Source organism: Haemaphysalis longicornis, unplaced genomic scaffold, assembly GCF_048455015.1.
Source record: "Haemaphysalis longicornis isolate Haplotype H1 unplaced genomic scaffold, Haemaphysalis longicornis Haplotype H1 scaffold_13, whole genome shotgun sequence".
Taxonomy (NCBI): domain Eukaryota; kingdom Metazoa; phylum Arthropoda; class Arachnida; order Ixodida; family Ixodidae; genus Haemaphysalis; species Haemaphysalis longicornis.
In genome coordinates, this window is record NW_027526233.1 from 20,856,853 (window position 1) to 21,001,031 (window position 144,179).

The window sequence follows — 144,179 nt, forward strand, 5'->3', positions numbered from 1 at the left end:
ATCAATGAAGTAATTGAAAACTATGCAGAATGTATTAAACCACTCCATACGGCATTTATTTATCAAGAGTACGCGTTTGATGCAGCCGACACCGCCGCTGTCCTGCAAGCACTAGGATGCCGGGGTACCGAAGAGTCTCATAAGACTCTTAGGTGCTATTTATAAATAATGCAGAAGCAGGATAATCCTCCATTAAACCATTTGACTCCAATTCGTGCTGTGAAGGTGCTTGGGCTGCGAAGCTGTAAGCGGCCCCCGCAACGACTGCCCATGCGAGGCCACTTGAATTGAAATACGTGGCTCTAAAATAAAAAAAGAAGAAACTCTGGCAGTTGTTACCTGGCTTTCGCTGGGGAGGCGTCGGAACGCAGAAGCGTCGGCCGAAAGGAAATGTAGAGAAGCATCCCGTGAAAGGTGAGGAGGTTGGTGGGACGCGCAGCTATGGCATCATCTCTGTCACTGCCTGCCCCTCACTCTTATTTCATGCTTCGGCGCAAGGAAGTGTGTGAGGGGGAAACGGCCTCTTTCCGTCTTCCTCCTCACACTCTGTTTCGTTCGCCGCTAATCCAAATTACCTGAACACCGTTATCATAGATTATGGAGTTTGGACTTCTCTCGCGGGCTTTAAATGAGCGTATCTGGTAGGCCCGCCGCTGTGCTCGTAGAGTACACCGTCTGTGTGAGCATAGCCTAGTAGGTAATACGACGGTCGGCGTCTCGCTCCGGTTTTCTATTCGCGTCCGAGTGCGATTCCTGGCGGTGCCAGTAATTCATTTCATTTAGTCTACCGTTTTCTGCTAACGCAGACACGAAATTTCCTTGCCTGGTAACTGTATACTGCTTCGCAGTGAACAGCGATATATTTCCGCTCAGAAAGCGAGTGGGGCCGAGAGATGCCATCTCGCCGAAATTGCATACAAAGCATAGACAGCATCAGGGAAGCGTTATAGGGAAAATTCAGGAATAGCAATAAAGGGGGAACACTTGAGCTATTTGAGGTTTGCGTTTGACCAATATTTGTTCAGTGAGTTTCGACAGCACTTCTAAAATACGCTTGACGAACTACAAAAACAAAGCCGAGACGCAAGGCTAAAAAATATTACTACATAAAAACTAGTCACAAATAAACATGCTGAAAACGACCTCCTCAGCATAGATAACTAAACACTAAAAAATTGCTTTAGTTTTACTAGAACAAGTGGAGAAATAAGACTACCTTCTACAGGTTGTCAGCGCTGACCCCGAGCACGCGAAAAAGATTCGGCGCAGAATAGGCATGGACGGCGGTGCTTCAGGCAAGCCACCCAAAGGAATGAAGGTACGCTTCCTCCATCACTAAAAGAATGGCGCAAAACCAAAGTTTACTACCACTGATGACCTGAGGCGGAAACGTCCGGCGTTTGTAACAATCTGGAAGCAAAACATGCTTCGGCCTAATTAAACCTATACGGTTAGCGCCTATGAACTGGAAACAAGCATCCTAAATGAAGGAACACGCTCGAGAAATTCATATCATAGTTCAAATTTAAAATAAAATACGAATGAACTTAGGTTCCCCATTCAGTCAGACGATATAATGACCTCTGGACCACCAGGGTGACCGAGCAGCTACGGAGGGACGAGAATAGAAGACGAAGGACAATAATTGGGCAGAGTAAAGAATTAATAAAATTTCAAGCAAAAGAATGGACTCGCGACGCGCAATATGGAAGCGCTTGAACGTCAGTTGGAGCGGCTTCGGTAGCGCAGTCGACCTACACAGGCTCATGATGATGGATGTCCTTGTGGTTCCAAATAATTAACAGCGAAGTTGTTTAGGAAATTGTTCATTTTCCTATCCGCATTATTAAGAACATTTCGAGCACACGTGAGCGCGCGCACGTCAGTGGGTGCTTCGTGGCGACCGTCCAGCAAACCCGCCGGACCTTTGTCAAGCCAACCACACCCAGTTAGGGTGATTGGCCAACACTCGCCAAGAACTCCAGCGTTTGCCGCAATCGGCGCAACACATTCGCTATCACAATCACACTGCTCACGCGACTATTAATCAGGGCTGCACCCATGATATACGGGTGTGCGTTCGTCCTTCGCGTACGCTAGGAAATCGTATGGTAGTCCGTCTTACAGAAGTGCGCCAGCTCAGTCGAAGAGAGGGCTCGGCAACGGGTTTTCCCCATGCCTCGAGGCTTGAGAACGAAAACTAGTATGGAGCGCCAACACAGACCCGTATACGCCGAGAATGCTGCCCAGAGATGTCTGTCGCCCCAGGACAGCGAACGCATTGAACGCAAATGGTCCCTAAAGCGCTGACCGTACCGGTAACGTCCAGCTGATACCGGTTGTCAGCAGGGGGAGGGTCCTTCGAAAACGGAAGCCGCCGCTCGGTTCAACCATGAGTTTCTCTCAGGCGAATTTGGACACTCGTGTGAGGGTCCAAATTGCTTGTGGTTTGACTGTAATCTTCCTCTATAACTTACGCGTTTCTGTGAGCGGCACCATAGCAACAAATAAAAAGTAAATGCCGTAGCGGCAGCAAAAACGAAGCAAATTGATCCCAATCGTGGACTACACAGTCGTCATGTTCGTGAAGATTGCATGCAGCTTCGCTACTTTCAAGTCTTACGCATTAATCTGAGCTTCTTTGTATTTCTTTCCTAGCATCTCGTAAGTCTGTGAGGTACTGTCGCTGAGATTTTGTAGTAGACAGTCATATTTTTTGGTGAGACATTATATGTGTTGTACACAAGTTCTACTTCCTCATTCAATCGCCCAGTCGATATTCAGTCACACAATTCTTCCTAGAACTTAGAACTTAAAACGTATCGCATCTCTTGCTTTCTATATATAAAGTAAAATAACAAACAACGAATCTTTTTATGTAAAACAATGCCGAAGAAAGAGGCATGTCTTGCATTACGTTCGGAAACCACAGAAAGAAGTTTATCGGCAAAACTATGTGTTTCCAGCAAAATCCTCTCTCATTTCGTCAGCGATGATTCCAAAGCTGAGTTTTCTATTTTCTGTGTAATATCGACGCTGGACGTCACGACGAGAGAATGGTGAAAGTGACTTGTATATTTCCTGGAAAGCGAGATTTTGTGAAAATAAAATTTGTTTCAGAATGAACAAACGCACAAGAAATTCAAACCTAACCAATCCATTAGCTCGAAACTCTGTGGTCCTGCTGACCTCATGTTCAAAGAATTCCGGTCTTGGTTTATTTTATTCGTGCGCGATTTCTGAGGGCCGCTTACTAAAACCAATTTTTACTGATATGGACTCAGGCTCTCCCCGTCTAATGCCTAACCGTATGGGGACGACCGTACTGCCTTCATGACTGTCCATATAGAATATGCTTTGTAGAAATCTTGCTATTGTTTTTATACTATCCGTTTTGAAGCGTACAGCCATCAATAAAGTAGACAGAAACCTCGGAAAGTACGTAGACAGAAAATGGAATGCTAACAACGAAAGCAGGTCCTCTATTTGGTGTTGTTTTTTCTGTTTCTTAACAACTTCTTTGATTGTTAGTCAGCCCCCCAAAAAAAATTCTCTGCCTCACCGGGAGATACGACCGACCACTGGAGAGGTTGTGAAATACACAAAACATGGGTATGCCCTGCCATTGCCTAAAAATGCAATATAATAAATTCTTAAAAAATACAGGAAAGACATTAAAATATGCCTATTGATCGCTGGAACAAACAGAAGTACTCGATAAAATCGATAACCTAACCACGACGTGGCGTGTTGCCTGATAGAAGCAACTAGATCAGTGTCTTGTGAGTGCTGACGAAGTATCACCCCTAGAATGGTGCGGGATATGCGAAATTCCGGTGCCTGGTAGGTACAAGCCAGGCACTTCTCGTGCGCACCAAGTGCGATTAACGGCTTCGCTTGGAACGCTTATTTTTGCTTTCATGGAACGGCTAAGAACATTCCGTTGTTCTAGTTTAGTAGCCTAGGAAATAGAATCATGGGTTCTGGAACGAAAGCGCAGAGTTCCAGTCCCCGCAATGCTTACATTTTCTTACAAGACGCGTAAAATTTTCATTGTAAAATGGTCTCTTGGCTCAATCTGCACAGTCGTTTGTCTCTTGAACGTGGTTTATCCTCTTTTAGGGTAGATTATTGGTGGTGCGCGGCATATGAACAGATTAATTTACCGTTTTTAACGCACAGAAAGTGCCGGGCTTGTACCAACGTTGAAGCGAATCAAAAGAAGCATCGTCCTAACGACTTTGTTGTATGTGCGCTCAAAATATGTCTAACGCATTTTCCAGAATTTTATTGCTTTTCCGCCTAGTATAAAACATAAAAATATATGAACCAGCGCTCTTAATGGGAACTAGGCGATAAGGCGGACTGAAGTGTTTTTGTATCCTGTGAAAAAAATAAGATGAAGACTACGCTTCATTTGCATACCCTCAAACCCGTTCTTCGCTATGGTGGCCTTTTATTTCCTTTGAGGTTTTACTTTACACATAATGTATATAAACCAGCGTATCAAAAACCTATGTTCCGCAGTTAACTGGTGGAGGAACTAGGGTACAGAGCACTGCACCTCCGCCGCCATATTCGGCTACTTCGGCAAGCCTTGTTTCGCTGCGGAGTAAATAGAGAGAAAGGGAGCAATACGAATCCGGCAATCATGCTGTTGCAACCGCGTGGCTGTCGAACGATCGATAACATGACTGCACAAGGTTACACATACATATATGTGCGGGTCAGCAGCCAGAACCGGTCCGACACAGCACTCATGCTGGCCAATGCTCTATCCTACTTCAAAAGTTGCTCCAAGGGTTTGGTAGAAGTCCTGTGAACATGTACTTGGAAGTCTAGCGGGTAAACTGATTTCGATGCTTGCGGCGGTTGATCATCCACTTGTCCTCAACTCACCGCTAAAAACAGCATCCCTCATTTTCAGGCGAAAAAAAAGAAATAATTCTGGTACCTCGAAATGATACTTCCAAATCTCATTTAGCGATTTAGTCAAGACAAGCGGATTTCATTATCATTCTGACAAGACGCCTGTCACTTGGAAGTTCTCAGTTCCCTCAACAGCGAAAGAGGTTCAAGCCCTAATCTGTTGAGTTTACACTTTTGCAGGTTTGTGCGCAATTTTTCGGGCATTGCACGCCCGTTCATACCCTTATCCATCGTCACCTTTTCCAAATGGCCGTAGAAGCCGACGCAACCAAACTCTGCTGGCTTACTAGCGTGGCAGAGACAGCACAAAGCCTTCTACATGTGGACGGAGATAAGTTTTTTTCCTGTTCCTCCCCGCAAAGCATTTTTTAAGAATTATATCGTTTTAACTACATATCGCCACATGAAGCGGGCAGCGCCCTGTATCCACCTCACTTTGACGTTGGTGCACCTACCGAAATTGGCGCTAAGAGGAGCCGCTAGGTGCTTCTTTTGTACTCACGTAAGTAAAATGCCACAGTGCATGTACAAGCTGTCTCCCCGAATCTCTTGAACAACGGTTTCTGAAACGGGTAATGAATGCAGTCCTTTCGGTAAGTCATGAAGTTCAATCAATCCAGAAATTAATGGTTTCTTAATCAGTCAAGCCTAACCGAATAAGAGCTGAAGAATTAATAAGGCTTGCCACAGAAAATATATGCACGCGTAAATGGAACCCAGTGGACAGACTCTGAAGCCTAGCAAAATGTAGTAGTAGTAGTAAAGTCCTTTATTGGGAATGGACGGCCGGTTGGCCAGAGGGGGGAAATGGGAATAGCAGGGAGGGAGGATTAGCACTTCTTGAATCTTCGAGAGCCGTAGAGGATCTAATTGTCCATTGAGGCTCTAATTGTCCAGTTTGGGGGACCAAATGGGTTGTAGGCCCCGGCTCACACTACTCGAGCGATACCGCTCTCAAGGGAAAAAGGGCCTAGCGCGGCAAGGAATTGGGGGTCATTGTATGAGGGATTAGCTGGTGGAGAACCATTTGGGAGGGCATTCCGATAATATATCGATGGTCTGAGAATGCAGTGCAGCGCCAGATTAAATGGTTCAGGTCCGCGATAGAAGTCGCTGAACAGTGCGTACAACGTGGGGGTAGTGACGTCCCAGGGTGAATCCATTTTTATATTATGTGAGGAGTGACAGCAGCATTCGCAAGAGTCTTATTAATGTAAAATTCGGATGGGCGTGGTAGGGAAGGGACGCCGTGTAGGTAGCCAAGCGGAGTGCTTGATGCTAGGCGGCATCGGCGCGCGTGGCGAGCGTGGTCCAGCTGCAGGCGAAAGGAGGTGGGCGAGACAGCAGCAGAGGAGTGGTCATCCAACGGAGGGGTTACGAGAAGGCTCTCCCTAGCCGCAGAGTACGCGGTGTGGTTGCCATGTCCCTGCATTATGTGTCCCGGTATCCATGCCAGGCGAGTCTTAGTGCCATTCTGAGCGAGTATGTTGACCATAGCTTAAATTTGGTGGACAGTAGGATGGCCAGAGAAAGCCTTGTTGAACTCGTCAATAGCATTTTTGGAGTCAGTGAGAATACGAATGCGGGCAGGTAGTGGAGCAGAGCCGTTGTAGGCAAGATGGTCCAGTGAATGGAGAATGCCACGCAGTTCGGCTTCAGTGGGAGACGGATAAAGTATATGTTTCGTAATAGAACCATCAAATTCGGGTCGTGCTGGACAATGCCACGCGAGGCATATTTGGTGGTGGTCCAGGATGGCATCAGTAAAGATGTCAGTTTCATCTGGGAGCTTCTCCCCAAGGATGCGACAAAGGGCTTTTTTGCGAGGACACCTCCTTGCTTTGGGAATGCCAGGTCGCTGATGTGGCGATGTCAGAAGTGGCCTTTCCAAGGAGGCAGGCGGTGCCGGACTCAGTGGTGGTGGCAACATGGTTCGAGCATCCCACGCTGCGAGCGCCGCTACCTGACCCGTAAGACATTGACGTTGTTCGTGTCGAAGGGCAGCTTCAGAAAGCAGGGCTTCCACAGGAGGCACAGGAGCCGCCTTTTCGAGGGCATCTATACCGGTATGTCGCGGCAAACCAGTTATTGTTCGGAGCGTGGCCCTGTGTAGTACTGCAAGTTGCTTCTTGTGACTGTTTGAGAGGGTATATATAGGGGCGCCGTAGAGAAGGCGGCCTTGAGCCACTGCTCGTGCTAGGGTAATGCAAGCCGCTTGTTGGGCCCCTCTGTACTTATTTGATATTCTGGAGATTATATGAAGCATTGGCTTCCAGGTAGCTCGACGTTGCTTTATCCAGCACTGTGCGCTGTTGTGACTGACCAATGGGATACCCAACAGTCTAATTTTGCCGCACATAGACCTAATTGGTGTGTCGGACAGATAGATGGTGTGGTGCACATCAGGAGGTATCTTATGCCGTCCGTGCACCACCAAGAACTTTGTTTTTTGAGGAGCCAAGTCTAGCCCTAACGTTGGAAGGTTCGACGTGAGGCTGTGAGCGGCGGCCTGCAACTCAGTGATCATGTCTTCAGTTGATGTGTAGTCTGCAGCCTCGGTCCATACAGTAAGATCATCGGCATAGATCGCGAAGCGTGAAGCAGAATCCTTTTCTAGTTGCCGTGCTACACGGGCCATTGCCAAATTGAAAAGCGCAGGTCCAAGGATAGAGCCTTGAGGCACGCCCCTGTCCAGGTGATAGGTCTTGGGGCTCCATGCCGGGTGCGCGCGCTCAGACGTACGGGGCGGTTGTCTAGAAAGGACCGGATCGAGTTTTGGGCTCGCTGGCTTAGGAATGCTTGTGCCAGTTCTGTAAGGATTGCAGTTTGGCTAACGCGTTCAAACACTTTACGCATGTCAATGGCAAGGAGATAGTCGGGGTTGCCTGCTGTGGAAGTGCGATTGATCCCTCGTCGCAGCAACCATAAACAGTCGTGGGTACCCAGGTGTTGCCGCAAGCCAGTTTGTGATGGGTGGAGCCAAGGCCGGACGTATTCTATGTAGTGTTTCATGCGATTATTTATGAGACGCTCTATGAGTTTGCAGATTGTTGGTGTCAAGAAAATGGGCCGAAGGTTAGTCATGTTGGAGGGGTCTTTGTTAGGTTTTGGAATGGGATGGACGAGCGTGAGCTTGAGGTTGTCCGGAACGGTCCCTGTAGCCCAAAGGTCATTGATAACGTCCAGAAGCACTAGGTGGGTAGCTTCATCCAGGTTGCAAAGGTGCTGCCAAGTGAGCCCATTATGGCCCGGCGCCGCACGTGGTTTGCCTTGGTGGAGGGCAGCCTGGAGCTCCGGAAAGGTGAAGGGGAGATCTAGCTCCTCAACAGGCTCCGATACTGGTATGTTGGGTAGAGGGGGATGAGCAGTGAGGGAAGCATGGGGAAAAACGTAGTTATGAGCTGCTGTTCCACAGCTTCAGGGGTGTCCTTTAGAGTGAGTGTGGAGAACAGCCCAGACTTACGCTTGCGCTTGCCGGACATCCCACGGTACACCTGCCATAACTTGGAGAGGCCGCGTTCCTTGCCGAGTCTTGCGCAGAGGCTGTGCGATTGTTCGTTGGCGAGCGAGTGTTGGTATTCCCTAATTAGCTTGTATTGTTTTCTCATCTTGAGGAGATCACGGTGACGTTTCCCGCTAGCAAGGTAACGTGCCCACCAAAAGCTCATACTGTATATGGTTTATGGAGAAAGGGTGTGTAAGCGGGAATGCATGCCGCTTATGCCCGATATTCCGTGGGAGTCGTAGCTGTGATGTCTGCAACTTTTACAAAGATATCTCGGCCTAAGAAAACAAATAATGCCGGAATGAAGTTTTACAGAAATATTTCATATTAAAGAAATACTACTTAAATACAGGAATTTTATCCCGTGCTCTTTCCCGTGCGAAGTAATTACGCCGTGTCGTAAAGATGAAACTTGGTTGTATAAGACGAATGTATTCGCTTGACTTTTTGTGCAAAATAAGGTTTTAGATAGAATCCTTGAGCAAATGGATTGTATTGGATGGAAATTCGCAGTACCATGTGATTTGACTCTCGAGCCAGAACAATTAACCAACAATTCTCAATCACCGTGAACACTACCTGAGCAGTACTAAGTATTCTGAGTGTTCCAGAACAGAATACACCATGCAGAAAAAAAGAGCTGATGAAGCTCCGAATGAGCTGTCCTTATCGCTTACTTTCTCTCGACTGCTCCCAGGTCTCAATGGCGGTGACATGACCGAGTGCGTGAATGACAGATGCTGTTACCGGAATAATCGCATACAAAAAAGAAATGCTCGTATAAGCCTCTCTGATATCCTCGTGAAGAAGAGCATAGATAGCTTCGAGGCTGACGTGCGGCTGATCGCATTTTCTTTTTTAGATATTTTGTTGTGTGGATTTTATCTTCACTGACGTCAGTTATTTCGTTGGTTTCTTTCAGTACCGCCGTCATTATTTGCTGCTGCAAGCGTGGACTGCGGGTCGCTTCAAGCTTTTGGTGTACGCTGCCGTGGCGTACCTTCGCAGCACTTAGAACTCCTCTTTTATTGACACTGCGCTCTGCATCTGCCGCTTTTATTACTATTTAGAGAAACGCGCATTTTGACACTTTTCACCAACAATTTTTAGGTGAAAAAAGGCCAACTGCTTTACTCTCTAGACACGCGTTCTGAGACTAGGGTTAAGGGGATAGCAAACATCGTAGTACCGCATAACAAGACTAGATACAATGATTATTACTGAAAATTTTGATGAAATTGATTGTGTATGGAAACGTTTCGCCCACAACAGCACACTTTGGCTCCCGCAAGTTAGGAAGAAAATTTTGTAAAAACGATGCGAAGAATTGTAAAAGTCGATGCTAGCTTTACAAAGCATGTTTGTGGAAATACGAATGACTTGTGCACTGTTTGTGTTCAGAGGACATTTTCATACAGCCATTCCAATTACATTCGCCTTTCTTGCACTAGTAAACGAATTTATATTCGTGGTAAGATAGGGAGTGCGGAAGTTCGCCGAAGATACCGATAATGTTTTCGATGGCTCGAAATTGTTACCGATGGCATCCTCGTTCACTGAGCGGATTGCCCCAAATTCTGCGCGGGAAACCTAGTCTGAGCAAGGCGTGCTCATAACTGTCCGCCGGACAGTCACGTGCGCAGGATTTCATTTTCTAGTACGACACACTCTCTCACTTGTCCCCCCCCCCATCTTAAACGAAAAACATTTGAGCGAAAATACACTGTAAAAATATACACTTCCGAGATGGCTTAAACTGCTTGTTCTGCAGTTACGTCCGTTCTAGGAGTTGTTTTACTCCATGGTGAAGGGATCTTTGTTTTACTTCCTCAGAATGGGTGTTTTCTAGAATAGAGAAAGTAAGTTTTTTAAGAAGTAGGAGAAATATTATGTGAAGTTTTAGGATACTAAAATTAAGTATTATTTTTTTCCTTAAAGGGACCCTGCAACACTCTTTGAGCAGTACAAGTAAACCTGCGCGACGTTTAGATTACACGGCCAGGAATACCTGAGCCAAATATTACACGTGCACGTGAAGCGGTGAGCGCGCAAATCGATGTGAAAGACGCGGAAAAACAAACCGCTCTCTCTTCAGTCGTCCTCATTATGCATGGCCTAAGGGACGTCACATAGGCCATGGCTGCCCGATCGGCTGCCACTGGTCAACTTCGCGGCTAGATTCTCCTATTTCCGTCGTCGTCATCGCTGTGTACGAACTTCTTCTATGCCTGAACCTGGAGGCACAGTTTTGCCGTTTATTTTGTGTTTTGAGCGCGCGCGGAGTTTGAGTGATGAGCTCAATACTTCCCTTTCAACGGGACCACTCGACTACAAACGTTTATTGCTTCAAAAACGCCCTACCAGCCCGAGCGCGCACTTGCGAGCAGGCGCCCATGCCTGCTTTTTTGTGGCACCAGACCGGAAATAGGCCCCTCTGCGTTCCGGAGAAAAGGAGAAAACTACCCGGCATGGGATATATCGAAGGCCGCCGAAGAGAACGCCGCGAGGCGCCCCCCTCTCCGGGAGAGAGCGCGCAGCTTTCGTCGCCTTGTCCGCGCTCGAGTTGAGAGGGAACGATTATGCGCGATTTCTCATCGCGCGTAGTTTCGGTAATTGTGAACGGATTTTCATAATTCTTGCGGGAGGAGATTTCTGTGACAATAGACTTTATCCCAAAATACAGTACTAGTAGTCGATGGCAAGTGTTGCAGGGTCCCTTTAAAGGAGTAGTAAATACGTTCATGCAGTTTCAGGTCACGGTTAGGAGTATATCCTGGCATCGAGGGTATTCTTGACGTAAATTTGGTGGAGCTCTTAGGAGGCTTCAGAGGAGAACTATGTGTTTTTAACGAAGTTTTGCATGGTAGTACTGCCCTTCGGGACATGGCAATCATCATATTGAACGAGATTGAAGAGGGCATCTAAAGTGGGGCCTTTTAGCAAGCGATGGAACCAGCCATATTTTTGGAGACGTAATAGGCCATGTATCGACCGATTCAGAATCTGGACGAATACGTTTTTATGAAATTGATGGAAGAAATAGTCATGGAAGATGCTTTCATAGCGGCTTTGTCTTGCGACAACGTGGTGAAGATTACTGCAGAACGTCACTATAGATCTCGAGACCAAGAGGTTGGTGAGGCTCTATTTTCACCTCCTGTCTAGAGACCACCGGATAACGAGCCAAAAATCAATACAACGAAAATTCCCTGCACTTTCAATCACAAAATTTGATAAAACCTTCACAACTTTATGATTTGTGGGGCCTGTTTGAGTACGCAGTACTCAGCAATTTTCAACTGCCCTCGACTGTGGCTGTTTTTTACGGGACTAGAGTCCTCGCCAGCTCAGTGGCTCCAGCGATGACTGGACGCCCCATGACGGAGCAGTGCTATTGGCGATAAGATGTTTGAGTGGCGCCTCCCGGCTCTGACGGCGGCTTAGGGACTCGCGCCTTTGTAGTCTGCTACACCCGCTTTTGAGGGGAAACAGCGCCTGTGCTAGAAATCGCCCGCGTTGATGCTGTACTGCGTTGAAAAGCTGATTCCACTAATTAAGCTATTTTTCCACATTCTGACGCCTCCGAATAATTTAACGCTGTATCCCACAGAACTTTGCAACACACGAGAAGAGAGAAGAACTTACTTCAGAGCATCGGTCGGCTGATTGTGTGCACTAGCCTTTTCTAGCTTATTTGCGGGGTTCGATTGATTTGATTGATTGATTGATTGAAGGGTTTAACGCGCCGACGCAACGCAGGCGATGAGGCGCGCCGTAGTGGAGGGCTCCGGATTAATTTTGGCCGCCTGGGGATCTTTAACGTGCGCCGAAATCACCTACACACGGGCGTTTTTGCTTTTCGCCTCCATCAGAAAAGCGGCCGCCGCGGCCGGGAATCGAACCCGCGACCTCGTGCTCAGCAGCGCAACGCCTTAGCCACTGAGCCACCGCGGCGGGTTATTTTTTATTTGCGGGGTTCGGTGCTCAGAGCTCCCAATAAGTATTAAAATGCATAGGCTTCCCTAAAGTATTTTTGTGATACTGTTATGAAGATTCAACAGTCTACTGCTACGCACCAAGAAGCAGGCCCTTACACGTCAATCTCACAGCAGGAAATAAAACGGTTGCCTTCTATTTCTTTTGTAGTGTTTGACTTGTATCAGACGAATGTGTTTTTTCGGTTCCCAACGCATTAGCTTTTCTGCGCCGTCACAAACGCCTTATTGGGAACTTTGGGAGGTGGAGGTGGAAGGGGGGGGGGGGGGTTTGGGTGGCTCATAACGTTCGTGTGGATATTTTCTTCAGGCTGTAAGGTATACAGTACCTTCTTAACAGATTGGCTTTTGTTAGTGCTGCGTGCAAGCAGGTGCACATGCTCCACGTGCGTTTTTATTCACGTCTAAATTCAATAAAAAGGTTTTTTGAACGCCTCTGCGAAACGGCGCAGACAACATTAACTCGTCCAGAGTACTCGAAGGCGGCTTTTGTGGCCCTAATTTCTATCGTAATCGTCGTAATAATGACCAACTAGGTCTCAACCCACACAGTCATGACATGATTACGGTGTTGAAGGATTGATATACTCGCTAACGAACGCATTAAATGGTATGCGTACCGGTTTCCACTACAACACGAAAAAAAAGTGATGAACATGTACTATTGGCCAATCGGCGTCAAATGAAAGACGAACTCGAAAATATGAACTTGAACGCACAAATAGCGCGATTACTTTCCATGCCAAGTCAAAATGATGCCTGGCTTAGTTACAAAACCAAAGTTGGGAAAAGTGGATTTCCAAATATGCCAATACCGCGCCATTATATACCGCACCACTGAAAAGTATTATATTATGTTTATTTTTCAATAACAGTATTTTTAAATTTTGCCCGTTCTGGAACGCATTTTCATGTTCGCGTTTCATTTGACGCCGATAGTACACGGAGCTCTTAATTGTTTTCCAAGCCTCTTGTGCGTTAAGAACAAATCCTTCTCGACTCGGGATGGCTTTCTATAAAATGACGAAAATTGCTCTTATTGTCCTGTCATGGACTGAGGCGCCCGGCCAAAAACTAGCTCGATTTGACTGCTAAAAAAACTTTTCTCCTCGTCCGGCTCCTGCTACCCCGCTTGCGTGCAGTTTCACTGAAAAGCATATCTGAACATTGTGAAGATATGGCTGTGTGAAATGTACCGAAGTAGGCCTCCATGGGTCTGAACAAACATGGTATTATTACCGTACACGTGACACGTTTTGCCCAATAAGGCTCCGTACTGGTTATAAGCCTGGTAAAACACCCACACGCGCTTATACACACAGTAGGTTATTCAGTACTATCCGGCCCACAGTGCATGTCGGCGTACTTTCATGGTATAAAACAAATTGTGTGATACAATACTTTCGAGCGTTGGTCAAGGTTGCAAAAACTGTTTTACCTAACATACGATTGCCAGGTGTCGTAATGCCTTCTGCCAGGGCGTATAGACCCGAAGGCCTGGGAATTTGTTCGCTGTTGTCGGGTATTATCAGCTGGCTGCGTCATTTGTTCGAAAGATTGCTTGACACCGGAGCTGACGCCTAGCTCCCACTCTGCGTGCTCTGCAAAGAACCGGCTTCGCAAGAAATGGGGCGACTCCTGCAATTTTTCTTCCGAAGGGGTGTCAAAAACTATAGTTTATAATCAGGTCCACAGCTAGTGTATGCGATTTTAGCTCTTTTATTATGTTAGAAAGTTACGCACAAACAATGTCTGCTGCGCAAGCATCAAAAGTCAACCAAGCGCAAAGAAACTGCAGGGATAGCGAGCACGAATAATGCGCACGACAAATGCGAGAATGCGTAGGCCACGTCACGGAGACGTGCTCCGCAGTGCCGCCCATTGTCGCGCTCACCGCCGGTAACTAAGCATTCGAAATACTTCAGAAGCGATTCAGCGACCAGATTCATATTGCGCAAGATCACCTGCAGGCACTGACTGATAAGACACCTCTTTCCTAGTCAACTGACATACTGCAACTTCTAAATCTACAAGACAACGTCAAGGCAAATTGCAGAAACAGGAATATTTTTCGCTACGATCCAAGAAACCTACTGTGTCATGCCACGTGAGATCTTTCTGCAGACCCTCCCTCGATGCATGGTCTTCATGTACACCGGCATTCAAAACCTTGTCCACTGCTTCAAGATCAAAGTGAACGCAGCGTCAGCAGCAATCAAGGGGCCATAGGGAAAATTTGACGCACCGTTGCAATTGGTTGGACATTAATTCCAGTGCCTGGCTGCAGTCATTCTGTATACGTGTCCGCGACCAAAATTTAGGACGAAGGATAGTCGTGAAGAACAATACCGAACAGGAAGATTTGACCATCAAACTTCTCCCCAAGCACTCTATGGGTTATCTAACACATGTAGAAAGTGCCCTTTTGCTTTGTCCCGCAGTATGCAACATCATCTTGTTGGGATAAAAACATCACAATGGAATAAAAAAAGTCTCGTATTTCCAAATACGGACAGTGTTGCCGTTGTTTGACACCAGGACACATAACTTAAACGGCAGAAAGAAAAATTGCAGTTCCGCGTTGGAAACGATGACACGTTCCCTTCATTTGCAAGACAGAGAGGGAGAGTCATGAGAAGAGACGTGTTACTTCAGCATCCATACCACTCTCCGTACAAGCAGCCAGCGCAGTCTTACTTCAAAGGCTCATCGTTCCGGTTTCCGGCTTCCGTAGTGCCGAAACATGCAGAGATGTTAGACGCGGGAAGCCAGCAGAGCTTCATGACGACCGAAGCCTGTAAGATTGGTGTATTTATTTATTTATATTCATTTATTTATTTATCAAATTGGTGTATTTATTTATTTATTTTTAAAGGGGAATGGCATTCACGGCGGTAGCTGGTCATGGGGGTTGATTTGAAGGCGAAGGCGGAAGGCAACGGGGCTGAGTGCCGGTACCACCGGAACGCACTCGTGGGCATGAACGTCCGAGTTGTTCCTCCGTTGTCTTCACGATAATCCATGGAGCATACCCGGTTGGGCGGATGGCGCTTCGGCATCAACTATTCATTGTTGTGCCGTGTTAACTCTTCTTGTTAGAATTTATTTAGTCTTCACAGTACCCGAAGTTCCGGTTTGACATTATATTAAAGGCTATCATTGACAAATGAAACCAGTTAACACAGAACTCATGGAGAGAACTATTGAAGTTCAGGGCTAATCGCTGACGCAAACCAAAAGTGTGCAACGTGATTGTACACAAACAACCACAGCCAGAACCGAAAAAAGGTAAGCAAAGCATAATCGTGTATACGCGAACCGAAACGATATGGTTCTGATGGCGCAAGTAGCAATGCAAATAAAAAAATAAAGCGCAATTGCAATTACACAGCTGGAGCAAAGGCATGCTGTCAAGATAGCGATACGACATAACGAGGCTATCTGTTGCAGTATCTAATTGTTTTAAGAAAAGATACATCTTAAGAAGTTCATTTCCACATCTGTGGTTATTATCTTAAATGGGTGGTCGCGCCTTTCAGAAGTGTACTCAGGTGCCTGTGTGTAGCTATCGTGATTGAGACCGTTTTTAAAATAATAAATATTGGGCAAAAACTTTAACCTGAATGTTTCCTTAGTTTTTCTTCGTTTGGGATGTGCTAAAATACCCAGTACAAATAGGAACTACTAAAGGGGGTGCAAAGCTTTTTCCACTTTCTAGTTTTATTATATCTTTTGCAGTATAGGTGCCCCACATGGTACAAGCCAATTTCTGTATTGGCCTTACGTATTCTTGTAAAGCAAATTTCTTTCTTCTAAAGGAAAACACATGGCATTGCGACGCGATACACCAAGGCCTCTACACGCAGTAGCATTTATGTAGTCAACATGACGGTGCCAGCGTAGCTAAGGGGTAATGCGACGCGTATATACGTGGGGTGACTTTTGTCTATTGAGGGACCATGGACATCGAAGAAGAGTACATCACTATAGGAGTCGTTGGGAAGAAACAAACGAAACGATCAGAAGGGTTCCAGATCATCTGCATGACCTTACCGAAAAAAACGACTCTCAGCCCGGAAGCATTGCAGGAGAATTCAATCTTTAGCCAGTGGATTCTTCTCCCCCAGAAGACGATACTTAGAATCACACTCGATCGACGAGGTAGGCATATCATGTCTCTAAGAATGGAACAAGACCATCTCAATTGCGATAGCATCCGAATTCTACTCGGACATCGTTAGGAGCAGCGTTAAGTTATTCGGACCTATAATGAAAGCCGCCGAAATACTTTTAACCTAGACGGTTCAAGTACATGTCCCAAGTCGAAAAAAAAACAGCCCCAGAAGGCCGTCGTGCTTCTACGCGCCAGTTCCTCTGAAGTAACTTCCGCCTTTGAATGATTCTGGTAATTGGAGGCCATTATATCTCAATTGCCGGCACATGCTTCAAGGGAAGGTCACTCCTTAGGAGCGCCAGAAAAGAACGCTCATTTTGTAGGCGCAACTTACTAACCCCCTGCTCCCCGGAAGCAGGCAAGTGACATAGGTGGCAAGTTAGACGTAGCAGAGTGAAGACCCATTCGCTTGACCAAGAAGCCCGATCAGGACTTTTTCCTAGGAATCGACAACTCGGATGAACTCCTAATGACGAGAACAAGAAACTAGTCACTTATGCGTTACGCGTAGTGGTGGAAAGGACGCTCATGGATCACGTCTTTGCACATCTCGCCCCACGAGCCGGATGAATTTCCCGTGTGGTTACACTAAATAAAGAAGAAAATGAGTTACCAGACTTCTGCGCTTAAGCGATCAACCTCGAATCCAGCGGACATTACGCCATTGCCATGTGTGCTTCGAATTCACCGCGTAGTTACCATACGGTATCCATCGGTATGCAGCCTTTGGCATGAGAGAATATTCATTGGGCTTCTGACGACGGATAAAATTGAAAGACGGAGGATTACGGAATCCAGGACTTGGAAGGATAACGTTTCCTCAAGCTGCTGTTTCGAGAACAGCAACCACATCGCGTTTTCTGTTGCGCCACTCCAAGGCATGTTCTCGAAATGGGGGCTCGAGATCGGTGGTAACAGCTCTGTGCTAGCATTACGCTGCTCCGTATCGTGCCATCGGTTATGCCTGACAAAAGAAACTGACTAAGCGTGGATTTGCCACAGAGCGGCCTCTTCAGTGCCGACTCTTTTTAGAAACACACTCACATCGCAGCGCCGGTGGCCGGGAAGATGTAGAATCTCTTCGAGAAGATCACGGCGCTATCTGAATTGACCGCCATCCGGATGCTGCGTCCAGCGAGAACATTTATTGGTCTTCAGGCAATCTCCCTTGGCTGGCATCAACATCGCTGTATAGTGTGCCCTTGAGCGCACCAATGTCCAGCTCCGGTCTCGATTCCCAACTTCGGCTGGTGGAAAGGGCCGTGGAGGCAGGGGTCTCCAATGGAGTCCTGGACTAAGGGCTCCACACAACAATACGATGCTGTCAATAAAATGTATCCATCCCACCGTTCCCTAAAAATATGCACCCGGTTCACAATCAGGAACGCAGGCAGGCAAGGGCGAAAGCCCTGCACAAACGAGTCGGAAATTCGGAGGACGTGCTGTACGTGGACGCGGCCGACTATCAGTGTCGCAATGCTATGGCAATTGCAATAGTCAATCACCAGGGCAATTCCATCAGCTCCGGGTCGGTCCGCACGAGCGAGCCGGAGGTGGGCGAAGAGGCGGCCATTGCCCTGGCAATGACGGCATCCGCAAAAATCAAATACGTGGTGAGCGACTCAAAGTCTGCTATTATAAATTACGCAAGGGGGCGCATCTACCCAGAGGCATCTGCAATTCTAAGGATTGGGCTCAACAACATTCAGCGTTCGGGCAAGATATGTCTAATATGGGCACCTGCACACTCTGGCCTGGCTGTGAATGAATGCGCACACGACGCCGCTCGAGGATTTTCTGACCGAGCTGGTGACGACAACAACGCTCATTCCCTTCGCTGTTCGGGTAGGGATCGCCTTGTGTCCTACAGGGACATAACTAATCATTACAGGCTAGAGCGGACCCGCTTCCCCCGGCTCATCCTACCCTCAGTAAATGGCAATCCGTGGCTTCGAGACTTCTACAGACCAACTCGTATGCCAACCCGGTTGCGTACAGTCACTGTTACCCTGGGCAATATTCTGACAAGTGCCACCGGCGTAAGGACAGGGCAGACTTAGCACACATGCTGTGGGCTTGTCCACAGGCGACAACGTTAGGTCGCAACATCGCTACTGTAGAGCAATGGGAGACCGTATTGCTCAGCTCCGACCCAGCTGATCAAGTCTGGGCCATTCAGCTGGCCGAAGACGCTGCTAGAGCCCAAGGGCTCTTGGCCGACGTCTAGGACTACTGGCTGTTATGCAATAAAGTTTTCACTCACTCACTCACTCCTCCTCCTTCGTTTCCCCTTAACTTGCTTCAATCGATGTTTTATTAAAACGCTGACCGGTATGGTCTCTACATTCTCCCCTTCAGTCTCAAGTCTTTACTCGGGTGGTGTATAAACACCACAGGAGTATTGAATATTGTAAGGCGTGTTTTTTACGCATTCGCCAACAGTAGGCTACCATAAATAAAACCATAAATACGCTCACCATTTCTATTTATGCACTCATTTTACCTCCCGATGTTGAAGGCAGAAATTTTAATGCACAAATGAAATGAACATCATCGGCACACATTAAGATATCTGTAATGGCCAAAAAAAAGAAAAGTTGAAATTTCCACAAAAAACATCTAAGGTTAAAAATACAACCTAAAGCATAACATGCGTTATTATTCAAATTTTTAACTCATCTATAGTACCTTAACTTCCGTACAAAGCAAAAGGATGACTGATTTAATAAATTGCATATGGTTGAGGTCCCTACACACGGTTAGCTACTTGCTATCCTTAGGTCATGCCTAAAAATCTGAATGCTCTCGGACCCTGTTGAGGCATTGCACATTAAACATCCACGAATACGGATAAAGCAAGTGCACCCCTGCAACTATAACGGGTGTTAGAAAAAAAGCTGGCCATATCAGTGCACACCAACACCATCCATTGCCAACTCTATGCATGCAGTGAGGGAAACCACTCTGAAAAAGCAAGGATAATAAAATATATCACTTCAAGCCCAGAAATGGTTAACACAAAGACCAACTTAAATTTGAAAAGTTCTACAAATAAAACGGAAAGTTAAGTAGCCTATAATAATAGCAAGAATGCGTTGCAGTAATCAGAAATTTCAATGAAGGTTTGGTGTCAAGTTGTCACTGAAGCAGGAATGTTAGTGTTCTTTATATAATATTGTGCATATATAGTAAACGCTCGGCAATTAAAATTCGAAGGCGACCAGAAAAAACTTCAAAATAGGGGCACTTCGAACTAGGAGCGGCCGCATGAAATAGTGGCGGGCTCTTTCTGCTTTATGTTGCGATTGTAGTTTGTTAATTTAATGTTTATTCTGTTCCTTGCGCTTCTATAGTGCTATTTTGATATATGAGCATGAATTAGAGGGCAGGAAGAGCTTGTTGGGGATTTATAGTGCCTGTAAATGTGTATTCTGGCGTTTGTTCTTAACTGGTCAGGAAAGCCTTAAATGCATATTTTCAATGCCCATTTCAATATCGGCGCGTATAAGAGCGTAATTTAGCCTCAACATTCGCTTTCGGGTATTCGCGTTACCGGGCAGCATTGGCTGTTCAGAACTCGACAGTGTTCAACCTAGACGCTTAATACACTCCTTTGTTAGTAGGTCACTCCGATATTGCAGAAGAAAAAGCAAAGGGCAAAACATCACGGGGCAGCTGCATGTCCTTATGACTTAAAATTACCACGGCCGTTGGGCTGTGAAACGCGCTTTTCCGTTAAAACTCTGCCCGTCTGCTAAAAACGTTTTGAAAAACGCTCTTCAAGTGTGTGGAAGTGTATTCGGCTGTGTTGGGACGCCTTCATTGCCCAATCGGGATAACATTGTGTATGGAAAAGTTGCTAAAGTTGTACCTCACAGTACTCATTGGAGCGCATTATTTTCCTAATACATCGTAGCCTTTCTTGAGTTTATTATATGTGTTCTTCTCTGTTGCATCGTAATTAAATTCCGCCAAGCAAATATAAACTTATGTCGGGGGCAACTTACGCACGACAAGAGAAGTTTCGGGTGCTCGTCATCACCGTAGCCGGCTGTACCATTAAGCGGCGCGAAGCGCGCCCTATTGCAAGTATATTGAACATGACGCGAGTAGTTCCAATGATATGTAAGCCTTCATCTAGCAATAGATTACTGCAGGCGATGTCAGGCATTAAGTGCACTCTCAGTTCGAAGCGAGCTCCCGCACCGACATCCGGGGTAGTCTCTTCGGCGGACTGATACACTGCGTGCGCTACTGCCGTTCTTAACTTGCCCCAGAGTATAGCGCTTTTTAAATAGGCATTCGCAACTTTCAAATATTCTTTGTCATGACTGTTCCACTATATGCGACGCCTGAACGAGCAACAGCAACACCATGATTTTAGGCGTTTTTAGGAACAATTGAACGGCTACGTTTAACTGTTTGTGCTTTTGTGCCATCACAAACAAGGACAATTCTGTAATTCCGGAGCAGATGCAGGGCGCACACGACTTCGTTAAAAATTGTTTCCATAAATCTAAAAATCCGTGGCGCCTAAATGTCCCACATTTAAAGCCTAAAAAGTTGTGCGGCTTGCCTGTTTTTGCCACCTAAAAGGGGTTTTTTAATGAGTAACTATCCAGCTTTTACTGATTAAAGATTCAGCGCTCAGCCACTACGAAAAGCTGCAACAGCCTGAGCAAAACGTTGGTGTCGCAAGCTGCTCAAGTGAAAAGCTTCTATTGCATGGACCAGAGCGCTGGCGTGTGCTAGCATCGCCAGTCAAGCGCGCGTGCTCCCTGTGCACATGTGCTTGTGCTTCTCTCTAGTTTTGTTGCGTCTATATTGACTTTGATTTCGTTTTCGAACGGATTGTTCTCAGAATGAGCCGACTTTTGTTTCTTAGAGGCCGCGTAAGCCAGGAGTTACTATTTAAAGTTGACCCCTTTGAGTACCGAAGCCTTCGAATGATCATTTTTCTCTTAACAGTATTGTGCCGGGACCTAGGAGTCAGTTCAGATGTCTGCAAATTCAACTTAGCGAAGTTTGAATGTACAAGCTTATACTATGTAACATTAGCTTTTTTGGAGCAATCAGAATTTTCGCTAGGCAGTGTTATATTTTGGACGAGTCTCTGAAGCAACTTTTTCACAGAATGGGACGTATGACTGCCTCCAAACACGGAAACATAACATGTTCACCCCAACGCATCGTCCTCATCAATGTGACCGGCTGTTCGCAACTTCAGGGATGACTGGTGCTTACTTCCGTGTGCAACGGAAGAAAATTGTGCAGCATTTGAGAGAATTGTCTGGCGACGCGTGGCATGCTTATGCTGCTTGTGTAAAGGGTGGGTGTTCTACCGCCTATATGAATATGAGGAGCAAAATAGTTTGGAATATTTTATACTTTTTAAGGTTTTCTCTTGTTTAATGGCACTATATACCATTATAGCGACGATGTGCATTTACTTTGGTAATTATTGGGGTTTTTATCGAAGAAGCAAGGGGTAGTGCAGAGTTGGCCCACTTATGCTATTTTCTACTTATTTTCGACGAAATTTAGGGCAATTTTGTATTAATTCTTGTGTTTTATGGGGAGAGGTATATATAACATGCATATGTTTGATTCTGTCAGTTGATTGTTGTGAAAAAATGTTTCTTTTTTTCCGTATTTTTGATTTTTTAAAATTCTGTCTGATTACATATATTAATAAACGTGTTGCTACTAATATCTCCCTTAACGCGCTTACAACCTTTAATGGTATTTTTTTTGCCAAAGCTTCGGTTTTGTGGATATGCACGATTTTTCGCCATTTTTCTTCGATTGTGTGGCTGTTGTTTTTCGTACGTTTTTGTTTTTTCTTGGTGTTTGGGGCGACATGTAGAATACGGATATTGTTGGTTTTTCCAGATCTTTTTGGTAACCATTATTTTTGTCATATTTTTGTATTTGTTTTTAATTCTGTTCGGAATTTATCTCCATTTACGCTGTTATAACAATGACGTGTTGTATCTGCGAATCTACAGTTTTGTGTGAATGCAGGGCTTTGCGCAGTTTGTCGCCATTTTTTGTTCGTATATGGAACGTTTGCGAATTTTATGTTTAGTTTTTGGTTGGGGGAGATGTAGAGTGCATATTTCTAATCTTGTCCGATCAGTTTTGTTAGAATGTATTTTTATTTTTTTTTTATTTTTGGGTTTTTAAAAATCCTGTACGGCAGATTATAATTTATTTACCCCAGTATAAGGATTACGAGTGTTGTGTACGCCAAATAACCATTTTTGTGGAATTACAGTGTGTTACTCTGTCCTGGTGGTGGGGGTGGGGGGGACTCGGCAAAGAATGCTGCACATTATTAGTTTCATCAGAACTCTCTAACAGAGAAAGAGATTTCGCTGTCTCGACTTCGCCAGGTATCTCGATCAGCCGAAATGGTGACGATTCCACCTTGGCCTTTCAGCCCCTGGAATACAATTTCTTTCAGCATTCATGGACGACTGGTGAAGATGCCATTGCGAAGACGTTGAGAGTACCATTGTGTGCTAACGTCCAGTTAACACGGAATCAGTCGCGAGAAACTGCTATAGGCATCAGCAATGCCATTTTTTTAAGCAGGCTCGTTCTGGTACTTCATATATGCTGTCTGTCCCCTACAACGAAGCAACCTGTTCCAGTCACGCACAAGCCACCGCTGTCGCACTGCTCAATTGCTATGATTGAGGACTTTAAAAATAAACGTTTCCCTATGCCCTACACACACTCAAACAAATGCACTGTATAGGAACTGTTTTAATTCTTCATAACGCACACTTATACACAAAAACGTCTCTGCCAGAAACTCTAAATTCTATGAATGTGATAACAAGAAGATGTGAGAAAATCCCATCCCCACCCGTCACCTCTCAGCTGCTTTCGAACTGCGTGACCATTTCGACCTCGCCATCTGTGGGAGTCCATGACGGCATGCTAATGCAATCATATGTCTTCACAATGACGAAGGATTCCGAAATCTCCGTTTAGAATTTTCCTTTGAGCGGCCGATGATACGCGTCTTAAACCTGGAGCTGCCGGGGCACGGGCGACAAGGGTAGGAATTATCAGCAAGCCTCCCTGAATGAGCAATCTAATGGAGGTTGGTCTTATATCCTCAAACTCTCGTGTTGACGCGACGATCCGATTACCCAAAACAGAGCTTTCCGCATGGCAATGGTAGATAATACAGTATCTGTTTGGATACAGCTATACCGATTTCTTCTCGTGGTCCGTGGAGCAGCCGTCTCAATATTTTCGCGCTCTCGCGAGCTTGTTGCAAGCGCCTATAAATTTTTTCGGCGCCGTGAAAACAACTGGACGCTCGTGTCTGCCACCAACTTTTTATCCCACCTGCCACTTAACCAATATACGATAGAACGACCGGCCGCGTTTTCTTCTTTGGCTGCTCACCTTCGATTGCCCTTTTCTTCATTAACAGTCTTTAACAATTTTTTGGTCACTGCAGCTAACAGAACGTGACAAAACCTGCTTGCCCTTTAGGCTATGTTCAGACTACTGACGCAAAAGTCGTGATGTGTCAACTGAAAAAAAAATGATGTGTCACGCAGTTCGGTTGGCTGAGACATGACATGACTTCATTCTTTAAAATTGTTACGAAGGCTGCGGCAACCGTCTCAACCAGCCTTACCCCTAAACTGGAATTCTTAGGTTATGCTGCACCTTGTGACGCATGATTTTCGGAAAGAATACACAACGCTTCTTTTCATCGCTGCAGTGAATCCTCCCGCTCGCTTGTTGCGCAGCACAATGCCCTGCCCGGTTTAAAGATAAACGTAGGCCTGTCGCCTAACTAGAGAAATCTTTAGTGGAGGGACCCGCATTCGCATTTAGCGTTCTCAACAGCAGGCGCCGGGCGGAACGGTGTCGCGGTGATAGTTTCCGCGTAACGATCGCTTGGTACGTTTTATTTTGTGGCCGCCTGTACATAATCTGTTGCGCTGACTTGAAGTAGTAGGGGCACGGCACATCAATAAGGAAATAATATCCACTACTGCATTTTCTAGAACGGTTCAGTTAACCAACTTGAAATATCAGGGTGGCGTAGCATACTGCGTCAAATGTTTTCGTACACCGGCGTTTCGGTTGTGGTTCGGCGGTTAAGAAGGTCGTGCTCGTCACACGTGACTGATGACGTCGTCAGTTAGAAACGTTGCCCGGCGAAATTCTTTGCGGCGGCTGTTGTCAGCGGGCTGCTGACGGATGGTGGTTCGGGCGTTGGCCAGGGCTGTGCGTGACTTCTATCGGCACCATTAGGTGTCATGGCTGTGACCAAGCGTTTCTGCCATTATCAGTGCTGTCAGAGGCACAGCAAGCGCGGATGCGACTTGTCGTGATCGGTGCGACCATTCAGTGCCAAGTAGTGTGGTCCTGCTTCGGAATCTTGTCTCGCAATCCGGATACCTTAGTTTTATCCCCCCCCCCCCATTGGCATATCGATGTAAAAAATGCAAACTCAGGCTACTTAAATGAGCTTCTGTGACTGCTGTAAAGTTATTACGATCGTTTATTAGGTGCTTACACCTTTGTGCATCGACCGTTGTGTGGGCGGCACATCGGCAATTTCTTGTATCTTTCGTCGGCGAGAGTTTGTGCGATGCACGGCTGATTTTTAAGCAACCAAATTATCAACGATCGCGCTCTATATACCACAAAACTAATGCCATTGGGAAGGAGTATTGAGATGCTAAAGTGTTCTAAACAAAGGTGGCAAGGAGGATGCCGACGGAATTGCACAAATAAGCAGGCTACTAGCACATCAATTCGGTCTACCTCCCGCCCCCCCCCCCGTATCGCATATAACGCGAGCATAGCGTATCTAATCAGGTTGCAGGCAAACAGGCGAAGTATTTAATAACGGAAAAGGCCGCCTCTAAGCAATATATTCATGCTCTCTCTAGCTAAGATAGGCTTGCGTAGTATTTGAGAGTTTTAGTACACCGTTTGTTCCCTTGGCGTACGCTAAACGCTGAATTTTTGTGTCCCGCTACGTAAACACCTCGAGCGGAGTTTTAGTAGAGCGTCTCATCAGTTTTGCGTAGCGGCACTCTATGCATACGGCGCCATCTGTCTGATGTTTTGCGAAATGACTCGCCGGCTATATGCGAAGGAGAGCCGGAGTGCTTGGAGATTTTACGACTACCCAAACAATTTTAAATATACGCTTTCCCGTTCGTTTTTAATGCAACACGGCCACAGCACGGCATGAATATTCTCTTACCTGGGTAGGTTCCATAAAGACACCGTTGAAATACCGCGGAACTTCGTGAACTAGCACAGAATGCCCTTATCCGAATGCCCGGGTTTGAGGCATACATTTTATTCAACTTCAAAACAATCCAAAGAGGCGTTTCGAACGAACACAACGTCCCGACATGCGTTGCAAGTCTGAACTGCGATCGACCGGTGATCGGTTGTCTCCTCCTGCCCGTCGTAAATTCGGCACTCACCTCGCGCGCGGTTTGCGGGGTGGAACATCAAGTCACTTAACTCTGGCGATTAAGCTGAGAGGGCTTTTAGCCACGCACACTGTACATACCCGATGCGAGGTTGAGTCGTACGTCGCTCGAGAAAGATAATTCAGAGCAGTGGAAGCACTGTCCACCCGCAGAAACACAACGTCGTATTTTATCGCAAACGCGCCCACAACACGCACACACATACACACCGCTTCCGTCGCGGGGCTGGCTACAAAGCTTCGTACGGCCTGTCAGCGACGTCGCGAGGATACCGAGCTGCGCGAGGGACGATGTGCTAACCACTCGACGTATTTAAAAACACAGGGGCAAAGAACGTGGTTCGTCGGGAGCAAATTAGTGTCGACAGAAAAGCGGAATCGTGGATGCTTGCAGGGCTACTTGCCGCCATTGTGGAAACGCAAGCGGCCTCACGTACGCACGCTATTTCGCTGAAATAGCGTCCGCTCGGCTTCCGTCCGCTAAACGCAGATGCGGCTTAACGTACGGTGCATGCGCAGTACGAACGACGCAAAGAAATAGCGTTCGCTAACTGTTTGCGTATGATTGCGTACATTATTCTAAAACTCTCTATTTACTAATACAAACGACCGCCTCTGAGGTATTATTACCTGATTTTTCTGGCTATCAAAAAACTCTCGGCATGCCACTCAGTGGGCCAAAACGAGCATTGTTGGAAATGCGTCAGTGGGGTGAATGCGACATTGCTTGGTTCATATGATGTGAGCCAAAGATGTGGAGTTATTAATGTACGCGCTCATTGTTAATTTATTACTTGGAACTGCACTCAAGTTTTTATTCGCATCCGTTATCCTCATTATTTGTATATCTCTTGACTGGTATCGTTTTCTTCGTACTCCTCGCTAAAAAAAATTCAGTTAAAGGTTCGCACTGATTCTCGTCTTCACTCCTCGTGCGTTTTTTGTCCCCGGAATCTGTAAATACAAAATACAACTTCCATGACTCTCTTTAGGGTGGAGACCGGATTCAATAGACGTTTTTCTTGTTGCATTGACGCGAAGCAGTTTTTAACGAAAAACTATTCCATAAAACTTAAGATGTGTACAAAACACTTCGTTAGAGTGATAGCTGCACAGGCTTGTGGCAGTCCAACACAACAATTACAAGCAATTTAGCTGGAGTGCATGGAGGGGTCAAGAAATATAGTTCCGATGACGGCATGCTTCGGTGCTGCGCGGACACGTGCGTTCTGTGATATACCAAAAATATGGCAAGGCGGCGGTGTTGCAGAAGTGAAGAGTACGGTACCACCGCACCAGAAGCTCACCCCTGAGGAGTCTGTACCCTGGGGGCAACTACAAACACACACATGCCCCAACCTTAGCTTCCTGCTTATCATACACCCCACCATATATCCACCCACACGCCTGCAGTGCCGCGAACATCCACCACTGTACCACGCTTCGTGGGGTTGCCAAAACACACCAACTGACCCCTTATTGGCACCGCCACTCTCAAGCAGTGGGCGGCCGCGCTGTGCAAGTTCAGACTCGGCGGAGCAGCGACAGTTGGTGGACCAAGCACGCAGGACTGCAGCAGCCGCAGGGTCCCTGAACTGAGGGCTTCTCTCGCTTTCAACCGCGAACTTCTTTTACTTCAATAAATGTTTCAGCACCACGACTACCACATGACGAAGGTCGTCGGCAAGAATATCACGTATCAGTACGGAATGACTGCTCGGACGACTTGGGCCAGAAGTTGTGTCTTTCTTGCGTTTTTGCATACTCTTTTTTTCTGTAGAACATGAAGTGGGCGGCTTGAATGAGGGCGAAGAGGGTGCTTTTCGTGTTGTAAATGAAACACTAGATTCATTTCTTGCGACCCCCAGTTGAGGTTACGGCCTCTAAGAGGGCGAAAAAAAAAGTCCCGTGCCATTTTGACTAAGGTGAAACCTGGGATGGGGCAAAGCATGCCGTGTTTAAAATGAAACTGTTGGGGTAGATCAAACCATTGAGATAGAGGTATACAGCTTAGCTGCACAAGTCTGTTGTCTTTGAAGCACGAAGTTCTCTAGCGCGAGGCGTAAACGAATGTGTCGTGTATTTAGGTACGCGTTAGGAAGCACTCCAGCACGAGGCGTAAATGAGAGTTACGTTGCTTCTATTACGCGATATGTTTGAATGAGTTTGGTAAACGACATTGCGGTGTCTTAGTAGCGTTACTTCGTAATACGGTGATTACGACGATCACCATGAAAGGAGACTAGCCCCATCTCTCAAGAGGCTTCGCCCATAAATTTTAAACAACGAAATACTACTATACTAAATACTAAATAAATACTAAAATTGAAATACATACAACTGTAATTTCACGTGTTCACAAGATACATAAAATTAATCCAAAAAGAAAATACGCCCTTAAAAGGAAACCTCATATAACAAGAGTTTCAGATAAAATTTCATTAGACTTGTATTACAGCTCAGTCGCCAGTTTAAAATTTCTCGCTATTTTACATGTATAAGTACTTAGTTTCTTCTATATTTTTGTTCCACAGAACCCCATAAGGTGTTCACCATATGCCTTGCTACATTCGTTTAATTAGCTAAATGCGATCCCAGAATGTCGCCGCACACGACAAGTCTCAAACACAAGGTGTATAAACGTACATAAGAAAACCGGATGGAAACAACGTTCTGCCAACCTTTAAGCATTTAGGAACGTCCACACTGCTGATGTAGTGCACCATACGTTGATAAAACTGTCTGCGTTTGATAGCTTCTTTATTCGACTTTGTTTTCATGGTTAACTTTCATTTCTTTCAAGTTAGGGCTCATTATAGAGTAGCTGACGCTTACAAAACGGCCTAGACCAGCGTGATACTTTTAACTACCTGCCTTACGGGGCTGAAGTCAAGTCAAGTCAAGTCGTTTTTTTTCCAACAATTCTTGTTGGGGGTACCGCAGGCAAAAGGACGTCATAGGCCACATGAAAGTGTTTGGGGTCCCGTACAGGCAGCAACATATCTGAAGTTACAGAAACATGGAAGTGATTCTCGATGAAATTACTAATTAATAAAGAGGATCTAACGATGCACATATGAGCGAAATTATTTACAAATACAGTAATACAATTTTTGCGGCAAAATAAATCGTTCCATGTCATAATCTACTACAAGTTACAAACACTTCTGCAGCAGGACGTTCACATGCGTGATAGGAATGCAAGAACAAATTGGCAGAGAACAGGAAATATTCGCAGTTCCATCGATGGCGTGTAATGCGCCGACAACAAAAAAAGATACCAGAATCAACAAAGGTGAACTATACAGCAAACTTTGTAACAGATACAACGAGTTATGAATGAAATAATCACCTTCCAGAAAGAGTGTTAGCGCGAATGCCCCTCACTTCCAAGCTATTCAGAATGACAGGCATTCGGTGTGTTAAACGTTCTGGAAAATCATTTTGAGCCGGCGTGGAACAAGCCACATGTCAGGAGTGCGTATGCGCCGATCGCTCCCTTGAGGTGTTCGATAAGGCAGATGTTTCAAAAACCTTGCAAATTTTTATTTAAAAAAAGTAAGAATAAAGTAACCTGAAATCAAAGGAATATTTTGCACTGATAATCTGATATTTTCTAAACAGGAGCGCAGTTCTGTGCGAACACGCTATGCTAGCTATAAAGCCGAGTCCTTTGGTCTGTAGCAAATTAATAGAATAAAATTGCAATAGTAGTGCTACCCCAAACAATAGTGCAGTAGTTTAAGTGGGAAAAGAATAAAGCATGGTATAATTCTAGCTGAACTTTCATCGGGAAGAAATGTCGAGATCCCAATAATCCACCTACTGACGCTTGCAAGGACTGGCTAAGGGGTGCTACATGGCAAGACCAGGACAAGGTAGTAGAGAAAGTCCCCTTAAGAGTTGTATGCCTGTTGACAATTTCGATGGCCACGTTGCATAATTTATGGTCACTATAGTTCTGCGCATTCTTGTTTTTAGCGTTGAACAAAATGGCCTTCGACTTGCAATAATTTTTGAAGCGCTGCAAGCTTATTAAGAATTTCTTCTGCTTTTAGGGCTACGTCTTGAATGTCGGGTCCGGAAACCAGCATCGTTGTGTCATCGGCGTCAGCTAGAAAGTTGGTATTTTTGTCCATTTCAACAATGTCATTGACATATAAATTGAAAAGAAACGGCACTCTTACACGTCGCAGAGGTACGCCGGTGCAGTTGGAAAGGAACTAGAAAATACTGTCCCCTACAGCGACACGCTGTCTTTTATCACCTAGGTACGACTGGGGTAGCGAGAACGCTACTCTACAAACACCATAGGAACAAAGTTTACATGCAACAAAAGTCGCAATTAGGGCGATCGTTTGCCTTGTTAAAACACATATATACCGATAGTGCGAGCCTATTAGATTTTATATTTTCTCTAACCTTTTCTTCAAGTATTCATAATGCCGTTTAAGTAGACCTTCCTAGATGGAAGCCATTCTGCCATTCCGCTAACAAGTAGTGCTTCGTAAAGAAATAGTTTAAGCACGTCGAAACAAGTTTCTCAACACCTTTCGGGAAAACAGGGATTATCGAAGTGGCCGATTATTGGTTGGCTCTTTTTTTTTGGCTTTGGAGATAATTATTTATTTCCCTTTTTTTATTGCACAGGGAAATGATCTAGATATCAGGACTAGGTTAAAAATGGGCCCATCTCCCTGCGAGGGGGACTCGAGTAAATGCATCGCATAGGGGGTGGGTGTATTGCGTTAAAGTTTAGTGTTTGGGGGGTTAGTGTTATCACGTGCACACCACGCAGCTATCACGCCGCTGGCACGCCGCTGAGTCGCCAACGCACGCCGCTATAAGGCGCGTTCGTAGCCTTTGATTCTGTGTCGGTTTTGTGGCGCAGTGGGAAGAGCACCATGTACCTCGCGTTCCGCCCACAGGTAGTGAATGCGTTGTATAAGCAGCTTCTTGACGTAGTTTGAATGAGTCAAGGATATAAGGCGCGTTCGTAGCCTTTCATTCTGTGTCGGCTTTGTGGCGCAGTGGGTAGAGCACCATGTACCTTGCGTTCCGCCCGCAGGGTCGTGGGATCGAAACCAGGCGCTGGTAACTGTTATATCTTTTTATAGTGTAGGGGGAGGCTGGCTGCTGCGGACGCCGACGCACGGGTGACATCGTGAGTTATACAAATGCTCTGCATTTAAAATTGTATTCTAGGTGTGGTACAACATTACCAATGACGTATTCCACAGGCCCAATCTCTAGCTCATTAGCGTAAGTTTATTCGGTATTTTTAATTTGCTCAATGAAACAGTGATCCCGTTCATGACCATTGGCCGCATGAAGATCGTGTTGGTTGCCTTACGGGGATCTGAAACTGCGCTTGCCGGCTCGTTATGCGTTCTTGGATGTTCACAGGTAATGCTAAACCGGATAGATTGTCATTGTTTACTGTTAATTGGAGATTCTTGTCTTTTTCCTTTTTGCGTTGTAGAAAGTTGTTAATAATCTTCCAACGCTGAAACGATGCTGTTCTCTTGCATGTAAAAAAAGCTACCAAAATACGCCGATTTTGCCCTTCTATGTTGTGTGTTCAGCTTGTTACGATGTCTTTTGAATACTGCGAACTTGGCAGGATTTCGTGTGCGGAAGAAGGACTGGATAAATTAATTTTTTTGTATTCATTTTCGTTTCATTGGCCAAACCCACTGCTTCCTAATCCGTGGTTTCACCTTATCGCATTTTGTTAAAAATGGTTCTTTGCAGATGCTCGTAAAGATTACCCGAAATTCATTATACGCATCATCTGCACCTGATTCGGCATAAACAGACACCTAATCAATACCTAGCTAATTTCCAAACATAAGAATCCGGCCAACGTACAAAATATTTGACGCATTTTACAAACCTCATGCCAAGGGGTACAGCGGACCCGTACCCCTAGCCTACGGCACTGTATTACTAGACAACTTCTCCGCACCGCTCAATTTTCTGGACCACGCGGCACGCGTCTGAGGATGCCAATTAACCATCCAAGCCAGGCGTTGCTACTTACGGCCTCACAGCTACCACCAGAAGCCGCGCATCACATCCTCGCACATCAGAACGAATGCTACAGTTGCACCTGCTCAGATGCAGTACATTACCACTACCCCACGTTAACTGAAAAGGAAGAAGCTGCGACATATCGCCGCATCCAAACAAACCGCTCCGCGCCCCCCCCCCCCCCCCCCTACATCCTTTTCCATGTTATCCACCAGAGCCCCTTGTGTAGGATTGCTATCGTATCCCTTCCCTTTATCCCATCCCCACCCTACACATGAACAGCAGGAGTGCAGTGTGCCCACCAAAACACCACACAGCTCCGCATGACCAAGCACATTAGGCTAGAATCAGTCCAGGACTTCTATGCCAATGCACCCCTAAACGCCGTAAACCGCGTGAACTACTTTGTTACACGAAAATTTATTCTTCCCCCTCCTGCGCTATATACCAAATAATACGCTCCTCCACGGTATGAAGTAAATCTTAAGGAATGTAGGCGGTCGTTTGTTTCTGGAATAATGGATATTTGGAAATTCAGTTACTAAGCTCAACTTTTTCTCCTTTTTTTACGGAATACAGACGCCTCTCCAGGTTGCAAGTGTTCGAACAAAGAGGCCCATGTCGCCGAGCGCCCATCTCGTGCATATAAAGGCGCACTCACCAACTGCAGGTACAAAAAACGTTTTCCATGTTTTGCCCTTTGCGATTCGTTTCTTGCAATTTGCTTATTTACAGACCTAGATAGACTTAGATAATTCCGGTAGATATGTCTACTGTTACACTATATGCGTTAAACTACAGTTCCCGGGGTAGCACTCTAATTGTATAAAAGTGGTACTTTATCACCGTAACATTTGTGTTGGAAGTCTGCAGGGAAGACTTCGTCTCTTTTTTCCATGAAAACGCGAGGTTCTTCGCGCTAGAAGGGATACATTAGATTATAATCAGACTTATAAACAGCCTCTAGATCTAAAGTGAACCAGTCGGCGTAAGTGCGTGTTTGGTTTCCTGTAATGAACACTCCGAAATACTAGAACTGGCAGTGCAATAAAAGATAAGAAAACCTAACTGTAAGTTCAATGAAAGGTAAGAAAACTTAAGTGGGGGGCCTTGTCGTGAATCAGCGCGACAGAAACGGACACGCAAAGTACGTAACGGCAGCCACTGTCGTGTGTCTTCTGCCTTTTCGTTTCGATCGGGTTGGTTCGATTCGAGGTATCATTAAAACCCAACAAACTAGCAACACTTACTGATAAAACTGCACAAACAGGATATCTACAGGATTTTGGAGAACGAGGCTAAGTATATATACACTACCGAATAATTATGCTCGCAACCATCACGAAAATATTATCTAAGGTGTTTCAGGTGAAAGCGTTAAAAATAACTTGTTGGGTAAAAAGCTACACCGGTAAGTAATTACCCTCGTATTGTAGAACACGCGGAAAACAACACAATGAATTCCTATCGTGAACCATACAGAAAAAAGCGGGTAAATAGTACACTAATATAGAGCTTTATTAGGAGTTGCATTACCCGATCGTCTGCGTGGGGAAAGAAAAGGGGGGGGGGGTTAAGACTCCTTTCCACGGCAAACGATTCATGACATGATCAAAGGTTTGCCTGCTCTTTGGATGTGGACCCTGAAAGCGCTTGCCAATTTTTTTCACACTATTTTTATTGTCGATGATAGAACATCGACCAATCACTTCGAATAATGTTGCCTGAATGCTTCTCTGACACAGACCTCCTCAAACCGGCATCGCGTGAAGGAACGTTGTAGCTCCGTTTTCCGGCATCACAAAACTCCGGCGATATCAGAAAAAATGTAACATCTTTTCAAAGAATTGTTAATCTTAAGAAGGTCGGGACACCATCATAGCATAGTCATAATAACGTAACATATAAGGAAATTTCTGTTGCGTTTACGCCTAAGATCAAACAAGACAAAAACAGACGTTTGGAATTACGAAATGTCTAGCGTCTGCGTTGTCCCCGCAACGTGTTCTTAAACGAAGTTAAAGCAAAAAGACTCCAATGTTCTCTTTAGAACCTCGACAGCTTCTTGAGAGCCGCTGAATTGAGAATGTGTCACAATAAGCTGGTGCCATTATTTTCTCTCGGAAGGGAAACGCTTTCACGGCAGCTTATAAGACGTCTGACGTCACGCCCATACGACATTCAAAGTCAAGACAAACTACACAATGCTTAATTTTTTTTTTCAGTTCAACATTGTGTTACTAAACACGCCTTTAAAGGAAGTACTTTAGATGTTTGATGATGGTTATTTTAGTACACTTCTTAGAGAACGGCCCATGTGAGCCTTTGCAGATGGCTTATGTTTTTTGTTTTTGTAGCGTGAGATACAATTGCCGAGGTTGAGCAGTTTCACGTGGCTCCTGGAGATTCGTGCTGCGCATACGCGAGGAGCAGTGTCGCCAGACGGCGCACAGAACGTTTCTCGCTGCCCGGCGCCTCTCACACAACCCGCGCGCCGGGCGACCTTGCCGACCTCTGTTCCGCACGGGGCTGCCAGGTCCACTTCATGATCATGCGAGGCGTGGCCGGATGTGGAACCGATGGCTCGTGCATCGCAGCAACACCGGCGTGCGTCTGTGGAACCAGCTTAGCTCTGGGGCGACTGGTGACGCTGCGGTGGAGCCGTTTGACAAATATACATGTGTCACATAATGCGTATACCGTGTGTCTGTCATTGAAGCAGCAGTAAGCATGATAGTCAAGCTAATCCTAGACAACCAGGAAAGCTAAGAATAACCAGCTGAACCTTAGCTCACCCTACGTGTATCCTGGCATCGCCGAACGAAGCCACTGCTAATATTTTTCTATGGCTTGCTAAATAAATCACGCACGACCTTTTTCTGATTCGCTCATTTTAGGGCAATAAAATTTATTGGAGCTATTGGCAAACGCCCAAAAAGCAAACGTTTTAAGAAGAAAGCCCTAACTACCCCATTTTGTTAACAACTGCCGCTGTTGTTGTTGATTCCTGCCGCAAAGCTGGCACCGCTGCAAGGAGTGAGAAATCCTTATAGGAGCCTATGTGGAAATGGAACCTTAATCTCAGGAAAAGAATTGATTGATTGATTGATTGATTGATTGATTGATTGATTGATTGATTGATTGATTGATTGACTGATTGATTGATTGATTGATTGAATGATTGATTGATTGATTGATTGATTGATTGATTGATTGTGGTCTACTGCGCAGACGATTCACGGGCGATGAAGGGGCTGTAGTGGATGGCTTCGGATTAACTTCCGCCCCCTGGGGATCTTTAACCTGCTCCGAAATCTGGAACACGTGGGAGTTTACGCTATTTGCCTAAATCAGGAAAACGACACCTGTGACTGGGAACCAAACCCGCGTCCTTGGGCTCAGCAGCACAGCGGCCATGGAACTGAGCCACCGCGGCGGGTTTCCACAGCACGAATGGAGTGCTACTAACGCGCTTCATCACCACGTTACTTCACGAGAAAAAAACGGTTAGCCAAGCACATGCCCTGTTGACGTCATGCCCCGTGACGGGAAAATGTGACGGCAAGTTGTGGAACACGTGCAACCCCGCCACCGGTAACTTTGATTCATAAAGGCTGAGCCACAGCCTTTACCTCCGCGCATGTAAAGACCTTTCAAAGCCGGATGTGTCGCTCTTGTTCCCCCTGTATGCCACTTCATTGCCGCTCTCTGTAACCCTGAAAAAATTCGATCCTTCTCTTTCGGTCAGCTGCCTGCACTGTGGAGCGCTGTCATCGAACATCGCACACGTGGAGTGGGCTTACTCCTCAAATCCCGCCATCCACCGCTTCCCAGACACAAACGAAATATGGTAGATCTGGCAAGTGACCCTCCGTGGCTTCTTTGAAGTGCAGACCTAGAAAGCGTTGTTAGGAGCCGACACGACTGGGGTTCCGAACTTGGGACCTCCGGCTAATGTCTGTAAGGACCAGCCCGTCTGCGCAGCTACTGAGTATATCAGCCATAAAAAGTTTTTAACATCACACATAAGTGGTCGCCAGACTGCCTGTCGGAGGGATTCCAGGCAAAAGTCGATAAAACAGAAGAGAACTAGCAGGATAGAAGACGGTGAGGAGGTAAAAAAGTGCGATAAGTAATGGTAAGCGAGGCCCTAACGTTTTTGCGTGCAAAGCACGCAAGGGGACCCAATTTCGTTAATAAAACTGCTTTACGCATCAGTGTTTTACACGTAGAGAGGTTTAATCGCTTTCATCAACAGTTTTTGGTACAGACTTCAGTGCCTTGTTTTATGTTATGTTTTTATGCGTTATAGCGGTAGTTAGGATATGATGTAGAATGGAAAAGATTTATTCGGAATGTTACCATAGTTTTTTGAGAAGCTGTACTCCGATTTGGACGTACGAGCAGATGGCGTCCATACATGCTTGTTTTTATATGAATAGCTGCCAGGTCATAAATAGCAATACCTGGTTGGAAAAGCCAGTAACGGATTTCTTGGACGTCTGCAGAGCCTCTGATAAATGTTGCTTTGTGCAACGTTCTCCAGAGCAAGCGTGAATAGATATTTATATATCATTTGTTCAAATACAGTGTTTAAAATCCATGTCAATAAGGGTCGAATAAATGACGACTAATTGAGCTAACGCACTTACTTTGTGAAAAAAGAAAGGAACGAAAATATATTGCGAGACATGGTGCTGGGCGTCGCGTCATCTCTAGTCAGTCTTTCTCTCTTGTTTGCGCACGTGAAGTAGAGCATGAAGTGCCAACTCGCACAAACCCACGGCCTATTGAGGATAAATAAAAGAGGTGCTGACAGGAAACGCGGACGATTGCATGCACTTTTTCCCAGCCGCTGTTTCATCCTACGTTGTATTTTTTGTGCAACAGGCTCATCACGTCTTGTTTAGGTTCCCAGATAGCATACTTTAGTTAGCGTTTGAATCTCCTTCATTGGTGGTGATTTCAACGTCGCGCCTTTTGTTGACAACTAAGCCGCGACAGTTTTAAACTACGGAGTAAGAAGCCTAGCGGCTCTAGTCATACAAGTGATAAGAGTGTTCTAAAAACATGCTGAACATTTACGGCTGCTTCATACTTCACCTTCTGAGGGCTTCCTTATGCAAATTAGATCATAGGTATTACGGGGGCATTCCTCTTTCATTGGTGCTAATGAAAGCGCGGGACGTTTTGTGCTGTTGGTATAAGCACGTGCGGTAGACATGGAAAACACGTGGCCACTGTTGCCGAAGGGCAATGACGACAAAGCACTTAGATTGCTTCACCTTGGCCAGGCCATTGGAGAATAAGTGACCTTCTTCGCATGCACCATTATCAGTTTTGTGTCCGCAGAAAGATCCGCAAAATGCCTTGGATTCAGCCAAAAGAATGCCGCTTTTTTGTTTCTTCCTAAAAGTAGCTTACATTAGTATCTTCTAAACGCAATCTGCGTATTACTGATAATAAAGCTACCGCGAATATTCATCCTAATGAACGAATACCGTGCTAAGATGAAGAGCCCTTGTCACTCAAAGGCACTACTTCAAGAAGGGCATGCTGACAGGCCAGTTTGTACATTGTTAGACCAAGAAAAACAGCGCAAACGACGGCACGAAGGAAGGTAAGACAAAACCACAGGCACTACTTCAAGTCAAAGGCTGTGGCGGACCATTGGAGCAAGTGCTTCGTGCTGCGTTCGAATACTTCAACGAACGGAGTAGAAACTTGGACACGGCCCGTCACAGAAATAGCTGCACTGCCGCTTGGGTTGTCAGCTCGAATCTCCGTTCCAGTAGTCAAGTGTCCCCGATGTACACTAAGATTTTTAGTGCGACTTGCGAAAGCAGCTATTACATTGTGCCTTCCTCGTGATAACTTTATTGTTGCGAGAACCTAGTTGATATAAAAGCAGCATAGTTGATTGTCGCATGAGATGGGTCCTAAAGCTGCAGCTGATCAGACCTCGGGTGATATCTGTGTTCTTCAATAAAAAGAAAGCATGTCGATTCCCGGCTGCGGCGGCCGCTTTTCTGAAGGAGGCGAAAAGCAAAAACGCCCGTGTGTACGAGATTTCGGCGCACGATAAAGATCCCCAGGTGGTCAAAATTAATCCGGAGCCCTCCGCTACGGCGCGCCTCATCGCCTGCGTTGCGTCGGCGCGTTAAACCCCACAATCAATCAAAAAGAAAGCATGAGGCAACGCCTGTTTACAGATAGGTAAGTGCAGATACTATGTCAATTACAGTGTGCAATCTCTGTTTCTAACGCGCTACTTTATATCACATGGTCTGGGAGTGCCAGAGTAACCCAGGCATGAATTCAGTTCTTAGTCCTACGCACGAGCAGTGGGAGAGTGAACTTGCAAGCTCGGACCCAAGTAGGAAGCTATGACTGTCTGATATGGTGAAGACTGCGGGTAGACCCAACGAAGTCGTTGGCTAAGAATCCGGTGCACCTACCAGCTATTTAGTGGAATAATTTTTTCATACTCGGCGCTCCACATGAAGGTACCCGCCAAAAATGTTCGTTTCAAACCCTGCTCTGACGCTGACTTCTCCTACCTGCAAACAGCCAAGTTTTCTTCGTTGTACCAGCGCTGCATTAATGGACGGGTGCCGTAGTGTAGACGCTGACCGCGCTATTACCTTCTTTGTGACCACTGACGAAACAAGCAAATTTCACTTTAACCCTTTCAGGTTTGTGCAATGAGTCCGCGACTTTTGACCGCGTGGTTGAGGACAACCTGCGCTGTCTTCGGCAGACGAGACGTTTATGCAACTTCAAGGACATCGTTATATTTGCTCGTAACATTGGGACCTATCGCATCTGTCCAGAGCAATATCTGCAGCATCTACCACACGGTGACTTGCAGCTAGATCTTAAGAAGTCCCATTTTGTGGGCCGCTTACGGGTCGCAAAATGGTACTTTGGGTACGTGGTTATCAAGATTGGCGTTCTCCCAGTCTGCTATGCTACCAGCTGTTACCGACTTCCCAGAACCAACCACTCCGCCTCCGTCACTTAGAAAGAATGTCTGATCAACGTGTTGGCTATTTCTTTATTTCCATTTCTACTTTTACAACTGTGATGCATAGGCAGACCGCGACCATTACCCCGTTTGACGACTAAAATCCATGCGCGATTAAGGAGAATACAAACCTATTAATTCGTAAATTACGACAAGAAACACGGCTCGGACGACCAGGACAAAACGAGGCGACTTTGTGTCCAGTCGCCTCGTTTTCTCCTCGTCTTCCGCGCAGTTACCCTTTATTTGATGGATTCATCGGGTCGCGTTTCCCGCTGGGCTCTCCGCTTAAAAGACGGCGTATCCACGCGATATATAGATTTGCCGGGAAGCGCAACAATGGGGACGCCTTGTCCCGTTCACCAGTGAGCATGGGTTCGGCAGAAATTTTTGTCCGCGATTCTATTTTGATATTCCAGCCACTGAGGACGTGGCGAAGCCGCACCGCACGGACACCTGTACATTAGAAATATACTTCATGTATTACTCTCTCCGGGTATTTTGTTGCTGTTGCAGTCGGGGCTGTAAGCCACGACAGGCTGTGCACTTCGCATCCGCGATGGGTTTCTTTAACGCCACAAATACCTCCTACAAGAACGGAAGTAGTTGGTTGTATTTCCTTCTCAATAGCGGTTGACCATATGTGCTACCTTCCACAGGAAAGCGGAATATTCTCACATTTACAAGCAATTTATACACTTCGATCACTTTATAGAGCCACCAAAAGGTAAATTTGGGCCACTTTATTCGGAATCGTAATTTATCTGATCACATAACATCTTCTTCTCAGAACATTACTTTATCTGCGCGAAATATTTAAAAAATATTAGCTTATTTATGACGAACTTGGTCCAATATACGAAAAGCCCTAAATTACTAAATTATTAAACTCTGATCCGTCCTGTGCATGACTACACATCTGCCGTCCCGTATGTAACCTTCAAAATCTGGGTACATTCATAAATTGAGGCCATCACTAAAAGCCAATTAGATTTATGTACAAGCGTTACGACCATTACATTTCGCCCTCCCTTGACCTATCCTCTCTGAAACTTACGACCCTACGCACGCGTAGGTTCCTAGACTCAATGAAATTGCTTTACTTCTATTCATCGAGCCTACTGCATGTCTTATTATACATGCATCACAGTTGCCTAACCATGTATTTCCTGAAACAATCGCTGCCTTAATATCAATCCTTCATGATGATGATGATGATGACGATGATGTTTGGATGTTAGTGTTGCAAGGCCAACTAAGGCAAAGAACGCCAAGAAAGTGTTTTGATGAATTGGTGACAACTGAAATGGGTTAGACTGAACACGAATAAAATTAATTAAACACTAGGAGCACGACTGGTGTACAGGGCCAGGATGGAGACCAAGAGTGGTTATAAGATAAATAAGGTGGCTTGTGTATAAGAACAGGCGTAAAACTATGGGTGGTATGAGATGAGCTGTAAGAAGTGAAATTCTGACAGAAACTTAAACGTGCGCTGACCAGAAACAATGGCATCGTCACTCAAAACGTATGAGGGATGTAGGGGAATATGTTGTCTGTAGAGTTCTCTGGAGTGTTTGCGTCGTGTAGCGTTAAACGAGGATGTGTATCACGGATAGGCCCTTCCAACACATGCGACACAGGGGTCTTGGATATCCCGTGAGCAGATGCGACTGTGGTACATGAGTACGGCCTATGCGTAACCTAGCTAAGGTAACTTCGATGTGCCTGTTGTGTGTGTCGGTAGTGTATTGTCCCAGGTGCGGTTTTATTAAGTGTAGTTTGCTGTTTGTCTGTTTGCTGCAGTCTGCTTGCGATATTTCGGAGTTGCTGTCTTATGTGTGACTTGAAGTCTGTTTAAGGTAGTGTTGTTATGTTTACTGTGTTTCGGAGTGCAGCTATGGCGGCCATTTCATCCGCCAGTTACTTTCCGCCAATGCCAGAGTGGCCTGGCACCGAACACGCAGTCACCACAAGGTTTGAAGAATTAGCTAGCATAATTGATTTGAAGACAAGAATAATGGCATGGTTTTTCGATCACTTTCCGGATGACAATGCACGGACGACGTCCAGCGAATCTATAGATGATGCATTTAGGAATATGATGTTCAACTATGTGACCTACAAGCCGAAAAATGCCACATGCCTCTTCCGTAAAAATACTTGTATTTACATTCATGGTTCCACCTACATTAAAATTGGGTCCATGCGCAGCACAAGACACCCCAGTGAAGGTTTTAGACGCATCACGGAAAAGCTCTGCAGCCCTGCAATTATCCTGTAGATACATGAAATGCTGCAAAATCTTACTTCATGGTATCCTGTTCTTATTGTATTGTAAGAACGACAAGTCACATGACACAGGACCAAGATGCCATGGTGCTATAAGATCAGTGTGAGGTGATTTGAATGTGTCTAAAAAAGGAGACCTCATGAACAGTCACCTCGTACATCACTCTCTGCGAGAAGAGAAGAAATTGGTTAGTGGTTTAAAAAGAGTTAAGTTGTTGATATATCATTAAAAACCAGTTTAAAATAATGGTGATCGATAGCGCCATGCGGTATCGTATGCCTGTTCAATATAAAAAAATACTTTCACGCAATATTGGCCATGCACATAGGCATCTTTAATGTAGGACTCCAATGCTAGGACTCCAAAGCAGTCAACAAGCTTGGTGATAGAAATTGTACCAACCCTATATACAAAAACCCAAGATGCCAACCCATAGCCCCTCACATCATCCACGTGCTCTGTTAAGAGAGCTAGCTATCTTGCGTCAACATTGTTTCGCCTGTGTAAATAACCAAGTTATTTGGTGCATGTAACAATATAAGGCATGTTGGCGCGTTTTTTGCGCTGCCTTGCGATTTCCGCAGCCTCCACAATTTACCTGGGCTTCTGCTCACTATGATTCTAAATGACTTGACATTGACTGACTTTCGGGGTGCCCTTTCCGGTAGCGCCCTTACAATCTCGGCGGTATGCGCCCAAATGCCATTTCACACTCGTGTGGACGTGGTTATTATCTTCCCTGAACCTTGTGTTTAGATACTTCCCGTCCAGCCAAAGCACCTTCTCCAGCATGACGACGGAATCTCGTATATTGTTGGCGGTATGCGCGCGGCAACTTCGCTTCGTGCTCGACCAAGCACTTGCGGGTTATTGTTCGGGCAGTGCGGGTTTTTGCTAAGGGCCTTCTGATTGCGTAGTGCTAAAAAAACTACTTGTACGACGGTGGCACTCCCTATTTCCTTTAGCTATATTATGCATGGATGTAATGCCGAGCACGAGGACGCGGGTTCGATTCCCTGCCCCGGTGGCCCCTTTTCTGATGGAGGCGAAAAGCAAAAACCCCCGTGTTGATGAGATTTTGGCGCAAGTTAAAGACCCCCAAGGTGGTCAAAATTAATCCGGAGCCCTCCACTACGGCACGCCTCATCACCTGCATTGCGTTACGTTGTATCCTACAATCAATCAATCAATCAATCAATCAATCAATCAATCAATCAATAAATTCATGGATGGAATTACCGCTCCCCTCCTCTCTTTTGTTTGTAATATGGCCATGCCCTCACCCTCTCACCGGCGGTGGTTTTCCTTGAGCACCCTCGGAATTTGCCCGCCCGAAACAGGCGTCATCACGTGGTTTGGATAACCGCAGCTTTGCAGGCGAGCTCCTCATACTTGGATGATTTCTTGCATCATTGGAACATGAAATTTTTGGTGCATTAAGCAGACACAAAATTACTGTCCCTCTTTTCACAGCTTTCAATGATCAGATGAAAATGGAAGCAGCGGATTAATAATGCGTGGCTCACACTGCCAGCATCGGTTTCTATAACTACTTATCCGGTTCACTCTATTCGCGGTAAGTGTGTACATGTGCGTTTTTTACGATGACATGTTTCTGCAGTAAGAGAATTACGTGCTCTTCCTATGTGCCTCATCGTTATTCCTGTTTTTTTGCGCTGTAGTGTTAACATTTATTCTGGTAACGGTTTCTTTACGCGGGCGATTTGAACCTCAAAAACTATAGACTTCGAGACGGCCTCCTTCCTTGTGTGCTCGTGATTTTGCACTTTATACCATGTAGAAGCTGGCTTAGCCCCAATAGACGAAACTACTTTGCTTGAAAATGTTTTGTCTACCTCCCAGGACTCATATCTTGTCTCATTCGAGTAGTACGAATGTTTGCTGACTGTTTTTTTTATAATAAAAACTATCTTGCCGCGAAATTTGTTGACCGCTTTTGAAGGAAAGGAGCAGTACGTCCTTCTCTATAACGGTACCTTCTGCGTACTCCTTGTGGATGTGGGTGGATAATCATTTCAAAGTTAAAAGTTTCACTGTTCAAAATTTGTTATTATCACCCTTTGTGGAGTATATCACGGAATGCACTCATTGGAGAAAGGGTTCCCAGATGGATACACTGGAGCGGGACCACTCGCTTACTACTTGCACGGAACTAGAAGAATACAGCTTCTAGTGTCGAACGATAAATAAATGTAAAACCTCTATGAATAAAATAGAAAAAAAACGCTCTATAGCAGCAGCGGGAGTTTGCACTGGGCCAAATATACCACGCGGTCTGTCTAAAAGAACCGTTTGCGCCGTCATTGAACACAACTCGCGACGTGGTTTTTAGTTGCACGACGCATGGTCATCTTGTAAATGTGTTCCCGCGCCGTGCAATCTGCAACGGAGAGCTAGGTTTCAGACACCTAGTGAATATGCATAGCTGGCAGCACGCAAAGGCGCAGCCGCTTTTGAACAACCAGCAGCAACCACGCACTGTACTGTAGTTTTATTTCTGTGCATTAGGCCATTTCACAGAGAAAGTGGGGAGGGGGAGCGGCGGTTGCAGGTGGAGCTTTCTCTTTTGCCCTTGCCGCAAGATTCCAAATCAGCAAATATTTAAAGTTATGTTGCAAGGCAGTCGCCGGAACTGTATGCGTCGCAAGCGGTCGTTCAAAGTGGCCGCCGAGTAAGGCTATCACTGTCACTGTGAAAGTGGCCGCACTCGACTCTCCCAACACAGTCCTATTCTTGGAGTCTGAGAGAGGGCGCGACCTTTCTACATAGCAAGCATGACAGCCAGGTGTTTCTGTGCCATCACTGCATATTTTCTCTCGGATTCGTGACGGCGTGTGTGGCTCACTTATGGCTTTGCACAAGGACTGCTCTGAACTTTACCCACTGACCTCTGTACGCTTCGGTTGAAGCGGACGGGTCGAAATGAAGTTGTAGTGAGCCAGACGGGAACATACATTTCAATTGATAAAAGGAAGACTCACACGATGCTGTTTACTTGAAAGGTATTTTTGCGCGAGTGCCAATGCAGAAGTTCACCTTGTTATTAAAACTTGGGCCGCAACAGACGAGGAATTGCGCCTAAAAACATGTTACATCGCTCACACAGGGGCTGTCCGAATTTTTTTAAAGCATGGATGTTTTCCGGATCGCATCTACTGCAATTTTTTGTGAAGTAATTGGACCAAAATTGCGCAGCTCAGGCCGAAATCGCAGTTTACTTCCCTCACTGATGCCTGGGATACTGTCATATTTTTTTCCAAACAGTGCAAGCGTCACTCCTAGCTACAACACAATTCAAGCGTCTCAGAAGTGGCCGGTCCATAACCAACTGCGCATTCCACCCCCTGAAATTAAGCATTGGGGAAGGAAAACATCCATAGCGATAATGTTTGACGTACTGGCTTCAGCGAGAGCTCTGTAGAAGGGCTATCCAGCACAGCACTGTAGCATGGCAAGTAGGGACGCTAGAAAAATGGGGAAAAATTACTTAATAAATGAATAAAGCATGTCCTCCCCACAGAAAAGTTCCCTCGGCAAGGGCTGAATGCAGTATGCTGTGTTTTAAAGCTCTTCACGCACACCCCGAAAGTCAGTCAATGTCAAGTCATTTAGAATCATAGTGAGCAGAAGCCCAGGTAAATTGTGGAGGCTGCGGAAATCGCAAAGCAGCGCAAAAAACGCGCCAACATGCCTTATATTGTTACATGCACCAAATAACTTGGTTATTTACACAGGCGAAACAATGTTGACGCAAGATAGCTAGCTCTCTTAACAGAGCACGTGGATGATGTGAGGGGGTATGGGTTGGCATCTTGGGTTTTTGTATATAGGGTTGGTACAATTTCTATCACCAAGCTTGTTGACTGCTTTCGCCGAAAGTGTGCGCATGCGCGTTGATAAAGCTGACCTGCTTCCAGAGTGAAATATCACTTGTAAGTACGCGGGTGTTTTCTGTGCGTCACCATTAGTCCTCGTTTTTTCCTGTGCGGTAGTATTCAGGTGAACTACGAAACTATGATGGCAAATTAGGCTAGTTGCTTCAGATTCAGATTCAGGATGAAAAACAGCTGAATAATCACAAAGACAAATCAAGAGTGGACGACGCACAGCGCTGAATTCAGCGCTGTGAGTCGCCCTCTCTTCTTAGCAAGTCTCCCAATCCTGCACTTATACGAATTCACAACTCTCCCAATACTGCGCTGTGGTTGACTTACAGCAATGTTTCTTCGTCGCCCACTGCTTGGAAATACGCTCCTGCTCCATATCTCTTGGCTAATCGTTTGGATCACTACGAAACAACCAGGTTCCCAGGTGGCTGCTGCGGAATTGCCGGCGATGTAGCTCGGTCATCATTTGTTTTATTTGCTTCTTTTCTCCCTGAGTTTTCGTTCGCAGAGTACCAAAGTGGATAAGTGCGCCATGTTGCCGCCAGCGTCGTCTTTTTCTCCAGGCTCGGCGAATCTCTGGGGGCCGAGGGCGCATGAAGGGTGATTATACAGCGCCTCACCAATGGCCACACAGCGAAGAACAATACAAAGCTCTTTAAAATACAATTGCTTTTCGGGGCTGTCAGCTCCACAATTAAGAAAAGAAAAGCACACATGTGGAAGATGCATCGAACAAAGTCACGCTAATCGTCAAGTGTCTGCTAGTTCAGTGCCTCGGAGCTAGGTTTTGTTTTCATGCATTTATCTTGACAGTAATAATAGAAGATACAGCCTATCAAACCGGTAGAATTGTTGGGTAAAGACCTCATTTTAGGTGAGTACCTCTTTTCTTCCTTGCGTTCTTATCGCCCCCTTCGATATATGAAGAGGAAGTAGATGTTAGAAGGGTTTTTATGGAGTAGTTATGATGCTTATAAAGGCCTATTTGGCGTTCGTGCCTAAATGCCTATAAATGCCTTCTAATGCTTTTTTCCAAATCCGCGCCAATGTAAACATTATTCAGTCTGAAGTTTCGCTTTAGAGACCAGCTTCATATCCCAATTCATGTCACAGGGCAGCTTTCACTGTTCGGAACTCAGGGGTTCAACCTAGCCCTGTAGTTTTTGGTCACCACGGTATTCGCGACATTCCTTTATCTTTGCTGCAATAATATTTGCCTGCAATTACATAGTGCGTTTACGTATGCAGCACTACGACAACTCCTTTAGTGGTTCCATGCAGCATACCATAACACAGCTTGTTCGGATCACTACCTTAAATATCTCCATCAATGACATCATTACAACTGACAAAATGGTGAAGTTCCTTGTATAAGTTGACAATAGCTTTCTATCTCTATAGAGACTTTAACCAAACGCCGTACTCAAAAATTGCAATGAGAATCTTCATATGCTGCATATATGATCAAACGCAAGTAAAATAAGAAATGAGCCCTCAAAAACAAAAGTAGTACTTTCCCGTGCAAGAATTAAGGCGTGTCAAACCGAAACTGTCATTAGGTATGAAGCGAATGAAATTCAAATTGTTGAATCATGTACAATTTTGGTTATGAAATTTTCTCAAACCTCAGCAAAGACTCTCAAATACCCCCCCCCCCCCCGTGTAAAACAACAATTCTGTATGACGCGGCTTTATCTAGACTTCGATCACTCCTTTGTACTCAATTGAAACGTAACATGTGTTATGCTCTGTTTCTGTCACACCTTTATTACTGCAGCTTAGGTTCGCAGAAAAATATCACGCCAATCTTAAAATAATCACCATGTGGCAGAAACAAATCACCCCTCCACATTCCTAACGTTCCAGATTTATCCCCAACTCCTCATTCACTTTGAATCCTAATGTCCTCCTAGTTGATATATAGTAGTATGTAAGCCTTCTAGGCTGACACTATTTCTCATCTCTTGCAGCGGGTATTTTTTTAATTGTAGGGTCCTTAAAATAAAGCGCTCATTATATTCACACGCAAAACACACGTGCCTGCTTCATACCCCACTTCCACAAAATTTTACCCAGCAGTAGCTGCAGCCAAATTATTCATTCATTCATTTTAAATGTGTACAGGTGCCCTACTAACTTTACGCTTAATAGTCTGCGCTAATTCTTTGTGAAGTTGGAGGATTCCATTCATTGTTTGACAAGATTTGCTTCAACGTTGTGGTTCAAATGTATTGGGTGTGTTTACTAGTTTAAAATTATCTTTTCCTTCCAATTGTGTGTCTTGCTGCTTGGCTCACATCAAACGTCTCTATTCGTTGTTACATTCCTTGCTGTATTATTGTCTATCACCACCATATGCGTTGTAGTGGCCTCCGGGACCCGTCAAGCTATGTAACTCGTGTTTTGTTGATAGAATTATGGGTTGGTTGAACACTACTAACCTTTTTTTTCGTTCCAACGCTCTCGCGTTATATATTTGAGCCTTTTATTACTTCTGGACTTCTAATGCTGTCGCAAATTATACAGTCGCGCGAGAGCTATGTTGGTATTTTTGGGGTTAAAATATTGTTGTCTATGCGTACTCTTTATTTCCTACTGCAAAGATAAAGGCATATGTATTTTTGATGAAAACGATCCTACCCAGTTTAACTTATGTATTCATGTTTTACTTCAATAGGCTGAATGCTTTGAAAGAGAAAAAGCGGTAGATTATAGTTATTGATTGCTGCACGATGTGGAAACACGCGACTATACAAAAGCACGCGAAAACCGGCAAACATAATGATATCGACTATAAAACACCACTTTTCGAGCCGTTAGCACATTTCTGCCTTGCCGCTATTACTAGTCGCTTCTACTTATTTACATAGGAGTTTGTGTTGCACATCCTTTATTTTTGTGTCGAAAGCAAAAGAATTCCTTCGCACTAGTATTCACTGCATGATGTAGTCGCATCCCTTTGTATAATGCAAAACCCCATTTTCCAAAAAGCCTTTTAAATGTCATGCATGAGGAATTTCGCTGTTTCCGGACTGACAAGTGCTAGTAGCGTGCATAGCAGCTGTTTCCGGCGTTATAATGCACAGGAAAAACTTCTGCATGTAATGAATGCTGGGAACGCTGACAGAGAAGTGACAAAAATTTAAAAAAAAAGACTGCATTTTCTCCGATGTGTGGAATCGAGAATCCATTAACAGCACGTGTCCCGTTACAAGCGGCGGGGGTGGTGAACCGATCGTTTTTTCTTTTTGCCAAACCATGCTTGCATGCATTACATACGAGAACGTCATTGGCAGGGAAACATCGCACGCATTCCTTTTTTACACGCAAACGTATCACTAGATCTGCTGGGGCTTTTCGAGCTTTTGTTGATACGTCTGCGTGAGCTCTTTCCAACACTAACAGACGGGCGCTAAAGGACAACTTCTTTGTTAAGTACATCGTTCGATCGATATAAAATCTGATGCCCACAATAAAGAGTTCTCTCTCTCTCTCTGATGTCATCTAACTCCACTCAATACGGCGCAACTATATTGTGGTAAGGAGTAGTTACCTACAGTTCAGGCACTATTTACCTCATAGTTTCTGTTGCCAAAACTTCGACGTTATCACCGGTTTTGCTCAGAAACGTATTCCTTGCGGTCTTTCATGCTGCTCCACCGCCGCAATACATAACTATACATAAGATAGGCATGTACACTAAGGACGACCCGGATGCCATGAGGCCCATTTGCCTGTGGCAAAAACGAAAAAAAAAAACAATTACCCATCTGTCGAAACGACTACCATAGAGGGACACCACGTTTCGCTGAGTCAGTTCAACACTAAAAGAAACCAACAAGAAGCCAGCGTACCATTTACTGGGCTGCGATTTGGTTCTCTAGGGCTTTAGAGATGGATACATTTCATAGCTTTTCCTGGAATTCAAACATCGCCACCGCTAGACGGGGTGTGCATTTTTTATCTACGTTCGCGCGTTCATGCCGCCCCTTCGAAATCCAAACTGCTTCGGCCGTTCCGGAATGATGTAATCGGGTAAACGTCGGCTTCTTAAAGATCTTTTTGAGGCCTCTTGGCACGCTCACGATCGTTTTCCCAGTTCATTTTCCCACGCTGTGCTTCATCCTCGACAGAGACCACTCTTTCAAGTCTGCCTATCTTATCGGTAGTTCAGACACTCATGCCGCTGAGCGCACAACCGCTCAATCAACTAGGGGACCACTTACACGTCAGAGCTCACGTCTTCAGTGGGCGCAGCCAATATCCGACGCACGCCTCCCCAACCGATTATCTGCGCCCCAAAGCGAATTCGTGCGCCCCAAAGAGCCCACCACACCTGCTGGTCGTTTTCTTTCCTCCTCGCCGCTTTCTTGCACGTTCCTTAGCTTAGCATTTTTCTCCTTTATCCTCTGCTGCGCCGAGTTTTGAGCGACGCCAGGAACAGATGGAACTTAGGACTAAATAGCTCCGCTGCTCAAACAGAAAATACACGCAAAACAGCGACGCCGGAGCTATATTTTCACTCAGGGAAGAGGAGAGGGGATGAGGGTTTTTTTTAATTTTTTATGTACTTTACGCTATTTAAATAATAGTTTCCGCTCGAAAGAAGAAAACTCGCCTTATTTTCTATAAGCCACGCGACACAATGTTTTTCTAACGCACTGCCTTTTCTTATCTTTGAATGGCGTATATTATTTATTCACTCAATAAAAATGAATGTGATGGTTAAGGGGGGAAGAAATAGAAATAGTTGTGAGTGGCCATGTTAGTAACGGTAAGCCCAAGCCGCGTAATATTAAGCAGAAAATAGAGGAAATTTTCAGTGTCCACATGTTTATTCGCAATTACGTATCATTTAAGACACAATGTATTGTACGTTTATACACTGCCGCAGAAAACAAGCGTATTACAAATAACTACTGCAGTACCACAGTACAAACAGCGGCGCTGTAATACATACCTACAATTTTGTACACAAGCAGCACATTTATCAGTCAGTGGGGTTACTGCTATAGGGGCTTAGGTGAACCAAAGGTCGATATTATCTTAAAAGTTCTTTGATGCCGTCCTCTAAAGTTAGGTCTCTTTCTGTTTGTATATTCAAGCCTATAAATACGTGACCTAAAAATAATGGAAATACAACAATACGAACAAGCACGCTATAATACATGTAGTCGCGCACAAATAAAAGGCGATCATGAGAATAATGAACTAGAACACACCAATACCGCGATTTCTATCCATGCAAGCCACATTGATGCGTGGCCTAATAACAATAACCCCGTTGGAAAATGCAGCTTTCCAAATATGCCAACTGTGGGCCATGTTTGGACCTCAACGAACAGCATTTTTCAATCTTGCGTATCCTTGTTTATTATTTTGTTTTCGCACTACATGTGGATATGACTCTGCATTATTGTGAAAAATGCACACAAGCAGAAAACATTTCGGACAGCAAGACGGACCGAATGTTCCTACTTGCTCTGCTGTACTGCGCACAAATTCTTTGATGATACCCTTTAACCTGAGGAACGCCGTTCTTTCCCTGCTTATGTGCAAACTTAGAAGATGTGACATGTTCTTCCGGGTCATTAGACTCAAGAAATAAGTTTTTACTCAGCGCAGACCACTAAAAGAGCACTTCCCAGAAGCGACCGACGCAGGTATGGGGAACAAAAGCTGAACATACCGCTCGACATGATCCACCAGCTCGCCAATGTTTTCCGATTTGCTTTGCAGCCCCTTCAGAATGCCCAGAGATGTGGTGGAATCGTCATCATCTAGAAGAGTTGACAGAAGCAGAAACTGCGCCGAGAGTCTGCACAGGTCAACATCTACTGCATGCACTCCCAAAGCCGCCTTTGCCCCATCAGCTGTAAACTGAGTTCCCCCAGCAGCGCTGGCTACGATGTATTCAAGTTTTACGAGCTGTTCCATGCCCGGCTGCTAAAAACGCCGTTGCATTTCATTTATTTATAATCCGGTATGCAGCAGTGAAGTACTCCTTGCGCAGTGCTGCTTTAATGTCCAGTGTAACTGGCTCAACAGGCCTGTCAGTCGTCTCGTACCACCTAGGCGATTTTGGCGGCCTAGACACTTGAAGTTAATTCAGGCATAGCGCGCTGCAGTTGTCCTCGTGTGCTGCCACAGCTCTTCTAACGCCGTATCTGAGCGCAGGCGGGAGATCGCCTCGCTAAGATCCTCTGCAGCTTTTTTTGCAGGCGCAGCTCGACATTTTGAGCTCTAGAAAGACCCAGGCAGTTCTTCACAAGGCCCGAAAAAAGCTATGAAGCGTTGATACCTAACAGCGTTTCAAATGTCTGCAAAAGGGTGTAGTAACCTCTGAAAATGGCCTAGCTGCCATCCATCACTGAACCTTGTGTCTCAAAAAGCTCCTTGAGCGTCTGCTGTACTCTGGCGCAGTTGTCAACACACCTTTGCATACTTAACTCTAACGGTCCATCGCGCAGGGAAATGTGGCTGTAAATTGTTGACCCTGGAACCGGTCTCCACATCTACTTCGCGCCCTGTAGAAACCCCTATGTTGGCGTAACCAGTTTTGCGATTTTTGGAGCCGAGGGTTACGTTGGAAATATCTTTAACAGGGCTAAGAGCGTCTACATATATGTCGCCCCATGCAATTGGCATTCCAGGCTAATGATATTACTAGCCGTACTTTATCAACGTAAGCTGCCCCAGTACGGCACGCTGGATATGCCAGGCGTGCTGCGCGCGATTGCGGTGGTTTCACCGGAGGAGTATCAGATGCTCCACTGTTACGTCTTTAATATACCAAGTGGCTGGACACTCGGGAGTAGGCCGAACTCGCTATTCTGAAATAGCCCCAATGGTCTGTGTACTGTTACTATTTCTTACATGTATTATGTAATCGGTGTAGCTTATTTACTTAGCTGTTATATATCTATTTATTTATCTACCGGCCTTCATGCCCACCAGGTTACAATAGACCACTAACGTAAGAAGCTTGTAAAGTGTTTGTAAAAGAAGAAAATGGTACCTGATGTTTCCTTTGCCTATAGTATTCATGTCTGCAAGTTAGGACTACAAACCCAAGTCGGGAAGAAATGGATGACACAATGGTTCGATAAATTGCGCAATGAAACAAATCTACCAAAAAGCAAACAATGGCCTCGCAGCTACTAAGCGGGCAATTAGGAAAAAAAAGTTGGGGTTTTAGCGGGTGGCGCTTTGAAGGCAAAGTGCTTGCGGCAGTAGCTGGCGTAGGAGCAGGCCGTACGCTAGACGGAGGGTTTATTGTTGACATTCCCGCGCACTATCGTGCTAGGAAATCATGCGGATCATTGACACTACATACAGCAAATAGAAGAGAGGGTTGTGTATGGCCTAATTATGATGCCTGTAAGTATGTGAACGAAGTGGGAAGGGGTGTATTTGACTAACTGCCATCCCCTTCGTGAGGGGAGCACTCGCAGCACTTCGCGGAGCACCCAATGGGTCCACGTTGCCTCTCTTTTTTTATGCTTGGTGAAAATATTTCAGCAAGTACTGAATATTTTTTTATACCGGAGTGTTCCTCATGTTGCTTTGCGCACGGAGAAGTTAATTTGTGGCGATACTACTATTTTGAAGCGATTTACAGGCCTTTTAATTTTTCCCTTGGAGCATGAAACCATTTATACTAGCGCCCGCACCCTTTGGGCGCGCACAAACGGCGCCGCGCTTGACTGTCGTTGAGTGTCGCGGCCCCCTCTCCGACTTAAACTCGACGGGACTCGCCGGGGACTTGAAGACTTGCTGAGCTGTGTTTGGTGCGGTGCAGTGAAAATCTGACATCGGTCACAACTATGTGTGCGTATGGCCTCGCCTTGGCGACTGGCCGCTCCCGCCGTTTAGCTATTTCTCGCCTCGTATGCGGGAACTCCGTGGCTCACGCTCGCAACGTTTGTGTGAAGGCATCCCCACGGGGACTTTGGAGGGGTCATTCCTTTCTTCATATGAATTTTCTAACATTCACGGCTGGGGCGAGTGTCATCGCCTAAAGCAGAGACGATCCATCGAAAGAGCACAGGCTTGCCGACAAATCTCTGCACGCCAAGATGGCGGCACCGCGACGTCTGGCCTCCGACTCACACGCTGCGACACGAGCAAGTTAAGCTACATGCACACTAGCGGCCAGTTGCCGTGCCAGGACCACAGCGCCGCGCCGCCTGTGAAAGCCACACCAACTCGCGCGGTTCACCCATCCTGCCCGAACGTTCTAGAGCGAGTTCTGTCCCACGCTTTCTTGGGTAACCCTCAAGCGTAATGCATTCTTGCCGAGACAGCGCGCGCTCGCGGAAGCTGCGGTGAAAAAACAGGTTATCGCGCACTTCACTAGCGCGTCACCAGATCATGCATCGCACATAGGATTTTGCGCACAGCGGCACGATTGGTTTCAAATACATTTGCGTTGTGGCCAAAGCAAAAAAAAGCGCACCGGGCTCGGCAAACACTGGTTTCCAGCGGCTGCAACCGTCGGGAAAAGACGCGCGGCACCACACGGCGCCGCTAGTGCACATTATAGGGATACTGAAGTGAATTTGTCAAGCTCCTGTTTTTGTTTGCACTACATAGACTGGCTCAAATACACTTTTCTTCGTTTGTTCTGTGACAAGGAGGTATTCATTATAAAAAGCCTCAAAGAAGAAAAACTACCATGCTCGGTTTACGGCAGCCCCACCAATTATCAGCAGTCTGGCCCACTGATCTCCACTTAGTTGCTTGATAGCGCTTCGCCGCTGTCGCGGCCGGGCGCGCGCACGGCCACCGGAAGTTCAACGGCTCGTCCCGGAAGTCAGGCGTCTGCTATGCTTCTCAACCGCTGATAAGTGTCCCCATTGGCGAATTTTGGCATTTTGTTCTCCCTTTATTGCATTTTGGCTATACACATCGCGTTCAGATCGCAACTTATGCTACGTATAACGAAATATGCGACGTTATTATGAAGCAGAATTTAGTTGCAAAGGAGAACGAAAATGTCACTTGGGTCTTGGTTTGAGAGGAGACGACGCAGCTCTAACGGGATTTATGCTAGAAATGTATGCTAGGGATTTATGCTAGAAAGAAAACAACGTGGGCACGGCGTCAGGCTGTAGCCGAGTTCATGCGGCCGTTCTGTCAAAACAGTTGTCAGTAAAGTGGTCACTGCAGAGCCTGCTGCCTGGGGATGGAGAGCTAACCAGTTAACCACGGTTAAGCAAACTGCGGTTAGACAAAACCGCAGTTTGCTGCGTTACACGACAGACGAAACTGCGGTTACGTCGCTAAACATGGTAAACGCAAACTGAGCTTGGCCACCTCAGCCACCATAACCTCAGTTCGGTCACGCTAACCGCAGTTTCCGCAGCCGCAGTGCTCAAAATCGCTCAATTCAGTTCGGGCGCAAGTGGCGGCGCATCAGCGGAGGCGAAAAAAAAAAAATCACCTGGCGTTCGGAAGAGACGAAGGTTCTCGAATAGCGGGCGCCCCAAAGCTGTCCCCAAGACGCGCTTGCGTTCTTTGCATCGCCCTCGCAATCAGCGCGACTGCCCGTCAGCAGCGGCTCGTTTCCCGACCCGCCCGATCAACTACAACAAAAGCCGTGGTAAATTAGTAAATTCCGCGCGTCGTCCGCCAAAAATGAATAGCAGGCAATCTTGAAGCGTTTTCAGCACTCGGAAACGATCGGCGCGCGCGTCGGCCGTGCCTGTAAACACGCCGGCGCGCCTGCCCGCACGGCACTGCTTGCGGCCCGAATCGGCCCAGACCACTGCAGCAACAGCTCATCGCATCGCCGCTCTTCGAAATAAATCTGATCGCGGAAAAGAACTTCCGCATGCGAGAAAATGGATGTTAGTGCGGTGAAAAATTGTGCTATGGATTGTAATTCGCAGTTGTAGAGATAGCGGTGGTCAAATATCTACTGCTATGCTAAGCTGAAAGTTCCCAACACCGAATAGACCTAAGCAAACCAAGCCGGTGGCGAGCTGTTGGGGAAGCCCCTCTTCTGGCCGCGCACGAGTGCGTTGCGTTTGTGTCAGAAGCGAATGTTTTAACTACATTTCTTTTTGTCTACACTGCTTCTCTTTTGTTTTTTATCGTGAAGTTAAAAGTGCGGTAATTTATTTTTGTTGCGCTCATAACCAAGTGACTGCGGTCACCAAACTTGCAATTTCGCGTCTAACATCCAAAACCGCAGTTTGCGATAACCGCGGTTAAAGTTTAGTAACCATGGTTAAACGTAACTGCGGCTACTTTCACAGTGTAACTAGGGTATAAGTTTGCCACCCAACGCCGGTATAAATCCGGCTTAGAGCGAGGGAATCTGCGTAACAAGAGCCACAGCTTAAAAACGACACTGATGAAATTTGCTTTTCGCTGCGTTATCCCGCACGTCGTACAGAATATTGTAATACTTCGAAGTGGAACGTCTTCCCAGACGACTACTCTGGTCTGCTTGTGCAGTGGACGGCGCAACAAGCAGGCATTTTTGGCGGAATGAGTGCGAAACCAGCCCATGCGTAGCATGCGCTATGCTGGAACGGCCCGACTTCCGGGACGAGCGCTCGAACTTCCGGCGGCCGTGCGCCGGAGAGCTCGAAGCGCCATCCAGCAACTCTAGTGGAGATCAGTGGTCTGGCCAATACAAGGTTCTACGTGATTGGACGATGTCCAAGACTAGTATTAAAACCGATTTCAATTTCGGTTCTGTGAAACAACATGCCAGGCATCCCACGTTAGCCTTGGATGGGTACTATGGAAATTTTATTATTCGGCATACCGCTCTTGTGCCATGTTGTCAGCTGTAAATTGCATCAGATAAGCCTGCCAGCAGGGCTCGGAATCATAACAACCATGGCGCAGGCGTATGCACTGAATGGACGCCCTCCGCGTCACCGCAGGTGCTAAAATGCGATCCGCTTTTCCCCCATCTTTGGAACCGGACTTGCTCGTGGCTGTATCGTAAGAAGTGTGTTAGCACCAAGCCAGGGGTCGGCTGATTCGGGACTGTGCCCACAAGCAGTTGGTGCTTATTGTAACACCACGCCAATCAGAACTCGCCTGCGCGTAAGTGACAGTGAGCACTCGTTCTGCCCACTCGCTCATTGGGAAATGAACGTTACAGCGCAAGAATGGTGAAATCAGTATAGAACAAATAACACAAAACCAAATAAATCAACTTTAAAGAAATTGGCTATCCGTGACTCGAACGTGAGACTTGGAAAATAATTTAGCCACTGCACTGGACTACTCTGCCATAAGCCAGTGCTCCCAGAAATGGAAATATAGTGTATATAATGTATAGCCAGTTTACATTTTCAATTAGTTCGACCATTTCAAGCACCTCACATGACTATTTCTTTTATAGGACTCGTGCAGTAAGTGTCCCCCAAAATGTCAGAGTATCTGATGCTAACCGACTGCATTCTTTAGACGGTAAGGCCTTCGCAGACGTGTGTTCGTGCTGCTGACCGCTATGCTAGTCCAAACAGCGGGAAAAGGCCTTCCCGCACCATGGTTATACGCTGTACGATAAAAGTTTCTGTTGATTTTACTTCCTTAGTACATACTATATTATCTTCGCTGACTCTACTGCCACCTTCAATTGACCTTAGATTTTTTTACTAGAGTACCAGTCAGCGAAGCGTCGATTGTGCGATTGTGTAAAGGCACTTCAACTTAGAGCTTTCTATAGTCTACAAACTAGCAAATAAAGCGCACGTCCTTCCTTGCACAAACGTGCCGTGGCATAGTTTCAACTAAGCGTACGAACTGCGGCAACCCGCCCGCCGTCGGCCGAATAAACTCTGGGCCGACTGTTACTGTCGGAGGGTCGGCGAGCCGCGCAGTAGTCCAGTCAATCCTAGCCATCTTGTTTCGACGTGATATAAAACTACATAGCAAATCGGCAAGGAGGACGCAGAAGGGACAGCATTATCGAAATGATTTTACTACTGAATAACGTAGCGTAAACACAGCGAGAAGGGTCGAATCATGGTAGAGTGACTCCAGAATACAATTAGCGCCAGTAATCCCGAAATGTTTAGAAATCACTTCAGTGTACTTTTAAGCGGGACTTTTCTGTTAACACTCCAATGTCGCTTACTACTCCATGACCCACGGGATCAAAAACGATCCCGCACAAATAAGAAACTGTTTTTAAAATTCATACAAATGGTCGAAACAGCCTAGTTTACTTTTCTTGAAATATTTCACTTATGTACTCAAATAAATACCAACGACCCTCACTTGCGAGGCAGCTAGGGAAATGAAGTTATAACTCGATAAACCAAAATGTGTCTCTGGTTTATTTTTTACGTCGGTAAAGAAGTAACATATGTGTAAAAGAAGACGCAAACTTGGTCATTAGGACCATTCCTATGAATTTGAAAACCTTTTCGTATTGGTACACGACGTTTTTTATGCCCGTGGGGAATGAAAAGTTGTAACCCCTATAGGATAGTGATCAGGTGAGGTCCCCTTAATCTGCCCGGGGAACGACGCGCCGGCGACCGGGGCTCTGTGGGACGGGCACGCACCCCGAAGCTACAGAAGTAATATCTCAAGGTCATTTTACGGCCGATAAACGGCATGAATCCTTAAATGAGCACCCAAGTCATGACCGGGAAACATTATTGGAGGAGGCTGAAACCCTGAGGAAACGGCGGCGGACATTGTTCATCTAAGACCAACATCCAGTTGAATACCAAAAATAAGACCAAGAATCAAATTCAGCTAGAAAAGCATGAGCGAGCATCCCCCTATGGCAAGGTTACCTTAGTGTGTGATGTCGAGAACACCTACGGGCTCTGCACATACACCACTCTACCAGAAGACTGCGCCAAGGGGTAGGGAAGTTTGATGATGTTCGTTTCCTCGAAGTGCGGTGTCGAACATCAAACCCAATCGCCATGGCTTCGGTTTATTTGGCAGGAGGCTCGCAGGGCGATGGTGTTGAAGTTCTCGGAGATGGTGACCGAATTGACGAACTTGATTCGTTTGTAGTTGATGAAGGGAATCGAAGAGTTTTTATACAACTATTTACATTAGAGTAGCTCTGGACATGAGTAACAAAAAGGAAAAACTGCAAACTTCCGTTAGACGCTTTCCCTAAGTGTGTTCAAATCCCTCCGGAACCTCAATCTCCGTCTAAATCTCATATGCTTTGAGCATGCTTAAGTCACTCGAGTGACGGCGGTCGGGACTCTGTTCCCGGCGCAGTACCCCTCTGTTGGCCGAGTACACAGCTGTACCCTAAATTTCTGACGCGATCCTCCACCCTATGTCTCTCCTAGGGGGTCACAAATCCCAACCTAGCCTCAACGGTCGAGACCTCACCGGGAACAGCCTAGCTGAGAGTTTAGAAAAGACGCTGTTTAACGGCTAAGTTCGGTCTTATAACACCTCTTTATTACTCTCTCTCAGGAACGCCTCTCCAGCTTTCGTGCACGTGTAGGGGGGTGGGGGGGGGGGCAAATTCACGTAGACAGCTGTCAATCAACCATTTGCAGAATATTAGATTAGGCGCCGCCACCTCCGGGTCAAAATAACGCGCGCGGGCGAGCAAGCACGCCGCGGCGAGTAGACTTATCTCCGGAAGGCTTGGACGAAAAGCGGGGCTACCGAAAGACAGCCATACCTTCGGTGGCGCGCGACAAAGAGAAACCGGTCGCTTCCGTGCAGTCAGACGACAATTACCCCTGTCACGTGGCCAAAGACGACGCAGTTGTCTTCAAGAAAAACAAGTTTATTGGAGCGAACTTGTGACCCCTGTCACGTGGCCAAAGACGACGCAGTTGTCTTCAAGAAAAACAAGTTTATTGGAGCGAACTTGTGACCCCTGTCACGTGGCCAAAGACGACGCAGTTGTCTTCAAGAAAAACAAGTTTATTGGAGCGAACTTGTGCTGCCCTAACAACTCAAAGAATACACAGACGGCGAAACAGCATTCAACAAAGTGACGTGTGTAGACTGGTGTCGACGAATAGAATGCCGCGGTATCTGCTCAGCGGGAATTTATCACTCGGCGCGCGGGTTTCTTAAATAGTCGAATTGTATTCAGAACACTGTAGAACAACCAAGATTAATCTAGGCGTTTCGCGTTAGTTCGGAACGCTGCCCCTATCAGAAGAGATAGCACATGCGGCACAAAAAGAAAGAACGGAACACGTGCCCCCCTTCGCACACGCAACACCGATAACAAAAAAATTCCCCCGCATTTCCCCGAGGGGGAGAATGTGAAAGTGCGAATGCACGGTTGTCGGCCCGCTTGCGGCGCTTGCGCTCGGCCCCGCAGCCCACCGCCTCGCCGCCTTCTCTTCCATCTCTTCCATCGGGTTTGTAGAATCACGTGTACACCACGCAGTTATCAAGCCGCTATAACGCCGCTGAGTCGCCAACGCACGCCGCTGACGACGTAGTTTGAATGCGTGAAAGATATAAGGCGCGTCTAACACTGATATCACCGTCGCGTCCGTGGCTTGGTCGGTAGAGCGTCGCGCTGCGGCCGCAAAGTCCTCGGATCGAAACCTGGCGCCGGATGCTGTTTTTTTATATATAGAGAGGAGGACTGCGGACGCCGCCGCCGACGCCGCCGCCGCCGCCGGCGGTGGATGGTTTGGGGTCGCTTATAAGTGCATTCGCACTTAAAACCCGCGCAGCCGGGCGGAAAAAGCGAAACACAAATAAACAAACCCAATTCACGGTTCGGTGGTGAGTAGGCGGAAGCGAATAGACGTGTCTCCGAAGGGTGGGGACGAAAAGCGGCGGCTACCGAAAGACAGCAGTGCCTTCGGTGGCGCACGACAAAGGGATATCGCGGGAAAGCGGTCGCTTTCAAGACAAGGAACAACAAGACAAGGGACAACCACGTCCAACGATACGACTCCGGATTAGACTTTTGCTAAGAACAAAGGCCCACCTGCTACCTGGAGTAACCCACAGAATACTTAGGAAGCGATCATTACATTATATTTACAGAAATAGCGCCTTTTTAGTTACACCGAAGACAAGGCCCGCCCTGCAAATTGTACAATGAAATGGCTTTCCTAAATATCGTGCGGAGAGTCCGCAACTCTGCGAAGACATGCATCACATTGAGGCTCGGACGAAGTTGCTACAGCAAGCCGCAGCCGGTGCCACTAAAATTTTTCTGTAGAAGGCAAACCTAGACGATGTTGATTACCGCCTGGTTGATCTATGAAAAGCCAGAGCCCACATGCAGAAAAGGCTAGCACGAAACAAATAATATCCCCCCTGAGTCAACGCATCGCGAAACTCCAAAAGGAGATTCAATAATACCCGGTGCACCTCTCCAATGAACAATGTCATGTCTTTTGGTTGTGGATAGAAGAATGAATGAGTGTACCACGCACGTGGAACCTGCTGCGCCATTCGATAAACCCCACCGCAACGATGACGTTAATGGCAGGAACTTCATCGATACTACATGGCTACGATGGGACCCCTGAATGACTGTTGGTCCAGCTTCCAATAGATATTTAAATATCGGCCGTCCAAAAACAGCTAAAGACTACGACCAACTCCAAATTTGTCTAACCTCTCTCGCAGGCAGAGATGATGGGCAGAATGTCTCAGCTCAGGAGTAAATCGGCTCCGGGCCCAGAATGCGTCACTGAATAGACGCTAACGAACCTGGTCGACGGATACGCTACGGCCCTGAATAAATAATTTAATAAATGTGTGAGGGAAGGTACGCTTCCGTAGCATTGTAAAACGGCAACGGCCGTCTTGATTCCTAAACCCGGCCAGGCTTTGAATGTTAAGTACCTAAGCAATATCTCGGACGTCTGAGCTAGGCAAGATTTTGGAACACGTAGTATGGACTTGAGTAAACAACTACGTGTAGGACAAACATCTACTCCCAGACTCAATTTTCGGTTTCAGACAAGGTCTTTCAAAACAAGACATGCTCCTACAAGATCAAGTCATCACTAGACGACCCAACACTTCCTAAATTACCAGGATCATCCTGGGACTATCCTTAGCTGAAGCGTTAGACAAAGTCAAACACACGGCCATACTGCAGCATCTCGAGCTGCTTCGAATGGGTAAGCGAACATACAACTACGTGAAAACTTGGCAACGGTGGAAATAGCCGGCTTCACGATAGGTGATATTCAATCGGACCCCATAATACTAGGAGAACTACGCACTTCTGAATGACCAGTCCTTTCTTTATTCTTACAAAACGCAGCTCGCGTGGGGCCGCCGCCGAAAGTCAGTAAGATACCCGGACTGAATCATTGGCTTTATGTAGACAATATTGCTGTGACTTTATTATTGTGGGAACAATTCCTGATCGGCTAAAAGGGCTGTTTCTAGTAATGGGTATGTGCTCCCACATAATCAAGTCGTGGCAATATAAACTCTGTGTAGAAGGAGGCAGCGATGAGATGATACAGGATACCCTACAACAAGCTGTAGAGGGGGTTTAAAGCAATGTTATCAGAATATGTCTTGGCTGCTCACCGCAAAATTGACCGCTTCTTGTCTTCTCTCGCAACGGCTGACAGCCTCAGGGCTGTCAAAAAAACTCAATCACTACTACACTTGGAAATGCCGTAGGAAATGTCGCATCCATCAAAATATGAGGGCTTGAGATCCAAGCAAAGGCATACAGCACAAAATCTTTAGAACTACTGAAGAAGCAAGAATCTCCAACATATATCAAGAGGTGTCTGAAAGCAGTATTGGAAGATGCATTCAGCCATCCAGCATCACTCGAAGTGTTTATGGCGCCCCGTACTTAAAACCCGAAATATTTAAAGAGGAGCGAATAAACACTCTAACACGCAAGTTATAGAAACAAGCTCTAGGAGTGCTATCTCTGCCCCGACACACGGACTACTCCAACTCGGTATATACAGCACTGTGGAAGATATCATCGAAGGGCAACGCACGGCACATTACGCAAGTCTCTCACTTCCGCGGGCAGGACTGAAAAGTCGGTGCGATCTTAAAATAGAGGTGATGACGGAGACCCCCGAGCAAGTTGACCTTCCAACTATTCTCAGACCGCACATAAAATTCCCTCCTGTCCCTAGGACGCAGGACGTAAGCGAGCCGAGTCTGTGCCCTGTTCAAGAGACTTCGAGCAGATCCCAGGGTATTGTATACGGGTGCAGCCGACTATCGGGAGAAGCGGACCTTGGGTAAAGCTGCAACCAACTATCCAGGAAGTCAGCATGCGGCTGGAACAATAGAGTTAGATTTCCCTCTCCATCTTCTTGGTGAATGATGAAGACGAAATAGTAAGGTTCTTGAAGAAGCTCCAGCCCAGAGGACGATATCGACTCGCTACGATGACCGACGTCCGATGCTTGAAGCAGGTGTGGGGTGTCAGGGCTGCTTTTCTTGCTGGATATTAGGTTTACTTGAACTATTTAAATAACTCAAAGTATTTTCATCAGGACAGAATGAGAATTACATTGTCACTCTGCCTGAAGCATCCTATTCAGCCAAGATCTTGTAAGAATCGTGCAGAACCGCGGCCCACGATCCCGAGACAGCGCACGCTTCGGGAGAGGCGCGCTGCGCTTAAACCGGTCCCGTGCTCCGCAGATTCATCGGCGTATCCCCGAGAGATGGCACTACTGGTCCGTGCGGGGCATAAGTGCGCGGGCGGCGCGAACGTGGGCGCGCGAAAGACAGAGGGAGTCTCGCTGGAGGCCCGGTAGGGGCAAGACCACTGAACAGCGCGGCGGGGGAAGATACCGCGCATACCATGTATCTCAGGCGGGAACTGTTTGTCGCACGCCGTGAGTGCCTGCTTCCCGTTCGTGGTCACGACACGGACGGCGTGATTCGTGCACGCCATCGATCCTTGTGCTCGCATGCTTTGGAAGTCGCCAAATAAACGGCTGTGCTTCGGCACTACTGTCTACTGTGTTCTTCTATCGGCGAACCTCGCTGGGCTGCCGTAGGCTCGGGAGACCGCGTGGTTGACACGCCGGGAGCTTGCGTGGTGGCCCACGCCGGAGTGCTTGCCAAGTCGCCCCTAAGAACCCCACAAAATACCACAACCTATAATGAGCTAGATCCCTCTCGACCGACCTCCGGACAAAACCCGACACTCTGGTTTTAATCCTAAAAACCACGCCTCCAAAGGTGGCGTTCAAGAATGAACAAAAACCCTTTTTAACATGATTCATATGGAGCACAGATTGGCCACAAGAACTAACCAGTCCTAAACATGCCCCCACCTACGGTCACATGACCAAAACACTTTCTCTCTCATGCAACTCTAAGCCCATTTCCCGCGTACGTTATTGCAACCGACAAGCAAAGGCAAGACATCTGCTTCCCTAAGTCACTGACCGCGCATCGTGGCCGCACCATTACGTTGAGCGGGCGGCATCTGCTCAAAAGCCAAAGCCGAACGCTTAGAGCCGCCTTCGCGCGGCTAACATCTTGCAGTATCCTCGCCTTGCCGCCTGGCTTTGTCCGCACGCGCTCCCCTGCACAACGAGGGAGTAGTGGCTAATCCCCTCCCCATACTAAGGGACACCATTGCACGCCGCCTGACCCGCGGGAAAAGCCGCTCTAAGCCAAGACGACCATTCTCGAGGGGAATGACCCATAAACGAACAGCACCTACGCCGGCTTGGCAAATCCTCAGACTACGCCGCGCACCTTTTAGACACTAAGAGACGGCATACTTTCGCTTCCCGCCAGCTCGTCAACCATGACGACGAGCGAGCCACTTCCCAATGTCGGCAACCGATAATAGCGGCGGGTGCGCTGTAATAGGGAACCCTGCGCCGAAGCTGTTTTCACTGCTGCGCACCCACCCGCCGTTAACTGAGACTTCCCGGTCGAGCTGACCGCATACCAACGCAACAAAGGTACTCGGGCTGAGCATCCCCGTTTTTAGCCACACAAAAGGAAGGAACACAAAGAATTGACTCGGCGGCCATCAACTTCGCGTCCCTGCGGTTGCATGAACGGAACGCAGCGTGACAGCTACAAGCGAAGGCAACGCCGATACATGAGCCACAGGCGGCTTTTATTAATTAAATGGGGATCCCGAACTTAACGAATGGTAACTACGCACATGGTCAGAAGAGGAGAACGCGGCTATCCCCCATACGATTTCCACCATCAAAGCGTCGGGAGGGGTAAAATCAGGCTCGCAGGCTGCCATTGCAAATTTTACTACAGGACGTATATCGCCCAAGACAGTTGCCATACTACGACCTGTAGCCAACATTGAGAACCTCCCGGCAGTCACGCTACTGGGGGTGCCTGAACACGTTACCTTGAAAGGAAACGATTGATTGATTGATTGATTGAGTGATTGATTGATTGATTGATTGATTGATTGATTGATTGATTGACTAATTGATTGATTGATTGATTGATTGATTGATTGATTGATTGATTGGTTGATTGATTGATTGATTGATTGATTGATTGTAGGGTTTAACGTGCCGACGCAGCGCAGGCGATGAGGCGCGCCGTAGTGGAGGGCTCCGGATTTATTTTGACCCCCTGGGGATCTTTAACGTGCGCCGAAATCTCGTCACACGGGCGTTTTTGCTTTTTGCCTCCATCAGAAAAGCGGCCGCCGTGGCCGGGAATCAAATCCACCACCTCGTGCTCAGCGGCGCAACACCTTAGCCACTGAGCCACCGCGGCGGGTTTAAAGGAAACGAGGAGACACGTAATTTGGCTTGCGCTCTTACCATCAGAACCAACTTTCAAGTCGCCTCCATGGATATACCTCAAAACTGCGGCAGGCTTCTCACGCATTGGGAATTTCTCAACAAGTATACGGAGGGCAGACAATCCTATTCCTCCCGCCGCCAGTCCCTCGATAGAAAACAGACTGTAGCACTGCTACAACTGCAGACATAGACCTGTCCAAAACCAATTCACTATAAACAGATATACCTCGACCTATATAAACCAAGATGCAGATATATTCAGGGCGGATTACACTCTCGCAAATTATGAGTAAGTACCTGCTCATCACTACAATCCCAGAGGACACAGCACATTTTTACTTAACATAAAGAGCAGCGTGCAGTGATAGACTTCAATGAACAACTCTATCGCTGGAGATGCACAGGCCCTAGTCTGAACAGCAAGAACAGTCTCTGACACCCATTGGGTCAGCCGAGCCCTCGCGAGGAAGAAGAAATAAGACGAGTCTTCGTATTTGGCCCCCACAATGTATTTCCTCTCTCGCCCTCCCTCATATTTGGAACACATTAAAGCGCGAAGGTTGATGAAGCGTAAGATCCAAGAGGAACAAGCGCTTGTACCATACGCTTTGTAAGTCTTCGTCAGGCTTCGTAGTGTATGGTGTTTGAAAGGCCAGTGCCAACATCAGCAACAACATACTCGCCTGCAGCGAATCGCCTCGGCTTCATTTAGGCGCGGAGTCCATTTAAAATGCTCAAAACAGCCACTAAGCGTTCTGTTGGGAAAGACTATCCCACCGCTGCCACCACTGTTGGGAAATGAGCATCCCACCGTTGCCTCCGAGGTTGTGACTCGCATCCAGCTCGTCACCGAGGTTGGGAATCAGCATCCCGACGCTGTCTCCGCTGTTGCGACTGGCCACCCGAGCGCAGTCACCGGTGTAGCGATGTTGCCTTGCTCCGTCCGCTATCGACGCGGCGCAGAGCCGAGCGAAGAAGTTCTCGAGCCGACGAAAACTTAAAGTAACATTTATATACAGTATGTACAAGGTAAGCAAACGTTACATAACTCGCACAAAGGCGACAGCACCCCTTTCACTCGGTGCTTCCGAAGAGACTGGTGCCGGAGAGAAGCCGCCGAGGAAAGCCGACGATGAGAGCCTCCGGGCTTCTTTTATAGCCCGGGAGTTCGTTGTGGCCCCAAGAAGTTCGAAATGCTCCAATCAGGGCTCTCGCTGCCTGAAGTTTGAATTCCGACGAATGGTAGCGAAGCGGTGAGTCAGCTGCGCCGCCGATGGGGAAAGGGAGAGCGATGCCGTCGCCGTCTCCGTGACCTCGCCTCCGGGCGTAGCGACATGCCCTTGTTTGGGTCGTTCTCCGCTGAGGGATTCGGCCGCGCCGCAGCGTTTCGAGATGCAGGATTCGGCCGCGCCGCAGCGATGAAAAGGAGAGGCGTGACTCGGCCTCGCTGTCGGCGCGTCGCCTCGTGCAACGCCTTTGGGCCAGGCGCTCTGGCACAACAGTTCCCAAGAACCGTAGATAATAACAGCAACCCGATATAAATTAAGACACCGAAAGGGTCCCATAATGACTCCTAATGATTCGCAAGAGCGTTTAGACGTAAAGTGTAAGACAATCACCTTCTTGTACTTGCGCCTTATCGTCGAATATTTCGCGTTCGCTGGTTTCACTCTTAATTAACGCTAAGTAAATATGTACTTACACAAAATGCTTCCAGATTTGAACGCAGCGTGACAGACTAATCTCTTGTTCGCTGGGCCGGTCACCGTGCGGCTAAATGAATAGCTAATAGGAGTAACGTCCCACTCCGACCACAGTCAACTTCTTTTTTGATCATTAGGAGGAAGTGAGATCTAAATTATATAGGACTTGGACTGCCGACTGGACGCTGTTATTTTCCTTGTCTGCGTTTCTTTTTGTCTAAATTGTTTTTTTTTTCTTTCAGCAAATCAAACGCTGTGTATAACGCGCTAAGATTGAACGACGGCCCAAGGTTTTAGTCCCTGGGTGTTGATTTTTCCTTTCCTGGTTACGGCCTTGGTGAGCCACTAATTCTCGGATGTGGCAATTTGAGGACTGTGCACGGTGTAAGATGACGTTTGTTCAACTGCCCGCACCAACGGGAGTCGAACCGTTTGAATTACGGAAACAACTTCAATAAAGTTTTAATTCATCCTAAATTTAGGTATCACATATGAGAGCCTATGCTCGGCTTTGATGTGTTAATAAGATATTTTCTTGTGAGAGTCCCTACAAAATCCTAAGAGGCACGCACTCACAAGAATTTATCCTTCGCAATCTTTAATTTATATCGGCTCAATCGTTGTGCAGAGAAGTTCACCGTTTCAACAGCACATGAACAATAGTCAGTGTAAACACAGCTGCTAAATGAGCGTAACACGAATTCTTTTTGGTCACGGGGAAGATAAAGGGGAGACTACCTGTTTAACGTAGATGCGGATTAAGAGAGGCTACCTGGTCGACTGGGGGAACAAGGTTCCGTATCCGCATGGTTTCCCCGGTGAAAAGACAAATGAAGATCGCGATGGCTATATTAAACATCTCGATGTTGGCGCGCCCCTGCAACTGCTTGCGTATTGTACCCTATCTGGGCTACAAGGAACGTCTTGTACACCACAATAAAGCTGCTTGCAGTAAAAAAGCAATAGTATGCCTAGAACGGAGGCTTCAAAAAAGTTTAGTTTAGTTGTTTTTGCCAGCGCTCAGACAATCTGGTTACACGCTAAAAACGCTTCGGTTACACGCTAAAAACTTTCTATAGGAAGTTGGCGCAGTACCCCGTGATCTAAACAACATCTACAGTGTGTGCAGCTCCCATTACTTTGACCTACAAGGGCAGCAATATAAAGTCCTCGGAAACGCTGCGCCTATCTCTACAGAAAAATGCGGTGTCATCGCCGGAAGCCAGTCCTTATCTGGTTAAAAAAAAGCAGTCACTAAAGACAAGAAGACGAGCAGGCTCCATTTACGACCGAAGACGAAATGGATAACAAGAGTGATAACAAGTAAGCGTGAAAATTTTGAGTTTTACTTTTAAATTGAAACTGCCAAAATATCTGTCAACGCACAGCTGTAATACACTCGTTTATAGCACTCGAGCGGCGTGTCGCAGGCTCCACGACCGACGGCTGCCAGGGACACCCATGCGACACCGAGGTCTCAATAGCTTGTATCTGCGCGCGCGTGGCCACCCTGACTTGATCAGCTTGCCTTTGTCGGCATTCTTGACAGCCGCTGGTGCAGATAATGCTTTGTCGCCCCGGACCGCTGTTAGCGACGCCATAGAGTTTCTTAGTAAGTAAACTAGACAGGAAACTGTACATGGGAATCCGTGTTGTCTTGGGGAGTTATGGGAAGACCACAGCCTCTGGCTTGGGCTCGGCAGGAGAATTTGATTATTACGCTGTTGTGGGGTTTGCCTTCTTTACTAACCATAACATGTCTACGAGTTACGAGGTTACCGAAATCATCCATCTCCTGTGGTTTCTGTGAGCCGTTGCAACGACATGTTCGGTGAAAGAACAGGCAGTGCGGGATCGCATATCTAACATTGGTCATACCGAAGTCGAAAGAACGTATGACTCAGAGGTTGTTCTGCCGCAGCTAAATTTCTAACTGATAAAAAAAACAAGCGTATTTCGACGAAGACAAGGTGCGAGAGATATGGGCGCATGTATCTGTCATATCTTGTCTTCGTCTACGACTGTTTAATGCCAGGATTTCTTTTTTCCTTAAGCATGAACAAACTCGCTCAGCAACAAGCTTTGTTAAACTGTACCTGATGGTTGGCGCACACTTTCACCACGAAGGCGACGTTTTCACAGGCAAGCTAAAAAACATGTCCATGCCACTCAAAACTTAGTATTTGAAATAATTGTAAAAATTATAAAATAACAGTCTGCAATGTGTTCGCCCAAACTGTTAACATTGTTGTTACCTACCAGCTAGGCCATCAGAATAGTATGTTCAATTATTCTGGCAAAAATACGCTTTACTTCCTTTATTACATCAAAGAACCTGTTTTTTTTTACTTCTATATTAACACACAATTCTTTGCGTTTTTGTGGCACTGTGTTCGAATATACGGCCACTAAAACGTTTAAATCCAAGCGAATGACGAACCTAAGGCGATTGCATGGCAAAGTGACATCCCATGACGACGCTGACGGCCTTGATATGATCCCCATAAACGCTAGCGCCAGATTCCACTCTAGTGTATACACGTAGTAAGAAACTCTACGGGCGACGAAGCTCGTGAGGCACACGCACAGTTGGGCTGCTCAGCGCGCAACGCTGCCGCATCATCGTTTTCTGCTGCTTCTTGATTGGAAAGAAAGTTCTGTCGCGTCATCTTTTTGTGAAACTGCTACATGCTATCGCACGTAGCGGGCTCAGAGTTGATGTGTCCTAGGCGGTGGCAGTTGTTTTTCATTTGGACTGCTGGAGGAGGTTCCGCTACAGTCTTTGACATTGAGAGCCCTTTCAATGTATGAACCCCATGTGTGATTTTCAGAACCTTATTAACTTTTTCCGTTGATTGGTTGATTGATTTATCGGCCTAATCTCTAAAGTGGCCATGGTTGAGGTCAATGAGCGCACTGATTGAAGGGTGATCAGAGAGGTATGCGCGATGATGTTCTGTTTTTTCTCTCATACAGGGAAAATAGTGGCTTAGGCACAATACTTTTGCCATATTTAACAGGCAGTCAACACGCGTCGCGTAAAAAAGCGATTATACACATCCCAGGGGGATGAAAAGAGTTCGAGAGAGAGAAAGTTAAAAAGTGAACCAAAGCATGATTGGTCACTAGCGTCTGGCAGGGATAAATGAGAAGGATGGCAAAGCGAATTAAAAGTAACAAAACGAAATTAAGAGGGATTAAAGTGTAGTAACCGTTAAGAAGAAATCAAGATCAATAAAGTGAATGACTGAAGAAATTAGTGTCGCCTAAACTGAATAAAAAAGTAACCAAGCGCTTTGCGATTATTGAAAAGAAAAGTAAAGTAATCGGTGTGAACTTTGTGGACTCAAAGTGGCTAAAAGTGAATAAATGGGTGAATTATACTACATAAAACAATTGATGTGAACCCAACTGAATTTACATTGACAGAACTAATTAAGAAGACAAGGCAAAAAGGGAGGCATCAATGCGACTCAAGCGGAGCCTGATTGAAAATATTTGAATCAAAGTGAAAAAAAGCGGCTCACTGCATAAATTACCGCTTATCAATGCTGATTGATATGATTACAAATGAATTAACCGGAATCAAAAATGAATTAGGGTGGATTCAAGGGAAGCCCTTGGAGAGACGAAGTTGTGAAGAATTACTGTGAATTTAAGAAACCGGAGTAATTTTATTGGATGACTCAGTGCATTAGGTTTTATCATGTTGAATTAAAAAAAAAGTGCATAGAAATCGAGCACAAAATGATTCGGAAGCGAGAAGGAACTAAACTAAGAGGAATAAATGTTTATTGGGAGGAATCAAAGTAATGTCAAAGGAATGAATGAGGGAATTGGGATGAAAAAGTGAATAAACACAAATCCATCGTAATAAAGCATACCAAAGACATTTAGCAGTCAAAAGCATGGATGAAGAATAACTGCGAATTAAGGCGAAATGTTGAACTTGATTGAATAAAAGGGGATTGCAGCTAGCTACCCAATGAGTTCACATATACCAGTAGGTGAAATAAATTAAATAAAACTGTACCAAGTGTACTTTCTTATTCAAACTTTTCGAAGTAAGGGGCGCTAGAGACTGCTGCTAGCATGCTCATGGCGCGCTGAAGCCAGTCCTTATCGTTCTTTATAATCGGAAACCAGAAAAGCTTTCGCCTCTTCCAATCAGACCAAATGATGGCAAGCAAATATGTAGAACGAAGAGGTAAGGACTAGAAGGTTGTCGTAGCTCACTGGCTTAGTCCAGTTTATACACCTAGTGCAAAGCGTGAATGCAAGTGGTTGGTTGCGAGAAAAAGTTAGTTGAAAAATGTTTGAATACGAATACATTTAGGTACATATTAAGCACAAGTGAGTACCAATAAGCTCGAATTCGTGCAAATTGAGTACGAATAATAGTGAATACATTTTGAGCTTGTGTACAAGTGCGCACAGATGAGTTGAGTACAAGTGAGTACAGATTCGAGTCGAGTACTTATGAGTGCAGATATTACGTGCACAAGTGAGTACAGAATAAATGAGAATGGGTGCAGACTGAGTACGAGTACTCGAGAGAAATAATGAGTACGAGTATATATTACTATGGATAAAAATGATTATGTGATGAGTGAGGACAATTTATTCTGAGTACAGTACAGACTGAGTACGAATACTCGTGAGGACTAATGATTTAGAGGACAATTGAGCATTGTTACAATTGTGTATATCATGAGTGAAACGACTTTTTTTGACTAAATACGAGATTTTTTCAGCCCGAGTTTGGTTTAGTACAGCGTGATGCAAAAAACAATTGTTGTTTAGTTTCAGTGCGCCACTTCTCTTTTGGTCACCACTGGTGGTGGCGTGGCGGCATTGCTCCACCAGGTCATACCTCGGGGCCTCTTCTGGCGCAGCGAGCTGCGAATGGTACGTTGCGGGCACTGACACAGCTCTCTTCTAACCACCACAACTGTCCTTTAGTGCACGCTAGATGGCTGGCTTACACTGCAGAGCGCTAAAAAGTTTGCCTTTTCAATAGCCACTGGAAGAAACCTGGGGTCCAGGCGCCCGACAAACCCCAAAGCGTCTAGTTCACACTCCACGCCCCTCTTTTTTATAGAAGCGTTTCCACCGCAGAACTGAAGTCAACTCCCGCTTGGACGGGGCTTTTGCGCGCCTGTGTTTTGTGCTCTAGTGCTAGAGCCGGGAGCCCGAGTGTATGACCTTTCCGCCACGATATTGCACCTTGCGGCCACGATATTCCGTATTATTGTTTTTTAAACACGTGAACTTCAGTTACAGAATAATGCATGTAGTGCCCACACACCATATTCAGCACAAAGTCAATTCCTGAAAGCATCACTTTTCAAACACTCATTTGTCATCTCAGGAATCCTCCCTTCAAAACAGCGCACTTTTTTCGCCGCTCCAAAATTGTAGCGCTACAGTACAGTGTAGCCCATTTATAACGAACCCACTTACAGCGAAATAGCGGTTATAACGAAGTGATCTTGATTTCCCGTCCCAATTTCCGCATTTTCAATGCCTTTTAAGTCCACTTTTAGCGAAGTAAAAAAATGCGACTCAGCGGATATAGCGAAGTTTTTTTCGAGCACAAGAAAAAAAATCCAGTAGACCACCTTTTGAGCTCTCGCGTGAATCAACTAGGCCGAAAAACCGCCAATTCTTGGCTCCCGGCAGCCGCTTCGCCCCACTCTGCTCGCTGCGAAAGCTTGCTTCACCGCACCACACGGTCGCCCGGTAGCCGTCTCGCGAACGCTTCCCATTCTTTTTTCCAGTGCCAGGCGGGCCGACCGCCGCGATCTTATCTCGTTTCACGGCGTACTCCTCTCTTCAGAGAGGAGGTCGTGGGGGCAGCTTCAGAAACTTTGTGGCCGCTTTAGACATTCACGACATTGACGACATTGGTGGGCCTCAGCCTGGGACCGCCGGAGCAGCTGTCGACACGCTGCGTATGTACTCGTGCTCCGAACCGGGCAGTTGCGATCTGTTGGACAACGTTGGTCACCGTGTTCTGAAACGCGCGTTCGCGAAACGCGGGAAAGGGACCCTTGATCGCTTTTTTCAGAAAGTGTTTTTTTTTCCTTGGTCTGCATAATGTTTGATTTTTTTTCGAGTCCAGATATAGCGAAAAAGCGGTTATAGCGAAGTAATTTCAGATTCCCGCCAACTTCGTTATAACCGGGCTACACTGTACAAGAAACACGACTAACTATTTTTTCTCACAGCTATTTAAAGTGTGCAATTGCGCCAAAACCACTGTAACGAAGGAGCTGAGTCGTTTTCTCGCCCTAATCAGCTCCACTATTGGCCTTTTTGCGCGTTGAAGGCGCCAACAAGAGGGAACTAGTATGATGACCTCGCGAGGCAGAGCTTGTCACAAGAACTTCTGTAACTCCGCGTCAGTCTTGGGTAGTTATACACGACCCACATGGTAACTAGACCTGGTGTTCGCCATTGGACGTTTTGTAGAATCGCTTCGCCCTGCATCGGCTACACGACGTAATCCTGTACCCGCTCTCCTTTCTTTACCGTAGAGAAATAATAGTATAATTGCGGCTGAGCTCATAAGAGCAGTAGATGTTGCTCCACGTGATATGTTTGCCTTCCCCGATGAAGCATGACCACTGTACGCTCATGAGAAATAAAACTTCCCATACCTTTCCCCCAAATCTTGAAGGGTCGTCCATTTTCACAAAGATGAATGGTTCATAATTTCTTTGCATTAAGGCAGGCCATCGTACAGCAGGTGTTTCACTCGGGGATGTTTCCAAGGGTGGCGGAGGGAAGCGCAAGGTCGATGCGTGTAAGCCACTAAAAATGGTTCTGTAGTATTTATTTTGCAAAAAAACCAGTCACGCAAACTGCAGTAGACAACTTGCTTTTAACTACTAGCGAATTCCCGTTCGAGTTAACGTAACATTTAGCACGGCAAAGTCGTGTGCGCAGGAGCTTTCATAGGAACAAACGACTTGGTCCACACAAGCGAACGGCTGCGTGGACTCTAGCTGGATGCGAACACAAGCCCCGTATACACAAGCCACGTAAAAAGCGACTGGACGAGGAAGAGTTGAATCGAGAAAAAAATGGTTTTTATTACTCGACCAATTCATGTATAAGATCTGATGGAGGCGAAAAGCAAAAACGCCCGTGTGTACGAGATTTCGGCGCACGATAAAGATCCCCAGGTGGTCAAAATTAATCCGGAGCCCTCCACTACGGCGCGCCTCATCGCCTGCGTTGCGTCGGCGCGTTAAACCCCACAATCAATCAATCAATTTATGTATAAGAGGAAAGGGAAGTCGAACCTCGTCGGGGCGAGTGCATTCTACCAACAACCAGCAGATGGGTTGTCCCGCTCGTCGGGCTGAGTCGGCGGGCCATGATGAGCTAACTAGCTCCCTTTCCGGGACCCACCCGGTCCCATTACGTCGGTTCTTTCGACGGAGTTCATATAAACGAAGGAAATATGGAGATAAGCTAAACCCGCCATTCGACTCGACGCTCTGTCGAACGAGTCTACAGAGTTTGTTGAAGATGATAAGGTCTGCCGTCCAAAACCTCGTCTTCCCTTTCTTACTTCTTTGTTTCAGAAGCCGTCGTCCCCTGCTCCTCTCAAATTACAGCGACTAAGATTGGTACCCGCCGGCTCCCGCCAAAGGGATGCTTAACAGAGTTTTTATCGGCGCTAGAATTTGTCATCCACAATGAACACAAGTTTCTTTCTGCAATCGTCAGCCTAGGACTAATTGTTTGTATATGTTTCGGCGAATCGTGTTGCTTTACGAGAAAACGACTGGGAAGAAACATGAATATGGAAGTGCGCCAAGCACATCCTTGCCTGTTGGAATGACTATTTTACGTGCAATCGTAATAGTGGCGTCCAGAAACGTTTGCATCGTCAGCAACATTTGTCTACCAAAATAGACTAATTAGCCATGCTATTCAGAATTTCTTGAATCCAAATATTTACTTATTCCAATAACCTAGATATTACTAACATTTCGCTGATTTAATTTGCTGAAGTCGTCCACATACAGGATTGCCACTGGTGGCTACTTTTTGCCAAATTGGCGGCTTTGAAAGGCCCGTGGTGACCCAAAATCATGAATGGCGACACGGCGAGTTTCTGGCGATTTTTGGCTGATGACTCTCCCCCTCATCCGCTTCCCTTTCTTCGTCTGTTTTTACGGCTGTGCAAAGCTTTGCCGTCGAAACCGACCTAGAAGCGGCGTTCGAGGGGCTGTTTGACTCATTTCGCCGGAGGAATGCGCATGTCTAGGTAAGGCACGGGGGTAGGCATCGGGGGGGCGGAAAGTGGGACATACCAGCGGCGTCAAATGAAACGCGAACGCGAAAATACGAACCTGAACACACAAATAGCGCGATTTCTTTCCATGCAAGCCAACATCAGGCGTAGCTCAGTTACAAAAACAAAGTTAGGAAAAGTGGATTTCCATACATACCATGGGAATAGCAACCCATGAACTCTACGAACAGTATTTTTTGATTTTGCACGTTCTGGTTCATATTTTCGTGTTCGTGTTTCATTTGACGCTGATAGTACGCAGCTGTCACGGCTACCGTGAAACTCTTTCGGCGCCGCGGCTGGGGCACCGCGCGGCAAGCTTACTTCCAGCGCGCTTTTGTGTACTTGTCCATCCAAATACAGCCACCGCTTTTTTTTTCTGTTTGCAAGATAACGATCACATGCTACGTGAGTGGAAAAGTCCCTTCATCGGCTAAGCCGATGAAGAGGCTTTAGTCGGTGGTAGCCTAGCCGGCGCCCCTATGTGGTTAGAGGGGGGGGGGGGCAGAAACCCAATTTTCTGCCTAAGGGCAAATGGTCTGTTGTTTCCCCGCAGTCAGTGATGAGCTGACGAGGGCGAGCACGTCAAAAGGCGGTTTATTGCGAAAAAAAACGAGCCCTGCTTTTGTTGGAGTGGCGTTTGCGAGGGAAAGCTCTCGTAGGAAACTCTAATCGGCCCGGACCCTCGCAAGTCGCATTCCCGCACAGCATAGACACAACATACCCCCCCACCCCCCCCCCCCCCCCCCCCACACACACACTTTAAGGAATTCAGGGTCAGGAGGTCGTCGCTGCCGTGTGGACGTGCGTTAGTCAAGTGCCTGGGTGGGGGCAAAGCGGGAGGGAGCCGACTACTGCACGGCAGCCGGTGGCGTCGCTTTCCCCGTCTGTGCTGGGATGGGTGAGATATGAGGCTCTGTTGAAACGTGGTGACACACTTCTTCGGAGTGGCCCGCCTTTCGCTCGAAAACGGCTGAAAGGTTGAGGTGCAGGCGTTGTCATCCTGGCAATTTGGACAAGCCATACGCCAGGCCAATTAGTTTTTTTTTCGTGGTCGCTTGGACCCAATCTGGCTTTTGCTGAATCTTACGGTCAAGAACTAAGTTTCCTTTTGTACAGTGGCGTCGGTGGTTCGCTTGTATCTTGTGCCACTTTGCTCAGGAAGAAAAACTGTGAGCGGCGTTCTCACCTCACGCCGAAACCTTAGCGTCGCAGGGGTTTGGTCCATGGTGCTTCGCACTGTTGCGTGCTGCTTGAAATTCGAAAAGGGGTGGGACAAGCGTCGCTACATGTACTTATCTGCCCTTGGAGAGTGCTCAGCCACAGAGAGTTCTACTTCGCCATTTGTTCTTGGATGGTACAGGGCGAATGTGACAGCTGTGATGCAGTTGCGCAAAAATACATTGGCATAACGCGGAAACAAAAGCAGCGCAGGAAAGTGCTGCGTCACTGTGCTGCGTTCCTGCGCTGTTTATAGCCCAAACTCAAACCAGACTCCTTAAGGGACTCTGCTCAAACTCTAGACCGAATAATTGGCATAGCTGATGCATGACGCATTAATCGTACTTAAACATACTCTATGGCTTGCAATTGCAGTATGTACGAAGACCGTCCCTTCCATGCAACTGAAAATGCTTCGCGGTTACGTGGGGACATTTATGGGCAAGAGGCTGTGTGTGTGTGTGTGTGTGTGTGTGTGTGTGTGTGTGTGTGTGTGTGTGTGTGTGTGTGTGTGTGTGTGTGTGTGTGTGTTGTGTGTGTGTGTGTGTGTGTGTGTGTGTGTGTGTGTGTGAGGGGGGTTGCGTTAGTTAAGACATTTTAAATTGTTACGGTGCGTGTGTGCTGTAAAACTATTGCTAAAGACATTGTACATTCGTCACGTGGATATTTACAGCCGAGAGGTTGAAATTGGTGACCGTTAACAAGCGCAAAGGCTCACGGGTACGTCATCGGCTCCAGCCACTACCGGTTCGAGATCTCGCCTGGCTTCCCGTACGCCTGCGTACGCCGGAGTCTTTAAGGCGCGTGTGTGCATGTTGTTTATTTGCCACAGGGTGCTTACCTTTCAGGAGAGCCCCTAGTAGGACTCATCGTTGTTATTCATTGAATGTGTGATGCATCAGCGTTTGTTTTTTCGGTGGAAACAGATAAACAACACGCGCCCGCGCGCATGAAAGCCGCCGGCCTACGGGAGGCGAGGAGAGCTCTCGAACCGGGAGGGGCTCGGCTCCGCGGGAGCAGACAATGCAACCATGAGCCTTTGCGCTTTTTGTCGGTCCCCTATGCCGTGCTCGTGTGCTTTAAGGTATTTTCCGTTGTTTACGGTGTGCGTATGCAATAAAAATATTGGTTAAGGCATTTTCCATTGCTTACGTGTTCATTTATTATATACCTCAACGGTGATGTGGAGATTATTTGTTCACAGTGAGGAGGTATGACTCTCTTGCTCGTCTCCTGTAAGACTGCTGTCGTGCTACTTTCAGTGAACGCACTAATAACGCCTTAATGACAAGAATAAGTTCACGAAAGGGATTCAAATACGGAAAACTACAGCCAACACTTTCAGCGGTAGCGCTTAATGTAAAAGTGGCGCCTCGGCGCGGTTAGTTTAATGTTTATTATTATTAATAATTAAGCCTTTCCAGCAACTTTTGCTACCTTACCCCACACCCTGCGGCACTAGCCTTCCCAGACACAAAGGAAAAAAGTTAGGAGAGGCTTTGGCTAAAAGCAATGAAGGTACTTTAATTGATGATGATAACTGGTCTAGCCTTGCGGCGACATCTAACGGCTAGTCGAAGAACCAGAAATTTTGAAGCGGATGATGCGACTGGCGTTGAAAAACGTCAATATAACGTAACTGTTTTGAACAGGGCTGATTTTTTAGTGATTATACAAAATTAGAAGTGTTTATTTTTAGGTGCTGCCTCAGATATTTTGTATGGCGACATTTTTGGCGAAATCTTAAAAAAATGGCTAGTTCGGCGTCTTCTTCCTCATCGTTTGGCGAAATTGACTCCAAACTCAGAGGCAACCCTGTCCACATAGGCATGGGGGTGACCCACCATGTGTTCTAGAGCATTTTGAGGCATTCTATAGCGCATGCTTTTGATTGCTTTGTGGTATGTGTGGGGGTCATGGTGTTGAAGGTCGGTTGAACATGTGCTGCCAAAATTGCGCTGCACATGTTAAATCAACAAATGAAAATGTTGCTGACGGAGGCAAAAGAGTGAAGCGAGCAATTAATGGTGCCTCGAACCTCATTGTAAGAACTTGCGCTGCGTTTAATGTTATTTGTCCACCTCTTTAAGGCCCGTAAGTGTCATCACCACGCAGTAACGAGATCGCAATTAAAGATGTTTATTCTCGCATTCCCTTATATACACGGCCCATGGGGGACACTCAGTAACATTTGAATACGGCACCAAGTGACCATGGGCGTAACCTTTAATGGCTGTAATTTCAGAGCGAGCCGGACGGGGCGGTTCTTCTGAGCTAACCGACCATGAGTAGAGACCCAAAATTTTATGCAGGAGTAATGAAGGTTATGGACGCCCATAATACGCGCTGAAAAGTGTCATTTATATAAATATAGGCGCCCAGAACTGCAGCAAGGCATTCATTGGCCAAGCTTCTCTCTACTTCAGAGCATACTTACGGACAAATTCTTCCCTAGCAATAAAAAAAGCGGAAAAATATTGCGTGATAGGAAAGTAATGTAATGTTCTTCATAAAAATGCGCCATGCAATAGTCCCCTTTTTAGCAGATTTAAGCGGCATTCGGTGATTCGGACCTTAAAGAACGGATTCAAAGCCATGGAAAACCAGCCGTGATAATGTTTTACGGCGTGAAGTTGTACCTACGTTAGGTCGATATTTGTGTGTGTAATAAAAGAAACAATCAACGTCCATGAAATTTGACGGACCGTAGTTGTACTTTGTAATGCTCTATGGTGTAATCCCATCTTAAATATCAATCTTTGCCGCTTGGAACCTTCGAAAGTTCTTTTAGCACAGAGTATTCCGGAAATTTGTGTGGTATGTTCGAGACAGATATAAACATCGGAATGGCTCTGCCCGTAACATTTGCTTCTTCGATGGCGGTGGACGTGTCCCGTACCTTTTAAATAAGCTCGGCATTCTTAGTCGGAGTGGTACCCAAGTTTTACACTGCTGAATGCTCTGTGCCCATAATGTGAAATAAGCACATGAATGTTCCAAGTTACGCTGATGCGTAGCGTGGCGCAGAATAGTCTTAGTTGTGGTGCTGTAGTCTGAGAAAAAACGCCCGTGCGTTCGGGATTACGGCGCACGTGAGAGATCCCCAGGTGGTCGAAAATTAATCCAGAGCCTTCCATTACGGCGCGCCGCATCGCCGGCGTTGCGTCGACACGTTAAACCCTACAATCAATCAATCGACGCTCTAGTCTGCTGCAGAGCTTTGGATAAACATGAAGTGTCTGTTGTAAAGGTTTTGCACCTTTAGCCGTTTTTTCAAGAGTGACAACAGACTGTGGTGGTAGAGGCACGATCGGTAACTGTTCCTTGACGACAACACCGATGAATTGCAAGGATACAATTGAATCCCACAACACCGATGAATCCCTTGGAAAGCGCAGTAAAAGGGCAATAACTCCGCATTAAAACTTGAGCCGTACGGTCCTCATAGATGTATGCCCAGCACAGCTGCTGGGAATAACCCTACACAGTAGCTATGCTCTTTATACCAATTAACAATATTACACAGCGGGTCACAGCACCTTCAGCTGTCCCTTAGAGCTACACTGTAAATACCTCTGATTACAGCATATTACGGTTGTTGAGGTCAGACTGAAGAACTGGTGAAATGCTCGTGCTAAAACCTTTCCACTAGTTACTTCATTGTGCTACACGTCCTGCGTATTGACGGCTAGCGATCTCCCTGTGAGCGGCTGCTGGCTGTGCACGTGTTTGTGGCGTCACCTTCACATTTTCGTGTGCCAGACGTTCATGCGGTTTCCCTTGGTCGTCATATTTTACCTTGAAGGAACCTCCTTCATGTTCGAAGGGCTCGTGACCCTGACCCCGCCCGACGAAGTGACGCCGACACGAAAGAGACAGAACCCACCGGTTTATTCTGGGACGGCAAAAGAAAAATTACATGAGTAGAAACAGCAGCTCGCAACACATACGGTTATGTAAAGACCGCGACACTATAAAAACCTACTGCACCGACTGCGCAGAAAGATAATACAACCCTTTGCTCTACTCTCATGACAACGTTAGAGGCCTCGTACCAAGCCACTCCGTGTGCGCCCACCACAAGTTCTAGATAGCCCGAGCTGGCCAAGGGTCGTCGGTCCGGTTGTCTGCCCCTTGCTGCTCCCAACCTGGTTCTGCTGCCGCCGAACTGTTCCGTCCAACTCACCCATGCCGCACCCGTCACGCAGTCTTTATACCAGACGGGGTCGTTGTGCGCATGTTCCGGGATACCTACTCACCACACGTGTTTCATTGTCCGCTAACTGTTTATCGCACACGCGCGCCCAGGCACATGACGCATTGACGTCACTATCTCTGTCCGACACGCGCTCGCTGCACTGTAATCGCCATACGCGGGTGCACGTAGGGGCAGAATTCCTACAACCTTGAGCGGCACATGCGTGACTGTGTAGCGTTGATTCCCTTATTTGGTTCTTCATTACTAGCCATGGACAGGGTATGTCGGCAAGTTTCCACCACTAATACCCGGACGCAGAACGACGGAGTAAAGTAGAATCAAGAGCGCGTGCGGACACTGAGAAGTGGCGCTGGTTGAAGTGTCGATGTGTTCAATCCTCTCGCGGTCTACTTTAGGGGCTCGGGGGGACCCCAGGACAAGTGGTGCCAGATATAGTACAGATTTCCGCATCTCGGCGTGTTTGGCAGGGGGCGTGCATTCTCCTCCGAAATAGCGTGATACAAGCGCTGAGTAGCGGGCTTCTGAAGCCAAAACAGTTTTAGCGGAACATGGACACGAAAAACTAAATCGAACGAAATTGATTGGGTTGGGTTGCGAGCACCCAGACACAGGAATGGATGAAGTTTATTGCTGCATCTTTACCTCTGAATATCTGCTTGTGTTAAAGGGCGGAAGGTTTAGGCGTGGCCTTTTCTTATTTTCTGCAGCTTGCGTATAATCGCGCTAACGTATTTTGCTGCGTTTTGGAGAAGAGTCATTTCTTTTAAAGGCGCCAACTAAGCAGCCTTCGCTTCAGTTTGACATTTATTCAATTGTGGATGGTCACTCGTGGGGTACTTTCTTGCAGCCAGCGTGTGAAAAAAAAAGATTTTCCAAGTTGGACGGCCACGGATGGTAAGAGTGACGGCAGTGCCGCTGTAAAACTGTACTGGCACTTCGGGTAAATACCATGATCTCGTCAGTCTTCCCCTCATATTCTTTGTGGTTCGGTTCTCTTGTTTTTGTAAAAGAATCAGATGAAACTGCTTGTGCGTTGGACACCAGAAATTGTTGAAAATTACGTATACAGTCTTCAACACAACAACACACCGTACCCATTACGCCGTAAGCGGTGGCTGTTGATGATCAACACATGGTTGAGCAATGGTTTGCTTGGACTAATTGCGTGTAATCCGTCCTACCTCCGCTGACAACATCCAAACATTTCATAACCTCTGTTCCAGGAGGAACTGTGCTCGGCAATTTTATACACGACGTAAAGTGCTGGACTTCGGGGGGCGCTATTCCAGCTTCTTCCGTCCAATTGCCCCTAACTGAGAGCGGAGAATTATCGACCTAGTGGCTTGTCCAACAAGTGTGACACTTCTCTGAACAGTTTGAAGCTGTGAGACGCTTGATTGGGCGTTTTCACTCATATGCGAGCCGTGCCCTTCAGCCAGAAGAACTCTTTCGCTGACATGCCGATACCATCTTATATATTGTGAGCCCTGGTGGCCTTAAAATTTTTTTGTTTGATCCCTCTTTCACAAGAATCGGTAAAACACGAAAGGAAAAGGGGACTTCAAAGGAACAGTTGAATGTTAAGTGTACCTTCTTCATGTGCGAAAGGTTCGCGAGCCTGACCCCGCCAAAGAAGCGACGCTGACACGCTACGAACAACAGAATAACAGGGTTTTTCCGGGTCAACAAAACGAAAAATGACAGGCCCAGAAAGAGCAGCTTGAAATACATAACAGTCACGGGAACAACGCGACAGCGGAGGGTGCGTCCATTCACACGTGTCCCCCATACACGAAAGCGCTTGCATGGAGGCGCCAACTGTCGACCCTGATTAGTGTCATGATGCGCTACTTCTCTTCGCTTCTCCTAGACGGCAGCACCATCTGAATGAGTCATAGGGAACGAGATAAGGCGCGTTCGTAAAGCTATCACGCCTCTGTTCACGGCGCAGTGGGCAGAGTGCCACGTAACTCTCGTTGTGGCAAGAGGCGAGAGAGTTCGCGGGCTCGAATTCGGGCGCCGCCGCGTCAATGGCGCTTTTTCTGGCAGCGTCATTTCTGTGACGGATATGACGTCACTAAGATCCTGTTGTACCCGGGCATAAAACCCTTTCGTGTTAACAGACAGACAGTGTCGTCCGCACCAGTTTCGTCTTGCCCGCGACGGTGCGGGCGTCCCGATTATGAAAACGAATAAATCAGGCCGTATCGAAACTCTTTCTCTGTGACGACACATCACACAACCTACCCAACGTCTACTTCGAAGCTCCGTGGTAGATGGACCTTAATCCGACACGTGATACAATATCAAGGCACCCCATAACCCCTCAGAGCGTGCAAGGGGACTAGAAAATGTTTCAGTACGAATGAGAGGTATACACATAACGTACGAGGCCTCTGAGACACCTAACGGTACCACCGGAGTAGACAGCTCGAGCAGTCGAACGCAGGAAGTCCCGTTTGTTGCCATCTATAAGGGAGCAGCCGAAGCGCACAAAGCAATCTCGTTCTCACCGCCGTGGTGGCCGCTCCAAAGTTACGGTCACAGTATTTTGGTGTCGTACATCCTTCCACAACATAAAGCATTCTCAGCAATTATGCCCATCATGTCTGTATTATACCAGAAATAACCAATTATTCTAGTACAGTATTTTATATAAATATGTGTAAAAAGATTGTTTTTTTTTCTCGGTAAAAAGACTAAAAACTGCAAATAAAATAGTATCAGCCATACGGCTCTCTGAAGTAAAATAAAGGGGTAAATTTACATCTAACAAAACAACTTCTCGAAATGCAAAACAAATTTTATATTTTTGGTGACCTTTGTCGCCGGTCATGCCTCAAGAAAACGACCCTTCCTTGATGGATACCTTACCTTCCCTCTATGAACGACTTCAAAAAAAAAATAGGTATCAACGTCTAATGTCTTGAAAAAAATGCGTCTCGAAATGCGATCCGTATAAGCTAGAGGTTTAGGTCATGTTTTAATCTCGAGAGTGGTGGATAGCAGGAATTATTCTACTCAGGTAGCTTATCATATGTGGAAATTGCTTAGTTATGCGCCCTACTTTCGTGGTCACCGTTTGCTAATAGCCCTTAGACCACGAAGTTAATTTTGTGATGCCTCGCGCTAGGGGCACGTAGAGCCTTGGGACTATTCATTACGAGACACGAAAAATGCAGGGAACCCTATCCTTCGGGGTTCTCGTACATATTCCTGAGAAAGCAGAAAACAAGGACAGCGGAGGAGCGGCAGACATGTGTTCGTCACTGACCAAGCCGCTGCTTTTTGTTGTGCAGTCTTTTCTGGTTGGCGGATGGCTCCTACCACAACATGACGCATCGACTGTTTCTGCCCTGCAAGTTCGGCTGGCGCCTCCGGCGCCGATTATCGGCGAGCCATGCTTTCGTCACCAACCAAATCTGGAAACCACCTTCAAGCCCTTTCTCGACAAGAAAGCGTCACCGACGTGGTCAACACTAGCCACCGACTACTTAAAGGACGGGCATCGCATGCCAGCCTTTAGTGGGCACGGAGGAGCGGCAGGCATGTGTTCGTCACTGACCAAGCCGCTGCTTTTTGTTGTGCAGGTTAGTGAGATTCCGTCACTGTACTGTAAACGTTCTAGTAACGTCTGCCTGCTGCTCTTTCCGTGCCCAAGTGTTCTTTGCGAGATATTTTGTGAATGCGTTCTTGTATCAAAACAGTTGCTGCTTTGCGGCGACGTGGAGATGAACACGGGGCCTAATAAGAAAGTCCTAGCGGCTATCGCCGCTCTTTCCGCCAAAATGGAGTCTCGTGACGCTGATGTTTTGCAGCAATATTCTGACCTCAAAAAGAATCAAGAAATACTGAGGCAAACGTTTTCCGAGTTATCAACTAGGATGGACGCTCTTGAGTCAGTTGTCAATACCCTTGACAGCGGACCATGTACCGCTGACATAACGAACATTGTTTCTGCCGCTGTCCAAAGCGAAAATGCGGAATTGAAGTCAAGGTTAGACGAGCTTGAAGACCGGTCCAGAAGGGACAACCTTATCTTTTACGGAATAGCTGACAATGAATCGGAGACATTGGATCAATCTGAAGCACACGTGTATAACCTAGCCTCTCAGCTTGAAATGCAAAGTTCTGAAATTTCTGGTAGTATCTCGAGAGCACATAGGTTGGGCGCGTTTTCAGCCACAAAAATGCGACGCATCATCGTCAAGTTTTTTTTCCAAAATGAGGGACCGCATCCTTTCACGAAAAGCCAAACTTAAAAGCTCAGGCGTATCAGTGGCGGAGGCCTTTTGCCGAACCAGACGACAGTTGCGCAAGAAGCTAATTGAATTTGGCAATGCAAGTTGTCAGCGCTTTTCAATACGTAGCAACAAGCTTGTAATGAACAAGAAAATGTACGTATACTGCGTGGCGACGGATGAGGTTTGTGAAGTCACCCAAAGCCAAGAGACACGTGCATCGAGCAGTAGCGCGTCAGTGCACACTCCCCGCACCAGTCCCCATTCATAGCTATCTTCAGCGCAGTCACATGTCGAGCAAGCGTCCGTACTTTTCACCAATACGCGAAGCATGATGAACAAGCGGGCGCAGTTAACTTCTGCAATTCATTCACGCTCAGCTGATATTATTGTTTGTACAGAGACTTGGCTGTCAGCTAAAAGAAAGTACAGTGAGATATTTGAATGCGAATAATCGTACAACATTTATCGTTACGACCGTGACGTACGTTCTGGAGGAGGTGTATTGATTGGTGTCAGCAGTACTCTGAAATATTATGTGGTTAGTGTCTCTTCCGGCTTAGAACTTATCTGTGTACGAATCTGTCTCCCAAGCCAATATTTCATTCTCTGCGCATGTTACCGGTCGCCTACCGCCTCGCCATCGTGTTCTGTCGAAATACATGATGTTTTAAACAATGTTATTATTAGATACCCGAATTTGCCCTTATTTATTTTGGGAGACTTTAACCTACCAAACATAAAGTGGCAAAGCGATATTGTAGCCCTTACTCAAAATTCGTCCGAGTGTGTTGACTTCATAAACGTATCTTCTGACTTCAATCTAACCCAACTCGTTCACGAACCCACACGCACTACCACTACTTGTTCCAACACCTTAGACTTGATCTTAACAAACGCGCCAGTCTTGGTTACTTCCCTTAGTTACATTCAAGGAATAAGTGATCATTCAATGTTACACTTTAATCTAAAGGCACGTGTTTCTTCTAACAAAAGTGTTAAAACTATCCGGCATTACTCTAGAGCAGACATCAGGTCAAAAACAGAAGAAATGGAGCGATTCGTCGATGAATTCATGGCGAACTTTGAAGAACGGTCAATACAAGAAAACTGGTCTATATTTAAAAATAACCTTATATATTTAGTTGACCGTTACGTTCCACAAAGAAAGTTCCGCACTAATCCCCGTTCGCCATGGTTCAATGCTGCACTTCGACGCCTACGCAAAAAAAAAGAAGCGAGTGTTTCGCTCTGCCAAGAGAGTAGACAGACCGAACCGCTGGTCCCAGTACGAAGACACTAACGTCGAATACCTCCGTGAAGTTTCTAATGCAAAAAATGCGTACTTTAACGTTAATCTTCCCTGTTATCTACACAACAATCCACGAAAATGTTGGTCTATTGTGAATCGTAACAAAAACAAGGTAGTGCAATTAACACACTCTGGCGTACCTGTTCCAAATAATGAATGTTGCATGCTTTTAAACGATGCATTTCGTTCAGTTTTTCTGCAATTTTTTTCGTCTTGTGTTCCAACAACCCCCAGCCATAATTTTATTCCTATGAACTATATTGTAACAGATTGGTTAGGGGTTAGAAAACTGATCAACAACTTGAATATGTCTTCTGCAGCGGCCCCTGATGCCATCAATTTTAAAATATTGAAATGTACAGAGTTGTACTTATCGCTAATTCTTTCCAAGATCTTTCATCAGTCTTTGTAGTGTTCAGCCCTACCTTGCGACTGGAAAAAGGACAAGGTGGTTCGCGGTCTTTATAATAGGTAACACTAATTCGCCGGATAACTACCGTGTCATTTCATTGACGAGAATTCCACGTAAAATGTTAGAGCACATAACATATTTACATTTAATTACTTTTCTCGAAGAAAATTGGTTTTTAAACAACTGTCAGCGCGGCTTCAGGAAGACGATATCATGCGAAACCCAGCTTTTGTCCTCTACTAACGACCTGTTTGTTAACGCAGATCAAGGTTTCGATACTGACTGCATTTTTCTTGATTTCGCGAAAGCCTTTGACATGGTATCTCACGACTTACTGATACTGAAGTTTAGCAAACTCAACATTGACCCTAATGTTCTCTCTTGGATTAAAGACTTTCTCTGTAACCGAACCCAGTACGTAACCGCTAATGACTGTTTATCCCCCTCTTGTGCTGTAACGTCTCGCGTACCTCAAGGGTCAGTGCTGGGGCCATTGCTCTTTCTTATTAACATTAACGATCTTCCCGACTGCATCACTTTTTCAACCATTAAACTCTTCGCTGATGATTCTGTATTGTATCCGAAAATTTCTACCCCAGCTGACATCTTGAAACTTCAACCCGATCTTAACAACATATCCGATTGGTGCAATAAATGGCTCATGCGACTTAACGTGATGAAATGCAAATACATGCGAATTTCGCGTCGTGATAACACTGCTAACACGTGCACGTATAGTCTTCATGGTGCTTCTTTATCACACGTCGATTCATACAAATACCTCGGTCTTCATATCACAAATAATCTGTCTTGTCCGGTGCATGTTGACTATATAACTAACCATTCTAATCGCATGCTCGGATATTTACGTCATAATTTTTCATCACCACTTTCATCACTGAAATTAACTCTTTACAAAACGGTAGGACGTCTGAAATTAGAATACGTATGCGCCATCTGGGATCCTTCCAAACATACTCTCATCCTCGCCCTCGAATCGATTCAAAACCACGCAGCTCGTTTCGTATTTTCTAACTACTCTCGGCATTCTAGCGTAACTGCAATGAAGAAGTCGCTAAACTTGCCTGATCTGTCATTGCGTCGTAAGTATTCACGGCTTTAACTCTTTCAAAAAATCTTTCATCACCACCCCATTTTAAAAGAACAGCTTTTCACAAAACCCTCCTATATTTCGTCCCGTTTGGATCATGGTTTAAAAGCTGGTGTGCCATCTAGTCGAGCTAATCTTTATCATGACTCTTTCATTCCACGAACTTGCAGGGACTAGAACCACCTTCCCGCCGCCATCGCCTCCATCATGGACGTAAATAACTTCAAAGTCATCACCCATCAAGAAGTGCTTAGAATGTATTGTTTGCACATTTTTTGTTCTCAAACCCCACTCCTTTCTGTAATGCCCTCGGGCCCTGAAAGTAAATAAATGAATTGAAATGAAATGAAAAAGTACGCATAGAAATAGCCACTAGAATAAACTACCGATGAAGGCTCGAATAGTCTTTGCACGATGAAGCATACTGGCTGCTTGGCACGGACACTAGGAAGATGTAGTTTCTTTCGATATAAATCAAATATGGGGGCACGTTGCGGGGGATAAATTAAGGACGAACTATTGAGAAGCACACGAGAACGCGCTCTGGCAAAAGATAAAATAAATCGTAATTCACGCGAGATGTATACTAGCATCCATAACTTATAACGAGGCTGATTTGTGGGCTCGAGGTATTCAATGCCGCTTTGCATGTTTTTGATAACAGGTTTTCTCTCAATATCGAGCTTCTGTTCAAAAATTTCGTAAATGGCCTTCGTTTAGAAACCCTAAGTTGCCATACTTCCCAAAAGGAATTTTCATTGTGAAGGCTTCAAAAAAAGTCTCTATGAACTAAAAATTTCTCAAACAAGATAACGCCAAACATCACTAACCAAATATAATTTACTCAGCCACTATTCTTAAAGTTTAAAGCTGGACAACGAGGCTCTGGCTTGGCGTAATAAAAAAACGACAAAAACGGCGGAGATGTTTTTTGTTTTTTCGCTATTTCGCTGTCCTTAGCGCTGTGTTGTAATGCCACTTTTCCATCTTTCTCCGCCCTTGTTATCGCTGGCGTTATCTCCTTTTGAGCTGCCTATTTATTTATTTATTTATTTATTTATTCATTTATTTATTTATTTATTCATTTATTCATTTATTTATTTATTTGTTTGTTTGTTTGTTTGTTTGTTTGTTTGTTTGTTTGTTTGTTTGTTTGTTTTACCCTCAGGGCACGAGAGCGCTGTCGAGGGGAGTTGGAAACACAATATTACCTACAAAAGAGGTGAAACAACCACCTCAAAAATTACAAATAACATAACAAATGACATTGGAAACGAAAGCAGGTTGGTTATAGATGACCGAAAGCCAACCTCATTGCCGATTTTAGCTAACGATCGAGGATAGAGAGAGAGAGAGAGAGAGAGAGAGAGAGAGAGAGAGAGAGAGAGAGAGAGAGAGAGGGGGGGGGGGGGTTTGAGCCCAAACTGGTCGAATGAGGGGGTGACAGGGACGAAGTCACCTTGCCTTCCCCGTTAGATGGAGGCAATGAGCCCGTGGGCCCTAGCGGTATCTCTCGCCAGCTGGACGAGTAGCTGCAGGTCGGGGTGAGAGCTGAGCAAGGCGGCCTCCCATTGCTCTTGAGTACTGATGTTTAATGCTCGATTAGATGAACGCCGATTCCAACTTGCACAAGTGCTGAGGACGCAGGAATACTGAAACAGGTACGATACGATAGGACGTGAACTTTGTGATGATGGTCAATCCGGGACGGCATGTAAAATGGTCTGGAAAATTGAGTGTTTCTGAAGATAGGGTAATCGTGATTAATCTTGTGAAACAAGCATAGACGAAAAACGTTTCGGCGATGTTCGAGAAGAAGCAAAGTTAGTCTTGTAACATACTTGTAACAGTGGCTGTGCGGTGATAATTTGAAAGTATGAAACGCCAGGCTCGATTCTGAACGCTTTCTAAGTCTAAAAAGCGTGATGTCGTGTCCGGATCCCTAATGCTGCCCGAATAGCACAATTTCGTATGAACGAATGTTTTAAAAAGAAGCAAAGTGAAGGAACAAGTAGCCTGATTAAAGTTTCTCCGCAGATACCCTAGCGTGCGATTTGCCTTGTTACAACATAAATAACTCGAAATTTCCAGGATAGGGTAGATGATACGTGCACGCCTACGTAATTATAGGACGGGACATCTTCAAGAGCAACATTGTTCATAAATTAACAAAATGCTTCGGTTTTCCTTTGAGAAATGCGCGTGCATTTACATTTACTAATGTTGAATTTCATGTTCCAGAGCTCACGCCCCTGTAAAACACGGTTAACATCAGACTATAGCGATATAGCGTCACAATCGCTAGAAAGTTCTCTGTATATCACACAATCGTCGGCAAAAATGTTCACCGATGAAGAAATATTATTCGGCAAATTATTTATATATATTTAACCAAGCAATGGTCACAAAACGCAACCCTGTGAAAAAGCGGAATAAACTGGAGACAAATTGCTAACAGTTCGTCACGCAAGAGTGCAACCATGCAAGTACGTTATTATGTAGGTTAAGATTCGAATGTTTAAAAAGTAATTTTTCGTAAGGGAGTGTATCAAACGCTTTAGCAAAATCGAGGATTAGGCAGTCTGTGATGCAACTGCAATCGTTGAACCTATGGAGGTCATGCGGAAAGAATATGAGCTGTTTTTCACACGAAAACGATTTTCGCAACCAATATTGAAATTCAGTAACGAATAAATTACTTTTCAAAAACTTTATATATGAGAATGAAAGACGTGTTCCATTGTCTTACAGCACAAGCTGGTTAGTGACACCGATCGATAATTGTTCGAAGAATGTCTGTCCCCAGACTTGTGCAACGGGACCACCTTCCCGATTTTCCATACATGCGGAATAAAGGCTCTTTCATACTACTGCGCAAAACGTTTTGTGAACCTAATACAACACTACCCTTATCATTTGCCAAAAACGTTCACCTTATATTATCAACTCTGCATGATGAGGAAATTTTCAGTTTTCTTATTAAACACCCAACAACATAACTATCAAAAACAACCCTTACATTATGGCATGTATGCAGAGTTTCATAATGATGACAACAGTTAAAATCATTACGAGTAGATAATCCAGGATAAAACACAGCACAAAAACATTGCCACACTCCTCAGTGCTGAATCATCTGTATATTGAAGCGTTAAAACTACATTAGTGCTTTTATTAGATATGTCCCAAAATTGTCGGTGATAGTTTATTAGCATTTTTAGTAGTGTTTTCTTGAATAACCTGTGATTTGCGTCTTTAAGCGCAACTTTCTATTAGGTATGCTGCAGCTCGATAGGAATATCAGTGTGTTTTACTTTTGGGCATTTTCACTGAGCGAAACAGGCGCTTTTTTCTTGATGCGCAGTCTTTTAACGGCCGATTTAACCGTAGTTCCTGGCTGCTCGAGAACATTTTCCTGATCGGAAGAAACTTTTAAGTTAAAGAGGTAACCTCCTTTTTAAACAAAGCCCAATTATCAGTAACAGAACGCTTCGAAAAATAATGAAAGACCAATCCAAAAAACAGCAAGTTCATTAGTGGCTCTGAAGTCGGCCTTTTTGTATTCTCTAATTTCGGATGGGTTAAACGAGAATGTACGGCGAAATTAAACTGAAATTTAATAGTGAATTATAAAATAATTCGTTTAAATAAGGTATCGGAGAAACATTTTTCCTCAAGGTAGTTAGCACAGTGAACAGTGTAGTTGATATATTTACGTGTAATGCGGGTTGGTGGAGTGACAAGTCGGCAGGTTGAAATCGGCACGCATACGAAGAAAACTATCAGACTAACTGAAAAAAAATGCTACGTTGGGCAGGTACGTTGTGATACACAATATGGGGCAGTTGAAGTCGCCAAACAAAATAATTGGAACACTACGAAAGCGTATACGACAATGTTTGAAGAGCGTCATGCTGTTATTAATAAATGTAGGTGTGGATGTCGGCAAACGACAACACACCCAAAATGAGCTTCCTCAAGTGCTTGTCTATTTCCACCCAAAGAATGTCTATATCACTAGCTGTATGAACAGCACAAGAACTGAACTTTTCCGCAACTGTGACCAAAACGCCTCTGGCACAGGTGTGTCCTCCGGAACACGTGCAGAGCGCTGTGGAGGCGCAGGTCTCCCGGCTGAGGCGGTTAGGGTATCCTGAACACGTCATTAGGGCAGTCGTTGAGGCTGTCCGCAGGCGTGAGAAACAGGCAATAGAAGCGGCTGAAACCAGTGCGCGTGGCTGCAACGAGAACCGCAAGACGGTGGTTATACCGTAGTTGCACGGTATCGCAGATCAGCGAAATATGGGCAGAGGACTGGCGTTCGCGTTGTAATGTCAGCACCAATCAAACTAGCGTGGCTTTGCAGGGGCGCATGTCTTTTACAAAAAGAACATACTGGCCGCAGCGTGGGGCACCAAAAAAAGTACGTAGAATGAGATAGAGGGGTTGTGTACTGTGTTCCGTTAGCGGGTGGAAGGGTATATGTAGGACAGACGGCATGGTGTTTCAACCCCAGGTTACGCGAACATCGAAATACCGTACACAAAAAAAGGATGAGAGGCTGTCAACTCCGGTGTAGCCCCTAGCGTGAGCCGTACTTTCAAAACTCTGTGATATGGTTTTAGGACTTTAATCAGCGCACACGTGAGCTAGTGGAGGCCGCTGAAAAGCAACTAGGCAATTTCGAGTGTGTCTGTACAATATTATTAGCCTTGTCGGATAAAGAAGCAGCGTTCGTAAAAAAAACAAATGGTCTTTTGCTTGACACGTGTGGGACAGTGTCAAGGGATTCCGTTATTCTAAACTCTGTGTAATGGTTACCTGTTCTGTACCTCTTGTCTTTTTGCTTCCAAAATTCAGTTGGAAGTAGCGCTTTTCCTTGAATTCTGTGTCGGTGTGTTTTTGGTGCTCTTAAGATGAACGTTACCCATTCCTGCGTTGATGACAGTGGTGATCTCAACACCTTGCAGGAGTGAGGGAAGTTACAGCGCTGTTGCAGGCGAGGTAGTGGGTGATGCCGAACTTGTCACGATGCGGCGCTGACCGCATCTTAAGAATGCGCTCATGCGATGTAGCTGCGCAGAACTGATGCCACGCAGTAACCTACGTAAACAGACGCACGTCGCTTAGAAGCCGCATCGGAATGGTGCTGCCACGCCCGCTCATGGGGGACGTTGAAGGAGCAAAAGAGATGTGGCAATGTTAAAAAATGCGTCAGCGCGTCAAACGCAACAGCGAATACGGAAAGGCCAGCTGTAACAGCTTTCTTATGTGCGCTCTCGGCGGAAGATCCTTGTAAAAACATGCTTTGCCTAAAAACTTCCTCCCCTTTAATGTTTACAATGAGTCAGCGGTTTTTTAACTTACACTAAGTTTAAAAACCTCAATGAAGCCTCCAAACAAATATACGATCAGGAAGATAGATTTAGCTATGACTATTTGATGGTTTGGATTCTCGTGAATTGATTTTCCTTGCGGCGTTTTGTTTTTATGATGACTGCGGGAAAACGTGACTCGGAGGTTTGCACCACTTTGGCCGCAACAGAGAACTTTAACTGGTACGAGGTCTGCGGATATAACAGTATATAATAAGGATATTGTTACGATGCAGCAGCAAGGAAAGTCAATGTATTCACACTGTTCACAGTGCTAATAATGCCAGCCGGTAGTGATAGTACCTTGGGAACAAAATTTCTGCTCCGGGTTCCACGATACCCCAAACTGGACAAATCTATTTTCATCTTAGACAGTGCAAATGTCCTAAGATATTTACTCTTTTGCGCCATGGTGCTTGTCTATACCTTTTTCTTGGGTTGGAGTTGTTCCGCTTTTTTGTTCCGTTTACTTTGTATTTTTATTGAGACTTTACACTACTAATTCCCTTTCCAAAATAATTTTTTATGTCCGACCTCTGCTAGCAGCATTTTCTTGTTTCTTGTTTTTGAGTTTCTGTCTTTCTTCGGTCTGCTATGCTCCCAATGCATTCACCACTCATCGTTGTAATCATCTACCATGTGGCGAAGCAAGCGCTGTCACTGGCAGGGCTGACTTGACCGGTTCCAATTACAGAGCTCTCTCTGTCTCTCACTCTCTCTCTCAATGCCAGCTTGAATCATAGAGGCCGCTAGCTGAAAGCAGTTGCCATCTTCTCCAAAATTCAGCCCAAGCTGAACACAGCCGTAACTGTCCTCATCTTCCTCACTCACCTGTCCCGTAAAAGTATAATCAGAGCGTAGATAAAGATGTAAGTTATATCTGCTCAATTTGTGCGTTGGTTGAAAAAGGATTAGGGCCAAAAGAAACGTGCGTTTTTATCGTCTGTGTACTGACAAGTTTTTAAGGTAACTGTTGCTCTGACGAATGCGATATGCTAATTAGAGGCGCCAATCTTCTTCGGAGGCACTGGTTCTCCGCTGTTCCCTCTTCGGTGTTAGTAGTAGGGCTTCCCCTGTTCGCCTTTGGTTGCCGAAGTGGAGGCGGTGTAGGCTTGGAGCAATCTCGAGATATGTGGCCGTACTAGCTGCAAGTAAAGCATTCTGTGTGCCTCCGCCCGCTGTCCCAACGGCTGCCGTTTAGCTGTATTTGCTTCTTGGGTAGCTCAATTGTAGCTTCCCAAAGACATTTTACCGTTTTTAAGCGCTAGCGTTGCTTCACTTTTTCTCGTTTGACAATTGGTAATATGCTGGAGGAAATCACTTCAAAGGGAGAGCGACATATCAGCAGGAAGTCGGCCCTCGCGATGAAATTTGGTAAGTCTAGTATTTGCCAACATTTCTTCCATGTTGAAGCCGAGACGCACAAGACGCACCTTGCTTTTCCACATGTTACATTGTTGGTTTGATTTTAGGCGCTCCACTTTCTACGACATTGCACCTCTCTCCCAACGCGATAAATGTGCTGGCGTCGCCGTGCAAGCCGAGAGGTGGAAAATCAGGAAAAAGTACAAGCTGCGAACGCTGATAGGCTCGATTCAGCGCGCCTCTGCTTTGGTGCTTCTCGTATCCCGGACGCCGCCGAACTTTTTTCTAACTAGGCGTAGTCGCAACACTACGTCGGTTGCCGGAATTAATAAAGTCTTTTTCACTCACTTCACTTCTAACTAGATATAAGGCCGCAAAATGTTAAAAAAAGGGAGACCACCACCACCACCACCACCACTACCACTACCACTACTACTACTACTACCACTACTACTACTACTACTACTACTACTACTATGACTACCGCTACCACTACCCCTACAACTACCACACTACTACTACTACTACTACTACTACTGCTGCTGCTGCTACTACTACTACGGGCGACGGTTTCACATGCACTCATTCGTCCAGTAAGCGCCTACGGGAGCTGTTCTCCGACTTTCATCGCCTATTCACTAAATATATTCTGCTCTTTAGGGACAAAAGTGGTAAACAATCAGCCATATAACGCCCATGCTACCTCCGGTGCTCGGTGCTTTTGAAATGACTGGTAATTACATACCTGGCGCAACCATTTATAGCCGCACCTACGCTGACAACTCTTCATTTGTGCGCTAGAGTAAATAAGAAAGAAGGGAGACGCAGGAGCCAAAAAAAAATCTAGTTTGAGGCTTCCAAACTTCTGAACGGCGTGAATAATTTTGTGTATACGTTGTTTTGTGCCATTTAAAAGCGCAAATACCACGTGCTTTTCAGTTACCTACGAAAGAAAAGATGCTTCCAGCGAAGTATTCTTTTCATATAATTCAATTACGTCGGTGTCAGATGCACGCAAATGACAAAGCCTAGAAAACGAATTGGCTCCAATCCACGCTATGAAAGGGGTTGAACTGCGAAGCCGTAAACCACACCCACCATGACCACCCATTAGACGGCACTTTGAATTCACGCACGTGACCCTAGAAAGAGCGAAACTAGAGACATGTGAGACGTACTTAACCACACCGTAAATTAGTTCACAGCCGCATTCACGACTGTTTTATGAGCAGTGTGGTGCATGAACTGAATAAGTTGCTATCGGCCTCCATTTTAGGGCGCAGCCTTTGGGAGCAGTGACGTGCTCGGTCGGTGGCGGCGTTCCTAACGCAAAAGCGTCCGTAAAGAGGAGGGCGGCACGCATGTATATTGCGTCACGTCTCTCAAGGCTTCCCCGTCACTGTAGTTTTGATCTGTCGCCACCAAAGAGCGCCTCCACCTCCACCCCACTTCTCTTCCCACTCCGTCCCGACAGGCAGTTCTGTTCGCAGGTAATCCAACACGTGAACGCCGTTGTCATAAATTATAAGCTTGGCACTTCGCACCAGGGCTTTGAATGAGCGCAGGGGGTAACTGCCGCTGTGAAGGGTATAAGTACATCGTCTCACACTCCTTCTCCTTATGTGGGCGTAGCTTAGTCGCTAAGACGACAGGCTGCCGCTCCGTTTCCCCATTCAGGAACAGGTTCGATTCCTGGCGATGCCAATAGTTATTTTGTCTAGATATTAGCCAGTAGTAGCCGGGGTGTTTGTTTGTGCATCCAGTAGTAGCCTGGGAATTTCCTCCTCTGGCGGACAGGAGAGTTTCCTTGACTCGTTAGAGGTATACTGCTTAGCAATAATACACGTGTGGAGCAGCGGTGCGAACCGAGAGACGTCTCTCTCTATGTTTTCTATGTTGTCTCTCTATGAGAGACGTGTATGTTTTCACTGAAAACCGTGAAACAACGGACTTTTTTTCTTGCTTTTGTATAAAAATGCGTATGTTTCATGGTGTGCCTTGTTTTCCTGATTATTTTATTCACAGGCGTTTTTGGTGATGTCGTTTCTTTATGCTTTAATGGCGGGTGTGCTTGTTGTAAGCCAGATTGCGGTTTTTGAATCTACATCCTTCTTGTTTAGTTTATTTTTGAATTTATTCCTAATGTAATTTTATTTTTTCTGACCGTTATTACTTATTCTGATTATTTAGGATTGTGCGGAAAGAATATTGAACCTATAGTTGACCCTAATCTATTTAGTAGATGTATAGTTTTACAGTTTGCGTGTTTTCTGGTGTTATTAAGGATTTTCATGTACCTGTATGTGTTATAGCCCCCCACCTCTATGTAATACCCTCCTGTGAGAGGGACAATAGGTTTATTCTGAATAAATAAAAAAAATATCTAAGCAAACACACATATCGCTTTTCGGCTATATATCCCGGGTTCCTTCTGTGCTGCGAATGGTTAAGCGGGATCAAGGCGACGAGGAAAGTATTAGCTAGCATACGCGTGCTCACCAGAACTTTATAGCAGAAGTCCAAACACCACAAGATCAGCGCCTAATAGCTGAGAGGAACTAAGAGTCATCTTGTGCTCGTAGAAAAACATTCCTTGTTCACCTCAGGACCTAAATGAAGAAAATACAAACAAATATCAGGGCGTTCTGTACCTCGTGGAATATTTTCATAAGTTCATAACTCCAAAACCCATACCAGCTGGCCAAAGAACCGAGACAATTACTAAAAGTTTGCAGCTTAAGAAAGTGAGCACTACTAGGAATAAGCGTTGACTCTTGCGGGAAGTTTCTAACAAAACAATGCCGATTTGAAGGGGTCATACATCGCACTACATTCTCGATTCTCGAAGTTGAAACTTCTTTCTGGTAGTCAGCGTGAAGTTTCAAGTGGCGCCGGATCCAGCAAGTATTCACAGCGTTGCGTCTTCCCTCGGTCCATGCAATATAAATCTTTGTTCGATCACAGCCATGTTCACTTTTGGTGTAATGAGGCATCGTCTGCTCCAGCGATAGCAGGCCTTGACACTGTGCTATTACGGATGGGACGCTGGCCTCGAGGAGATATTGGTTTTGGACTATGTGGCCGAGCAAACACAGACCTTCTATTGGGCTTGCTGAGATTCCGGCGTGGCTATATATTGGATGTCTCCAGAAGACTGCAGTAAACATAGCTGGTGGACTGTCCCAAATGTGCTTTACGGGCTTCAAAAGCTCTGATATAGTACCTGCAACATAGGTCTATACCAGTCGCTGTGAATAACTCGGCGTTTCGGAGCGCATCAAACTCTTGAACATCACTGCAATCATCTTCATCACGTCATCATCTGGCGTAGCACGTTAGGCATTTTAGCCCGGTTAACATTGCCAGACTTTATTGAAAATCGGGCTCTCTCTCTCTCGTTCTCTCTCTCTCTCTTCGTACTACACAGACGTCGGGGTGATGATGAGACATCTTGTTCCTATATTATTGCGGCGAAGAGCCAAACAGACGCTGTTTTTCTTCAGAGCGTTGGCAAACTCTTCGTGCGCTCTGAGGGGAAAGAACTAAGGGACAATAGCAGTTCTCTAACAAGATAAAATGCTAGGAAAAAATAAAAATACAACCACGTTCACTGCTTCTCAAAGAGGCTATCATTCAAGAGGCTATCACAAGAGGCTATCACAAGAGGCTATCAAGAGGCTATCACAAAGCCTTCAGAGAAGGCAATACCTTTTGCGTTTTACTCCTGTACTTACTGCCCTTCTACTTGGGGACTATTCACTGATAACGTAGTTCACCCTTCCCACTGCGTCAGTATAGCTCACCAAATTGACGAACCACTGGGCAAGAACCTGTACATAGTTACCGTTTCCCTGGTCCCCGGGAAACTTAAGATAACTTTCAACCAGTAGTTCCGGGTTACGTAAATGACTTACTCCCGTCCTTTAGCCATATCTATCCCAAACCACCTAAGCCGTGTTCTCCCAAGCACAATTTTCTTCACCCAAGCCTTTCTGACAGCCGAAACGTTTTTATTAGCGTCTACAGCGCCCGCCGGCCACTCCGACCAACGTACATCGGCCCCCATCTGGATATTTCACCTTCCGCCATGCCATTCACTGTGCAAGTTAACGGGAGTGACACGGTCGTTTTCGTGGATCGCGTCAAGCTTGCTTCCGTTCAACACGCCCTGCATGCCATCTGCAACAACATGGACCATTCACTCCTGCATCCACCCACACCAAAACTTATGACCCTGGCCACTAAAACAGTACGCTCGCCTAGCCCCAACCTGGACGGACTCGTCATCAGGCCTCCGTCTCAAGGGCAGTGGGTTATGTGGCGGCACCCCAGCACACACAGTCGCCCTATGCCGCACATAGACAGCCTTAGATAGCGACAGTGTTGGGGCTGACCAACCACCGATGAGGGCTGGACCCGCGCCGCCACCCATATTATGATCAGGAGAGGCGCGAGAGTGAAGCTAAAGTGAATTGGGGAGTGAAGCAAAATGCCAAAACGTGAAGGAATCTCACACTAACGCGTAAGACTTGAAGGTAGCGAAGCTGTACGCGAAAATTGCGACAATAACGAACATTTAAGTCCAAGATTGCAGCCGATTTGCTTCTTCTTCGCTGCCGCGACGATCTCTACTCCATCATAGCTTCTTTCATTTTTTTGTAATGTTAATCTTTGGACATCACCTTGGAGGGGCGTGCACTCTGACGTATTTTTCTCATGCCGAGCAAGTGTTGCCGCTATTACTGCGAGCGCTGGAGTTTTTTTTTTTCGCCGATCTCGGTCGATGTCTCTAAGTGGGCATTCTGGGCTTGACAAACGCACGCCGGAGACACTGGTCGGTCAGCGCTTGTAAGGCACGCACAAGCGCTTCGGCATTGTCTTTGTTTTCTACCCTGACGGGCGGTCGCCGCAATCTTGGCAAATCTCCCTAATTGGGTGTGCTTGGCTTCACAAGCATGCGCAAACGACGCCGGTCGGTGGTCGGGAGTCAGTCAAACGCGAGCGCAACGGCATTCCCTTGGTTTTGTTAACTTCCAGGCGGTAGCCGCGAGGCACGGGCTCACGTGCACGCGGTGGCCAAATTCTTGGTATTTTTAACTCCGGATAGTCCACGCTGTAAAGGTGCTTGGAAAGCAAAGCTTTAAACGGCACCCCCAACAATTGCGCGTGCGACGTCACTTCAATTCCCACACATGGCTCTACAGGGAGTGAAACCAGAGAATCTGCAAGCCGTTACCGGCGCGGCGAAGTTACCCAGCGTTCCGCGCGCGGAAGTGCCTTCTCGCTGGCGGCTCCGTCGGCGGTACGGCTATGTCGTCTGCTTTAGCGACGGTTTTGTTGGGCCTGTTTTGGCGCATCTTCCCGTTAATTGCGCACTACCTTCGCACGGCTTGATTAACTTGTTCGACATCACCTGCAGAGTACCCCGCACCCGACGGAATTAAGTGGTCGTATGGCAAACATACCTTAAGGATTGGTTTGCAGGTCGGGGAAACAAAATGTACCACAGCACATGCAGATACCTGGCCGCCATAGAAACACTACAGTTTTTCCATACTGCTTGCCACGAATGGGGAACCCTTCTCTAAATTGGTGAATACCAATTCCGTTGTGATTTAAGAGGTTTACAAAAGGTGAAAGTAGCAACTGGTTCTGAAAAATTGCGATTATAAAAGTTCACTCAGCTTTGTCGCAATTGTGACACTTACTCAACTAAGTAGTTTAAATCGGTATACTTGGGAATCAGTAACCTCACATGCTGAATTTCTTCCATGTCTGCGTTTGTGTCGCGCGGTGGTGTATCCCCAAGCTAGCACATCGGGATGGCTTGGTTCCGCTGTTCGCCCTTCGAAAGACTCTCCTCTCGGTTTTCTTTCTCCCAACCCACGGCGGGGCTACACCAGCGGCGTTCGCGGCTCTAGGCCGGCCGTGGACGACGCTGCTGCTTCGTTCGGGATCCCGGCCCCGCGAGTTCCAGGTAGCGACTTGCAGAATGGCTGGTTTCGCTCATTGTAGAGCCACGTGTGTGAATTAAAGTGATGTCGCATGGGCATTGTTGCGGGTGTCGTTTAAAGCTTTGCTTTAAACCAAACCTTTACAGCATGCATTGGAAGAAATTTTTATGAAAGTAAATAGATAAGTAATAAGCAGTCCTTTCCATACAGAATACCTTCACAAACTTTAGATGAAGTTTTATTGTATAAATACTGAGGCGTCGCTATAAAAAATACCGTGAGCTGGAGCAAACATATTAAGAACATGTGCAGCTTCATTTCGAAAACCTTGCTTTCTCGGGCATAAGCCTACAGTGGCCCCATCAGCAGTTAGGATACTCGTTGCCCCTCCATAATTTGACTGAGACTGAAATACCCCAGCGCTCTCTATACTGCAAACAGAAAAGGTCCTATTGATGCTCTTAAAACCAGGGTGTCGAACCGGAACCGAACTAAACCGAACTCAAAACTGAAACCGAACCCGTATTTTTGCCGTAACTGAACCCGAACCCGAACCATTATTTTATAAGCCGGCTGAACCCTAACCGAAATTGAACCGAAAAAGAAATAAAGGTTTCCGAATCTCGAAAAAACAGTTCGACCACCACGTTACTGATAACGGGTTGTAAGTGTCGTTAGGGGTTCTTCATTTCACGTGCCATCAACTTCGCAATCTCTCGCTCACTTTTACGCTTTCAATGAATCAAAACACTCCGTACGCGCTCATCACGGTCACAACATGGTGACAAATTGATTGATTGATTGATTGATTGATTGATTGATTGATTGATTGGTTGATTGATTGATTGATTGTGAGCTTTGTAATGCGCCCACGCAACGCAGGCGATGAGGCGCACCGCAGTGCGGAGCTTAGGATTATTTTGACCACCTATGGATCTTTAGCAAGCGCTAAAATCTCAAAAACACGGGCGTTTTTCCTTTTCGCCTCCACCAGAAAAGCGGGCGCCGTGGCCTGAAATCGAGCCCACGTCCTTCGGCTCAGCAGCAACACGCCATAGCCAGAACATGGTGAAACGACTGCACACAAGTATGGCAATTAAAGCTCCTAATTGCAATGGTATGCTGCTGATGGTTGGGCAAGAAGAGCGTAAGGCTGGGAGGAAGAAATGTCAAACTCTTGGCAGCCTGTGCGATGTCTGAAGCCCCGAATTCGCCCTTCCCGCGGTCGCCGGTGCGCCTGTTCCCACGCCTCCATAAGGTGCCTTTAAAGGCTGAATAAAACGTTTGTCGCTCTCTCTCTCTCTCTCTCTCCCTCATTCGGACGGTGAAAGTGCAATCAGTCCACGAGATTGTTGCAATATGTTGCAGCCAAGGTTCAAGCCCTACATTTGCTTATGCCTATTTTCAGCAGCTAAAAAGTGTTGAAGTTTTGGCTTTTAATTACATGCATAATCACAAGAATTAAAACAGCACCCCAAACGGGACGGAGGAAGGAAGGAACGCCCATGTTTTTGTATTGGTTCGAGACATCAGCATTATACAAGCCAGGCGAACATCACGAAACTAGACAGAGGGGAAAATAGGGCGAAGGGGCCGGAAAAAATAAAATTCTTAAAAGTACTACACGGGGACAAGAGAAGCTTGATTTATTATGAGGTTTAACGCACCTACGCCACAGAGGTGATGAGGCGCGCCGCAGTGGAGGGCTCCGGATGAATTTCGACCACCTGGAAATCTCTAGCGTGCGCCGACATCTCGAGTACAAGGGCGTTTTCACGTTTCGCCTCCAGCAGAAAAGCGGCCTCCACGGCCGGGAATCGAATCTGCGTTTTTGGGGTTAGCAGCACTGTGTCAGAGCCACTGAGCCACCGCGGCGGGTGAGGTAAGCGAAGATACGTGTCTATTCGAAATTCTAGAGATTTTGTTCTTTCGAATGGACAGGTGTGCCCAGCGTTGGGCACTGCACGTTTGGTTTCGCTGATTTCCACTAGCTTGTTTGGTAGTCTCTTGTACAGGTAAAGCTGGTCTTCACAGACGAATAAAACGCCATGTTGTGTGCGCGGGCGTGTGTTGGCGCTTTACGCGGAATTTTTTGTTGCTGATTGTTTTGCAATGGGGATGCAGGCAGCACTCGGTCTGGACTGTCGTAGTAAGTCCGATAACGAAGGGGCCGCAGCCCGTGGTCGGTGATGTTTTCCCCCAGCATCAGCAGAGACGTTGCAAGGAAGTAATCTGAGCAAAATGAGCATTGTCTTAAGTCATTATTAGCATCCCAGCAGTAGAATAAAACGAAGCCAGGGGCCCCAATAAATAACTCTCTCATGTCTCTCGGCGGTGGCTTTGTGTAGTCTCTAGGATGGCAGTAGGGGTGGTGAAAAAGGGGCTGGTACATTTTCTGTTACACCTGGTTCAGATTTTCAAATTTGAAAGTAGTATTGCGGCTCATTTTAAAAAACCACTAATTCGATTGAAGAAAAGATACTTCTGTTTTATGTTGAATTTAAATTATAGAAAACTCATTTTTCTCACCTTGCTAATACTAATTAAGTTCTGAACCAGACCCGAACCGGAACAAAATAAGTCTACCTGAACCCTAACCGTTACCGAACCCGTATTTTTATCGGTTCGACGCACTGCTTGAAACGATAATGTGTAAATCTACCCGGTAGCTTTTTTTCTCAATATCGTCCCACTCACTCGCCGAGAGGAATCATGGAAGCGAATGTAATTCCAACACTTCAAGCACGCCTTCAAATTCGAAGGTTAAAGCTTCGATTCCTGCTTAAAAATAACAAACTTTCACTTCGACCTGTTAAATTCGAATCTTCAGCCACGAACTGCCCCATTATCACAGCATAGGCATCTTTAATATCTGGCTCTCTACAGTGTCCGAACTAATATTTTGGTGTATTCCTTTTTCTTGCGCATAATTATGAGCTGGAATGAGCTGAAGCAGCTCCTAATATTCTTCAGTCTTTTGAACAATTTGAAGTATGAAAAGCATTTTTTGTGATTTTGTTGCATTTCTACAAAAATGTTTTTCAAATTATTTACATAAGTGTGCCACGTGTATTCTTTATATGGAGTTCTTTTTAAGCCCGTCCCGCTTGGGATATTCAGTGGGCTTCCAGTATGCTATAAAGAAATACAATAGATAAATAAATGAATCATCGAGCTTCCGTAATAAGGGGGGGGGGCTATGTGGCGTCGCCCCAGCACCTACAGTGGTCTGCAGCCGCACTCGGAAAATCCTAAAGAGCGATCGTGTGGTGTTTCAGCCACCACTGATGAGTGCTGGCCACGCGCCCCCAGTGCGGTGTCTACCACAGGCAGGAAATAAACTGAGGCCCCAGTTTGGGTTCACGGCGCCGGAGCTTCCGGACGTGTCCCGCCTCACCTCTCTGTGGCTATCTTTAGAATGTAGTCCTCTGAAATATGGAGCAACAGAGCTGCCACAAACCTTCGACCTCCTCGGTTTTAAGGTTACTGGTTCTCTGAGGCAAGCTTCAAGCTATGAAGTAAATGGTTTGCGTAAAATAATTTATGTGTAAGCGTCCTCTTTATAAGAATTCTTAACTATCATCACACAGTACCAAATGCATCGGCATTAAAATTCGATGAAGTTGGATAACGATATCGTTACACAACAAAAACTGTGTAATAGCTGCATTGGATGTATTGGACATTGTATTGAAAAGCCACTGTTCTAAACAGCTTTAGCTTAGCCGGTATAATAAAAAATAAGCAAATGCAGATGCGGTAACTGCGAAAAAAAGACTAAAAAAAAACACCAGTCTCAGCTCGCTGTTCAACGACTAAAATTGAACACGTGCTACTTTCCAAAGCGGAGAATTGAACTGCTTATATAGCCAATTGGTGCCAACATTTTTGCCACGATTTACGTATAGGTATCACAGTTTGAACACAGAATAAAGAAAAGGTTTACATATAATTGGTGGCATTCCTTCCCTCATAACCCATATGTCATGCCTCCTCTAAAACAGCTTTTAACCTTATAGAACCAGAAAATTTACAAATGGCACTTCGACAAATAACATTTCTTGACCTTGTTTTTTTAGCGTCGATGGTATCCTGGAGAGTAAAGAGTCGTCTACGTGAGGAGTTGCATCTTGTTGACCGTAGTGTTATGCCAAAGGGGCGATGGGGGGATGCACCTATTGTGTAGCTAGCACAGTCGAACAGGCTCGGAAACGTGTTTCTCACAAGCGCTGATCTGCTCGCCGAGTATAAAATCAATATTTGTTCAAAGAAGAAACAAAATCTTTCCCCGGTGTCGCAACAACCAGGTGTTAGCGCTCTGCTTTGTTGCCTTAAGCAGAACTTCCGAAGAAGGATCTCGAGAAACACAGAGGGTTGATATCGTCATCCCCAGTTGGGGTAACGGCGCCACAAAAGTAGGGTTGGCCCTTCGCGCTCGTGCTATACAAGCCGCTCTGAAAGGTGAAGTTAGCGAGAGTGGCGAACAGTTGTCCTCTGGCGATGGCGAACAAGCTGGTAGAGCTTAAAAAAGAGCTGTCCCGAACGTTAATCAAGTTATGCCTGGCGAAGCCATAAAGATTTACTAGAGAAACATGCACAGCCGATCAACAAAACGTCTAATTAGGATCTCGACTTCCCATTGTGTGGACGTTCTAAACAGCCCTCGTTATACCTTTCTTTCCCCTCCCCTTCAACACATTTTGGAACTTGTATACGTTTACTGAAAAGGCCGATCCTGCTTTAACGTTTCACTAAATAGCTTTCGTGCGCTCAGGTATGTGCGGACGTTTTGCTTGACGCGTGCATTTTGTTTAGTATTTTTACTGAAAAAAATGTAAATATGTTTATGGCATGACACTTGTTTTAGTATTGTTGGAATTTCGTGTTGATATGGACGTGCTGGCAGCAATCTTTAGGCGTATGCAGGGTGGCTGAATATAGCAACAGATGTCGAAACCAACCAATTTTTTTTCGTTTGGTTATTTAATTGTTGAATGAATTTTAAAGTATTTAAAATGCCAAGTAGAATGAATATTGTGAACTTCAAACAAGAAAATGAACCAGTGCTGCAAAAACAACTTCAGATTAAAAGTAACATCACCTGTGACATCGAGTACAAAAAGGTTTGCTCTTTTTACAGTTCGGCTAAAACCTTTTTTTTTCATTAGGATTCCATGTCGTACAGCGGCAGCTTTCTCATTATGCAATTACGTTTCTACCGTGGAATCGGAAGCTAAAACGAAGCTCACGTAATTCGTGAAAGATTGGACGACGGCGTCAAAAACATCCCTCTTTATTCAACAACGACAAATGTGGATCGCTGAAATCCGGCCCCAGAAACACTGTACTGTTGGCGTGAGCACAAATCCAACAGATTGCCTTAGCAACACGTGGACGGTTAACTTTATTTGCCGCAAAAGTTCATCTTCTCAGTCATTGTTCTTGGGGCAGCGTTGTCACTGGCAACCAAAAGTATACTTCCCGCGCTTCGTTTTTTCCTCAGCAGTAAGTAGTATTTAAGTACTCCGGTCAAAGACGTCCTCAGAGTTTCCCGCCTGTCTATTCAACTCAGGATATACGAAAAAACGTTACGACACATCATCCATGTTTTATTTTCCCAGTGCGGCCAGTACCTACGCTTTCTTTTTTGCAGCGTTTTTTTTAACAGTTGTGTGCCTGAAGATTTTCTTTTAGCAATTATAAGCTTATCATAACGCAGCCGCTGCTTACATACGAGACTTTAAGCCCTCCAAGCGAATAAGCATTTGGCTATCGCTGGAGAGCTACCGGTCTAGGTGGTTCGGAAACGTGGGGGAACCCAAACGCCTCCCTTTGGCATTGCATCCTTTTCCACGTCTTCAGAAGAAGCACTTGAGGATGAAAAGGTAGGCGTGCTTTCGTATTTTAGTTTCCTTACAGTTCTCGAAACGCAAATCCCGACGTAGTAGTGTGGATGCATGATGCAAAAAAAAAGGTAGGCTTTCGGGGACTATGGATGTAAATGAGCACGGGAAAGTGGTGGTTTACACAGGTTTTCTTAAAGTTTTCGAAACGCAAAAACAGACGTAGTAGTGTGGATGCGTGATGCAAAGAGAAGGTATGGTTTCCGGGGACTATCGATATAAATTAGCTTCGGAAAGTGGTGCTTTACACAGGAAAGCGGCCGAGGATGGTTTTTTAATTGGAGTACCCAGAGAAGGTGGAGGATATTATTTAGGGAGTTTTGTCGTAACTTGCTCGAAAGATTTTACGAGAATTTGTCGTTTCTTCTGAAATGAAGGAAATGCCCGAAAATATGTTCTTTAGTGCACGGAATTAAACAGGGGAAACGTATGCGTTCACTAGGAGTTGAATGAAAATTCTTTTGTCATTTAGTGGGGGAAAGTGGGTAAGCGCCAGTAGTTTTCTGAATTGGGCTTGTTAGAGAGAGAGAGAGAGAGAGAGATAGAGACAGAGTGCGACGTCGGAATTCCTGTACAATAATACGGTGTTCAGAATCTCGTTTTTTTTGTGCAGCTTTACAGCTGTTAGGTGTTCATCAGGATCATAATCCCGCTCTGAAGACGTCCGCTCTTTTGGGTGATCATTGTTAGCGATGCTTGGAGCCAAAGGTGGTGTCTCGATTACGGGGTGTTCGACATGACCGGGCACCAAAATGATTTTAACCTCAATGTTAGTGTAGGGTGTTCTAGATTTTTTTATATTAAACTGTGAAGAGTTCGAGACGACATCGTAGGAAAGTTGCCGACTATCTCTGATATTGTGCAGTTGTTTCTGCCAGGAAAACGTTAAGATGTTATGCAAAACGCCGGTACATCACGGCCCCCTTAGTTCTGCCCATTTGTTGGTGGCATCTGGGCCGGTAAGAACGTTACACGCGTTGATTACCGGCATGGATAGGCTAACACGAGTCGTGACGTGACAACTGCATGGGTAAGGTATTTATTGTTAGGCTCTTTAGGATCACATGGGCATGTAACAAATCATCGGAAATACTAAGAATTCCTTCGGTTGTTCTCACTGCATTAATATCTCATGTAGTAGCCTGGCCGTCTTGTTCAATGTATAAGCCTTCTATCGTACTAGACCGTTTGTGTGGAATCGGGCTGATATTAGGCTTCAACGAGAATTGTTTCGCAAATTATTTGTGTTCTTAAATTGAGATCGTTAGACCCCTACACCGTTGGATTGTTAAAGGGAGACGTGCACACCACTATTGCGCTGTAAGCGCATGCTTTTATTGTTCTTTCGAGCCTGTTTTCTGGTTGTGTGCAAGTGACACCAGCGATGTCTAGAGCGCGGCGGAGTGTAATGCAGGATTTGCAGGCCACGGTAACGTAGTTTCAAAGGTGCTGGATCTCCCACACCAGGCATTCAGATGGTCGTCAAATCTGCAAGCGAGCACAGCGCACGACGATCCGTTACCATCCTAAATGCAGCCCGATAAAGTTGCGGACGAATAATGGAAATGACCCCTACACTACGGGGAGACGCTCTTTCTGCGGCAGAATAGAATTTTTTTGCACGTCGCGGGTCAAGTAAGCGATGGCTCTCTCGCAGACTTGGTTCTTTTGTACTACAACGGCACCCAGGTTTCGATCAGTTACTTCTGGACGTGTGTTTTTGTTTTGTCGTCTTCGTGGAGTTCGGTATGGAGAGGAGAGAATTTCCGGTGGCGAAGCTCGATTGCGTAACCCACGCATCGTAATTAGTATTCAAGAAAACTTTCGAAATATTTTTCTAAAAAATCATTGTTGCAAAGACATTTTCCTCCTTACAAACTAAATAGTGAAAACGACGAATGATAAACAATTCGCAAAGAATGTGTCCATAAACTTTATCGATGAATGCTGCAACGAGCAGATAATATATTTTTTTAAAAGAGGTGGCAATAGTAGCTGTATTGAGCTTGAAACTCGTAAAAAGGGGATCATAGCAAACAACTAACCTTCCGTAAAAAGAACACCAGCGAGTTTGAAGCTCGTGAATATAAACCAAAACAGACCCATAACCCTAAACCAACAGTTAACTTATCCCAAACCGATATCAAATCAACCGCACGCATGCACGCACAAGCACACGCGCGCACACACACCCGCCTACGCGCACTGGCACTTGCACTTGCACTTGCACTTGCACTTGTAGTACGCACACGGACACGTGCACATGCCCGCGCTTGCACTTGCACATGCACGTGCGCGCGCGCATACGCACACGCCCACACACAAACACACACACACGCACACACATGCACGCCCGCGCGCACACAAACACACACACACACACACACGCACCCTCGCACATGCGCGCACGCACGTACGCACACTTGCACTAGCCCTTGCTCCTGCACGCACATTACACGAACACGCACGCACACACACACACGCACGCACGAAGCGGGCGCACGCGCGCACGCACACGCACACACACAATACGAATCACCCTCATCAGATAGAAAAATACCCCATCACATCCAGATTCACTTCGTCTGGGGTGTCTCGTTTCACGCTGTTGTTCTCGGCTACTTTTAAATAAGTTCGTCATTTCCCAGAACTTAGCTCGCCCTATAAAGTGCAGCGTCCGGGCCAACAGCGTTGCGCGAAAGGGGTGTGATTATGCGGGACGCCCATTTCAAATTTGCGCTCATCTCACGGCATGCGTTGCGCCTTAGCAACGCCAGCACCCGTGGCAACAACGTAGCGAAAGGATCACCTTCAACCTTCTCCATCTGTATACGGTGTCTGACGGACACAATCGGATAAACGTGGGCTTCATAACGCAAAGCACCAATGTTTGGTTCCTACAACGGAACGTGTTTTCTTTTTCTCGGGGTGCTTGATCTTTTTGGAGCACCGTCACGAACTTCCAGTGTCGGTAGATCAAGGAAACTTGCCCAGTTAGGCAGTATATAAAAAAGGGGCCGATTGTTTGCAAGAAGTCTTGGCGCTTTCGCTTGGAAAAGCACCAAGGAAAAATAAATTTTGCCAAAGCAATGAAAATTGTGACAAGCAATACAGGCGCACGTGGCAGATTGAGCCAAGAACCTGCTGGGAGAATAGCTCCGTTTATTTCGATTTCGCATGTGTCGGCGCCTCTTTTGAGATAAGAGTTGTCGTAAGAATAACGGTTAGCACGAATGCAAAAGTTCGCGAACGCACCAGCAACGACACGACGAAGACAGGCTGACATAACCTTTTGGCCCACGCCAGACCCTGTCGTCAGTTCTCTCTTGGGCAACCTTGGAATTTTTACATAGTCTGGTTTTATGGCTTTTCACTTGAATTTTATAAACTCGCGAAACATTCTGTCACTGTCGATGTAATCAGCTCAAAAATATATGCGCTGCGTTTCAGGTTATCGAGTAATGCCAAGATGATCAGTCTTCAACACCTCTTATTTTTTGTGTTTTTGTTGTAGCGTACTCCAGTAGCAAAACTTGAGAAACGCTTGTAAAAATATCTCTGCAAAAAATAGCTGTTACAACAGCAAACAGAATCCAAAGCCCCAAAACAAAACCATCACAAACCGAGTTCCACATTACTGACCCATCGTTAATAGTAGCCGTTTGCCTATTTTAATGTGCAGTGAATGTAAATGCCATTTTAAAATTTTTGCGGGTCTGGCAAGAAAAGCGAGGAGTGCACATTGGTACCATGGTGCATACAGTTATGGTGTGCGAGGCCAAAAACGTTAACCTAACACATTTAACTTGGTACAACAAACCTCATTGGCGGAAACGTGAAGGAAATTTTGTACTTAGACGGTCTGTCAAATCTTTAGAAGTGGCAATAAATGTTTTTAACAATGGAAAAAGTTTCTATTTTGGCTACCCGTGAAATACTCAACTGGTTTTATTTGCAGCGTAATACACCGAAAGAGCACGTTGGTAGTAATACGGTGACCAAAGATGCTCGTTGTGTTTTGTATAGGCATACGTATACCTATGCGGATGTACGTGTATACGTGCACTTGCCACTATATTTTGTTCTTCGTGACACCCTTGATACTAATTTGTGTTGCCACGTGCTTCCGTCCCGTAACAAGTCTTCCCGCCGCCTACGCCACCTGTGTTACGGGCTTCGAGGTTGAGTTTTGCTTTTGAGTGAAGTCGAATGATCACTCAGGTACGGCGTTTCGCTGCCTCTGGAATGGGTTTTTGTATTTGTTTCCTTTTCTCTTCTTTTCCCTCTTTCATTTTTGCCTTTTTTTTGTTGCTGTTTTAATTTTTCCATTTGTCCTCTTCACCCTGTTTTCCCCCCTTTGTTTTTTAGATTTTTAATTTGCGTATTTTTCACTTTTTGGTATACCCTAAATGCTATTCCAAATATTCTGAGCGTCCTCACAAACCCACACACATATCTATGTTTATTGTAATATTTATTTACATCTACTTTTACTGCTCCCTTTTATCTACGCTCAGGTTGCTCCCTTCATTTTTGTGACTAATTAGGCCCCGTTTATGAAATACCCAACGCCATCGTAACTTTTACTTGTGAGGCGTTCGGTTGGCTCTTGAGTTACGAGCAACATAGTTCACACTTTTTGTGATAGATGCTCTTCGTTGTCTCCGTCGTTGTGACAAACTACACAAAGCCTCATCATTGCCCATCAGCAAAAATAAAAAAAAAAAAACACAGACACAAAAAGGGAAGCTAAGCCAAACCGAGGGTAGCCAAGCATAGCGCCACACACACAGAGCTTTTTCTTTTAACCGTAATTGCACAGCAGACAGCCGCGTTGTTTAGCTTAATGTCTGACCGTGCCGAACGTTAACAGAAAAATCTGCTCCAGCCCCTGGGAGACAAAAGCAGCACAAAACCGATAGAGCTTCCGTTCGTGCTGTTTCGGGCACAACAGAAATTAAAAGTTAAACTCAAACACGCACCCTAGAAATCTCCCATTGGCAAAGTAGAGATGGGGAAGGCAAATCGAGGGGGTTGGAAGCAATAGTTGCGGGACGTGTCGCGAGCAGGGGGGAAAGAGATGTGACACACGACGAATGACGTGAGAGGCGTTGCCAGGCCGTAGCGGGGGAGGGAGCGCGCGGCCCAGTGCAGCTGTCCTGTAGAAGAGGCGCATCGTAAGGGATTGGCGGAGCATTGCATGACGTATGCTCTGACGTGCTCGTCGTCTGCTGGAAAAGAGGTAATGTGTGTAGCGGCGGCATCACTGTCTGGTCTCCTTTCGGGATGACCTTATTTGGGCGGAAAGACTGCAAACAGCTCTGGTGCTTAATAAGTCTTCGCGACATGTGTCTGCGATGCTCGCCCAATTTATTCCCTTTCGTATTTATGCTCCACACTTCCGTGTTCCGACCATACATGATGCTTCTGAGCGGCCATGATATAGTTCTCGTTCAATATTAATCGCGCCGCTTTCGATGGCATTCCACAACGCGCGCCACGCATGTGGCTGGGGGAAGGGCCTGATCGCAGACAACCGAGGTGGCGAAAGTCAGGACAAGCGGCCAGACGTGAAAGGTTCACTTTGTGGGCCCATGATTTGCCCCTTCCCGCACCATCCACGCCCGTAAAAACCCCTGTATAAGCAAGATTGGCGAAGGACGATGTTTTCTGCGCTGGCGTGCGTCAAGGAGGAGGCGCCCGTCATTCACCGAATCTTGATCGCATACTTTACCTACGTGCTCACGGCGTTAGGGAGGAAAATGATGCACAATGGCCATTGGACGCCGTACCTCGTCCGCTGCCTGGGAGTTCCAAGCGACATGTGATTACCCAACTGGCGCTGAAATTTATTGCCGGCACCGCAGTGGCAAGCCCTAACTTTTGCATACACTAAATTGCAAGACAGGGAGTCGCGGCCGCCAAAAACACAGTGTTGTGTGATTGTTCATTAAAGAAGTACGTCATGACGACCCGTGTATACGCGTTGTTTTGTGCCCTTTATAAACGCAAAGCCCACGTTTTTTTTTATTGTGCAGTGAAAGAGTACGTCAGCGTAGAGATATATTCTTTCCAAACCATGTAATTATGTCGGTGTCAGGTTCGGGCAAATGGCATGGTTTATAAATTGTCGGGTGGAGAAACGGTCCGAAGAGACAAACGTCAATCTAACCGGGTGACGCACGGCGCTGTTCATTTATCTGCAGGATTCCTTATGTGCTGCGGATGCTTAACCGAGAGCAAAAGCGATAAAAAGGGAGATATGTACCAGCTATCACGTGCGTGCTTAGCGAAATTTTATAGAGCGTAAACCAAGCAATAAAGAATCTGTGTTTATGACATGAGAGAGCGTACAAGACATCAGGTGCTTGTGAAAAAAATATCTTTTTGTTGCGGTGTGGCCATGAATAAGGAAATACTAACAAACATTAGATGAGTGCGTGCCTAGCGGAACATTTGCAAACATCAGAAGTGCTATTAAACATGTGACAGCTGACCGAAGAACCAAGACAAGTACTAAAAGTTTAGTGAATAGGAAAATGAGCTGAATTATAACAAACGGCAGCATCTCCAGTCCGTGGATGATGGCGAAGGTGCGGAGTACGGGGACGCGAAATGACATGGAAGTTGCGCTCCGAGTGAAATCCGATTTGTGCCCCGATCGTCATTCGATTTGAGCCGTCAGTTGCACCTTGATTATTCCCTAAATGAAACTGAAACTCACGGCTCAAATCAAATTTCGCTTGATTTTTTTCACTGAATGGTGGTGTGCACACGGATGGACGCGGACGGACATTTGGAGGTCCTGAGGTAGTCCGCACCATTACAGGCGAGGGAGTAAGAGTTTTGACTATCTCGTAAGAACTCACGGTCATAGCCCAATGGATGGCTGACACTAACTCTGTGTGGTCTACCAGACATGTGCTCGAATCCTGCCGGTGCCTGTGTGATTTTTTGCGATTGTAAATTGTATGCGCACAGACGCGGACGAATAGTTTGCGGTCGTAATGTACTCCGCACCTGAAAGCCTACAGTATAGTGGTTGATTGATTGATTGAATCTGCTAATTGGACAAGGAGGGCATGTGCCGTATGGTGGGAAGAGGGACGGAAGGAAGGGGATTACTAATCAAGGTCCGTATTCAAAAGTTTCTAAGCAACTGAAATTCAGTTTCTATCGGTTAGATATAACACTTCTGTGTGGTCACGGTAACTCAACTCATGATTCTCAAAATTAAACTCGTTTTCTGTTTGTGAGCCCTGGATCTTCATTGGGGCAGTCCCAGAAAATATTGATACGTCTGTGTGGTTTCTCGGAACATTCATTATCGGTCAGATCCGGAAACGGCCATTTTCCTACTCAGTCTAATAAGGCCTCGTCTGCTCCAACGACAGTAGGCCCTCAGCTGTGCAGTTACCGACCCGACGCTGTCTTAGAGGGGATATTGGTTCCGGAGTCTGCCGCCGAGAAAACACAGGCAGTCGAGGAGGCTTGCTGAGATTCCGTCGTGGCAATTTACTGGAAGTCGCCGGACGACTGCAGCAAACACTGTAAATGCAAATCGTTCATAAAAGAAGCCGGAAACTTAGATGCGGTGATATATATTGCCTACATGATTGCTGCGAAGAGAGAGAGAGAGAGAGAAAATGACTTTATTGTGAAATAAATATCCTGCGGAGGTGGGTTCAAGTGCGACGCGGGGCACCCCCACCCCGACTATACTGTCGTCCTCGCGACGATGCCTCGGCCCGGCCTTCCGCGCGGGCGGCGCCACAAAGGTCTCCGGGGGTCACCCCCCGTTCCCCTCGCCTGCGCCTCCCTGCGCTTCTGCCGGCCGAGAGCCGCCTCGAGCCGCTGGATTGTCCTTCGCTGTGTTTCGTACTCGTGAGAGTTCATCGAGTCCGTGGCTTCCTGGGGCAGACTCTCGTCATACCCCCGCGCACTGTGTTCCGCACAACCCCACAGCAAGTGGGCCACCGTCGCATTCGCACACGCACACTCATGAGCACTACACTTTGCGTCCACGTATACCTCGGGGCACACGTATCGCGCCAACACCGGAGTCAGTACCGAGTCGGTCTGCAATTGTCTATACAGGACGGCTTCGGCTCGGGTGAGCCTCGGGTGCGGCGGCGGCCGCTCCCTCCTGCCGAGCCTGTACCACTGCAGGATTTCTCCACCGTTGAGTAGAGGTTCTTACTCCGTTGGCTCTTCACCCTCCGTGCGTGAGACGCGGGGTGGCGCCGCGCGACCAGAAAGTTCACGCGCGACGGCGTCCGCAGTCTCGTTGCGGTTCGGGTACGCTCCCGTCGCGGTCCCCGAGTGCGCCGGGAACCACCGGACGTAAGTGACCTGCTCGCACGCGCCCCCCGCACGGGCACCACCAGCTATCTTCCCGGCCTGCGCGCACACCGCGCTCTTCGCATATCCCGATATGGCTGTCGTAGAGTCACTCAAGATCGTGGTACATTCCGCATCCGCCAGCGCCAGCGCGATCGCGACCTCTTCCGCCTGCGCGGCGGTCAAGACCCTCACGCTGCAGGCGCTGAGCGTCTCTCCGGTCCTGGCCGACACCGCTACGGTCACGTACGTGTTCGGGCGGTCCGGGCACCTCGCCGCGTCCACGTAAGTGGCCCCGGCGTCGTCGTTGTAGGTCTCGGCCAGCGCCTTGGCCCTGGCCGCCCGCCGTTCTCGGTTGCTGTCGGGGTGTACGTTCCGCGGCAGCGGCAGCACCCGCACTCTTCTCCTCACCTCCTCCGGCAGGCCGTTCTTCTCCTGTAGTCTTCTGCTCGGACCCAGGCCCAAGCTTTTCAGGATATTTCTTCCGGTCCGCGTGGTCTGAAGTCTTTCCAGCTGAGACGCTCGCTGGGACTCCCCGATCTCCTCTAGCGTGCTGTGGACACCCAGCTCCAGCAGCTTCTGCGTGCTGGCGCTGTTCAGGAGCCCCAGCGCCGCCTTGTACGTCTTGCGGATCGCCGAGTTGATGCGGTCCCTCTCGTTGCGCTTCCACGGGTGAAAGGCGCCCACGTAGGCAACGTGGCTCGTGGCGAAGGACCGCACCAACCGCAACAGGCTCTCCTCCTTCATGCCGCTGTATCTGTTGGCCACCCGCTTGATCAGTTTGGTGGCCATCCCCATCTTTGTGATTACTCTCTCCACCGTGGCTCCGTTGCTGCCGTTCGCCTCCAGCAGCATCCCGAGCACTCGCAGCTTGCTGACTCTGGGGATCTCCGTCCCATCGCACGTGAACAACTTGATCTTACTCGCCTCTTCCTCGGCTCTCTTGCGGTACCTGCCCGGCGGTGGAATCACCAGCAACTCGGACATTTGCGGGGAGCACTTTAGTCCGGTGCCCGCCAGCTGCTGTTCGATCGCCGCTATCGCCTCCTGCAGCGAACTCTCGATGTGGCCGTCGCTCCCCCCGGGGACCCACAGCGTAATGTCGTCTGCATATATCGTGTGTCGAACCTGCGGGATCCCCGAGAGGCGTTTGGCAACCCCGATCATCACCAGGTTGAACAGCACCGGCGAGATCACCGCTCCCTGGGGGGTACCCACGCTGCCCAGCTCTCTCTCCGGCAGCTCCAGGTCCCCCGCTTGTAGTTCCACCGTCCGGTGCGACAGAAGAGTAACTTATTCTTAGCAGCGTTGGGAAATTCTACAATTTTTGTGCGCTTTGTAAGGAAGAAATCAGGAAACAAAAGTTCTCCCCACTGCGAAACAAAATACTAGAAGAGAAGATAAGTGCCAAAATTTTTGCTGTTTCCCAAAAATGTTATCATTATTCAACAAAGCCTTCTAAATATGCAGTGACGTTGGCTGTTACTAGCCGTCAAGAGATTCTTCAATTAATTAAAAAATTTCAACAGGCGAAATACTCTATGAGTAACCTTTTAGGCACTCCGCTACTCTTTGAGCAGGTCATCAACGTAAGCAACCGGAAAAGGACATGCAGTAAGCAGCCATGGCTAATTGAAAATTAGGGAAATGTAATAAACTATGAGGGCTAAAAATGCAGCGTTTATTGCACACAATCTGTCCTACTGAGGAGACACAATATGTCCCCCTGCTCAAAAAATATAAAGCAAGTAAACGCTTGCTCAAAAGAACGCCGCATATTTAAATAAGTGGCAAATAATTGGTAAGTGTGGGTCTGAGAGGGATGGTAACCTTGGTTCTCCGAAATAAAAAACGTGCAAGAGGGCTTCCGAACGAACACCGTTCGACTATTCTAGTTGACTAAAGATGGGTAAATTGTGGATTGGTATTGTGTCGTACGATATTGTACCACAGCCATGTACTGCGGCCTAGAAAAGGAAGCACAGCCGCGACGCTTGACACAAGCCATTCAGTCGTTTCGAAATAAAGTGCCAGTGTAGGTACCGCGTAATCTCCACCATGCAACCTTGCATATCGGACTTGTCCCTCTAGTTTATTTGGAGTAACGTGTACCGCCACGCGCTATCAACCATCTACAAAATAATTGGTCGCGTATTTGCTTCTTCCGCTGCAAATGCCGATGAACGACGATAGTCGTGCGGCGCCCAGTCAAACAGATTCATCCCTTCTCTTTTCCGCCCACCTCTTATGCTGTTCCTCTCCAGTCTGGATCCTCCCAAGACAAACACGGTAGAGGTGTGCTCAAGTCAGTTTAAATTTACCGCGCTCCACTGTTCCACGGATGGTTTTTCGACGCCAGCGCTGCCGTACGGCGAAGACGCGCCTGAATCGAGATACCCTACTGCGACGTTTATAGAAACACGTTGCCCTACTTCACGTGCGTTCCAAGCGGAATGTGTAACCAATCTAGTGGAACCTATCCTAATGCTGCCGTTTGATTTCTTAAAGTGCCGCCAGAAGCTACAGTGGCGTGGGTGACAGCGAACGATAGAAGGATGGTATTTTCAGCACTGGGTATATTTCTTTTACTATCGTGAAAATAAAGCATTCAGAATTTGCTAATCAAGGAACACTGCAAATATAACGTTTTGCAAGGCCATTGGTCCATGGCAGTCAACTGCCGCGGCAGCACGGAGTACACGGGCGTTCGTGTCATTTCTCCGTGACTACGGCTTCAAGGAAACCCTGTGAACGTCTGCCTTAACTATACTACTGTGCGTGTGCTGTGTGCGTGTCCCTGCGTCTGTCAGTTTCTATACGCCTATTTGCGTTTGTAGTGAATGTATGAGTTTGTGTGTCTCCGCTCCCTTTCACTTTCGCATCACTCATGTTTATTTGGAGTAGCAAGCCAAGCTCGCTCCCAGGCTGACCTCTCTTGATCATTAAAGTCATTCCTCCTCCATCCACAAATTTGCGTAAAGATTTGTTCTTCCTCAACAATGTTGACAAGCATGAACATTGCCACCGGACTTAGACGCTTAGATTCGGCTGTGGGAATATAAAGTTGCAATGCAGATTCAGTCTCACTAAGGCGGGGGGCTGAATCGACTCACAGACAGACAGACCGAAATTTCTAGGTTTAATTCGCCCAAGTGAGACTATCGTCTTTAAAAATAAAGCTGCTCTTCAACGCGTTGGCCACTGGATTACGCTGCTACAGAGGTGCGGGAACGGCAGAGTACGGACGAGGCAGCCAAACTAGCGGATGATATTGAGGCAATGGACGTAAAATCGCCCACTATAAACGAAACTGCGAATGTAGCCGAGGACGCGGCAGGAATGGAAAAGCAAGACGCGTTATAGAGACTTAGGGGAAGCTCTTGGAATGTACTACAATGACTCTACCTCTACAGCAGCCGGAAAACGCGTACAACCTTGCGGCTGAGCCGCAGAACTTGGCGCAGAAGCAATACCGTTAAGGCAAATAAAACGGGCTATACCGTCATCCACAAAACAACATGGTAGCGCAAAGAATTCCATCGTAAATATAAAGAAAAAGCTTAGGAGAACACTGACGACTCCTGTAAGGAAGGCAGAGAGGCCATTTTATGGGTGTTTTTTTTTCCATGTATTTTGCGGAAACCGCATTCGCTCGCGCCTCTGTTGTCTGCTCCGTCGGCGCCTGTCGACCAACGGATGTAGGCTGAACCCTGCCGTGTCGTAGCACCTCTGTGTGCCGGCTTTCTTTGCCGATGGTACGACGCGGTTGCCAGTGATCTCCAGGAGAGAGTGAAAAACTCGCGAGAGTTCATTGACACTTCCTAATTTGCCTGCGGGTTGCGAGGCCTCTTTTAATCTTTTTTGACCGCGAAGCAGTATATGCCCTGTATTCGCAGTTCCGCGACCGTGGGGAACAAAAACTTCGCGTATGGAGCGAAAACTCGGGGTCTTCATCTTTTGCGCGTGAAGAAATTCATTCATAATAAAAAAAAATATCAGTGGCGCATCACCTCTGACTAAGGATGACCAGCGAAGATAGGCGCTGCGCAACGAGTCCACAAAACAAACCGCCTGTAGCTAATTTAGGACTGCGAACACTTCCGAACTGATTATTTCAATCAAACAAAGACATATATAGGATCGTATTCTGAGTCCCTTCACTCTATTGGTCCCTCTATTGGACTGAGAGGAGGATTCCGAAAGCCTTATGCACGCGGAAATCGATTCCATGGATTTCTTCCACTGGAGGCCCGAGTGGAGGAACGATTCAGAATATCAGAGATAGGCTAATTCTACGGGAGAATCTCTGGGCTGCCAAATATTATCACGTGTACTACGAGCCTTATACTGGGAAGCACACCAACCTAGACCGCTCGACCACGGAGTACGGCAGACAGCTCGCAGTGTTGCGGGTTAGTTAGTAAGGACACACTGCACATCTCATAAAGCCTGCATTGATATATTCACCAAGTTTGTTTGGTTGAACGTGGATATGATGTATTTAGTGGGGATTTCTGTATTGTCTCTGCAGATGGTGATCCTCCTCGCGGTAGTAATTAGTTGGTCCTTCATGCCTTCCATAAGGTGGGCTTCTGTTTCGCATAGAAGATCAGGTTTAGATATCACACCCTGCAAGCTGTTGAGTCTACCGTCTGGTGCGACCTTGGTGTCGAGGCTGACCATTCGAGCCTGGGCAAGATTCTTTGTGGCTTTTTATATGTAATTCATCTCGACAGGAATTACGCTGGTTCGTTATTTTCTTAATTATATGACTTCCCAAGGATGCGATCAAGAAACCTTGAAGTCAAAAGGCTGACTGTGATGCAACAGGACAGGCTGTATCAGCAAATTCAATACACGAAAGGGAAAGTAATTGTCTGGCTTATAAAAACGTATTGTTGGCACCGGAGGAAACGACACGTCGGTAAGATTTTGTAGGACCCGCCGCGGTGGCGGAGTGGCTAAGGCGTTGCGCTGCTGAGCACAAGGTCGCGGGTTCGATTCCCGGCCGCGGCAGCCGCTTTTCTGATGGAGGCGAAAAGCAAAAACGCCCGTGTGTACGAGATTTCGGCGCACGTTAAAGATCCCCAGGTGGTCAAAATTAATCCGGAGCCCTCCACTACGGCGCGCCTCGTCGCCTGCGTTGCGTCGGCGCGTTAAACCCCACAATCAATCATCAAGGTTTTGTAGGACTTTTGACTTTCCCATACCGCAAACAATAATAGCAGAGCACTGCGATACATTCTTTACTAACTTACCACTGATGGTCAGTGAGCTCCCGGAGCTGCCTGCCTGGTAGAGAGGCAAGGGAGCTATCGGCCGGAGCTTGACCAGGTCTCTGACAGCCACTGTCCGAGGCGTCTACCGTCCACCTCTCAACACATCGCCACGGTTTGTCACAGCTGTATGCATGAGGGTTCCTGATCCATATGTAGCAAATACCACCACCTTGAATTCGTGAGGTGCACTGTACAGTCCGCAAATATTGATAAAAAGATCGTCTATGCGGTACTCCTTGCAGATAAGCTTTTTCATTCACATAATGTTTGAGAGTGCTAAGCAATTGGAAGAGGGGAGGAGAAAAAGTCAAACAGTGTCGCCCTCAATATTTGATCAGTAATATAAACCAAAACAGATTGCGTTGAATGCTAGTGACTTGATCAAAGAAACATTCAGTCCTTTTGGCAGCACATTCTTATGGGACCTCGAGACCTGGTGCATTGGAAGAAAGTTCAAATTACCTCCATGAACACTGGAAAGTTTTTAAGAGACTTTTCTATGTTTCACAGGGAGAATGAAACTACGATAGTGGTGATCATGCCGAAAACAATTAGGAACCCTCTGGTGGTTTAAAAAAACAGTGTTATTACTTAGCAGACACTCCGATTGAGATTATCGAGGAACTAGGTATTCCTTGAACTGTTAGTTAATATTTTTGTCTCCACGGCGACTTTATTGGTAAATACAAATTTTAAAATTCTGCTTCCTCAGCGTTGATTTTTTTTAATGACCTGCTGCAGAAAAATAACACACTGGAATCTAACAATATAAGTTTTATTCCTGCAGTTGTCTGCCATTCCCGTCCCCTGGCAATACTGCCTGTTCGTTGGCACGGGAGCACGCACTTAGGCATCGCAATTACAGATCCGTACGCCGAACCTTACTGCATATTGGTTTCGGGCCCTGTCAGCGTGCAAACAGATGGTGAAGCAAGCTTGGCAAGACAGCCCCTCAGGCCCTCTAATAGCAGGCTCCGTGGGGTGGCAATAAAACTATCCAATACGTTGAATGTGGCATGGTGGGTGGAGTGGAGTAAAACAAGACCCCACTGATATGGTCAGCGCCAGGAAATGTTTTGTCGCATATGAAACTTTTTTTTTTCGCGGTGTGTTCCGGATTTCCGAACTTTCAACCTCAATGAAACAAATGAAGGAACACAAAAGACTGTCTTCAGAAAAAAACAAGCATATTAACTACGCAAATTACCAACTTTTCTGGTGTTTCAGATTCAGCCTGTACATGCAGTGCCGCGGCGACCGTGTTTTAGCGATCGCAAACGTGGTGGTATTTGAGCTTAACTTGCAGCCAGAGGAGGAACAACCTAATGAAGCTATTTGCGACTGTCAGTTGAAGGACAAACTCTCTTTTTGATAAGCGGGCAAACCTCTCAACCGTGTCCAACGAGTGTTTTCCTGATATAAAAAACGTATGGAATCACTGTAGTTGTGATCCTTTGCCTTTGGTTGTTGGTATTCTTCATTGCACTGGTGCCAAGTTTCAGGTTACCTACGATTACAGGACATCCATTGATGTGGCGTGAAGATACGCGCATTTTCACCCAAAGTTCCAAAGTAAAAAAAAATTGTGTATGGAGGCAGGGATAGCTGAAGCGGAGAAGTGGTGTTTCAGTCGATTGCTACCATGCAGATGTATTTTGAAACTCGAAACTTTCGAGAAAGAGTTATACCAATGACAAGACTCTGGTTTAGCTTTAATGCTCCAGAAAAAGAAGTTAGCAAACCCAACATCCGTAAAATGGGCTCCGTTATGCTTTCATACATAGCCTTGGTGCAGCATTCGGGGACATCTCCCAGATTTTTTCACTGCCAGAATAACCCGCACTCGAATAGCAAAGAAAATACACCTTCTTTTGTGTTGCTAAAGGACTCATCATCAACTCAAAAAATTAACGAAGTTTTGTTCCGGCTTGAATACAGATTCAGTTGCAGATTCTCAGAAACACTATCGGAGCGGATTGTCGACGTTTGAGTGTGAGGGTCAGATGCGCTGTTACCCACATTAGGTCGGGATTGTCAGTCATTTGTGGGCAGAGGTATGTAGTATAATGCTTCAAGGTCCCTTAAAAACATCAACCAGATTCTATATAACTGAGTGCTGCGCAGAGTAACTTCTCAACTCCTATGGCACCAACAGAGTTTGCACAATTACATGTATCCTTGGGAAGGAGCTGTGAAAAGGACCCTGCCTCCGCATCCTTCTGCATCTTACTGCGGATTGTAATATATTAGTCTGTTTTCTGCACTATGGGCTGCAGCTTGGGCATTTGTACAGAGCATTTGTACTCGACCATGCCATCCGCATCTCATGATCCCAATCGCAGTTTAAGGTAGTGTTACAGAAAGGAAAACATTGAACATTTTTTGATTTTGAAACCCAGTTTTATTGTCGCCATATGAATATCGTTGTTGTGCTGGTGTAGACTTTTGTAAGAATAGTAGCAATAAAAGAAAAGGGCGAAATGTAGGCGATAGTAAAAAATCACTGCGCTTGCTATCTGGGACGAGGATTGACCATCTAAGCTCGGCGCTGTCGAATGAGTGCACGAAACAAACAGGTTGATTGGTAATTTGCGGGTGAGCATACTTCCTAAAGTATTTGCTGAACGAAGCTTGCCAGCACTCGAGCATTTACTCTTGCGGGCAAAGATGGAGCAGTACTTTTCTTATCCGCGCCATAGGCACTGACTTCCTTTTTAACACACCGACCGCAGCTGCTCCACAACGGAGCACAGCAGCCGGGTCGCATTTGCCAGCAATGCGTCCACGTTGAAATCTCTCATCAACCCGACGGGCATGACGTCGGTGCAGGCCTAAAGCTTAGCTGGGCGCACACTTCTCTCCTATTCCTCCTCCCTCTATTTATGTGCCTCCAACCCCTTCCTGCGCAGGAATAAACCGGCATCCGGTGATATGCGAATGCTCAAACGTCAACATCACTGGCGGCACTCTCGCTAAGAAAGCCCTTCAAGCTGAACAACAATTATTGGTTAACGTCGGTGTTCCATGCAGGCGAGTTATGCTTTATCGGAGAAGAATTCCGGCTACACGTCGAGGTCGAACTTGACGTGGCAGCGGGGGCGCCTGCAGGTTCTCCGGCTGCGGCTTTCCGCCGTTTTCGCGTCAATTCGCGCTCGTGTTTGCGAAGAAGCTACTTCAATCACCGCTCTTGTTCGGCCGTGCTAGCGACACGCCCTCGTCGTGTAGCAAGTAAACAGTGCAACTGGTAATAATGGCGCCAGCCCCGTTATCCTAAAGCTAAAGGGCTATAATATAAAATAAAAGCCCGACCCGTACCACACACGTATCACGGGTGACGCCAATTAAAAATAAACAAACTGGACCGAAGTCAACTAGAGTTTTGACGAGAAGGAAAACCCACCGAAGTGGAAAATAAAAGGGAAAAATGCTAGAGCCGTTTGTGCAACTTGAGGAGCCTAGAAGCGGTGTCGAGTAAAGCGGCTGCAGTGGAAGAAAAACCGAAGGGGGGCGTGTTTCGCCATTACTGCTTCGCTTAAAAGACGTATAAAAGCAAACGATTCTTTGTACAGAAGAATCGCGACTAGCGAAGAAAAGAGACGCACCAACAAACGGCGTGCAACAGTCCGACTTTTAAACGGAGCAAGGGAAGTGATGTATCGCAAACAAAAATGGCTCCACTAATTATGGGACCATATTTTAGTACCTACAACTGAGGCAGCGTATCATGCAGCTTCTTTTAAAACGGATATTTGCACGTTCCCCGGGCACTACACATGCTCATAACGATGGCTTCAGGATAAGGCTCAGTTTACTACAGCTTACGTCAAACTAATATAACCAAAATGGAAATGTCACACAAGTACCAGTTTGGGATCGGCCAACCAGTCCGCACCATTACTTTCGCGCAAGAGGTGTCGCAATCCACTGTAGCGACACCTCTTGCTGCTGGTTGTTGGTTGTGTCCCATCCTCGCATTTTCTCGCAGCTACATTGTTTTCTATGAAGGCAGAAGGAGACGGTATACCAGAAAAAACTAACACAGCGCTTATGGGGTATCAGCGGACCAAAACACAGAAACGAGATACCAAACGATCCCTGCCAGCAGACGACGACTGCTGCAGACGAGGTAGACGTGGTTGCCGGCGGGTAGAATCTCGCCCTCTTAAAGGCAATGACACATAAATTGCTAGCCACGTCATCAGCAGCTTGGCATGCTATCCCATTCCACCGTCTTTGGATTAGTATGGGCTGGTGTTCACGGGCTCAGCGTCACGGCGCAGTCAATGGCACTCCGAGTGCTCTTTTGTCGTTTTTATTCAGGTTGTTACGCTTATTCTATGGCAATGTCTATAGCATACAGCCCTCCTGCCTACTTTGCAGACACAACAGACGCCCCTCTGGTTATGTCAATATCAGTATCTGGCGTCGGTCGAGCTCGACACGTGCAACAAGTTCCATGGTTTAAAGAACAATAATGGCCAATAGATGCTTTGTAGGAGAAAAAACTTCCAGTGACAATTGCGATACCCCTAATGCGAAGTTTGTGCGCAGGGCAAACTGCAGTCTTCTGGGTGACTGCACATATTTTCTTCGTATCACCAAGTCATCGCCGCATCGTCGAACGCACGGAGGTGCGTAAGCGCTTATGGCGTTTTCTCGTAGGGCGTGGCTGTGGGCAACCATGTCTCTGGCATTTCGCCATTCTTTCATCCTCCGATTTTCCTCTCGCATTGCCTCCGGGGGCCTCTTCGTTCTCTCAAGTGTCTATTAGCGGCGAGATGCGGCTTCCATAACAGAGAAGCCGCACTTCCTCATACCACAGCAATCGTTCAGCCAACCAGGCGCAGACGTCTTGTAGCGTGAGCTACACTGGCAGGCGTTGAGCAGTTTCACGTGGCTCCAGGATGGCCGTGCTGCGCAAGCGCGGCACGTGGCGACACGTTCCGCTTGATGATCATGCCAGGGGTGGCCGGGTGTGGAACCGATGGCTCGTGCGTCGCAGCAACACCATGCTGCGCAAGCGCGGCACGTGGCGGCCCGGTCCACTTGATGATCACGCGAGGGGTGGCCGTGTGTGTAGCCGATGGCACGTGCGTCGCAGTAATGCCAGCGTGAGCCTGTGGAACCACACCCCACGCGGCCAGCGTCTTCGACGACCACCGTTCCTCACGTGGCAACCCAGTCGATTTGATGATCATGAAAGGGGTGGCGGGGTGTGGAACCATTGGCTCGTGCGTCCCAGCGAAACCGGCATGCGCCTGTGGAACAAGCTTATCTCTGGCGATATTGGTGACGCTGCCCTTCATACCCTTAAGAAATATACATGTGTCAAATGATGCGTATACCGTCTGTGTGTCATTGAAGCAGCAGTAAGCACCCTAATCAAGCTAATCCTAGGCAACCAGGAAACCTAAAAATAACCAGCTGAACCTTAACTCACGCTACGTATATCCTGGCATAGCCGAGCGAAGCAACTGCTAATTTTTTGGATTTGCTTCAAAACTCATGCTTGAAAACTCCAGGGTTGAGACCTGTCTCAAAACAATCCAGAGAAAAGCAAAAAAGGCCAGTGCTAACAACGACAGATTTGCTTAGTCATACCACCAAGAATAGCTGCAACCCTCTAGAGCTACGTCGCCTGGTTCTGCCTCTCGCAGAGCCATGGACAGGTTTACAGTGAGATATCCATGATTACCTGGTGATTTCCACCGCACATTTACGTGAGTTCATGCTACGTCAGCCGGATTGACTGACTGCGGCGCATCGCTTTTTCCAAAAGGGATGCGAACGTGTGTTTTACTCTTTTCCGTTATCCATCGCAGTTAGCAGTGCAGGTGTTCTTTCGGCATTTTATTTTTTTCGCTTGCTGCGTGAGGTCATGTAGTTTCGCCTGTTTTTCCTCTTCGCGTTTCAGTGCCGTCATGGAGACGCCACAGATATTGTTATGTGCCAATACCATCACCGTCCCTATAGATGACCGGCCGTGATCCATTTTCCGCAGAACCATAACGCGTGATTACTATCGACTGAAAGCGTTCATACCGTACAACTGCACGTGGTAATCTCGGAAAGGCGTCATCGGGAGCCACCGCGCGCCTCCCATCTTGTTCTTGCCTTGCCGTGGCGTGATTTTGGGGGGATGTTTTGAGAACGCCATGGCATCCGGGCAAGGAAACTGCAGGAGAATTCCGTAGTCCGAGTGAGCATGTGGTAAGAGCTGGTGAGAGAAACCACTCAACGCTGCAGTTGGACACACCGCGCGGGTTCTAAAGCGGGGATAAGCATTGTGCCCTCGTCCAAAGTTGCTATCAAATAGTTATGTTTGTTTCTCGCTTGGTGAAATTCAAAGGGTGCTTTCAGTTGAAGTTTACATTTATTTTCTTTCCGCATACCGGGCGAGGTGTCCTAAAGACCAGGGGGAAAGAAAAAAATCTGGAAGCCTCACAGAGTGTTTTCCCCCATACAGCAGTCTTGTACGGCTATGCATTTTGCCTGAAGAACATATTATGCAAAAGTCGCACAGCTTATGTCTTTATGCACACCAAAATACTATTTCAGCGTGACACACATGTAGAAAAACAAAGAGCATAAAAAGCATGTATATGAATTCAAAACATACAACGTTAGGATGGTACATGAAAGCAACAATAAATTACAAGTTTGCCCTAAACTGAAGCATCATGAAAAAATACAAGTTCGAACACCCTACTTAAACACAATCAGTATAAAATATTAGGATAATTGCAGGTCATTTTTTATAACTGCTTTTTCATACTTCTTTGACCTTATATTACTGAAGTTCATGAAGTGGGCAACTCTATTTAGAAGGGCGGGAACATGGTAGTTTGCGTGTGTCTTACCACAGTTAGTTCTAATATTTGCTCTCGTTATTTGCGGTTTAGGGAAATTATAACGCGGACTTTTCGCTGACGTATAGTTGTTGCTGCTGCTGCTGTAATGTAATAACTTTAGATAGTAAATAAATTTGGGTTTCTCGCAATATGTTGTGGTTTCGGGTAGTATTCTGAAGTCGAGGTTGCCCTGTATATCCTCTGAATAGTCGCAAAAGTTTGCCTCAGTAAGGTACTCGAACGAGGCCGTAATCATTTCTGAAGAAAGAAAGAAATAAAGAAGTAAAGGAAGGAAGAAAGGAAAAAGAAAGAAAGGAAGAAAGAAGGAAAAAACGGAAATAAAGAAAGAAAAGAAAGAAAGAAAGAAAAGAAAGAAAGGAAGAAATAAATAAATCAATAAAGAAAGAAAGAAAGAAAGAAAGAAAGAAATAAAGAAAGAAAGAAAGAACGAAAGAACGAAAAGAAGAAATGACGCATTGTTTTCGCCTTGTGTACAGACAGTTTTACGACAGCCACTATATTTAACCAACTGGTGATACAGGAAAACGTGGGACAAAATGGCGGACATCGGGGTTCCCGGAGTGACACAGCAACAACGTCATCATCGTCATCATCATGATAATTCTAAACACGTAGACGAGAAGCGAGAAACACGGATAAAAGCCCAACGCCAAACATAGTTTTGTTGGACTGCATGGTTACCCTTTCTACTCAGACCTGAGCACAGTTCTTAAGTTTTAGCAAGTGCCACTGCCTTCCCATTGCTATGGTTATTCTCCCAGGAGCACCGGCCGGGGTGAGGGAGTTTTTTCAGTAAGGGGTTTGTTCGCAGCAAGCCATTTTTCTTGTTTACGTAATCGGAAGCTGTGCAGAGAAGACGAGCTAGCCCATGAGCCAGAGACCGTGATTATTACAGTTCTACTGTGCACAAACACGAAGTATGGTTTGTTTAGCGAGCGCCGCTGTCACGTGTACTAAAAGCAGATAGCGTGCAGCTGTGAAATAACCAGAAAGAATAAAGTAAACCGGCGATGTGTCGTAGAGAAAGAACTGCAGCGCGATCTGGTGAACCACAGCTTGAGATAATCTTCGGTGAGCAGTCTTTGATTCCGCTGGTGAGGGGATACCAAGAAGACGTTTGCCCGGCAGAGAACGTATTTCTGTTCATCACTAGCAAGGCCAGAGACAGCTGCAACACGTTACGCATGCTCTCTTCCAGAGAATGCTCGACGTTTGAGAGTATTAGTATTCTTCACTCATGATGAATGGAACGGAGTTTTTCGCAGTAACAAATAATCCTCTAAAATAGCTCCTGCCGCGGCCGCTTTATGATCTTTCCTACAGCGTCTATGATATCTGAGGTAATATTACCTGCATTACTTTATATACTCCACTGTTTTCACACAGCCTTACTTGGTCTCTAAAAAAAATTCGATTGGTATGATGTATATTTTTTTTATTGCAGGGGGGGGGGGGGGGGACAACCAGGGCCATTCCCATTGAACAACGCGAGACGGAACATAGGCCTGTAGACAAACTGACAAGGACTGCTATCTTTTTTCCGCTCCGGTCTTTTTTGGCGCCATTATTCAATTATGAACGTACACACAATTTCCGAGAGCTAATAGTATACATGGCAACACAGCTCTAGTACAAAGTTATGAGTGGTCTTAAAAATTCCAGATAGCTTCTTTTTTATGTTCAATGTATCCCTGATGGGGACATTTCTAGTAAGAGCAAGACGAATCAATTCATTGACCACACCAAAATGTCCCTGTGTCTTTAGGAACAGAAGCAAGATATAGGGAAACAGTGAAGCGGCTATGTGGGCCAGTCGAGTAGGAAGGGATAGATAACCAGAAAACAATATAAAGGAACTTTCTGGTCTAGAAGCTCTTCTTGACATGATCCATGATGGGCAGACAGGGGGGAAAGTTTGTTTGGGGGTGACAACGAGAGCAGCACAAAAGTGCAGAACAATGGCTTCGCAGAAACAGTTGGTGCGAAAAGTGGGAATAGTTTGTTTAGAGCATAATAAATTGGATGACTACATACCCAAGGGATAAGGACGAAAGGACGATCGTTGTATCGTGCCTCTCTTTCATCCCACTCATTTACGCTTGCAGTCATGTCTTATAATTATTCTCTAAAAGCAGATGGAAAGTCTCTAACCATTGCGAAACGTTCATGTAAATTTGTTTTTGATAGCGGGATTGAGTACATTTCCGCACAGTGAGTTGTTTTGAAACTTGTTTTCTCTATCACTGACGATGAGGTATCCCCTCATTGGGTTTCGGTCCAGGAAACAATCTTGAAACTGCAATTAAAGTTTTTTTTTGTTTATGAATGGTAAGCTCAGTGTTATAGAAGAATAATACGAAATAAAACACCGCCATAGAACTATTGTGGTCACAAGTACATTTGTGGAATGCTCTAACGAGCGGCACTTTGTTATTGTGACCGGTTTAGGTGCCTTCCTCCGGAAGCGTGATCAACGATGGAAGCATGCATTTATAATGCACAGAATAAAGGGTTAATTACAATACGGACAAGTACAAAAGCTTGAATAAATTATCCTTCTTTGATTACGAACGCAGCATTCAGTTTGTGTTTTTGAGCGTTTCATGGCCGGAAATATGTTCGGAAGAACATGGCTGGCACAGGCATTTTTAACGCTTCATTTATGAATGCGTTGATGCGGGCACAGTTTCATTAGTGCTGTCAAACCTACGATTTTGAAGCTTCAAAGAAATTGCGCCCACTCATGTTTAGGAGCTTCTGCTACGGGCGGTCTGTTTGCTCCTTACAATGCAGCTTAAATTTTTTCCAATAAGTAATTCAAGCTTGTTAGCGTTGTGAACTTCGTTCCAACAAAAATACCGGCATGGCCAACCAATTTTTCCCCATATTGCGCGAGTTCGCTCCTTTAGAAGCAGTAAAAAGCCCCGTCGGTGATATTTGATATGGAGCAATAAAGAGAAACATTTCTTAATATTCCTCAAGCGTACGCTATTTCCACTGAACGCTCACAGCGCAGAATATTCGAAGACCATAGAATGGAGATGAGACAAAGCGCAACTTGCGGCTAACTTTACTAAGAATAAACGTGGTTTTATACAATAATCACATCGCCACTCCACCCTACCCCTTCTGCCTCACGGCACTCATTGGACCCGGGTTCGGGATGTAGAGTCATTACAATTTATATATCCATGCCTTGAGCACTACAGTCCGTTTTCAGTGAGCGTGAGGGAGGGCGTACTAACGCAATGATCACGGGTGCGTCTGGTCCCATGCGCCTCAATAATTTCCCGAGTCCGCTGGCTCCGCTGTTTACCAATAATGCTGCTTTCATCAAAGGCAAACATCTATGTTCACGACCGTGGGCGGCCAAATGGCCAGTTGTGCCGTTACGCACTTTTTTGTTTGGCTTACGTATTCGTTCAGTGAGGCAACTACCTTCCTAATATGTTTAGTTGCAAGTTGCGCATTGTATCGTCTTCTTTCTTTGGTCTTCGTATGGTCTGAGCAGTGAACGTTGAGTATGATTTACCAACTCGCCCAAACGTGTACCTCGTAAACATTCTTTTTCCTTTGCCTGCCCGAATATCCACCTTGAGCAGAAGTAAACATCCTCCTGTGGTACCGGAGTTATAAAATTACACAGGGGAAACGATGCTAGGAAGGCTCTGTGGGACACCAACAGCACTCCCTCAGCACCGAAGGATGTGGGCAGCTTGGAGTGGTAGTTGGCAGTGGGCAGTGTCGAATTCTGCCATGGAAGCCAGACTCACGTCGACGTCGCTCTAAAGGTAGCATAGCCCCTGTGCACGCAACATCATCACTGCATCAACTATGGTATGTTTCTAAATCCTGCCCCAGCTTAACAGTATGAAGGGAAACGAAATATCTGCTCGAAGGCATTATTAAACGCTTTTAAGAATTCCTAAGAACGTGAAGGCAGTCCATTACCTGAAGAAAATATCAACGGAATTTTGGTTTAACAGAAAGGAGACAAGAAGGGCGTTGCAAATACACTACCATTAGCATACTCTCGGTTGTATACAAGCTGTTTCAACATTCAGGGTTATCTATAAGGGACAGCTTCGGTTTTGCTTGGTTTAGAAAACGATGCTCTATACTTGATCAAATCTATGTCATCAATTAAACAAATGAGAACTATGCAGAGCATAATAATGATTCTATACGATATTTTTTAAAATATGATCATGCGTTTGATTCAACGGACACCGCGGCTGCGTTGGAAGCCGTTCAAATAAGAAGCCTCGCAGAAGACTCTTTCGCGACATTTACAAGAAATTCACGAGAAGGAAAATCCTCCACAAAGATTGTAAATGTTTCCGATACTAAAGCGAGTACGGCCGAGATATGCCATACCACCGAAATTGTACACACCATGCCTTGAGGAGCCATTCAGATACGTAATGGGGAAAAAGCAGGATTTGCAAGAAAAGGACAACACTTGAGCAATTTGATCTTTCGGGGTGAAATATACTGGCTCAGTGAGGGTTACGAAATAGAATAAGAAACATAACAGTAAAGCTATTGTTATGGAACGGGACGCAGACGCGAGGCCATGGCTGAGCCGGACCGTGTTTTATTAGCTTGCTTCTCCTCTCTCCGATAGTAGTGATAGTTGGCGGTTAGCCGCCTTTGTCTTCTTCCTTACTAAATCTGCAACATACGCCCACCCCTGACGTTGACACTAGTGGGAAAATGCAGAACACGTTAGTCTAGTTTTACTAGATGGGTAGTCCAATGTCAATTCATTTGTAGACGAGAGGTGGAAGATACATCCTTCCTTATCCTCCATCTATGCTTCGCGGCACGATGCCTCCTTCTTGCTACCTTCTTGGCTTCGAGGGGGCACGCTGTTTTGCTCGAACCGGAGTGCCTGACGCAGGAGCCAAAATTAGTCCTCGAGTGAACATGGATAAATCTTATTCTGGATGCAGCCTCAATCTTCTGGTCAGCGGTCCCTTTTCCCTTTTCTGTTCGCTTTCGATGTTCGGTTCTGTCTGTATCGTCGTGATTTCCCTGGATTTCCTTGCCGAGCCACCTGTTTCGTACCTGCGGTGCATGCCTTAATGCCTTGCTGTAGTTGCAGCCGGTACCACTGCTAGGCCGTTCATCCGTAGTCTTCATCCGAGTATTTCCCATGCGCGATGGCTTCTTGGTCTTGGCCCCGAGCGCATCCGAGTCTGGCATGGTATTGCCCTGGCTTCGGCTGGATGCCACGGAGCCAGCTACTTGGCCGAACTCGGTCGTGCTGGTACATCCCGCGGCCTGGATTACTGACGACGTTGGAAATGTATGGTCGCTGTGCTGGTCTATCCATTCTTCCGCAGAAGACGACGAACCTACGGTTTCGAAGGCAGCCCTTGTTGCGAAGGGGAGGACTGTGCTGGCCGCGTCCTTTTTCTGGGAGGTGACACCTCAGAGAGGCCCCTGCTTCTTTTGAGGTGGCGACAAAGTCTTCGTCACGGTTTCCGCTTTTCTCAAAGTTTCCTCACAGATTCGCTCCTTTAGCCAAACCTTAGCGCGACTGACCGTGTATGAGTACTCGTCGGCCTCTTCTAACTCCTTTACGAAGGTGTCAAATTCAAGAATATTCTGCATCAGCCCGTCAAGCTTTCGAAGTTGATCCTGTTTTTGTTCTACCTCACGCACAAATCCATAAGCATACTGATATTCGCTGTTGACAACTGCAAGGCACGAACAGTTGTACTGGGTAATTCAGTTATGTGCGCCCGGAGGATGGCCCGCGAAATTCGAAGTCTTTCTACGACCTGCCAGTCATTAGAACCAGGGAGCGCAGCGAAGCAAGTGTCGGGATTGTCCGATGGGTGGAGCTCATCTCCGGGTTCTAGGCAATGGGTCTGCGTCCAGCACGCAGCCATGGCAGGCAGCGTTCAAGGGTGAGGCCTCCGAATGAGAAGATCCGACGTACCTGAGGCCACGCACTACCTTGAAGGCGCTGCGCTGTGAAGTCCGTTGGTCCGTCGTTCCCGGGTTTCACGGAACCAGAGAAATGTGTAGCGAAAGGGAACCAGAAAACCCGACGTCCGGCTGTCAACGATGCCTACGAACCACTGCCGCGAGAGCCGCGCTCGTGGAGCGAGCCCCCGCTGCCTGCCTCGTGGCACGCTTTTTTCTCTTTATTCAACAGCTAATATAAGTATGACTACATCAAAAACAGTCTTAAATAAAGTAGTTTAAAATGACGTCACAAGAACAGATAATGAAATCCTTCAACAAGTTGAAAAATATGAATACATTGGACAGGTTGTCAGGACTGATGCCAATCACGAGCAAATATTCAGTGCAGAATAAGCCTGGACTGGGGTGCGTTCGGCAGGTACTAGCATATTATTAAAAGTAAGCTACCTCTACCACTTAAAAGTACAGTATACAACCAAGGCGCACTGTCGGTGATGACATGTGGCACAAAGCTGGGGCCTTCCTGCAGGCAATTACGCGCCGCATTGCTCACAACGCGACCAACACCTTCAGCTGCAGCGGCGGTAGCACTTTCCGGGCTTGCAGCGCTCTTGCGGCATGGGGACAAAGCAAGCATGCGAGCAAGGACAGGGTGACATATCACAGGGGAGCACGCACCCTCGCTCCCGGCACCTCCACTGCGCATGTACATGAGTTTTCCACGGCCGCTGCCAGGTGACGGCACCGGTATCTTCGGTTATGCGCTTCGCGCTTCGTATTTGAATTGACCATGACTGTACAAGCTTTAGTTTTCTTTACTTTACTGTGCCGTCCAAAACGGCTTTGCAGTGCTGGGGTCGGGCTACTACCTGTGGCCTGGGATCCGTTGTCATGGGGTGTACATGGAATCTAGGTCGAAGACAATTTCTTTCTCTCTGTCTCTATCTTTCACTGTCTCCTTCTCTTAATCTCTCTCTCTCTCTCTATCTTTCACTGTCTCCTTCTCTTAATCTCTCTCTCTCTCTCTCTCTCTCTCTCTCTCTCTCTCTCTCTCTCTCTCTCCCTCTCACACACACACACACACACACTCACACACACACACCCCGCCTTTTTATTTCATTTCATTTTATTTTATTTTCTTAAAGAACGGGTATTACATATGGGTGGGTAAATATAATGATATAATGACAAACATAGAAGCCAAAGATTTAACAAAGAAAATGCTTATTGTTGTTTTCTATGAAGGATGATTGGCAGGTAATGGTTGCGATTTCAGAGGGAAGGCCGTTCCAGTCTGGCGTGGTATGTGTAAAAAACGAGGCAGAAGAAGTAGAAGTCCGGGAACGTGGCCGAGCAACTTGAAGCAAATGGCTCGTGGGGTGAGATATGCCTGCTGCGGAAACGATATAAGGTGGGGCATGCAATGGACTATAAAAAATTTTGTAGAACAAGTACAGGCTGGCAATACGATGGCGAAGTTCTAGATCCGGTAAACCAGATTCTGCTTTCAATCCAGATACGCTGACAGTGGAATAGTATGAACAGTGAATAAATCTAGCAGCCCGGTTTGATGTGATTCGAAGGCATGTGTAAGATAAGATTGTCGAGGGTACCAACTGGGCGATGCGTATTCTAGTTTCGGTCGAACAATAGATTTGTATGCTTGTAATTTTACGTGTTGTGGAGCGAGGCGTAAATGGCGTTTAAGGAAACACAGTGTTTTATTTGCAGATGAAATGATGTTAGTAACGTGTGTGTTCTATGAAATATCGCTACAAAGAGTGACGCCCAAATACTTGTATAACTGAACATTTCCTAAGGGGATGGCATTACCTGGGTACGGATACACGAGCGGCATGCGGCGGCGGTGGAATGAAACGACTTTACATTTACTTTGGTTAAGTTCCATGAGCCAGCGCTCGCACCATTCCTGGAGGCAGTTTAGGTTGGCTTGTAGGGATGAATGTTTTGAAATGTCAGCAACAGTGTCATATATAACGCAGTCATCAGCGAACAGGCGGGTTTTACAGGTTAGGTTTGAAGGCAAGTCATTCATGTATATAAGGAATAAAAGGGGACCAAGAACAGAACACTGGGGTACTCCGAACGTTACTGGAAGAGGATTACAGGTACGGTTGTTGATATTAACTGACTGAGAGCGGTTTGTAAGGAATTCTCTGATCGAATTTAATATGTTAGGGTGAAGATTTAATTGGGAAAGTTTTATTAACAGTCGATAATGGGGTACTTTGTCGAGTGCTTTGGATAAATCAAAGAATACAGCATCGGTTTGTGAGTTACAGTTCAGGTTAGAATGCAAATCATGAACAAATAAGACCACTTGCGTTTCACAAGAGAAACTTGTGTGAACCCATGTTGTGCTGGATAAAAAACTGTTTGAATCAAGAAAGTTTATGATATGCGTGTAGATGACGTGTTTCATTATTTTACAGGGCACGGTGGTAAGCGATATGGGACGATAGTTTAATTGCAAGTTTTTGTTACCTGATTTGAAAATTGGAACGACCTTCCCATTCTTCCAGTCCTCTGGTAGATGTTCTTTTTAAAGTGACTGTGAGAAGAGCAAGTATAAAAAGATGGACTAACTGTGACTGATGTCACAGTTGATTGTCACAAACGACTGATATGACTGATGTCACAAACGACTGATATCACAAGTGATGTCACAAATGACTGATATCATTTTACCTACACACCGCCACATTACGTACGCACCGCAAAATATTTCCATCACCTTGACGTAGATGCAACTTTCAAAATGAAACTTCAGAGTAGCGGGCAGCCACATCTTTGGTGCTCAGGTAAGTGCGCTACAAATGCTTCAGTGCATTTGCAAGCTCTTTACACGCACTCTTTGAACAATGCTTTTTAAAACAAGTAATAAAATCAGCCATTTCTGTCAGGTAAAACGTTCCATCAATCAACAAATTGACCGAATATATTACTCGAACATGAGTCATTTATAACGTAATCATAAATGGGGCGTCCACCGCACCTATACATGCGGGTACCCCGAACCCTGTAGGTAGACTTTGAAGCCTAGAGAAATGTCACTCAACCACAAAGAAACTCGCACTGTCGGTGGTTTATGGAAACGATTTCTAGGCGGGAATACATTCCGCATAAGCACGATATTCGTAATAGTCGATGCTGTAACGTCTGCCATTTTTGCAATTTTGGCTCAGCCTCAGAAATCAAATAGTATTGGAATTTAATTAAGCCGAAATGCCTTTGTTGATACTACGTTTGCTAAAGTGTTATTCCGTGTCGCTTCACGTCAGAAACAAGTATGTATCAGATGCACTGGATCGTGGCATTGCGACTTAGTGCAAAGAAAACATTGTTTTAACTAGACGCTTCGAGCAGGTGTACTGTGTCGGGAAAAAATTTGGCGGTACCACAAGCTTTCATCTCAAGCGACAACAGATGAAGCAAAATCCTCCATTATAAAAACTTCTATCCGAGAAACACTCTGTATTCTGGGTGGTTCAGCGGAAGAATACACTGGACAGAAAAGAAGTGCCGATGCTCCTCCACAGGAGCTGTCCTTATCGCTTACTTTCCCTCGAGTTCGCTGAGGACTCAACGGTGGTGACAAAGCCGAGCGCGCGAATGACAGGTCCTGCTTGCAGAATAACTGCGTAGAAAAAAAAATTTCTGATATATACCTCTCTGATGTCCTGCTTAAGGTGGGCGTAGGGAGCTTCGATGCTGACGCAGCGCTGGTCACCTTTCCTATTTGAGTGACTTTGAGTCTGCGGTTTCTATACGTTCCGACGTCAGTTGTTGTGTTCGTTTTATTCAGGGTGCTCTCATTATCCGCGCCTGTCAGCGTGGACTTTGGTTCGCTTGAAGATTTTGTGTGGACTCCCGTGACGTCATCCGAGGCTTCAGAATTCCTTCCGATTGCCACTGCGTTGTGCTTGGGCAGCTTTTATATACTGAAACCTGCCGCTGAAGTCTTATTACTAATGGCAGAAAAGAACATACTGACGCTTTCCGCATTATTTTGGCTGAAAATAAATCAAGTGGTTTACTGTACACAACCATGGTGTGACTACGATTGAGGGGACGACAAACATTGTTGTAGGGCGTAAAGTCCTCGGATACAATGGTATTTAGGGAAACTAGCGGAGAAATTATTTCCATATGCAAAAGTGTAGCGCCCTGCTAACATTCAGGCTCCTCGACGTTAGTAAAAAAATTTGTAGATGCTAAGAATAATAACTGATTGATTGATTGTAAGGTTTAACGCGCCGACGGACCGCACGAGATGAGGGGCGCCGTAGTTAAGGGATCCGGATTAGTTTTCACTAGCTGTGTACCTTTCACGTTCACCGACATCTCGTACACAGGGCCATTTTGCTTCCCGCCTCCACCAGAAAAGCGGCCACTGCGGCCGGGGAAGAATAATAAATGTCTGTGCTAGGTATAGAAAACATCTTTGTGGAAATTTTAACTACATTCGCGCGGTTCGGGTTCAAAGGGCCCTTACGCTAGTCATACAACAGAAACCGCCAATATTTAAGCGTGATAAGATAAGGAGGGTAGAATGTCTCCAACCTCACCGATAATATTTAAGGTCGTTAGAAATGTTTAAACGTAATATCATCGTTCATTTTGCGCATCGGGTGAAATGCTGCGCATGATACCTATTCTCGGGAAGCCTCGCTTATGCCTGTAGAGTCAGATAAAAGAAATACGAACAACGGAGCACACAACCTCCGAAGCATGCCGCTCCGTGTGGCTGCATGGTCAGGAAACTGCCCGCATCCGTAATTCTTTCAGAGCGTTGGAGAGTGTGTCCTACTGTTAGGGGAAATGCGTGAGAAAGAAGCGACGCCGGACATTTATCTAGAGGTGGATTTCGATGCTCTAACACAACTGAGCATCCTGTTACCTGCTACATTCTGGTGCCAAAGCGCAGCAAGCTTGCATAAAGCCCTTTATTATTTATTAATATATATATATATATATATATATATATATATATATATATATATATATATATATATATATATATATATATATATATATATATATATATTGATTGATTATGGGGTTTAACGCGCCGACGCAACGCAGGCGATGAGGCGCGCCGTAGTGGAGGGCTCCGGATTAATTTTGACCACCTGGGGATCTTTATCGTGCGCCGAAATCTCGTACACACGGGCGTTTTTGCTTTTCGCCTCCATCAGAAAAGCGGCCGCCGCGGCCGGGAATCGAACCCGCGACCTCGGGCTCAGCAGCGCAACGCCTTAGCCACTGAGCCACCGCGGCGGGTATATATATATATATATAAATATATGTATATATATATATATATATATATATATATATATATATATATATATATATATATATATATATATATATATATATATATATAGGGAGTAGTAGAACTTTGAAGATGGTAGAGAACACAAGAGAAGAAAAACTTCGAATAAGGTTAAAGCACGATTGTGGCCTACGTTTCAGCAAAGAGAACTTGCTTTCCTCAGGGCGGAAAGCAAGTTTTCTTTGCTGAAACGTAGGCCACAATCGTGCTTTTACCTTGTTCGAAGTTTTTCTTCTCTTATATATATATATATATATATATATATATGTACTGTAGAGAGAACAGACGAACGGGTAACGAGCAAACTTTATTGACGGTTCGGCCTGTCCCAGACCGAAACGTCAAGAAAGTTTGTTCGGTACCCGTTCGTCTGTTTGCTCTACGGTACTTTCACCGGACCCATTGTATCATCTTCAAACGTATATATATATAAATGTATATATATATAAATATATATATATATATATATATATATATATATATATATATATATATATATATATATATATATATATATATATATATATATTTATATATATATAGCGAATCAGAAAATGGGAAATGAGGGGCTCCGTGAAATAAGTCAGAAAGTGATGGTTGGCAGTCAAGAAAACCTCGGAAAGCAAAGGGGAGATTGTGGTGGGTCATAAAAAGAGATGAAGAATTTTTTGAGTCGGAAAGAAAGTGGTGAAAAAATGCCCGCCGGGTGGGATCCAAACCCACGACCTCCAGAATACCGGTCTGGTGCGATAACCACTACGCTAGCGGCGGGGCGGTTTCCCCAGCACTTTCTCGGGTATTTATGTTAAGTATTTTTGTTTCCTGCACTTGGGGGTGGTAGCCAGCGCCACTCGGACTACTCGGGGTGAAGGGGACCTTCTTTTTAACCCCCGGGCCGTGACTAGAGTGTCTACGACATGTCGAGAGTGGTCGACCAGCGTTGAACCATCTTAAGCTCCCTTTGGCACCAAGACTGCCAGAAGAGAGGCCCTCGCTAAGCATGTAGCGAATCAGAATAGGAAATGAGGGGTTCGTTGAAAATACGACAGAAATAAGAATTGGCAGTCAAGAAGACCTGGGAAAACAAAGGGGAGGATGTAGTAGCTCAAGATAAAGAATTTAAAAAATAAGAAATTGGTGCAAAAATGCCCGCCAGGTGGGATCCAAACGCACGACCTCCAGAATACCGGCCTGGTGCGATAATCAGTACGCTACCGGCGGGGCTACTTTAGCCTCCAATTTGTGGGGTATTTACGTTGAGATGTTTTTTTTCCTGCGGTTGGGGGTAGTAGCCAGTGCCACTCGGACTACTCGGGGTGAAGGGGACCTTCTTTTTACCCCCGGGCCATGACTCGAGCGGCTACGACATGTCGAGATTGGTCGACCAGCGTTGAACCCTCTTAAGCTCCCTATGGCACGAAGACTGCCAGAACAGAGGCCCTCGCTATGCATGTAGCGAATCAGAATAGGAAATGAGGGGCTGGTTGAAAATACGACAGAAATAAGAATTCGCCGTCAAGAAGACCTCGGAAAGCAAAGGGCAGGGTGTAGTAATAATAATAATAATAATAATTTATTCACTGTACATATGCAAATACATGGTCCAGCCCGCATAAGCGTGTGGGGGTCGCTTGTGTGCGTGGCTGGGCAGCCCAGCGAATCACAGTTTGTGATTGAACATAATAAATATACATATAGCCATTTACAACCAAGTACTAGATTTCCAACATAAGAAAACAAGCTCGATAAATGAGAACACGAGTGGGAACATACAAGACATGCGAACACACTGCAATTAGGGAAGCTTCGCAAGAAAGGAAATAATCAAATCGTTACATAAAGGAACGCAAGCTTGGTGTTCAAACACAGTAAGAATTCCAAACGGAAGAATGGGAAACTTTATGCGTGTGTGCTCAACCACTGTCGAAGCAAGCGTTCTCAAGTAGCTCAAGATAAAGAACTTAGAAAATAAGAAAGGTGAAAAAATGCCCGTGAGGTGGGATCCGAACCCACGACCTCCAGAATACCGGTCTGGTACGATAACCACTACGCTACCGGCGGGGCTACTTTAGCCTCCACTTTCTGGGGTATTTATGTTCAGGTGTTTTTTTTTCCTGCGCTTGGGGGTCGTAGCCAGCGCCACTCGGACTACTCGGGGTGAAGAGGACCATCTTTTCCCCCCCGGGCCGTAAATTTTTTGCTCCACTTTTTCCTCCACTTTCTTATTTTCTAAATTCTTTATCTTGAGCTACTACATTCTCCCCTTTGCTTTCCGAGGTCTTCTTGACTGCCAATTCTTATTTCTGTCGTATTTCCAACAAGCCCCTAATTTCCTATTCTGATTCGCTATATATATATATATATATATATATATATATATATATATATATATATATATGATTGCGAGAAGGGCTGTCTTTGGTTGCCGTAGCAAATAGTAAAAAATGGGTAAAGATTCTAACAAAACTGTTAATTGGTCGACGTTTCTATCGGATGCTGATCTTTCTCAAGACTACATTTCGTATCTCTGTGCATGTATTTATAAGCTCGTCGTCGAACGACGCCGAAAAAAAAGAGAGAGGGGAGATTTTCGGAGAAAGGTAGCAACAAACACGGACTCGGCGAGGTGAGGTGAAGGTTTGCAAAAAAGAGAGAGAGAAAGAAAAAGAAAAAAAAGAGCAAAAGAAAGAAAACGCAAAACAAAAACAAACCTAAACATGCAGAAAAGAGAGAGGAGTGCACAACTCTTTCAAAACGCTGTCCTCCATCGTTCGTCAGCTTGGAGAACGAGTGACAGGTAGGGCCCGCTTCACAGGGGGGCCGCTCTGCTTAAGAAACGAAAGCGCAAAGCAGTAACAGGGACGCTCTCACACCATCACTGGGAGGCACAGAATTCTAATGGTCACTGCCGCTCTCCTTAAGAAACGAAAGCGCAAAGCAGTAACAGGGACGCTCTCACACCATCACTGGGAGGCACAGAATTCTAATGGTCACTGCCGCTCTGCTTAAGAAACGAAAGCGCAAAGCAGTAACAGGGACGCTCTCACACCATCACTGGGAGGCACAGAATTTTAATGGTCACTGCCGCTCTGCCTAAGAAACGAAAGCGCAAAGCAGTAACAGGGACGCTCTCACACCATCACTGGGAGGCACAGAATTTTAATGGTCACTGCCGCTCTGCTTAAGAAACGAAAGCGCAAAGCAGTAACAGGGGCGCTCTCACACCATCACTGGGAGGCACAGAATCCTAATGGTCACTGCCGCTCTGCTTAAGAAACGAAAGCGCAAAGCAGTAACAGGGACGCTCTCACACCATCACTGGGAGGCACAGAATTCTAATGGTCACTGCCGCTCTGCTTAAGAAACGAAAGCGCAAAGCAGTAACAGGGACGCTCTCACACCATCACTGGGAGGCACATAATTCTAATGGTCACTGCCGCTCGGCTTAAGAAACGAAAGCGCAAAGCAGTAACAGGGACGCTCTCACACCATCACTGGGAGGCACAGAATTCTAATGGTCATTGCCGCTCTGCTTAAGAAACGAAAGCGCAAAGCAGTAACATGGACGCTCTCACATTATCACTGGGAGGCACATAATTCTAATGGTCACTGCCGCTCTGCTTAAGAAACGACAGCGCAAAGCAGTAACAGGGACGCTCTCACACCATCACTGGGAGGCACAGAATTCTAATGGTCACTGCCGCTCTGCTTAAGAAACGAAAGCGCAAAGCAGTAACAGGGACGCTCTCACACCATCACTGGGAGCCTAAGAAACGAAAGCGCAAAGCAGTAACAGGGACGCTCTCACAACATCACTAGGAGGCACAGAATTCTAATGGTCACTGCCGCTCTGCTTAAGAAACGAAAGCGCAAAGCAGTAACAGGGACGCTCTCACACCATCACTGGGAGGTACAGCATTCTAATCGTCACTGACCATTAGTGACCATTAGAATTTTGTGCCCCCCAGTGATGGTGTGAGATCGTCCCTGTTACTGCTTTGCGCTTTCGTTTCTTAAGCAGAGCGGCAGTGACCATTAGAATTCTGTGCCTCCCAGTGATGGTGTGAGAGCGTCCCTGTTACTGCTTTGCGCTTTCGTTTCTTAAGCAGAGCGGCCCCCCTCTGAAGCGGGCGCTACCTGTCACTCGTTCTCCAAGCTGACGAACGATGGAGGACAGCGTTTTGAAAGAGTTGTGTACTCCTCTCTCTTTTCTGCATGTTTAGGTTTGTTTTTGTTGCGGTTTCTTTCTTTTGGTCTTTTTTTTCTCTTTTTTGCAAACCTTCACCTCACCTCGCCCAGAGCGTGTTGGTTGCTACCTTCCACCCCGAATCTCCCCTCTCTCTTTTTTTTCGGCGTCGTTGGACGACGAGCTTATGAATACGTGCACAGAAATACGAAATGTTGTCTTGAGAAAGATCGGCATCCGTCGACCAATAAACAGTTTTGTTAGAAGCTTTACCCATTTTTTACTATATATATATATATATATAGGGAGCAGTTGAACATTTCAAGATGGTAGAGCACACAAGAAAAGAAAACTGTCAACAAGGTAAAAGCACGATTGTTGCCCTGATGGAAGCCCTGACGAAGGCTAGTCTGTTTGCTGAAACGTTGGCAACAATCGTGCTTTTACCTTGTTGAAAGTTTTCTTTTCTTGTATATATATATATATATATATATATATATAAATATATATATATATATATATATATATATATATATCACGGTGTCGAACCGGAACCGATCCGAACCGAAAGCCGGAACAGCACCCAAAATAGCAATAACCGTTACCGGTTCACGCCGACACGGTTCGAGCCTCCGTTGTTGATATTGCCCGGTCAGTGCAATTCAGGTGTTTTCTTTTCTTTCACGTACCACCAACGTCGTACCCGCTCACGGACGTTCCCCTCCATTCAATTAAAGACTATCACGCTCTGTGTATGAACAGCGGAAATGATTGAGCAACAATGCAGCACTGGTCTGTTGCTGCCGAAAGCGCGAGCGTAGTACAAGCTGACCAAACAAAATGTCAATCTCGGCAGCTTGCAAAGGATATGAAACTGCTTTGCCCTTCCCTAGTTCCCACTTTATTGGAGCAGTCAGGCTGCAGGAGTGCTCCACTGCGCAACGGCAAAAGCCCAAACCCGATGTGTAGAAACGTTTTGCATTTTGTAATTTGTTTAAAAGGTCTGCCAGCTGCAAATTGTTAATACTTGAAAAGTGTGAGCACAGGAGCTGGTCTGGGGCTAAGCCATCAGCTGCTGACCACATGTGACTTCGATCTGCCTTCCCCACGACCGCTTTTCTGAAGTAGATGGTAATCGAGAACGCCCGTGTATCGAGATTTTGATCCACGTTTAATATTACCAGCTGGTTAAAATAAGTCTGTCGGCCTGCAACTTAAGCTGCGCCTCGTAGGAGAGGTATAGCAAGGAGCATGAAATGCACCAGTTTTTTTAAATGTGTTTACAGGGAAAACAAAAAACAAAAGGCGAATCCCGTTGTTTTAAAATATTACGCAAAAAGTAAGTAAAACCGAATAAGTATACTAAGAAGCACCAAAACGCGGAGTTGCTCTATACTTTTATTTGCCCTGCCTTTCACAACGAAACGCCATCAATGCGAAGGAAGTGATTCTGTGGTTGGTTTTTTAGGACAGCACTGTGGACAAGTTCCGTCTTTTACAGATACAAATAACAATATATATGTCAGCAAAAATTCTTAAGGTGCGCACTTTATCTCTCGACAAGAACCTGCAGCCCTCGACCTTGTCTTGGAAGCCGAAACAGTAATAAAGCAGATGAAACGTGCAGATAAGCAGGCCGGTACCTCAGAGGGCCCCATTCCCCCAGCGGTGATCATCTCTGCTTGTTCTGAAGTTTTGTCTCTTTCAGATCTGCTTTTTTTTGAAGGTGCACTTGTACTGACTGCGCAACGCGATACGTTACTTCAACTGCTATTCGTTCTGGAGGAGTGTACTGCTGTGGACGAATTAAAGAGCGCCTACCCAAAAAAGTCCCACCTCGTGCTCGGCGCGTAAAATTTCCCTTTCATTTTCTAACAGCATAATCACTAATAAGATTCCACAATGTAGCACACGGAGCGATGGCCGGGGGTCAGGCGGTACAATGACATAGTGATTGTAATGCACACATCCAGGATAGCTATCGCAAAAAGGATTGCAGTGGTCAGAGCAACAATGCAGTGGCGGAGGGTTAAC